At 42.7% G+C, this 144,179-nt stretch overlaps 1 protein-coding gene across 1 annotated transcript; it reads right to left on the bottom strand.

Moving 5' to 3' along the window:
- Positions 1–38,199: 38,199 nt before the first annotated feature.
- On the bottom strand, positions 38,200–125,920 carry LOC126092862 (facilitated trehalose transporter Tret1-like). The gene is made up of 5 exons (XM_049908592.1): positions 125,797–125,920; positions 78,298–78,586; positions 58,994–59,273; positions 47,820–48,107; positions 38,200–39,111 (listed from the first exon to the last, which is right to left on the bottom strand). Exons 2-5 carry the CDS (start codon positions 78,573–78,575, stop codon positions 38,608–38,610), a joined length of 1,350 nt encoding a protein of 449 aa, XP_049764549.1. The 5' UTR covers positions 78,576–78,586; positions 125,797–125,920; the 3' UTR covers positions 38,200–38,607.
- Positions 125,921–144,179: the final 18,259 nt, after the last annotated feature.

Raw genomic sequence — 144,179 nt, 5'->3', positions numbered from 1 at the left:
TATTTAAATGACGTAAGTATTCAAATAGAACGAGAAAATAAGTCATGAGCGAAGCGAGACTCGAACCAGTGATCCAGTGATTTCCAGACAGAGTCACGTTGCCCATCAAAAATTGTGCTAAGATTGGTGAATTTAAGTGGCTCGGAGAACGTCGAATACTATTTACTCGCAAAAATTTTTGAGTCACATCTAACTACTTTGGTTGACTGATATTTGAGTTCCAAAATTAACGCACCATAAATAAAAAAAAAATTCAAAAATCCGACTGCCGTTTGATCCCCTTGTAACACCTTGGAAACCGAGCAAGGTGGCGCAGTGGTTAGCACACTGGACTCGCATTTGCGAGGACGACGGTTCAATCACGCGTCCGGCCGTCCTGATTTAGGTTTTCCGTAATTCCCTAAATCGCTTCAGGCATAGCCGGGATGGTTCCTTTGAAAGGGAACGGCCGACTTCCTTCCCCATCCTCCTCTGATCCGATGAGACCGATAACCTCGCAGTTTGGTCTCTTCCCACAAATCAACCCAACCAACACCTTGGAATGAGCCGCGGTGCAGGGTTCCTGCGAATGGTGCCCTACGCTCTATTCCTAAGTAGAGGACCAAAAATGGCTCTGAGCACTATGGAACTCAACTGCTGTGGTCATAAGTCCCCTAGAACTTAGAACTACTTAAACCTAACTAACCTAAGGACATCACACACATCCATGCCCGAGGCAGGATTCGAACCTGCGACCGTAGCGGTCGTGCGGTTCCAGACTGTAGCGCCTTTAACCGCTCGGCCACTTCGGCCGGCCTAAGTAGAGGACCGCTTTGATTCGAGTACAGCTCAGTGGCTGTTTCGTTTGGCTTCTGTAATACGAGATGCAAGACGTATAAGACTTAGTGGGAAAGAATACTATATCCTTGTGATGTATCGCACGCCATGTAGTAAAGCAAGTTATAAATTTCCAAAAAATTGTGTTTTCTGTCCTTAGGGCTTCCTTTCAGTGATACTAACAGGGCCTAGCTCTGGAAATAAGGGCATTCCTGGCTCAGAGAAGTCGATTAGTCTCAAACATATGCCTTAATTTGAGGAAGAAATTTCTGAGAATGTACGTTTCGAGCACAGCGTTGTATGGTAGTGAAACATGGACTTTTGGGAAAACTGGAACAGGATAGAATCGAAGAATTTGAGATGTGGAGTTACAGAAGAATGTTGAAAATTAGGTGGTCTGATAAGAAATGAGGTTTTCCGGAGAATCGGCGAGGAAAGGAACATATGGAAAAAACTGACAAGAAGAAGGTTCAAATGGTTCAAAAGGCTCTGAGCACTGCGGGACTTAACATCTGAGGTCATCAGTCTCCTATAACTTAGAACTACTTAAACCTAACGAACCTAATGACATTACACACATCCATGTCCGAGGTAGGATTCGAACCTGCGACCGTAGCGGTCACACGGCTCCACAGTGAAGCGCCTAAAACAGCTCGGCCAATTCGGCCGGCACAAGAAGGGGGGACAGGACTGTCGGACGTCTATGAAGACATCATGGAATAATTTCCATAGTACTAGTGCGAGGTGTAGAATGTAGAAACTCTAGAAGAAGGCAGAAATTGGAATACATCCAGTAAATAAATGAGGACGCAGGCTGCAATTGCTCCTCTGACATGAAGAGGTTGCCACAGGAGAGGAATTCGTAGCACGCAGCATTAAAACAGTCAGAAGACGATGACCCAAAATAAATAAGTAAATGAATAAACAAAGTCTACGTCGGAACTGGGATCGAAACATGATCATATTTGTGGTCTTGCATACCTTTACCACACAAATAAAAAAAAAAAGAAGTTTGGAATCACCCCGGTTCCCAGAACTCCCGGAGATAGACGTTAACTGAGGTTATTGAATCACAGACACAGTCCCTTTGACTGTTCAGAGATGTCACCATACACGCCCAAAGATGTACACAACCATGCATGAGCAGCGCCTATTAGACGGAGGGGGTCCGACAGCCCATAAGTCCCAGTCGTTCCAGTCTGGAACCGCGATACCGCTACGGTCGCAGGTTCGAATCCTGCCTCGGGCATGGATGTGTGTGATGTCCTTAGGTTAGTTAGATTTAACTAGTTCTAAGTTCTAGGGGACTAATAACCTCAGAAGTTGAGTCCCATAGTGCTCAGAGCCATTTGAACCCAGTCGTTCCACCAGGAAAGAGGTACATGGCACGTGTTGTCTGTATTTCACCCATGTCTAGACGGTCAATACCGCCGTTCGACCGCGTCCGCATTGTTATTTTGTGCCAGGAAGGGCTCTCAACAAGGGAAGTGTCCAGGCGTCTCGGAGTGAACCAAAGCGATGTTGTTCAGACATGGAGGAGATACAAAGAGACAGGAAATGTCGATGACATGCCTCGCTCAGGCCGCCCAAGGACTACTAACGCAGTGGATGACCGCTACCTACGGATTACGGCTCGGAGGAACCCTGACAGCAACGCCACCATGCTTTTTGTGCAGCCACAGGACGTCGTGTTACGACTCAAACTGTGCGTAATAGGCTGCATGATGCCTAACTTCATTCCCGACGTCCATGGCAAGATCCATCTTTGCAACGACGACACCATGCAGCATGGGCTGAACAACATGCTGAATGGACCGCTCAGGATTGGCATCATGTTCTCTTCAGCGATGGGTGTCGCATATGCCTTCAAGCAGATAGTCGTCAGAGACGTGTTTGAGAGCAATCCGGTCACTGGTGGTCATGGAATGCGCCGTGACGGCTGTACGATACGTGAATGCCATCCTCCGACCGATAATGCAACCATATCGGCAGCATTCGTATTTATGGACGACAATTCGCGCTGCCATCGTGCATATCTTGTGACTGACTTCCTTCAGGATAACGACATCGCTCGAATAGTGGCCAGCATGTTCTCCAGACATGAACACTTTCGAATATGCCTGGGATAGATCGAAAAGGGCTGTTAATGGACGACGTGAACCATCAACCACTCTGAGTGATCTACGCCGAATCGCCGTTGAGGAGTGGGACAATCTGGACCAACAGTGCCTTGATGAACTTGTGGGTAGTATGGCACGACGATTACAGGCATGCATCAATGGAAGAGGGCGTGCTACTGGGTATCAGAGGTACCGGTGTGTACAGCAATCTGGATCAGCGCCTCTGAAGGTCTCGCTGAATGGAGGTACAACATGCAATATGTGGTTTTCATGAGCAATAAAAAGGGCGGAAATGATATTTATGTCGATCTCTATTTCAATTTTCTGTACAGGTTCCGGAACTCTCGGAACTGAGATGATGCAAAACTTTTTTTGATGTGTGTGTATTGTGTGTTTTGTTCGCTGGTTATACGAACAAACCAACAAATATTGAAGCAAGTACAATTTCTGAAAGATTTGTAAACGAAATCACGTATGATTTCCAGCTAATTAATTTGCAATTAAAATTTCAAAGGGATAAAAAAATAACTAAGTGAAGTTTAGAGAAAGCAAGACCTTTGTAACCATCGCATGCTTAAAATATGTGGGTATGCAAATAGAAAAGAGTGACATAACTTCTTGGTGTTTCCATTTCATAATACATTAATTTGGAAGAAGTGTACTACAGAAACTCCTATGCAATCTTTTTTTTCTTACGGTGCCATTATTGTCAGAGACAGTGTAAAATTCTTGTTGTTTCCCGCCTTGTGGTCTACTTAAACAATATCGCCTTCCCTTGAGACAACATTCACAGGACTCACTAAAACAGCAAATCACCCTAGGGGTGTTTGCCTCTCTCCATACTTCATAGATTTTATACTACACAACCTCATGGGCCAATGACTATCAGTTTAATAGATTTTCTTAGAACCTCTGACTACTTAACTTGTCATCAGCGGTTCATTCGTGGGATTGGAGATACATAGGAAGATTATCAACAAACAAGCTCCGAATACACAATATGTAAAAACACTCACAGCGACTAAAAGATGCTTTAACTACATCGAAGGAAACACACGAATAGAAACTGTACTAAAAATATGCCTAAGTCATTTTGGATCAAGTGATTTGTGTCCACTAAGACAGAATGCACTTCTCACCATGCTTATAAGCGCCACCCTGCGAAGTTCTTTAACTTGCGCTACGACCCTCTCTAGTGTGCGATCTAAAACTCAGAAAATCAGTTTTCTATATCCTTTTATACTAGAGCATGCCTCAGTATTTTCTACCCAACATCAAGCGCCCCCCCCCCACCCCCTCGTCTAATCCAGATGACGCTGCCATTATAATGTATTCGTGTTAGTCGGATGGCTGCTTATTGCCCAAATCAGCGCTCGTACATAGTTTCAACAATGCTTTCATTTTCGCCTTCTGTCCATATTCCTCTCTCGCCGTCGATAATTTTCCCCACCTTGAGCAGTCACGTGTTCTGGCATTCAAACCACGCGAATGCCTGCCTCGATAACGTAAATAACAATCTTCTAGAATTTGCGTTCGTGTTTTCCTTCTCTGCAAAATTGTGAAGGCACCGTTCTGCGCCACATCCTGGCCATTCTCAGCTCCTTGCAGCCATAGAACTTTCACAGTGGTGCGGAAATTCACAAGCAGCTGTAAGCGTGCTATCCCACCTATCCACCGTTCTATTTGATACCACAGGACTTGCTAAGCCGGTACACTGATCTGGTTGGAGCATCCTCAAACACTCTTGTCCAGTTTATTTGTAAAACTCCTACGAACACTCTTACATAGCAGAAACTACCCGCACCACCACGTTGCCACCACCTGTCGATTGTTTTCTTCACGATTCCGATAGACACCAGTAGCTATGTTTGCCACATAAATAAATTGATATATTACAATAAAAGATGTGACAGTAAGAAAGGTGGGGTGGTTTCCCTCATTTTTATTCCGTAATGTCATACATATAACGTATTGGGTTACTGGTCGAAGCTAAGGTTTCACGACTTCAAATGTACTTAGAGTGTGAATTCTAGAATGTACTGAGGAAACCTGTTCAATGTATTGCATGTGTTAAGTACTGCGCTTCAGTTTATTTATTCCTTAGCGCAGTTCGCCATAAGTATTATCCATGCCTGTAAAGCAAGAGCTCAGTTCACTAAATGATGAGCATGAATAAAAACGTTCTATACAGAGTTTCGTAGGAGGAATGGTCAATATTAAAGGATGTGGCAGGAACGGTTATTTGAAGCAAAACTTCATATGGATATGTGCACACTCCGAATAGCTTCCGAGATTGAACACATTTAATGTACACTGTTATTTATTCTGTCTGTTATTCAGTACACTGTCAAGTTTACATAAGTTCTTACGTACACTAAGTAGTAAACATATTTTTCATTAGTGTACATGTGTGGCTTTTCAGCCAGCGCATGTATAAACACAGTTAGTAAAAACTGAAAAATAACTGTTTTTAACATATCCACTTCCAAGCACGTATACGTCTCATTACAGCTATTGCACAAATCACAACAAATGTTCGAACATCCCACCAACTTCACTGCAATAGTCCACTTTTGGGAGCACATGTTGTTGCTTCTCTGAACGTCTCTGCACGTTCGCTAAAGATTGCAGCAGTAACCATGATGTGCCCAAGCAGTTCATCTCGCTTATTCATGTTTCGTTTCTACACCTCAGACTTCATCCAACCTAGGGTGACCAAATTATTATCGGTGAAAACCGGGACACATTCACCCGGGTGGACACCTCATTCCATATGTACCCAGGTTTCTTAATTTTAAACATTAATGTTTTGTTGATACATTTTGTTAACCCGATTATTATAACTAATAAGAGGATACAAAAGATTGATATATATCTAGATTATCTGTATAATTAATGACATTTAATAAACGTATACAGTAATAAAGAAGTGTATTACGATTTTACAAAATTTTACAGCCATCCAACTTCTAATCAATTAATATTAACATGAGCTTTAATATTACTGAGCACTTGTTGATGGAATTGACTGTCCTTGGAGAAAAGGGTATTTTTCAATGCCTCCAGCCTTCTTGATCATGTCTTTGTTCATTGAGACACAGTGATAAAACTCGGCATAATCCATTTTGTAGTTGTACAGGATCTGCAGGGTTGCTTCAAGAGAGTCCACCTCCGTTCTGTTTCTTTCATCAGTCCACTGGATATTCATGAACGAAAATATTCTTTCCACATTGGCATTATGGGCTAGGATTGCAAATAAATACCTTGTAATTACTACCAACTCAGAGTAATGCTGAAGACAGAGACAGCTTTTAAAAAAACTCACTCACTTCTCATGACATTCCAATGGTGTTTTTTTTTCTTTTCTTTTTCCATCATTCCACTTGTGAAGACTTCCTTCAACAAAATTTGTCAGTACCCGGAACTGATCAAAGAGAATGGAGTCATCGATTTCAATCTCTTTACTCTTCAAATAAGAAACTGTCTCTTCAACACTTTCCTACTTTGGCACTCTCTTCAGTAATACCCAATTAAACACTGGCGATGAGGGTAAATGAGGCGCTCCACTTGCTGAGATATTCTACACAAGTGTCATAAAACTTGTTAACTTTTTCTCTAAAACTCCTTTCCGATGCTTCTGATACTTCTGCTCTCTTAAGGACAGATTTAACATTAAAAGAAATGAACTGCTGTTCTCTCCTCTTAGTAACAGTTTCCAGAGTATTTTTCAAAACATCATTTACCTCTGTTACATTTTTCGTGCTTCCCTCAATTTCCTTTATGCCGTGCTGCAAAGTTCTAAGCTGACTGTGAATGAACCATAAGTAGCCTTCACTTAAAGGGTTACTGAAAAACTGAACCAATATTTTGGGGGCTTTGTCTTCATTCAGGAAAAAATCTTTTAACGGTTCAAACAGGCGGATTACTCTTTCAACTGCTGGAAACAGTGATAACCCGCGAGTTTTCGAGTTACACATTACATGCATATATTCAGTTCCCACATAATCACAGAACTCCTTAAGCCTCTCTGTTCTAACAGTATATGTGTAAAAGTGTGAGTATACCTTCATGACGACAGTTTCAACATCACAGTTTCAACTGTCAGAAGATGTCTGCACGCTATTGTGTAAAACATGTGCAGGGCACTCTATGCTTCAATGTTTTCATGCAATGTTGCCTTTAATTTGATAAATACGTTGCATTTGCCTTGTCTTTTTAAACCACCAAAGTTTGTGTTGGTGTTTCTCCACAAAATGCCATACATTTATTTTTCGCAAGATCAAACATTTCGATAGTATTCATACAAAATCTTGAAATTTCGTCAGATGTTTCATTAGGTAGGGAACTCACCTTCAAAAGTTTGGTCTGAATTCCCTGATTAATATCGAAAAACTGAACAACAAACGGAAATATTTTAGTGGCCTTATGATTGCTGGCATCAGTGGATATCCCGTAGTAAGAAGACTTTTTGATGTACTGAAGGCTTTCCTTTACTCTCTGGGGAGTAATAACTCCTTTCACTAAGGCTGACACTTCAGTTCTTGCTGAACTAAACTTTTTTGCAATGGAAGAATCATCAAACATAATGCTGTTAGGCTTATTAGTACAATCACTAGATCTAAAAGTTTGGTGATGATTTACCGTGTGGTAGGCTAGTGTAAGCTCGGCTGCTCGAACTTTCGTCTCTTCACGTGACTGATGTTTCACAAAATAATTTTGTAGAGTTTTACTGCAGCTTGGTGCACTGTATCTGTTAATGTATTTCTTTGACCTGATGTGATCAACTATGTCGGAACGTCCACCATGACTTATACTAATAAAACAGTTACATACGGAATACTCTGCTTCGTAATCAAAACGACCTTAATGAAATTCCATTCCTTGGAATAACAGTCACTGAACTTGCAAGCGCGTTTCGGCACTGCGTTTTACAGTACTGCAGCAATAATACCACTAATACTTGAAAAAACTATTGCAGTTTGTCTGACAAAACATCAACTGCTACACTGTTGTGACAATGAGTGTGTGAGTAAGTGCGCGACGATTGGACGGTTTGATAGCTCTGTTACAATAATACAACTTACTAATTGTTGGCCAAAGTACCGCTCAAAGTAAATTATTGCCTGAGTGTATCAATACTGATACTGTGATTACTAGTATGGCACAGTGGAGGTTTTAAACAAATAAGCTAAAATATATTAATTTCTTGTGTTGTATTTCATTTAATATAGCGAAATACCAAAAATTTGAGAAAGTTTCACGAAATGTTTTTAAAAACTGAATTCCGGGTCTTTTGACCGTCCCAAAGCAAATTTTCGGGACACCGGAACACAGGGATGAAAACCGGGACAATCCCGGTTTTCCGGGACGTTTGGTCACCCTAATCCAAACCCATAAACAAAAATCTGATGGCCTTACAACTACGACCACCGCAGGGACTAGGCTAAGTGCGGCTGTGGTGTTCCCTCACAGGAGCTCTGTCATGCTGGAAGTACATTGCATTCCGCTTAGCCGAGGAACGTCATCAAGGCGCTCAACGAACGAATTTTCCAAATAAATACAAGTAATTATGTCCCACCATTCGCTCTTTTAAAATGCTGGACCTATCAACATATTTCCAAACATGCCGCACCAAACATTGATCGAAAAACTGACTTGGAAATTGGTTTTCACTGCAGCGTGTGAATTTTCCTGTGATCATCGACGGCTAGTAACGTCTGGTGTTGATTGCATTCCGTGAAAACGCGGCTCCATCAGTGAAAAGTATTAACGATAGAGAACGAGGACAGTCATTTAACCAGTGCCAAAATTCGTGTGGCATTGCCGCCAATGTGAAAATCGTGGACATGCTGTATGTCAAATGGGTTAAAGTTTTCCGCATGTTATGTACGCCGTACACGTGTTCATGGGACATTGTTACGTGCAGAAAGTCCCTGTGTGCTGGTAGTAGGACTACGCAGCGCCATTTCAACAATGTGCAGCTGTTTATGCAAACATTGGTGAACTACTCGTTCAGAAGCAAAATAGAAATTTTGAATACCTTTTCCACGCAGTGCGCTTAAAAACCTTGTGAATACTCTATGATCAGGAATAATTCGTTGTATGGGGAAGCGCCGCCGTTATCCTAGATAGCCGAAGGACCATTAGCGTCGTAGAAGCCATAAAAATACACCATGATCAGCAAATTTTTCATTAGAGTAGACGTGTGGCATTTTAGCCAGCGCATGTACAAGCAATGTTAACCGATGTTTCTCGCTGATACAATCTCAGTCCCTCGTACTACTCCATTTACAAGGACAATTGCGCGTTCAACGGTCTAGTTTAATGGTAGAAAAACGTTCAGGTCAATGACGCTGAAAGGAGCGAAATGGGTTGGGCTAGACTAAAATGTCAAAATGTCTGGGCGGAAAAGACGCATAAATGCGCGCCCCTAGCCAAAAAATAAATGTACATTAAATGTGATTCATATCCGGAACCATTCGTAGTAGGGCATATATTCACAAGAAGCTTTCTGCTTAAGATGACCGTTATTGTCATATCCCTGAACACTGGCCATTCCTCTCCGAGCCACCCTATAGAGAACTTAAAGTTATTTCCTGTAGCGTGGAAAGATATTCATTATTCGGGAATATACACTCTTAATAACTTGGAACAACCACAAAAAATTAAGCTGATGATGAAGTGATGAAGTGGTATTCATAAGATTTGGTCGTGGAAAACTGCCGTTCCATTGACGATTTTACTAATTCAACCAACTGGCATGCAACATTTGGCTCTCGGATCTGCCGGCGGATGCCAGAAAATCTCTTCCAGGCAGCTGTCTGCCAAACTCGAGTGTTGTAGGCTTCTGATTACGGTTGGCTAGTAGCAAATGCCAGTGTCATCGCTAACGGTCTTCTTGAAACGTCCCCTTAGAAAAATAGTACAGGACTGTGCTTAAACTGACACACAATATTTTTAGCGCAACGCAATCTGACTTTCAGAAATCCCTACAAAAGAATAGCCCTGACTAACATTAACCTATACCTTTCACAAATCACTTACCTCACAAAAATCTTCGTTACTCGAACTACTGCAATACAACGAGCGCCACTACTGCCAGCTAAATAACAGATTCAAACTACGGAAGGCACTAACTACTAGTAGGCATAGTTAGCAAATGAAAGATTTTAATAGAGAACAAACAATGTATTTACCTTAACAGTCATAATGTATACAGCAGTTCATGACATCCAGTATTAGAAATTTCAAAACTCCGCCATCTCTCTCCCCACATCCACCACTGCTGGCGGGTCACCTCCAACTGCGCAACGCTACGCGCTGTTCACATCCAGCTGCCCAACACTACAATGGCAGACAACAATGCAAACTAGCCACAGACTGCACACAGCACAGCCAGCGATTTTCATACAGAGCGCTACGTAACGTTGCCAATAAGAAAACATAAACAGCCTACTTACATTCTTATGGAACTCTAACTACATGCATGTTGAGCAGTTACTTCGAGGAAATGTGGGAGTTACAAAACATGATTCAGCGGTAGAGCCGAGAGCCGTATACTGAACATGTCGATCCGGAAAACCTGAAGAGTCACGACTCACGTGTACCGGCGTTTCAGGAAGAATAGTAAATATTCTACGAGGTGGGGATGTGGACTAACTGGGATAAAACAGTCCGTAGAACATGTGATCAGTTTTCTTTGGTTACAGAGATAAGTTTTCATTTCATTGGTATTCCAGTTGCTATGAGTTTATTTGTCGATTGTCATCTTGGTTTTGAAGATCAAATTATGAAGTTGCTCGTGAGCTTGTAACACCATAGCTCTAGTACTCTACTGATTTATTTTGTTTTTTTCCATTTAATATTACATCGTTAAGCTCCTGTAAATGTCTTTGATTGAATAGATAACACAAAATTGTATACTCTTTTCTTTGTTAAAACTTTGATGTCGTGGTTTGTTTCTATGCAAATTAGTGTATCTGTCATTTAAATTCTTTGTCCGATTTGGAGGGAACAAAACTTACCATATATAATTGTAATTTCTGTGTGAATAAATTTTTTGTAGAAATGTCAGTATGTGCAAATGTTCTGTTTTATTTAATGTATTTGGTTACTGTTATGTAAACTGCTGATCCTCACTTAGGGTTCTTAGTTAGTTTGTATGTAAAAGGTGTAGTGGTTCCCCTCGGGAACGGAACTGTGTAGCGCGCGCAAATTATGGTAGGCCTAGGTAGAAAAGGTGGAACTGATAGTCAGTCGGGGACGAACTACGAGTCCTTGCACTGCCATGTAACAGATGCATATCGTGCTGGTTCCGAGAGAGGCTTTTCCTGCCGCTTTCCAATGCCTCGGAAGAATGGATAAATAGCTGGAAATATTCTGGGATTGGTATCAATCATCGCCACCAAGAAATGACAGAGTCCAGCAATTCTACCTGCAATTCCACATAACAACATGCAGTTGCCACCACATTGCGCAATCATTACATCGGAATACTACAATGATGTACAGTGAAGGATCAGCTTAATGGATGTGTTAGTGTGCTCAAATATACGGTAATTTGTATCTGAATTTATGTACCTACCTTCATTTTTCTCCTCATCATAACACCTCTCAGGTTCCTCTCCTTTTGAGATAAAGTGATATCCGAGTGTCCCTAATGAAAGAACATTTATGACCAATGTTATGCTAATTAATGCCTCTTGAACTTAGTAAAAAGAAAGTTAAAGTTAATGTGGCAAGAGAGTGAGTTAAAGTAAATGTTGTTTGCTGAAAATATTCCTATTAAAACTGCTTATTAAAGTGCTGTTGCCAACTTCAAAATTAAAAGTTCTTAAGACTGAGGCTTATAAAGTAAATGAACACATTGTTGTCTGTAGTAAATTCTAAAAGGTGAGTCAGTTTCTTGCAATTTTGTCAACATTGTGTTTCACTGTAGTAAAAGTGAGAAAGCTGCAGTTGTGAAACGTTACATTCTCATGTTTGCTAAGTGTTTGTCTCTCTTGTGTATTAGAAGTGCATATTAATAGTAATGTTATAAAGACTATTCACTTTGTGTAAACCCTGAAAGTAATAGTGTGTTTCGGTATCTGTTATAATTTTGCAAATTGTTTCTGCTGCTCTGTTAGTTTCAATCTTACCGTAAACATAAGTATGTGTCAGAGTTCACTGCACTCGCGTGTGACAAAGTATAGGTTGTGTTGATCCGTTATAGTTACTTATACCTACGTTCTTAAACGAGAACGTTAATCTTTCTCTTGCCTAATTAGGCTGGCGACCGTTTTCCTTATTCTATAAATAGTATAGCTAGGCAAAATTTTGTTTGTTACTGTTCAAATATTTACGTAATTCTGAGTTTCACTTCCGATAAGCCACCTCCGTTAGGTACAACACGGTCAAAATATCAAAATTCCTCTCAGAGGGTAACACTGATCTGTTGCTTTATACCATTATTACTCTAACAAAATAATTCTGTTTCACAAATTGCCTTCAGTTTTGAGGTTATGGTATAACAGTAGCAGTTAGGGAGTGTTATAAGGTAACAGAATTGAATTTTTCACCTGTGCCTCACGTACATTGACAGGCCAAAACATTATGAACACTGCACATCGCTACGTTGGATGCCGCCTGGTGACGCTGAAGGCACTGACAAGATAACAAAAGTATGTAAGAGGAGTAGATACAGATGGAGGATCACCCTAGCGGAGATATGGGCTGGAAATGAAATCCATTGGGAGAAGCGACTTTGACAGAGGGCAGGTTATTTTTACGCAACTCCTGTGAACGAGTATCTCGGAAATGGCGAAGCTGGTCGTATGTTCACGTGCTACTGTCGTGACCATCTACAGAAAGAGATAGGACAGTGAAACTACAACTAGGCCCTAAATGGTTGGGCATTCACGACTCTTCCCAGAACGTTGGGTTGGGGGGCTTGTCTGCTCTGTAAAGTAGGATAGATGGTGATCTGTGGCATTTCTGACGAAAGAGCACAATGCTGGTGCACGAACAAGTGTTTTGGTGGACACCGTTCATCAAACGTTATTGAACATGGAGCTCCGCAACAGATCACCCCTACGTGTTCACCGAACAACATCGTCAGTTACGACCGCAGTGGGCACAGGACCATCGGACCTGCTATGGGACCTGTGGTGGTATTCGAAAACACGCTGACAGCTGCGAACGACGTGTGTCCCTTCAAGCCTGATGTCTTCCCCGATGGCGAGGTCTTTTTTCAGCAGTATAACTGTCTGTGTCTCGGAGCCAGAACCATGCTGCAGTGGTTTGAGGAGCATTATAGTAACCTCACGTCGAAGTCTTGGCGACTAAATTCCTATGGAACCAGTATGAGTCGCTATCGGGCGCCATCACTGCTTACGCAAATCAGCGGCGAAATGCATGGCCTGTGGTTAGACATCTAATGCTACGTACCTCCACAAACCTATCAACTATCTCTCGGATCAATGATCATATGTATTTCCAAAGACGGGCAAACAAGCTATTAAGCAACTGGTCATAATGTTTTGGCTCTTCCGTGTATCTACAAATGCTGAGAATGCTGAAATGATTGAGCACGGGTTCTGTAATGTAAACGCTCCTCCTGCTGTTGCCGCTAAAGAATGCGGTAGACGGTCTTCAAACCAGAAAGTACCAGATTCGAGTGTGTTTGCCCCTGACGTCACTAAACTGCGTGAGACTGCTGCAGCGACCAGCAGCCATATCACATCAGACTTCGCAAATAAACAGCGTGTGAGTGAATCAGGCATTATTCAGTTGGTAGGACGCAATCATCCCCATGAACACCCAGAATTTCTACACTTACCCATGTTTCACTTCAGTAGCAATGCTTACCCGTACAGGTAGGTTTGTGATGGCAGCTGTCATTATTGAACGTATGAGGGTGTTGAATAACCAATGCAACACATTTTTCTAGGCCAATTTTGGTTGACAAAATGCAAGATTTGTTGTGGGACATCGTCGAATATTCCTGCTCCAGCCCCTATAGTTTTGAAGTTCCGATAGATGGCAGCACTATATGTATCCTTCATATGGCATCTGGAACAGAAGTACGTTCCAAGCAGAGAGCTGTTATTGAGTTTCTCTTGGCGGGAAACGAGAACGTCGAAGATATTTAAAAGCGCTTGCAGAATGTCTACGGAGACCTCGTAGTGAACAAAAGTACGATGAATCGTTGGGCGGGGCGTCTGTCACAATCGCAACAACCTCCCATAAACCTGTACGATCTATCGCGTCTCGGCCGGCCGCACACCACTGTGACTCCTGCGATTTTGGAACATGCGCATACTCTCACTGGAGGTGAGCGACGGATCGTAATTAGACATCTCGCTGCTCAACTGGACGCCACTGTTGGTGGTGGCGACAGTCGTCCACCAGCTGGGGTACTCAGTGGTGTGTTCTCCCTGGGTTTCTTGCCATCTAGCAGAAGACCAGAAAGAGCAACGGTGGACCACCTTGTACGGTACGAGGCTGATCTTGACTATTTTTTGTCCAACATTATCTCAGTAGATGAAGCAAGGGTTCATTACTACGAATTAGATACAAAACAGCAATCCATTGAGTGGCACCACATCCCCAGGGAAGCGTCCTGGGACCTCTGCTGTTCCTGATCTATATAAATGACCTGGGTGACAATCTGAGCAGTTCTCTTAGGTTGTTCGCAGATGATGCTGTAATTTACCGTCTAGTAAGGTCATCCGAAGACCAGCATCAGTTTCAAAGTAGAAAAGATTGCTGTATGGTGTGGCAGGTGGCAGTTGACGCTAAATAACGAAAAGTGTGAGGTGATTCACATGAGTTCCAAAAGAAATCCGTTGGAATTCTATTACTCTATAAATAGTACAGTTCTCAAGGCTGTCAATTCAACCAAGTACCTGGGAGTTAAAATTACGAACAACTTCAGTTGGAAAGACCACATAGATAATATTGTAGGGAATGCGAGCCAAAGGTTGCGTTTCGTTGGCAGGACACTTAGAAGATGCAACAAGTCCACTAAAGAGACAGCTTACACTACACTCGTTCGTCCTTTGTTAGAATATTGCTGCGCGGTGTGGGATCCTTACCAAGTGGGATTGACGGAGGGCATCGAAAGGGTGCAAAAAAGGGCAGCTCGTTTTGTATTATCACGTAATAGGGGAGAGAGTGTGGCAGATATGATACGCGAGTTGGGATGGAAGTCATTAAAGAAAAGACGTTTTTCGTCGCGGCGAGATCTATTTACGAAATTTCAGTCACCAACTTTCTCTTCCGAATGCGAAAATATTTTGTTGAGCCCAACCTACATAGGTAGGAATGATCATCATAATAAAATAAGAGAAATCAGAGCTCGAACAGAAAGGTTTAGGTGTTCGTTTTTCCCGCGCGCTATTCGGGAGTGGAAAGGTAGAGAGATAGTATGATTGTGGTTCGATGAACCTCTGCCAAGCACTTAAATGTGAATTGCAGAGTAATCATGTAGATGTAGATGTAGATCTCTCCGCCAAAGAAAGCGTTCGAAGCCGCATCCTCAGAGGGTAAAATCATAGTGGCGGTCTTCTGGGACTCTAATGGGGTTAAGCCGGCCGCGGTGGTCTCTCGGTTCTAGGCGCTCAGTCCGGAACCGCGCGACTGCTACGGTCGCAGGTTCGAATCCTGCCTCGGGTATGAATGGGTGTGATGTCCTTACGTTAGTTAGGTTTTGGGGACTGATGACCTCAGATGTTAAGTCCCATAGTGCTTAGAGCCATTTGAATCATTTGACTTCAGCCTGTTTGTTGCCACAAAAATGCAAACAAACTTCTCCTTCTCCATGACAACACGAGGAGTCACACAAGTCTACGCACCAGACAGGAGATGACATAATATCATTGGAATATTCTTCTGCATCCTCCCTAGAGCCTGGATCTCACACCTTCAGATTTCCATTTGTTTGATCCAATGAAGGTTTCACGCTGTGGGAAGCAGTACGAGGATGATGAAGAGGTTATCGATGCACCAAGGCGTTAGATCCGACTTCGATCAGTGGAGTGGTATAATGTGGACATACAGGCCCTGCTAGTTAGGTGGCCTTAAGGCTGCTGCACTGAATGGAGATTATGTTGAAAAACAGGGTTTTGTAGCCAGAAGAACGGGAATTCTGAATAAAATCAACAGTCTTCCAAGAAAAAAAAGTGTTGCATTACTTATTCGATGCTCACTTACTTCTCAGCAGGCATCGTAAGAAAACTACTGATATGCAAGCGCTGCTGTAGGTAATAGCTAGTATACGCTATCCTACTAGCCCAGGTCACACACTGTTAAGAATTTCCAAAACGCTTAAAATACGATTGTGGCTAGTAGTTAGCAGTTGTTTTACGTGAATTAGTAGAGTTAGCATGGCGTAAAAACTTCGACAATACTCGGGAAGTGTCACATCAGTGTAATTTGATGGACTCGAAAAAGATTTGCAAGAGTGCTGCACGATGAACAAGTATTGCAAGGTAACGAAAAGAACTACGATCAGCCGCGATCATTTCAGTACAAATACCGAAAGACCGTTTCGCAAAACTGCATATACTGAATAGTTGTAGTTCTGTGTTTTGCCGCTGCAGATGAATACTTCTAGAATGAAGAGCCAAAAAAATGATACATTTGCCTAATATTGTGTTGGGCCCCCGCGAGCACTCAGAAGTGCCGCAATACGATGTGGCATGAACTCGACTAATGTCTGAAGTAGTGCTGAATGGAACTGACACCATGAATCCTGCAGGGCTGTCCATAAATCCGCATAAGTACGAGGGGGAATAGATCTCTTCTGAACAGCACGTTGCAAGGTATCCCACATAAGCTCAATAATGTTCATGTCTGGGGAGTTTGTGGCCAGCGGACGTATTTAAACTTAGAAGAGTGTCCCTGGAGCCACCCTGTAGCAATTCTGGACGTTTGGAATGTCGCATTTTCCTGCCGGAATTGCACTAGTCCGTCGGAATGCACAAACGTCATGAATGGATGCAGGTGATCCGACAGGACGCTTATGTACGTGTCACCTATCAGGGTCGTATCTAGAAGTATCACGGGTCCCATATCGGTCCATCTGCACACATCCCACACCATTACAGAGCCTTCACCAGCTTGAACAGTCACCTGTTGACATGCAGGGTCCACGGATTCAAGAGGCTGTCTCTATACCCGTACATGTCTATCCGCTTGATACAATTTGAAACGAGACTCCTTCGACCAGGCAACATGTTTCCAGTCATCAACAGTCCAATGTCGGTGTTGACGGACCCACGCGAGGCGTAAAGCTTAGTGTCGTGCAGACATCATTGGTACACGATTTTGCCTTCGGCTGCGAACGCCCATATGGAGGGGGGGGGGGGGGGGGGAGGGCTTATGGGCGCTCAACGTCGAGGTCATCAGCGACCCATATCGATGGTGTTTCGTTCAATGGTGTTTCGTTCAATGGTGTTTCGTTCAGTGGTGTTTCGTTCAATGGTTCGGACGCTGACACTTGTTGATGGCCCAGCATTGAGATCTGCAGCAATCTGCAGAAAGGTTGCACTTCTGTTACATTGAACGATTGTCTTCAGTTGTTGGTCCCGTTCTTGCAAGCTCTTTTTCCACCCGTAGAGATGTCGGAGATTTGATGTCTTACCAGGTTATTGATATTCATGATACACTCGTGAAATGGTCGCATCGGAAAGTCCCACTTCATCGCTCCATCGGAGATGCTCTGTCACATCGCTTTTGCGTTGACTATTACACAACTTTCAAACTCATTTAACTCTTGATAGCAGCATTAACCGATCAAGTACTGCGCCAGACACTTGTTGTCTTATGTAGGCGTTTGCCGACCGTAGCGCCGTATTCTGCCTGTTTATATATCTCTGTATTTGAGTACTCATCCCTATACCAGTTTCTTTGACGCTTCAGCGTAGTACTTTGATTAGTCGTAGAGAAACGAAGCAATACGCCGTATACGAAAAATACCTGAATAAAACGATGTCTGCTAACCGCAAAACAGCATTTTTGGGATCGAATACAAGAGCTGGCAAGTAATAAAACAGTTTAGTAACACTTGCAAAATGTATAAATCAGAGAAAATGCAAAGTTAGTGAAAATTGCGAAAAGCTGCCATGACCGTTCTCTTGGACGCAAACCTGAGCGTGACGGTCAAAGTACAAACGCAACAGAAAGCGGTTGAAAATAGTTTTTAGATTACTGTGATTGCTCTTCTTTCAAACCGCAGGTAGTGGGATGACAGTAACATCGTATTTGATGGAAGATTGAAGACATCTAGCGACTGCCACCAAAACAGCACTTTTTCTTAGTTGAAGTTGGCTTATTTTCTGCGTTATCCGTCCTTTGTCGTATTAGTGTTGTTCGAATTTATATCCCCTATTTTAGTTTAACACTAGTTGGAAATAACCACCATTTTTAAAATCTTTTTCTTACTTGTCCTACGAGCTGTATAGTTATTACCAATTTTAATAGTCTTCAGCGCTGGACTGTAAAATTTACGTTTTTGGTTTTAGCCTTTGTTTTGCTGTTGTCTTTCATAAACTTTAGGAAGTTACCATCTGAGGAGTATATCTTTTCCAGTTTGGAAGAAGCCTTAGGTATGAAAGTCGCGTGTGCACTACGAGCGATATGTATCGAATGCCTCACTCTCGAACCTCACTGTCGAGGCGGCGAATTTGTACGTTGTTTTTTGCGCTTACAGTGGAATATCATTTGTAACGGTGTAAACTGTAATGACTGAAGCCATCTGTCGACACGAAAAATTGAGTGTTCATGGAAATCCTTAGTCATCTACTGCATTAAGAGAGAAAGTCTTCCCGACTATATATTCCAGTGTTTATACTTCCGAAACTTACGCCTGTCAGGGAAGGATCTTCATCTGAAACTCTTCCCATACTTCTCAAAGATATTGCGCCACTTTATCCTGGCTACGGAAAACAAAGGATGTTGTCGGCTGCCTATACCACATGTGGCAACGGCTGGACAGTGAGGTAATCGCTATACATAGTTCGTAGTGCGCATGCAACTTCGATACCCAAGGCTTCTTTCAAATTAACCTTCCCAACACAGTCCTCACACAGTTATTGCGAATTTTGTATTTGCATTGTGATTGTGAATTTGATGTACCGGTAGACTAAGTGAATTACATGCATATCTTTGTAATCCTGTTTATAGTTCTATTAGGTTCCCAGATTTTTGAGAGCTGCTTCTTGTCGGTCACCTGTTGGTTACATTTAGGGAACCACCATGACGGAGATAGGAACGCACAATGATAAGATTTTATACGTCGACAGACAGGTTCTGATTCATATTTTGGATATTTCGCCAAGTTGCTCATAACAGCTTGGTGGTTGTTAACGTGCCTGATGTCTTACTTACCAATTACAGTGAAAGAACAATGCGTTGTTTTAGTGTATTTAATGTTTTAATGTTTCTTATAATTTTATGTTTTAAAAAAGATTTGGTCGTTTTTACGAGCTCTTACCAAACAGAACGTCACTAGACCTGAAGTGGATTGTTTGCCAATCGAAAGCGGTTGTCTCGTTATTGTTACATTGCGTTGCGATCAATATTACTATAAAACAGGGTGGTCCACTGATCGTGACCCGGCCAAATATCTCACGAAATAAGCGTCAAACGAAAAAACTACAAAGAAAGAAACTTGTCTAGCTTGAAGGGGGAAACCAGATGGCGCTATGGATGGCCCACTAGATGGCGCTGCCATAGGTCAGACGGATATCAACTGCATTTTTTAAAATAGGAACCCCCATTTTTTACTACATGTTCGTGTAGTACGTAAAGAAATATGAATGTGTTAGTTGGACCACTTTTTTCGCTTTGTGATAGATGGCACTGTAATAGTGAAAAATATATGGCTCACAATTTTAGACGAACTGTTGGTAACAGGTAGGTTTTTTAAATTAAAATACAGAACGTAGGTACGTTTGAACATTTTATTTCGGTTGTTCGAATGTGATATATGTACCTTTGTAAACGTATCATTTCTGAGAACGCATGCTGTTACAGCGTGATTACCTGTAAGTACCACATTAATGCAGTAAATGCTCAAAATGATGTCCGTCAACCTAAATGCATTTGGTAATGCGTATAACGACATTCATCTCAACAGCGAGTAGTTCGCCTTCCGTAATGTTCGCACATGCAGTGACAATGCGCTGACCCACGTTGTCAGGCGTTGTCGGTGGATCACGATAGCAAATTTCCTTAACATTCCCCACAGAAAGAAATCCGGGGACGTCAGATCCGGTGAACGTGCGGGCCATGGTATTGGTGCTTCGACGACCAATCCACCTGTCATGAAATATGCTATTCAATACCGCTTCAACCGCACTCGAGCTATGTGCCGGACATTCACCATGTTGGAAGTACATCGCCATTCTGTCATGCTGTGAAATATCTTGTAGTAACATCGGTAGAACATTACGTAGGAAATCAGCATACATTGCACCATTTAGATTGCCATCGATAAAATGGGGGCCAGTTATCCTTCCTCCCATAATGCCGCACCATACTTTAACCCGTCAAGATCGCTGATTTTCCACTTGTCGCAGCCATCGTGGATTTTCCGTTGCCTAATAGTGCATATTATGCCGGTTTACGTTACCGCTGTTGGTGAATGACGCTTCGTCGCTAAATGGAACGAGTGGAAAAAATCTGTCATCCTCCCGTAATTTCTCTTGTGCTCAGTGGCACAACTTACACGACGTTCAAAGTCGTCGCCATGCAATTCCTGGTGCATAGAAATATGGTACGGGTGCAATCGACGTTTTTGAGATTCCCGATTCTCGCGCAATTTGTCTGCTACTGATGTGCGGATTAGCCGCGACAGCAGCTAAAACACCTACTTGCGCAACAGCATTTGTTGCAGGTCGAGGTTGACGTTTCACATGTGGCTGAAAACTTCCTGTTTCCTTAAATAACGTACCTATCCGGCGAACGGTCCGGACACTTGGATGATGTCGTCCAGGATACCGAGCAGCATACATAGCACACGCCCGTTGGGCATTTTGATCACAATAGTCATACATCAACACGATATAGAACTTTTCCGCAATTAGTAAACGGTCCATTTTAACACGGGTAATGTATCACGAAGCAAATACCGTCCGCACTGGCGGAATGTTACGTGATACCACGTACTTATACGTTTGTGACTATTAATGCGCCATCTGTCACAAAGCGAAAAAAGTGGTCCAGCTAATACATTCATATTTCTTTACGTACTACACGAATATGTAATAAAAAATGGGGGTTCCTATTTAAAAATTAGCACTTGATATCCGTTTGACCTATGGCAGCGCCATCTAGCGGGCCAACTATAGCGCCACCTGGTTTCCCCCTTCAAGCTAGACGAGTTTCGTTCTTTGTAGTATTTTCGTTTGATGCTTATTTCGTGAGATATTTGGCCCGGTCACTATTAATCGACCACCCTGTATATAATAAACTACCTGACAAACCCAGCACTGCTCGGGTTTTCATTTTGCGATTTCTGTTAGAAACTAAAACAAAACTGATGTTTGTAGTGATGTATCGAAAAAAATTCATTTCCATGTATTCGTGTAAACATCTTTGAAATTATGGAACAGTTACACACAGAAATATACATATTGTACTAATGTATAAGTACAGTATCCAAATTAAGAAACATGGTTCAGGACAGTTCTATACGTTAGGTGCAGCTGCTTCTCGTGTCTAAAAGGCGGTATTGTAAACGTCTCTATGGCAATGCCTGTTCGTAACTCTGCAGACGGCTACTGTTTTCGCCTACACTCGTTTGCGCTCCGAAGTTGAAAGATGACAAAAGCGCTGTCATGTGTCAACCATTTCATTAACTTGACTCGGCTGTATGAGTATCCTAGAAATAAGAAAAAAATGTATTAAAACTTCATGCATGATGCGGCAACATTTCACGCATCTCAGTACTTACGACGTCACATCTCTTGAACTACACGTCGTACAATGATGTATTTATGTAATTACATTCAGTGGCATATGTGAATATTGTCTGCAAAATGTCTTGCGAATGGAGTTAGTAGCAAAGAAGTACTACATCTAAACGTCAAGCATGATGTGGCAGATTTTCACGCATCGTATCTTATTTATTTATTTATTTATTTGCACGTCAAGTTCTGTAGGACTAAATTGATGATCAAATCTTCAAGGTTATGTAACGTATGAATACATGAAATTAGAACATAAAAGTGACAACACACAAAAATAAAAAGTTTATGAACCCAGAAAAAGTCAAACCATAACTTTAAGTAAACGCAATCAGCAGTATAACATAAGAATCAGCTTAAGTTTTCAAGGAACTCATCAACAAAATAGAAGGATTGATCCATGAGGAAACTTGAAAGCACGTAGATTACTACTAAGATTTTTGAATTCTTGGGGTAGCTTATTGAAAATTGATGCATCAGTATACTGCACACCTTTCTGCACAAGAGTTAAGGATGTTTGATCCAAGTGCAGGTTGCTTTTCTGCCTAGTGTTAACTGAGAGAAAGCTGCTTATTCTTGCGAATAAGCTGATGTTGTTAACAAGGAACGACAGTAAAGAATTTATGTATTGAGAGGCCAATGTCAAAATACTCAAACTAATGAACAACGGCCGACAAGAGGTTCGCGAACTTACACCACTTACTGCTCGAACCGCCTGTTTCTGAGCCGAAAATATCCTTTTAGAATGGGAAGAGTTAGTCCAAAATATACCATACGATATAAACGAATGAAAATAAGCAAAGTAAACAAATCTTCGTGTCGAACCATCACTTACTTCAGATACCGTTCGAATAGTAAAAATGGCAGCGTTAAGTCTCTGAACAAGATCCTGAACGTGGGCTTTCCACAACAGTTTACTATCTATCTGGACACCTAGAAATCTGAACTGTTCTGTTTCACTAATCGTATGCCCATTCTGTGAAATTAAAATGTCGGGTTTTGTTGAATTGTGTGTATGAACTTATGTCATGAACCTCACTATTTGAAACCGAGCCAGTGCTGCACACAACATACCTTCCCCCAAGCTACTATCATCAGCAAACAGAAGTATTTTACAGTTACCCGTAATACTAGAGGGCATATCATTTATATAAATAAGGAATAGGAGTGGCCCCTAACACTGATCCCTGTGGCATCCCCCACTTGACCGTACCCAGGTCAGAGCCCACATCACAGCCATTCTCAACACTGTGAATAAATGGCCTTTTGCTGTATGTTGTTAAAGTAAGAGTTCAACCAATTGTGAGCTACTCCCCGTAATCCGTAATGGTCCAATTTTTGGAGGAATATATTGCGATCAACACAATCAAACGCCTTAGTTAAATCAAGAAATATGTCTAGCGTTCGAAACCTTTTTTTTAACCCATCCAGAACCTCACAGAGAAAAGAGAATGTAACATTTTCAGTTGTTAAACGACTTCTAAAGCCGAACTGTAGATTTGATAGCAAATTATGTGACATAAAATGATCAATTATCCTTACATATACAGCTTTTTAATAACTTTAGCAAACACTGATGGTATAGAAATAGGTCTGCCATTTTATGAAGCAGCTTTACTACTGAGTACTTTAATCGTTCAGGAAACTGACCATTCCTAAAGGAAAAATTACAAAGATGGCTAATTACGGGGCTAACATGTGCAGCACAGTATTTTAATTTTCTGCTAGGCACCCCATCATATCCATGAGAGTCCTTCGTCTACAGTGATTTAATTATTGACTCAATTTACCTCTTGTCTGTATCACAGAGGAGTATCTCAGACATCAATCTCGGAAAGGCATTTGCCAAGAGAGTTATATGATTCCCTGCAGAAACTGAATTTTTATTTAATTCACCAGGAATGCTCAGAAAATGATTGTTAAATACTGTATATATATCTGATTTATCAGCAACAGAAATATGTTTCCTACGAACTGCCTTTATATTGTCGACCTTGTGCTGCTGACCAGACACTTCCTTCACAACTGACCATATGGTTTTAATTTTATCCTGTGAATTAGCTATTCTATTTGCGTACCACATACTCTTTGCCTTCCTAATAACATTTTTAAGCACCTTACAATACTGTTTGTAAAGGTCTACTCATTATGGCTACTTCTAACATTTTGATGTAGTTCCCGCTTTGCTCTACATGATATCCTTATCCCACTAGTCAGCCACCCAGGCTGCCTTTTACTCCTACTACCCCGTTTAGAACGTTATAATGGAAAGCAACTCTCAAAGAGCACCAGAAATGTGTTAAGGGAAGCATTATATTTGTCATCTATGTTACCGGCGCTATAAACATTTTGCCACTCTTGTTCCTTGACGAGGTTCGAAAAGCTCTCTATTGCCGTCGGATTAGCTTCCCTACATAATTTGTAATTGCATGTGACATTTGTTTGAGTACAAAAGCCTTTTAGTGTTAAAATTTGTGCATCGTTGTCTGAAAGGCTATTGACCCTTTTGCTAACAGTATGCCCATATAGTGATGAAGAATGCAATAAAAATATTTTCTACAGCTGTGCTACTGTCTTGCTTGAGCAGAAATGCTCTGAAATCAGAGTTAGGGAACCTATAAACAACATCAATCATAAGTTTAGTTCCACTAAATTCAACTGCCCCTGCACAACATTCAAATATATGTTCAGTGCAGTGCTGTGACACGTCTATGGACTCAAACGGAATACTGTTTTTTTATGTACATGGCCACTCCCCCACTCCGCAAGTAACTCCTTGAAAAACAGCCAGCTAATCTATATCCTGGTAAAGGAAGCTTCTGAACTATCAAATTATTTAAGCTGTGTTCCGATATACCAGTAATTTCAGAAGCATCATGTGGATACTGTCTGCAAAATATGTTGAGAATGAAGTTAGTAGAAAAGAAGTAATAAATGTAAACGTCATGCACTATGCGGTAGTTTCTCGCGCATCCCAATATTTATGACATCATATCTCCTGAACTGTGTTTGTTACCACAATATACAATTGTAGGTGCATTTAGCGGCATATATGGACACTACCTGCTACATTAATTGGAAACACAGCCAGTAGCATAGAAATAATACATTTAAATGCCACGTATATGCTGTAGATTTTCATGCATATTAATGCTTACGACGTCATATATCCTGAACAACGCTAGATAGGTGGTTCTTAACCCCATAGTGATTGTTTCCTGGCAGTAAAGGATATGTGTACCAGCTCTGCTCGAAATCGCTCCTGTGGTGTAGGAGGAGATGTGGAGCGCGCTCGCGCGCACACACACACAGACACACACACACACACACACACATATATACGCATTTTTGTAATGTGTGTGGGTAACACAGATAGATGAGTCTCTCTGCAGGTTGTGGAAATACATGTTTCTCATAGTTTTTATGAAGTACACGTCCTGTTTCGTCGATTTCCGATTTTACATATGGCAGGGTTAATGTGTTTAGCCATATTTAAGGTAGGGGATTGTGGACTGAGAAGTGACCCTACGGCCACATCTTGTATCGACGTACCTCTAGGACATGTGTGGAGACTTCCAACAAACAGCTGCAACAATGATTGAAACGGCTTAGTGTGCGACGTTTGTCACGAGGCGTCTCCAACAGGAGGAACTCACATTCAACGGTAAACTGGCCCACTGATTAGCCCTCAAACACTGAACACAGATCAAGCATGGAAACAGGAAGAAGCTGTACTGAAGCAAAATAGAAGCAGTGAACGGTCCAAGTGATTGTGTGGTCACGGTGCTCGACTGCAACGCAGGAAATCAGTGTTCAAATTTGCCTCACGTGCTCCTTCCATTCACAAATTTATGACTGTCCGTCCAGTCGTAGACGTGTCTGTTCTCTTTCTGTAATGTTGCCAGTTGTCATACTGTACACTGGTACTGTACAATATGAGTGATGTGGGTAAGAACATATTACCGTAGCAAGTAAATTAGATTAGATTAGATTTACTTTCATTCCAATTGATCCGTAGCGAGGAGGTCCTCCAGGATGTGTAACATGTCGGAAAAACAACAATACACGACAAATATTTACAACTAAAACAAGTAAGCTAATGCACCATTCCACAGGTCCCAAGTGGAATGATACTCATTTTTTAATGAACACTGAGAGTCATTTTACAAATACTAATGCACTGAATTTAAAATAAAAAAGTTTTTTATTTATTTATAAGGTAATAAACATGTAATACAACTACTGTAATACTTATTTACAATGAACACATTAGTGCACTGAAATGGTGCAGAAGTTAGATTATACTTACACACACACACACACACACACACACACACACACACACACACACATACACAAATTTTCAATGAACACATTACTGCACTGAAATTGTGCAGAAGTTACGTTGTACTTATATACAAATCAGTTGGTTTTACTAAGAAATTCATCAATGGAGTAGAAGGAGTTGGCTACCAATAAATCCTTTAGGCTTCTCTTAAACTGAATTTCATTGGTTGTTAAGCTTTTTATGGCTGCTGGCAAGTTATTGAAAATGTGTGTTCCTGAATAATGCACATCTTTTTGTACAAGACTAAGTGACTTTAAATCCTTGTGAAGATTATTATTATTTCTAGTATTGATTCCATGAACTGAGCTGTTGGTTTGAAAAAGTGATATATTTTTAATGACAAATTTCATTAAGGAATAAATATATTGGTAAGCAGTAGTTAGTATCCCTAGTTCCCTAAACAGGCTTCTGCAGGATGTTCTTGACTTCACACCACATATAACTCTTACTGCACGTTTTTGTGCCCGGAAAATTTTAACTTGGCTTGATGAATTACCCCAAAAAATAATCCCATATGACATTATGGAATGAAAGTAACCATAGTATGCCAACTTTTTCATTTTTATATCCCCTATGTCTGACAAAATTCGCATTGCAAACAGAGATTTGTTAAGACGCTTCAGCAGTTCTGTGGTGTGCTCCTCCCAGTTGAATTTATTATCAAGCTGTAACCCCAAGAATTTAACACTGTCCACTTCTTCTATCTTCTTGTCATCATATGTGAATGGTGAATAGTGAGAGAATAGTGAGAGAAAGGGAAATGCCGCATACCCCTTTCAAGAAATGAAAACAACAGATAAACGGGTCTTAACCATGCTAAAAAAACGAATTTAAGAGTGAAAGCTTCCAAAACGGAACGCAGCACTCATAATATGTAGTACTTGTGTAGAGCTAATGGGAGGTACGTTGGTCTGTAGGTCCCTTCGTTATACGTCGCTGTGGCAAATGGACCTCGCACCACGACACAAATCTGAATACAGTGAACAGACACGTCAACGACCGGACAGACAAATCATAATTTCGTGGAAAAAAAAATTGGAGCTCGTAGTAGGCTTGAACAAGGATCTCCCCCTTCGCAGACCGACACCGTGATCGCATAATCACGGCGCCAGCGCCACTGCTGTTCAAATTCGCTCGCATGTTACAAGTCTTGAACTTGGACCGTTCACTCTTTATACACTCCTGGAAATGGAAAAAAGAACACATTGACACCGGTGTGTCAGACCCACCATACTTGCTCCGGACACTGCGAGAGGGCTGTACAAGCAATGATCACACGCACGGCACAGCGGACACACCAGGAACCGCGGTGTTGGCCGTCGAATGGCGCTAGCTGCGCAGCATTTGTGCACCGCCGCCGTCAGTGTCAGCCAGTTTGCCGTGGCATACGGAGCTCCATCGCAGTCTTTAACACTGGTAGCATGCCGCGACAGCGTGGACGTGAACCGTATGTGCAGTTGACGGAGTTTGAGCGAGGGCGTATAGTGGGCATGCGGGAGGCCGGGTGGACGTACCGCCGAATTGCTCAACACGTGGGGCGTGAGGTCTCCACAGTACATCGATGTTGTCGCCAGTGGTCGGCGGAAGGTGCACGTGCCCGTCGACCTGGGACCGGACCGCAGCGACGCACGGATGCACGCCAAGACCGTAGGATCCTACGCAGTGCCGTAGGGGACGGCACCGCCACTTCCCAGCAAATTAGGGACACTGTTGCTCCTGGGGTATCGGCGAGGACCATTCGCAACCGTCTCCACGAAGCTGGGCTACGGTCCCGCACACCGTTAGGCCGTCTTCCGCTCACGCCCCAACATCGTGCAGTCCGCCTCCAGTGGTGTCGCGACAGGCGTGAATGGAGGGACGAATGGAGACGTGTCGTCTTCAGCGATGAGAGTCGCTTCTGCCTTGGTGCCAATGATGGTCGTATGCGTGTTTGGCGCCGTGCAGGTGAGCGCCACAATCAGGACTGCATACGACCGAGGCACACAGGGCCAACACCCGGCATCATGGTGTGGGGAGCGATCTCCTACACTGGCCGTACACCACTGGTGATCGTCGAGGGGACACTGAATAGTGCACGGTACATCCAAACCGTCATCGAACCCATCGTTCTACCATTCCTAGACCGGCAAGGGAACTTGCTGTTCCAACAGGACAATGCACGTCCGCATGTATCCCGTGCCACCCAACGTGCTCTAGAAGGTGTAAGTCAACTACCCTGGCCAGCAAGATCTCCGGATCTGTCCCCCATTGAGCATGTTTGGGACTGGATGAAGCGTCGTCTCACGCGGTCTGCACGTCCAGCACGAACGCTGGTCCAACTGAGGCGCCAGGTGGAAATGGCATGGCAAGCCGTTCCACAGGACTACATCCAGCATCTCTACGATCGTCTCCATGGGAGAATAGCAGCCTGCATTGCTGCGAAAGTTGGATATACACTGTACTAGTGCCGACATTGTGCATGCTCTGTTGCCTGTGTCTATGTGCCTGTGGTTCTGTCAGTGTGATCATGTGATGTATCTGACCCCAGGAATGTGTCAATAAAGTTTCCCCTTCCTGGGACAATGAATTCACGGTGTTCTTATTTCAATTTCCAGGAGTATATATATATATATATATATATATATATATATATATATATATATATATATATATATATATATTACAGTTCAGTACAGCTTCACCTGTTTTCATGCTTGATCTATGTTCAGTTTTTGACGGACTATCCCCTGGGTCACATTACTGCTAAATCTGAGGGAGGGGTGCGATGGACAGAATCCGGTGTTACTAGCGGCAGCATCCACGCATAAATAATGTAGAGCAGACTGGGGCGGGTAAGACTGTGCAACGCTTGTATCTCACGTTTAATAATCCAGCAGCTGGGCACTCTGCAAGGTACGAAATAACCTACGTATCAGACCTCTGTTACCGTAGTTTGGTTGTTGCTGGAGCAACAGCTGCGCAGTGCGGTAAGAACTGCTTTACGTTATTTTTATATAAACTTTTATGTTGCTGAAATAAGCTATAACTCAGTAAATAATGGGCTAACGAATTTTAACTTTATTCCATTGTGTACTACGATGTATTGTCACTCTTCTGATATATTAACACATCGACATTCCCGAAAAGCGTTTCCACGTGAAGACGAAAGCTGCAGTCTCGTAGTACGGGGTAAGTTTACTCGTCGCAGGTAGGGTAAAACAGCGCAGTGTGTACTCCATCCGTTATAAGTACCAGCTTTTTCGTTTATATGGAGCTATAAATGTTTATGAACGTGACGGGTGGATATTATTCACCGATGGTAGTCTTCGAAGAGTCATTTTTTTCTATCTTAGCATCTAGAAAAGGAAAACAGAACCCAAGCCATTCACTCCAGAAATGCTAGAAGCTGCAAAATAAGGCTTCAAAAATGGGAAGTCTAAAAGAGAAGTAGCGTGGCAGCTTTCATTAAGTGAAGCAGCCCTCAGAAATCGCCTTCTGGAGGTACGAGGCCCTTTCATCTCTACTTATTTTATTTTGGAAACTGTCGCCTACGTAATAAAAAGCATAAAATTAATATTCCTAGCCCAACTTTTTCAGAGTTTTGAGGTAAACAAATTGAGAAGATTTGGAAGGACTTTTAATGATGAGCAGGAACTGGAACTCGCTGAACACTACATATATTTGGACAGATGTTATTATGGGGTGACACTGAACGATTTCAGAAAATTAGTTCATGGCTGCTCTGAGAAGAATAATATAAAAATAAAGATGGCTGGTAAGGACTGGGCTTATGATTTCATCCAGAGATGAAACTTAGCCCACAAAAAAATAGTCTTAGACGTGTGATGGGTTTTAATAAACAGCAAACGAGCATCTTCTTCGATAATCTTTCATCGCTTAAGGAGAAGTATAAATTTCAACCTCATCGCATATTACAACTGTTTCTAATAAAGTGCCGAAAGTGATTGCAACATGTGGCAAGAAGCATATAGGTAAAATTGTATCTCCAAAAAGAGGTCAGCTTACAAACGTTGTATGTTGTGCGGGAGCTGGAGGGGTGATACATCCCTCTAAGAATAATATTTCCTCGGTGAGGGAGAGTTTGAAGACTAGTGCCCTTTCTGTGGGTCACTAATGATCTGTTCGGGCACTGGTTGCATCAACTCAGATCTGTATCTCACATGGCTTCAACATTTTGAGAAACATACACACCCGTCAGAAGAAAATCTAGTCTTGTTAATTTTTGACAATCACCGGTCATATTTGAGTCTGCATGGCGTCCTTTATCGCAGGGAGAATGACATTCTCCATTCCTCCATTCCTCCACACAGCAGCCACAAACTGCAGGCACTGGATCGCTGCTTTTTCAAGCCGCTGAAATACTTTTATTCACAAGAATGCAACCAGTGGCTCATTAACAGATTCTGGATATGTAATTAAGCAAGAATTTCTTGCTGAATTGTTTGAAAACGTTTGTCAAAGGACAGTCATAATGACAGACAACAAAAGCGTTTAACATATGCGGCATATATACAATCGATAGACAGATATTCACCGAGGAAGATTTCCTGCCTTCGACTGTTGGACAGACCAACGTGACAAATTCAATGATGCGTCCACAGTTGAAACTGGATCTCTCCGGAGCCAAAGTTCACATACATCTACAAATGAACCACAACCAAGACCAAGTACCTGCGTTTGCCTGAAAGACGTAATTCCTGTTCCAAGAAGAAAATATTGCCAGAAAAGACAGAAGAAAGGAAAGAAGTCAGAAATAGTATCCAGAATGCCATTCAAGAAGCAACCGAAATCCTAATCAACAGAACATGAAATAAAGAAACCGAAGAGGAAACTGTCTGATTTAGATCAGCAAACAAAAAGAAAGCACGGCAAATCTTAAATACGTCCGCGGAAAATGCACATACTTTTCACTGTACAGGCTGTAGTGAAAAGTATAATAATCCACCAACAGAAGACTGAATTCAATGTCTCAAGTGCGAGGAGTGGTGGCATGAATTCTGCTCTCGTTATGAAGGTTCTGGATACTTTATTTACCTCTGTTAAACAGCTCTTCCTCCGATTGGAATATTTTTGCGGGTTTTTGTTCACACGCCCCAGGATCGTTTATGACATCAAACAGTGACTGTTATACGCTGAGAAAGAAGGAAAATTATGCAGGGTATATTACGTTTACGTACGCTATATATTGAATAAGTAAGAAGAACTAAATTACCCATGCGTTTTTCTCATTTAACAGTAATGCGCAAATTTAACCACTAGAAATGCACTCTTACCCCACGGTCGGATAAGACTGCGCATTTGCATTGCATTTTTAACTATCACTTTCGGACTTCGTTTGGCAACAGGAAATTTTCTTGTGAAATATCAGTTAAAATATAAGTGTAGTTACAATGAAATGAACACCCTTAGCTGCTTATAGGCGTTGACATACGTCAACGGGGACAGATGAAAATGTATGCCCCGACCGGGACTCGAACCCGGGATCTCCTGCTTACATGGCAGACGCTCTATCTCATTTTTTAAAATATTTTTTTTATTTCTCATTTTGTTCGATACAGTTCGTTGCGTTTGGTCTGGGCGGACGTCACAAGACATCCGTACAAATTCATCGTTGGTTCCTTGACTCAGTTTTTTTATTACAGAGAGCAAGCTGAGCTACCGTGCCGGCTCCCATCTGAGCCACCGGGGACACAAGAGGATAGCGCGACTGCAGGGATTTATCTCTGGCACGCCTCCCGCGAAACCCACATTCTCAACGTCCCGCACTACATTCGTAGTGCCTCCGCCCATTATACTCATTACTTGCGGCGCGTTGACGATTCCCGTAAGAGTTCGGGCACTGTTTGTGCATTCGCACTGAAGAAAAAGATGGTCAAGTGGCCGGTGAGCCTTGCGAAATTTTCTTCAGTATATCGCTAATTAAACTTTAAGTGCGCAATCGTGCCCTACTTTGCTCTGTGTTCGAACCTCTCTATGTTCGAAAGCAAGCGGTGTGTTTGGAAGACAACTTTTGTGCTCAGAGCTAATGATGAAAGTGTTCGCTGGAATGTATCGCCCTTCGTATACACAACAGTAGTATGTACATTAACTCTTGACGTCCGATTTCTAAGATGTTATCAAGTGCTCTAGGAACTGCACAGAGGAAATTACTTCCACCTTCAGCACTGCTTTATTATTTATTATCAACCCCTCTGCCGAACACATCCACCAGATCGTGATGATTTGAATATTTTTGGGCAATTCAAGTGTTACTTATATCTCATAGGTTGCATGCCGGTAAATATAATGAAGTCATCAATGGGGCAGTTGCCTACATTTGAGAAGCCGTTTTTTGATTTTCTGCTATTTGTGCATTGTTTTTTGTCCGTATTAGGTCGGTACAGTTTCATATATATGCTCGTGATGTCATATGGATGTCTGGACTCTGGTATGTGGTCCATATTGGAAATGGCGGTATAGAGTAAACTGATTCGAATATTTTCGCTGTTGTGATCGAATAAAACTCGACACTGACTAGCGGTTCACTGTCTATGTACGTACTGTGCAAGCAGTGTAACATCAAGTTACTCCGCTTCATCGTTAGAGAGGCCGTTAAAATTCGCATGAGTTTTAATTACCCCAGTGAAACCATTAGATAATTATTTAGAGCGCTAGATGTTTAATGCGCAAATGTAAGGTAAAAATGGTACCATTTTAATCGTAGTGACATGGCGTAAGAGTCACTGCTAAGCCGTGTTTCTGGTCCATTTGACAGACAGGGAGAAGGGGGTGTCAGTTAGATCCTTCACTGACACGTCTTGCGTTTGACCACAGATACGACAAGCACCATATAACATAATTTTATCAGCTGACGGTTGAATAGCGAAAGACGTCTTCTTATGGAGTAAACGTTAATTTTTTTTATTGTAATGTTTAAACTGAACCTTTTTGTTATAATGCTGAAGTCTTACGAAGCAGTTGGATTCATGGAATAATAAATGACATGAAAAAAATCGGTCCACAAATAATGTTGTTGTACAAGTAATAAATTTTTGTTACATTTTTGTAAATTAGGTCATTGAATTACAGGCTTAGAGACTCAAGATGTGACGAGCAGTGCTAATCATCTATTTAAGAGTACTTCATTTTGAATGCTACGAATTTATTGATAAGGATCTTTCTGCAACTGTCTCGTGAATGTATGTGTGTAAAATTAATATTGTCTTTCTTTTCTTCTGTTCACGATACGAATTTATTTTTATGAAATCGTCACTACTGGTAACAGGTTTACAGCTGATACGAGTTCATACGAATTTATGGTCCCTTGCCTTGAAAAGAAAGAACATGTGTAAATTTAATTCATGTATCATTTAAAAATGACTGAAGCTACAAAACGTGTTTAATTAAGTGCCGATTTGTATATCCTGTGTTAGACTTTGTTTGTGAGAGACACCAGTGAGAAATAAACAATTTGGCGTGCCCTGCTTTGGAAACTGTCTGTGTCCTTAATCCTACCTGTTTAGGAATTAACGCTTCGTGTTAGTTCCATAATGTTATTCAGCATATTAGCTTGTATAACTTTCATGATTTGTAACTGATTTACTATGAGCTCAAATTTGACGCAGTAACTGTTTCTCTTTCCTCCCCCACATGTAGTGTTGTCCATACCAGACTCAACCTGACATTTTAAAATTCTTGGCTGAGAGAGTAAGTGTTAAAAATAAGAAGAAATTTCCACGCAGATTTAAGTTTCCCTATGCAATAGACATAAATAAGGACAGAGGTTTTACTGTTATTATGGTTGTTATTCTTCTTTCACTTCGTTTTCCTTTTTTATTGTCATAACCCGCAATATCGACTCCTAGCCTACAGGTCAATTTGTTCTGAATCAGAAACGTAACTGTGAATGGCACATACCACAACTGCTCTCATGACTAACTTAGATTTCATAGCTCAGTGATGATAGTAAACAAGGTAAAGCACTGCTAGGAACTGAAAATGATACCATTCAATATAGATTCGCTTACCAGTCCTTCCTGTAGGATTATCAAAACGGTCTTCTTACACAGTGGGAACATGTTTGGATGTGCCTCTTTGTGCCACAACGTTCATCCGCGAGGGTTTTAAAATAATAGTAACAACCGAAAGTAACAGGAAAGAAAGTTTTATTGCTGCAGTCATATCAGCTTTACAGTGATGTTACTAGGTTAGCGTTCAGGATATACTAAAATGTCTTACTATCCGTGGGACACTATGAAAGCGAATGAGACATAATAATGTGACAGTTTTATAAGATACACACATTGTTTTGGCTAGAAACAATATGTTCCAATACATCTTGTTGACACACACATCAAGCGAGCTCACAGAATGCTTTACAGTAAAAAGGATTCTTTTAAAAAATCCGGACACAGAAATTTCCAGCATTATCTGAGTACTGGGATGTACTTAGATCCTGAGATTCAAAAGTCTATAAAAATTAAGGTTCTGAGGATACAAAATTGTGTATGATGTGACACACAACAACAGGTAACTCAATAATTATAAGTTTTCCTATATATTATACTTACTGATTTAATTTTGTTTCAGTATCTGTAGTGGATTTAGCAGGAGTCATGAAATGTAAAGAGCTATTTTCGGGAGAAATCGCACATCATGGGTAAAGCAAGTGACATCTTTGGTAATAGCATAACAAACATCTTACACATATTTTTGTGTAATGCTTCATAACAAACTCATACGTTGTATCTGTGCACTTTGTGAATGAACTAGTTGATGTAAACAAAAATTATGCTCAGTAAATGATGTAATTGTAATGTCTTCGAACTACATTTTATCTGAGCGCATGTTGAACGGGTAATAATCATCGCATTAATGTTGGTAATTTCGCAGAATTTACCTAATTTTTAGTGTTTCATGTGCAATGAGAGTACAGCGGATCGCTCAATTTCTAAAGCCAGTGCTTAATTTCAGATAGAAACCAGAAAAACTGCGATAGTCAGTTGTGTTTCCGCTTAGCGCTTAATTACTGGCACTGACCTTTACCCACCTGTCACAGAACTTCTCTATTTGTTTCGAAGAACAGTCTTGCAGAGGTAGCGGACTGCCACCGTCTCTGTGTATCTATAATATAAGCTTCTAATTCTACCTAGAAGATGATATGATACAGTCGGCCAACGGGAGTAGAGACGCTGAAGTACTGGGAGGCATCGACTGGAGTTTGGTAGTCGCCTTAGTCATGGAGGCTGTAAGTTAAAATTAAATGATGATACATGCTGCTAGAATGCTGGGGCCGTATTGTATATGGACGGTGCCTTTATCTGGCAGTATGCTAAAGCTGTTTTATGTATGAAACATTCTGACAAAGAGACTGTGTCTAGTCGTCACCACCGATTTTGTCTAGAAGTGGGAGCTCTAGATGGCCGAGCGTTTATAGAGAAATAGCATTTTTGGCACAGGTGGGGCGAGGCATGAGCCATTCAAGTCAGCGCAGTTACCAGGCAGCGGTTGGCCTAGCGGAACTGGATAAAACAATTTCTCTGTCTTATTTCCATTTTTTACGTTACTCACCCGAAATGATGCTCAGTGTATTCACTCGTATTTTCATGCCCGCATCTCGTGGTCGTGCGGTAGTGTTCTCGCTTCCCACGCCCGGGTTCCCGGGTTCGATTCCCGGCGGGATCAGGGATTTTCTCTGCCTCGTGATGGCTGGGTGTTGTGTGTTGTCCTTAGGTTAGTTAGGTTTAAGTAGTTCTAAGTTCTAGGGGACTGATGACCATAGATGTTAAGTCCCATAGTGCTCAGAGCCATTTGAGCCATCGTATTTTCATAAAAGCCTTGGAAAGGAAAGGCGTAGGAACATGTCGTAGCTAATAAGCTAATAAAATTCCAGGAAGAGATTGTAAGGCGTTCGGGGGAACCTCGTATATAACAGTACTTTTATTATTTTACAGTTGATGATTTACGCGTCCTGGTGTGATACTCATAGTAAAAACAGGGGAGCAGTAATTTTCTTAGTATCTTGCGCACATTGTAAAAGCCGCAGTTTTACAATCACTTGGATGTTTTAATGTTTCCATAGAAAAATAAACTCGGTTTACATTCATAAAAGATTTTTCCCTCACCGCACAGTTTGGCGTCAAACCATGCCGATTACTGGCGAAGATAACTAGCAATCTACTGTGATAAACATTTTGATGCAGTCTTCTCGGGATGTGAATTATTTTTTTCTCTGGATGAATTAAAAGCAGGTTTGAATATTTATGATCAAATGCCTTACATAAACATGAAAATATATATCGTATGGATGCAACAGCGAAATGCACTCGGAGGGAATGACTAGAGTACTGCACGATGGCAATAAAAAAAAAAAAAAAAAATGGTTCAAATGGCTCTGAGCACTATGGGATTAACATCTATGGTCATCAGTCCCCTAGAACTTAGAACTACTTAAACCTAACTAACCTAAGGACATCACACAACACCCAGTCATCACGAGGCAGAGAAAATCCCTGACCCCGCCGGGAATCGAACCCGGGAACCCGGGCGCGGGAAGCGAGAACGCTACCGCACGACCACGAGCTGCGGACTGGCAATCACTGACCTCGAAAAATGTACTCGTATGATCATGAATTTGTTTGTCTTCCCCATGAGTTAATTGGCAGAGGAAATATGTTCTCCTTCACGTGGCGTTAATCACATCAGTCTAAAAATTTGTTGTGTATACCTGTTGCTAGTCTCACAGATTTTGCCACGCGGACTGGCCGCGCGGTTAGAGGCGCCATTTCACTGATTGCACTGCCCCTCCTGCTGAGGTTCGAGTCTTCCCTCGGACATGGGTGTGTGTTGTTCTTAGAATAAGTTAGTATAAGTTAGTTTAAGTAGCGTGTACGTGTAGGGACCGATGACCTCAGAAGTTCGATCCCTTAGGAATTCACACTCATTTCAACATTCTCCCAGATTTTACTGGAAGAATGATGACGTTCCCATATTTTTCCGTCTACTCATCCACAGTTTTCTTGAATCTTCGGTCTAAAGAGACACTGCTCGCTTGTAGACATACGTAGATCTTTGGCTGTAACTTTCTAGGAGTGTTTACAGTGTACTGCGCTGTATACGCGTGATTCACTTTCTCCGTATCCCGTCGCGATGGTTCAGGGTTTGGTTACAAGTCTTTTGGTAGTGACAACCTGTAAAGAGAACATACGTATGTGAATATTTTATTATACGTAACGATACAGTGTTTCGATTGACTACGACGAATGAGAATTCTCGACTCACCTGTTTGATCAGACGTTTTAATTACAATGCCTTCCTGGAAAGTTATTTGCAGATTACTTGTGGACGCCGTAAGTACAATCCTTTCATGGAGATTTATTTGCAATCCTTTACATGCTTTTTATAAAAATATTAATGCGTACAGTATATTGAGCATTATTTCGGTTTATTTCCTTGTAAGTAACTTAAAAGACTCTCCAGCCTAACATGCCTTCGAAGGCCTTCGACTGCCGTGTCATCCTGAGCTTAAGACGTCACTGGACACGGGTATGGAGGGACATGTGGTCAGCACACTGGTCTCCCGGTCGTCGTCAGCTTTCGTGACCGGAGCCGATGCTGCTCAGTGAAGTACCTCCTCAGTTGGCCTCACAATGTCTCTGTGAACCCTCCTTGCCAACAACGCTCGTCAGACCTGAACTGTCACCCATCCAAGTGCTAGCCAAGCCCGACTGTGCTTGACTTCGGTAATCTGACAGGAACCGGTGTTAGCACTGCGGCAAGGCCGTTGGTAACGTAAAAAAAGAGAATAAAAAAAACTGATTCTCCCAGAGATACTTGAGTCTCCGACCCTCGAATAACCATTATCTACTATCTCAGCTGCGCCATCCACCGCCTGGGAACTACAATAATACAAATGACTCATCTCTCTCCAGGCCTGCGTCTCACTCCCACTAATATCACTTGCTTTTTTGGTCAAGTCCTGTACGTACCATAAATTTGGATGAAATCGGTAGTGACGACTAGGCACGATCACCTTGTGAGTACGCAGACTCCAGTTCTCTACTGACCAAAACACACTTGTTTCTTCAGTAGAATTTAAGCTGACGTGTCATGTTTTGACGGCGAATAGTCACATGTACAGATTAAATGAGTTTCTGGGCAGCAGAATTTGGGTCAAAACCTGACGTCGCGACAATATGTGTACGTACTGGGTTCAGACCGTAATTTTGCAACATATTTCGGATCATTCCTACAGAAGGGGTGCAGTCCAACATATGTAGAAGTATTGTGGAAGCATCACTCCCGTGCTGGGTGAAACTGAACGTGGCAGACTAAACGTTTTGTATAAAACGGCGAAACATGTCAGAAATATCTACGGCGCAAGTAGGACGCGTCATTGGGAGCTGCTAACAATGACATCCTTTCCACCGTTGAGTTCCTTGAGGATGTCCTCCAAAGGTCGTCCCTTGGTTTCCGGCAGCAGCCACCATCCGACGAGGCTGCAAGTCAGGCAGGCAGCTGCGAAGAACCAGAAGGTTCCGTACACTCCCATGGACTCCGACATTGTTGGGTACAGTTTGGTCAGGATGGTTGCAGTGACGCAGACCATTGTGTACATGGCAATGGCAGCCAGACCTCTGATCCTCGGAGCCGCGATCTCAGAGAGCACCACATACGGCAGTGGGTTCAAGCCAAAGGAATGCATCAGCACGTATATGGACAAGCATGTGGCAGGCAACCATCCGACGGACGATATATCTACGTCTGTCTCCTGCTTGAGGTACATGTAGACCCCCAGGAGTGTGACACAAGTTCCGATTACCGCATTGGAGAGAAACAGTAGGGGTCGTCGACCGAGGCGATCCATCGCAAGGGCCGACGCCAGACCGCCAACAACCTGTGCAGACAGAAGAAAAATGGTAACTCTACATTTGGAAATGTCTTTACCGTGTTTGTTTTCGAAATATTAGGATATTGGGGATGCGACTCTGTAAGTACACTACTAGCCATTAAAATTGCTACACCAAGAAGAAATGCAGATGATAAAGGGGGATTCATTGGACAAATATATTATACTAGAACTGCCCTTTGATAACACTTTCACGCATTTTGGGTGCATAGATCCTGAGAAATCAGTACTCAGAACAAACACCTCTGGCCAACATAACGGCCTTGATAGGCCTGGGCATTGAGTCCAACAGAGCTTGGATGGCGTCTACAGCTACAGCTGCCCATTCAGCTTCAACACGATACCACAATTCATCAATAGAAGTTTTTGGCATTTTGTGACGAGCCAGTTGCTCGGCCACCATTGGTCACAAGTTTTCAATTGGTGGGAGATCTGGAGAAAGTGCTGGCCAGGGCAGCAGTCGAACATTTTCTGTATCCAGAAAGGCCCGTACAGGACCTGCAACATGCGGTCGTGCATTATCCTGCTGAAATGTAGGGTTTCGCAGGGATCGAATGAAGGGTAGAGCCACGGGTCGTAACACATCTGAAATGTAACGTCCACTTTTCAGAGTGCCGTCAATGCGAACAAGAGGTGACCGAGACATGTAACCAATGGCACCCCATACCATCACGCCGGTTGATACGCGAGTATGGCGATGACGAATACTCGCTTCCAATGTGCGTTCACCGCGATGTCGCCAAACACGGATGCGACCGTCATGATGCTGTAAACAGAACCTGGATTCATCCGAAAAAATGACGTTTTGCCATTCGTGCACCCAGGTTCGTCGTTGAGTACACCATCGCAGGCGTTCCTGTCTGTGATGCAGCGTCCGGGGTAACGGCAGCCATGGTCTCCGAGCTGATAGTCCATGCTGCTGCAAACGTCGTCGAGCTGTTCGTGCAGATGGTTGTTGTCTTGCAAACGTCCCCATCTGTTGACTCAGGGATCGAGACGTGGCTGCACGATCCGTTACAGCCATGCGGATAAGATGCCTCTCATCTCGACTGCTAGTGATACGAGGTCGTTGGGATCCAGCACGGCGTTCCGTATTATCCTCCTGAACCCACCGATTCCATATTCTGCTAACAGACATTGGATCTCGATCAACGCGAGCAGCAATGTCGCGGTACGATAAACCGCAATCGCGATAGGCTACAATCCGACCTTTATCAAAGTCGGAAACGTGATGGTACGCATTTCTCCTCCTTACACGAGGCATCACAACGACGTTTCACCAGGCAACGCCGGTCAACTGCTGTTTGTGTATGAGAAATCGGTTGGAAACTTTCCTCATGTCAGCACGTTGTAGGTGTCGCCACCGGCGCCAACCTTGTGTGAATGCTCTGAAAAGCTAATCATTTGCATATCACAGCATCTTCTTCCTGTCGGTTAAATTTCGCGCCTGTAGCACGTCATCTTCGTGGTGTAGAAATTTTGATGGCCATTAGTGTAGTTGTACAAATCACATCTGAATTAACATACAGAGTATTATTCATTCTGTACTTAGTACACCGAACAAAAAATTAACCAACCACAGGAGACATCAAGGTAATACCGTGTCATGCGCTATCGAATCGTCAGTCAGAAGCTTCAGCTAGATACTGTGTAACTTTGGAAACATATACTTTCCATTCCTCACTGTTTGCTTTTGTAGTTCCCAGTTCGAAGACTGCTTTGATGCAGCTCTCCGTATTACTATAAACTGTGCAAACATTTTCATCTATGAATTACTGTCACTGACTTCCGTACTGTTCTCTTTGTCTACCTTTACGATTTGTACAACGCCCCGCCCCCCTACTTGCCACTAATACTAAACTGGTGATCCCATGACGTCTCAGAATGTGTCCTATCAACCGATCCCTCCTTCTAGTCCGGTTGAGACTCAAATTTCATTTCTTCTCAACTCTAGTCAGTAGCCTAGTAACGTGATGCACCCACCTAATCTTTAGTCCTGGTGTCTCTGCCACTGAACGTCACTAATTCCCACTATACATAACCTCAACCTACCATTTTCATTTTCAAATTTTCTAACCTACCTACTCCGGGTAGAGCTCTAGTTTTGTTTCCTAGATGACGACACCCTCCTGAGAATCCCAGTCCGGTGATCCTAACTGGGAACTATTTTACCTCCTGAATATTCTGCCCACGAGAGGGCCATCATCATCTAACCACACAGCAGAGCTGCATGCCCCCGGGAAAAGTTACGACCGTAATTTCCAGTTGCTTCCAGTCGTTCGTAGTACCAGTACAACAAGGCTGTTCTGGTTGATGCTACACGGTCAGATCAGTAAATGATCGAGACTGCAGTTAGTGAAAACGCTACCGACCCATTCCAGGAATCACTTGTTTCTGTGGCCTCCGTCGTGGCTGCAACTACCACACGGCTACCTGCACCACGGAGGCATGCAAGACAGGCCACCAACGGCAAGATGCCTAGTTCAAGGGAGAGGGGGTGAGCAGTTCCTCACAGTATTGTGGCCATTATTAATACTTAGGACTGTGTTACACGGTATTAGCGTGACATATCCAGGAGTGACTAAATTTTTATCTGTGTACTGCTGTTTCCTCCCTTGAAAGAGCTCGTCTGGTATCATTGATACGGGAACGTGTAAGACAGGGGCGGGCAAACGTTGCACGCGGCTCGTGAGCGCACACCGCTGCACGTGTGCTGCTCGCGTGCAATCGTCGAATGGGGCAGTGGCGACAGCCGGCAGGTTGCGGCAGTGTAGTACAAGGCTAAGCCGCGGACGTTGATGCGAAGCGACCACTACGTAGTGAACGTTGTAGTTCAAGAACCGGAAAATGCAGAGTGAATCAAGGAAACGGAGACGTGGAGGTTTGCTATCGTTTAAAAAGTAATGGGAGAATCATTTTTTCTTTGTGCAAAGACGTGAAAATTCGAAATGTTTAATATGTGGCAGTATTCTCGCTGGTCAGCGGAAGTTTAGTATTGAAGGCCATTATAATAAATTTCACAAGGACGAGTACAATTTATTGTCGGATTCTGAGCGGATGGGGAAATTGACTGAGCTTAAGAAGAGCGACGATATTAGATGCATCTGTCCTAGTTGCCGTTGTCAAGACAGATCTGCGACTTTCTCTCGTCATGTCTCTCATCTAAGTAATTTAACATTTTATGGAGCACTGTTTTCAATTTTTCAGGACGACAACAATAATAGCCCAGCGGTACGTGCAAGCTATAAAATTGCGCTTAATATAGTGAGAGGTGGAAAACCATTTGCTGAATTAATAAGCCTCGGTTAAAAGAGCAAATATAAGTGATGAAAATTTACGTAACTGTTTGCGTTTGTCTGTATGCAGAAATTTTGTTCCAGATATTAAACGTATTATAAACTCCACCTGTGATAATTAAATACAACGTATCGTAGTTAATAGGTACTCTTTCAAACCATGATTTATTTCAAGCACTCCTGCTAACCTTATTCCATCATTGAATAAAGCAAGCTAGAAAAACAAAACGCATTACAGAGGAAGGAGTGGACAGAAGGTATGGTGGGGAGGGGAGGTAAGCGGGTGGCCAGCTTGCCCCTGTGTGCACGCAGAACACCTGTTAACTGCACGTGTGCAAGTGCACCGCACACGTGCAGGATTCCTGCCCGCCCCTGGTGTAAGAGGTGTATCATGAATGTAGAACAATGTTAATATGGACAAGAAGAAACTGAAATCGGGATCATGTGATCAGTTCACGGTATGCCAGTCGTCTAGGATCCAACCGATATGGTCACGAGCCCAGGAGAGGCGCTGCTGGCAACGTCGTGCTGTTATCAACTGGACTCACGTCGGTCGTCTGCTGCTATATAGCCCATTAACGCCAAATTTCGGCGCAGTGTCCTGACAGATATGTTCGTCGTACGTGTCACTGTGATTTCTGCGGTTATTACACACAGTGTTGCTTGTTTGTTAGCACTGACAACTCTACGCAAACTCCGCTGCTCTACGTCATTAAGTGAAGGCCATCGGCCACTGTGTTTTTCGTGGTGAAAGGTAATGCCGGAAATCTGATATTCTCGACACTCTTTTGACACAGTGAGTCTCGAAATGTTTAATTCCCTAACGGTTTCAAAAATGGGCTGTCCCATGCGTCTAGCTCCGAGTACCATCCCGTGTTCAAAGTCTGTTAATTACCGTCGTACAGCTGTAATCACTTCGGAAATATTTTAACATGAATCACCTGAGTACAAATGATAACTCTGCCAATGCACTGCTCTTGTTACACCTTGGGTAAGCGATACTACTGCCATCTGTAAATGTGCACAGCGCTATCCCATGACTTTTGTTACCTCCGTGTATATTCATTCAGTATACGAGAATGAGAGTACTCAAGACTTCCAACAAACTTTACACATATTTTCGAAACTATTTGAAATATTTCTTGCTATATCCTCCAGAAAATTATGAAACGAAAAGAGTCTATCGCTTACTACATTTTCGCTGTTGATGCAGTAAAACTTTGGCATTCGGCGTGAAGTTTTTAATTCATTACGTGTTTGCTACTAACTCTGTCCGAATCCGATTTTGCAGGCAGTATTCACATATATCACCGGATGCAGCTGCAAAATTGTATCACTTTACGACTCAGAGTTCAGGAGTGTGGCGTCTTAAACACTGAGATGCGTGAAAAACGGAGCACGATTCTTTAAGGAATCGTAGGGAGAAGGTCACTGGTAGATGACGAAAAGAAGCCCGTCGAAGACGCTTAACGGGAGAAGAGAAAGAGACAAAAAAATGGTTCAAATGGCTCTGAGCACTATGGGACTTAACATCTATGGTCATCAGTCCCCTAGAACTTAGAACTACTTAAACCTAACTAACCTAAGGACAGCACACAACACCCAGCCATCACGAGGCAGAGAAAGTCCCTGACCCCGCCGGGAATCGAACCCGGGAACCCGGGCGTGGGAAGCGAGAACGCTACCACACGACCACGAGATGCGGGCGAGAAAGAGACAAGCTAGTGAGATATCTGCTACTGCATCTAGGAACAGTTAAGCTGTAGAAGAAAAAATCAGTCGGGAGAAACCGGTGGCTTACTTTGGCAAACTGGCGCCCAAGGCAAACTTGAACGTAGTCTGTCCTTCCCCCTTCCACCCAAGGTCTCTGCCGACAACTCTCAACTTTTTTGTTTCATCGTATTCACTGTGCTGCTTAGCCTGGTTCTTCCTTTATTGAGACCAACAACATTCACATGAAATTAACAAGTACGCATTTCAGTAATTGTTTTCCCTGTGATATAGTTCAAAATATGTAACATGCAATCCAAATTCGTATTTCTTGCAACAGTAACGTGATTCCTTTTGCATTCTTTAATTGCCTGTTATTACAAATCGTAATAAACAACAAATACAAAACAAATCTTGATAAATAAAAATTACATGTATTTCTTCACGAATTAGCATTAGTTATAACTAGAAGAAAAGTTGCTATAATTATGTGTCCGGATACCAGTACGTGTTGTGACGTGGGCCTTCGAAGATGGCGTTCATAACCTGCATCTAAGAATGAGGCAGGATTCGCGAGAGTTGGGCTACTAAATTACCACATCACGCACGAGTGGGTAGATGCCAATCCTCGAGCAGTTGTGGAGGTGAGGAATCAAGATGGCTTCTTTAATGAACGCACAGTAATTATTGGTGCGAGACTCAAAGGGCAAACACTTCAGCAAACGGATTAACAGGTGCTGTGTAACAACGATTTCTGCACTATGAATTACCAGCATTTTTGGAGAATGTTACCCTTGCAGAAAGACAATGACGCTGCTTTATGCACGACTGCGCAGCACCCCATTTTTTACGGATCGTGCAACAGTACGCCACCACGACGCTCCGTGGCGATTCGGTAGCATGGCCGGTAGCTGCTTCTAGTCCAAGTGGCACACAGATGCAACTGCTCAGTCGTGAGTTGTGCTGACATAAGTTAACACGTGTTTGTGTCTATCGTCACGGAAATCGGACAGCATAATATTGCGCCACGGTATGCCATTTCTTTTTGTGTTAAATTGGGTGAAAACGCAACGACAACGTACGGTAAGCTTCAGAAGGCTTTTGGGAAGGAGGTTATGTCAACAGCTCAAGTTTGTCATTGGCACAAAATGTTTAGTGAAGCAGAACGAATGTTGAAGATGAAGACCGCAGTGGACGACCGTAAACCTCATGAACGGATGTCAACTTGGTCAGGGTGTGTGAACACGTACGACCTGAAGTAAGACTATTCGTGAAAATGATTGCAGAAGAACTGAACAACAATCGAGAAATGGTTCGCCTAATAATAATTGAAGATCTTGGTATGAGAAAGATTTGTGCAAAAATGGTCCCCAAAAATCTCACACCACGACAGTGAGAAAATACGGAAAAATGTGGTAGCCGATCTGTTAGAGTAAACGGATATCAATTCAGAATTGTTGAGCCGTGTAATCTCTGGTGATGAAAGTTGGTTTCTTCAGTACGATCCAGAGACAAAACGCCAAAGTTCGCAATGGTGCTCAAAGGTATCACCCAGACCAATAAAAGCCCGCACGTCAAAGTTAAAAGTGAAATGCATGCTTGTGTGCTTCTTTGATTCCAAGGGAATTGTTCATGAAGAGTGGGAGCCTCCTGGACAAACAGTTCACCAATATTACTACAAAGAAATTTTAGAAAGACTTCGTAATGGAGTTCTTTGTGTCCGTGCCAACATTGCTGATAATTGGATTCTGCATCAAGATAATGCGTCATCCCTTACTGCTGTCAGTACAGCAATTTTTAACCTCAAAACAAATTTCAGTATTACCACAGCCACCTTATTCACCAGATATCGCTCCGTGCGACTTTTTTCTATTTCCAAAAGTCAAAACGGCGGTCAAGGGACACCATTTTCAAACAACACAAGATGTTCAAAAGGCTGTGACGAGGGTCTTGGAGGACATTACAGAAGATTAGTTCCATAGATGTTATCATCAATGGCAGAAGCGCTTGAAAAAGTGTGTGCAATGAGAAGGGAACTACTTTGAAGGAGACAACATTAAACTTGACTAAGACGGCAAGCAACTTTCTTTTCACATCAGTCTCATTACTTTATTGCCGCACCTCGGACGTCAAAAGGGCGTGTGACGAAAGCTCGTGACGCAATTCGGATGGAGCGAGATGTATGTGAAGGAGTGCGTGATTGATTACGAAGAAGGGTTGAAGGATGTGTCAGAATGTATGGTAACCACACGCAATACTCGTATACAGGGTGTTTCACAATTCATGTTACACACTTCTAGAGATTATAAAGTGGACTTAGTAGATCAAGTTTTACATAGTAAGCCATGTCCGGAAACGTCATCCAAGGACGCTACAGTTATAAAAGCAGGCGCCTGTAAATGTACGTATATACTGGGTGGTTCCGTGATGATACTACAAACTTTCATTGTTAATGGAGACGGGTAAATGTATCAATTTGAGGTAAGGGTCCCTGGTCCGGAAACGAGTGAATCGAAAGTTACGAGCGAAAATCATTCTTATACCTCTAACAATGGAGTACATATACCGGTACTGTTGCTACTAAGAATGTAGGATATATAACTTTCAGAGGTGGTAGTATTGGCCAAGACTAGAAAAGATGTTCAGTAAACACGGATTCTAAAATGTATACATGAGGAGTTACGAGGATTTGTTCATCTTCGCTAGTATGAAACATCTCTATTGAACAGTGCATTTTGGAACTCATGTTTACTAGATACTTTTCCTTGTTTTGGTTCATACTACCGTCTCTGAAAGTTACCTGCCCTGCAATCTCAATAACAACAGCAGCAGAACGTGTTTTCATGTACAGTACATGTACGTGTACTCTACTGAATCGACCCGTATAGATACACGTTTACAAGCGCCGCCGCCTGTAACTTTCTCTGTAGCGTCGTTGAATGACATTTCCGAGATGGTTTCCTGTGTCAAACTTGATCTAAGTCCCCTCTACAATGTGTAGAAGTGTGTAATATGAATTACCTTGTAGTGTCTGCTTTCACGTAAGAGACGGGAGAGAAAAGACAGACTGGTCCCTATCTCAACACGCACTGGTCTGTGAACGTAAAATTATAGTAATTTTTTGTTTTGACCAATTCCTGCAGAAACATTTTTTTTTATTTTAATATTTTTCTTTTTCTTTTAGAAGTCCTATTGACTCTTCACGCTTTTGCTGTGTTGGCCTCTTCGTATAATGAAAGTGGCCTCACATTTCAACCAAAGGAAACACGAAATGACGGTCTAAGTGCCAGATAGGAGCAGGATTTACGGAAGTATAGCTCCACTGGGTCGAATTTCAATCTCTTCACGAATCCTTTCCATGCAATCCGTTCCCTCACTATTTTAATGAATTTCAGACGATTCCCATTCCTGTTTCTCTCGCTTCTCCTCCTTCATTCCCTTTTTCTCCTACCTTCACCTTATGTTTTACTTATCAGGGCGAAAACGGCACCCAGTGCGTACTCTTGGGCTGATATACAGCCCAAAAGGCTGGGTTGTGCATAACACATTGCAGAGGATGTCTGGTGTAGTTGTAATTGTAGAAATGAAAATAACAGCCACGAGGTACGAGATAAGAAAAGACTGAGAAAACCGTGAATCGAAACGCTTAAGTTGACATGGAGGCTGCTGAGCTCTGAAGCAATAACGTACCTGCAAAGCACCTAAGATGATCGTTGCCACCTCGGAGGGTACGGATCCTCCAGCCTCATCGAACATGATGACGGCATAGTTGAGCACAGCGAAGGAACCGCAGAGCTGCAGGTTGGTGCCTAGGTTGATGGCATTGGCGAAGCCCCTGAGCGAGGCCCTGGAGCAGAGTTCCTTGAGGGTGACGCGTCCCGTGTCACCTTCTTTGCCTCCAGCCAGCGATGCCTGAATGCGTGCCATCTCGTGCTCCACCTGTTCCTCTGAGATCCCTCGACGCAGCCACCTCAGCACCTGTGGCACAGGACGCACGCCCAACTCACTTAATGTCCTAACTGTCTGAAGCATAATGATGCCGTGAAAGCCACGGATCAGTGCAGTCAGGCTGATGCGGTAGATTTTGAATTCCAAAAAGAGCTTTACTTGGTACTATGTCAATGATCATTAAAAAGAGTACAATCATACTGAGGATTCCTTGGTAGGGACGACGTAGTCATGTTATCTTGAACGGCATATGCTAGCCAATGTATTGGAACACTTCCTCTTCTGCATCTACGTTCATGTTCTGCAAAAGTCACTGAAGTACATAGCAGTGGGCACTTCCTATTGTACCAGTTATTGGGGCTTCTTCCTATTCCATTCATGTATGATGTGTGTGAAGCACGTCTGGTTAAACGCCTTGTAGCATGCAATAATTAGTTCAAAAAATGGTTCAAATGGCTCTGAGCACTAAGGGACTCAACTGCTGTGGTCATAAGTCCCCTAGAACTTAGAACTACTTAAACCTAACTAACCTAAGGACATCACACACATCCATGCCCGAGGCAAGATTCGAACCTGCGACCGTAGCGGTCGCGCGGTTCCAGACTGTAGCGCCCAGAACCGCTCGGCCACTCCGGCCGGCCTGCAATAATTAGTCTAATCTTGTTTTTGCGATCTATAAGAGAACAGTGCTTAGGGTATTGCAGGAAACTCCTACAGTCACCACTTATTATCGGTTCTTGAAACACTCTCAGTTGGCTTTTTGGGGATACTTTGCGTCTTCCTTCATGCGTCTGCCCGTTCAGTTTCTTCATTTTTCCATGACACTCTCTCAGCGTTCAAGGAAACCCGTGACCATTCGTGCTGCTATTCCTCGTGTATATTCGATATCCTTCATTAGTCATATTTGCTACATGTCTCACACCGTTGAGTAGTATTCTAAGACGTGTCGCACGAGTGTTTTACAAGCAATCTCGTTTGCACACTGATTGCATTTCCTTATTAACCTACAGTGAACCAAGATCTTGTCACCTGATTTATCCACGCTTAGTCTGTGTGATCTTGTGATACCATATTCTTACAAATAGTTACACTCAGATATTTGTATGAGTTATCCAATTCAAATTCTGAGCCACTGACATTATAGTCAAAGGGCGCAAAATAAAACCGTTCTCGTTTATAAATATTTAAATAGAGCTGCAAAAATATTAAAGCAGATTTTTATAAGATTTGCAGATGGTGTAAAGACTAATTACTTTCTTTAAAACTACAGTAGTTTTTGTTTTGTGACTTGTGTGTCATCAACTAATCCTGTTAGAAATAGGAGCTAAATACAGTATCAACAAACAGGCTACGAACGAGATATTGCAGAATGTGATAACAGGAAGTGAATACCTAATCAACATGAAAGGAATGGGAATGTTCTGTTCTTGTTTCGTGACTTGGTTCAAATGGTTCAAATGGCTCTGAGCACTATGGGACTCAACTGCTGTGGTCATAAGTCCCCTAGAACTTAGAACTACTTAAACCTAACTAACCTAAGGACGTCACACACATCCATGCCCGAGGCAGGATTCGAACCTGCGACCGTAGCGGTCGTGCGGTTCCAGACTGTAGTGCCTTTAACCGCTCGGCCACCCCGGCCGACTTCGTGACTTGCATGTCGAGAACCAAGCCTGTTAGGAAGAGTACCTAAATACAGCGTCAACACACAAGTTACATATAAGACAGTGAAGTATCTAATAACTGAAAATGTATACATAATAAAAAAGATAGGGATAACAAGCGAGCTAAAAGCAAAGGAATTAAGGTGTATAATAAGGGAAAAACTAGCATTCAGCCAGGAAACGAAAGTGAAGAAGAAAAAGTATACATGAAAATAACAGGTAAATTTGGATAGAACATGGCCTTATCACAATAGCAGACGAGAGAGCCCTATAGTTATAATGAAACAGGAATAATACAGTCACAAGTCTGTAAAATTTCTACGAGACAGCAACAGAATGAAGTTAACCAGTGGCTGAACACAAAGACAAAAAGGAAAATACACAGAAACTTTAAAAAAATCTCACACTTATTCACAAAACAGGAAATGAAGTGGCTAAAACAAAAGAATCCCAACGCACCAGCTTTGCAAGGAATAACAAAATTCTTAAGCAAGACATTCCAATCGGACCAGTTGAGTATTTTAAAAGTGTATTAGTCGATCTGGGGCCAGCGCGCCTGCCCAAACCCTTTAAGAGATGTACTGACAGACAAGGTCATCTGGGAAGGTACAAACACACGAGAAACATAAGAATAAGAAACATCCACAATAGCAAGCAAATAGCATACCCTCAGCGACAGCAATGGAGTATGGTAAAGGACTGGCAGCATGTTGAAAGAATCAACAAAGACTGAAAGTAGCCTACAGGATGGCCAAGTCTATACAAGAGAGACTGAAGACAACCAACACTAGCACATACAAACACAACACATTTCGAATCTGTCAATTCACATGTGAAGACTGTAACTCAGTTTTTAGTGGACACACAAGCAGAAATTTCAGGATTAGATGCACCTACGACAAAGAGGGTAATTACGAGTGACAGTAGCAGTTGCACATTTTTTTATGCGTAGGCGGCACAAACCAAAAGGCATAAAGACCAACATAAAAATGTTAAATGCAGCAACAACCCCACACAGAAACTTACAACAGAAAAAAATTACCCTATACCAAAAGCCAAAATATGAGGACATAATGAATACACAGCGCTCTACAATATAACCCCATTTTCAGCTCTCTCTCTCTCTCTCTCTCTCTCTCACCACACACACACACACACACACACACACACACACACACACACACACACACACAAGCACACACACTCACTCCATCCTGTAGAGAAATGGAAAATTGGAACCAACATAGGGTAAACACACTAAACTTAAATATATAGGCTCTACCCTACTGCTCACCAACTTACATAGCTCGTTTATAATCAACATACAACCGCAACATTTTCGAAATTTGTTACTTCAACGTAACAAACGGTAATCAAATAACAAAAAAGTAGTTATTGACAGTTGAATGTAATGACAGTGCTATATTCTAATATTAGCAACGCAGGAAAAAAGCAGTAGTTTCGCTAGAGGCCTAACATTTTAATATATGTACGTCATATAATAGTGAAAAATTGTAACTAATTGCAGATGACAACCTGGAACAAAATATCAGCTATACAGCAAATGTGAGACAGCCACATAAAAAAAAGTGAAACTAAGATATATATTTTTTCTATAAATGATTTAATAAATCTGAATACCATAACTCAAAACTATATTTATTAGAATGAAAAATTTCTTTACATGTTATTTGACCGAAAATAAGTGAACACGCTGAAAATGCACCGAAACATCTTTGGGAGTTAAAAAGAACAAACTGTGTTCGCTCAAGTGATTACTGTATTTCCATGATTATAAGATTAGACCATTTACACTAAATACAGCGCACAGAAGCATTTAAGCAGTCATTCTTACCACGTTCCATGCGTGGTTGGAAAGGGAACAAACTCTAATACCTGGTGGAATACTAAGTACCCACTGTCATGCTCGTCACAGTGGTTAGCACAGTATGGGCGTAGTTGTGGGTGTGAATAAAAGATTGAGCGATTACGTAGCAGAACAGCGTTTTTCTTGGAGAAAGTAATTCATATTCACTCATAAATTATTAATCAGTTATTTCAAACGTACAAATGAAATACACTGACGGAAAAAAATCGTGGCACCAAGGAGGAGTTGTGCGACACACAGAAAAGTTGATAGGGGTGTTGCAACATCTGAAAGATGATACCTGTTCAAATTCCGCAGCAGTCGCATAAGAGTGGTAATAGGATACAGTGCAGGCTTGCTTTAAACACACGCTATAACAATCATAAGCGTTAGTTACCTTTGGGACGGGAGGTAGTGAGTTGACGTTAGTGAAGTTTATCTTCAGGGCGACAAAGACGCCTTTGCTAACATCTCATTGAGTTTGAATGAGGTAGTGAAATAGGGCTGCATTATTTCTTCTACAATATTGCAGAAAGACTTGGCAGGAATGTAGCACAGTGCACATGATTGCTAGTAGCGGTGATCACGAGAATGTACGGTGGCAAGAAGACCGGGCTCCGGAAGACCACGTGACACCACCGAGAGAGAAGCCCATCGTGTTCGGAGCATTGCACTGCGCCTAAAGCAGCAATTTAAGCAGCATTTGGCACCACAGTGACATAACGAACTGTTACAAATCGGTTACTTCAAGGACGGCTTCGAGCCAGACGCCCTGTAGCGTGCATTCCGCTGACCCCAAACCACCGCCATTTAATACTTCAGTGGTGTTAAGCGAGAGACCATTTGCTCATGAGGAGGTTGGTAGAGGGCCCGCAGCCAATGTGTTTGCATTCTAGACGCATTGGATCTACACCTGGGGTTATGGCCTAGGGTGCGGTATCGTACGACAGCAGAAGCACTCCCGTGTTTATCCTTAGCACTCTGAGTGAAGATCTGTATGTCAGTCTCGTGATTCGACTTGCTGTGCTGCCATTCACGAACAGCATCCCAGGGGGTGTTTTACAACAGTATAATACTCGTCCACATACCGTTGCTGGGACACAACATGCTCTGTAGTGTGTCGAGATGTTGTCTTGACCTGCACCATCGTCATATCTGTCTCCAATCGAGCACATGTGGGACATCATCGAACGACACTTCCAGCGTCGTCCACAAACAGCGTTAACCGACCATGTATTGACCATTTCAACAGACATGGAACTCCATCTCACAAATTGGCATACTGCACCTGTACAATGTATTGCAGGCATGCTTGCACTCAACATTCTGGCTGTTAAACCGGTTATTAAGGTTCCAGTATTTCATATTTGCAATGGCTTATCTCCCGCTAACATACGAGGTGCATTCAAGTTCTAAGGCCTCCGATTTTTTTTCTCCGGACTGGAAAGAGATAGAAACATGCGCATTGTTTTAAAATGAGGCCGCGTTCATTGTCAATACGACCCAGAGATGGCAGCACTGTCCGGCAGATGATATTTTACCGCCAGCGGCGAGAATGAGAACTGTTTTAAATACTTAAAATGGCGACGTTTTCCTTACTTGAACAGCGTGCAATCATTCGTTTTCTGAATTTGCGTGGTGTGAAACCAATTGAAATTCATTGACAGTTGAAGGAGACATGTGGTGATGGAGTTATGGATGTGTCGAAAGTGCATTCGTGGGTGCGACAGTTTAATGAACGCAGAACATTGTGTGACAACAAACCGAAACAACCTCGGGCTCGCACAAGCCGGTCTGACGACATGATCGAGAAAGTGGAGAGGATTGTTTTGGGGGTCGCCGAATGACTGTTGAACAGATCGCCTCCAGAGTTGGCATTTCTGTGGGTTCTGTGCACACAATCCTGCATGACGACCTGAAAATGCGAAAAGTGTAATCCAGGTGGGTGCCACAAATGCTGACGGACGACCACATGGCTGCCCGTGTGGCATGTTGCCAAGCAATGTTGACGCGCAACGACAGCATGAATGGGACTTTCTTTTCGTCGGTTGTGACAATGGATGAGACGTGGATGCCATTTTTCAATCCAGAAACAAAGCGCCAGTCAGCTCAATGGAAGCACACAGGTTCACCGCCACCAAAAAAATTTCGGGTAACCGCCAGTGCTGAAAAAATGATGGTGTCCATGTTCTGGGACAGCGAGGGCGTAATCCTTACGCATTGCGTTCCAAAGGGCACTGCGGTAACAGGTGCATCCTACGAAAATGTTTTGAAGAACAAATTCCTTCCTGCACTGCAACAAAAACGTCCGAGAAGGGCTGCGCGTGTGCTGTTTCACCAAGAGAACGCACCCGCACATCGAGCTAACGTTACGCAACAGTTTCTTCGTGATAACAACTTTGAAGTGATTCCTCATGCTCCCTACTCACCTGACCTGGCTCCTAGTGACTTTTGGCTTTTTCCAACAATGAAAGACACACTCCGTGGCCGCACATTCACCAGCCGTGCTGCCGGCCGCGGTGGCCGTGCGGTTCTAGGCGCTGCAGTCCGGAACCGTGGGACTGCTACGGTCGCAGGTTCGAATCCTGCCTCGGGCATGGATGTGTGTGATGTCCTTAGGTGAGTTAGGTTTAAGTAGTTCTAAGTTGTAGGGGACTGATGACCTAAGATGTTAAGTCCCATAGTGCTCAGAGGCATTTTTGAACCAGCCGTGCTGCTATTGCCTCATCGATTTTCCAGTGGTCAAAACAGACTCCTAAAGAAGCCTTCACCGCTGCCATGGAATCATGGAGTCAGCGTTGTGAAAAAGGTGTACGTCTGCAGGGCGATTACGTCGAGAAGTAACGCCAGTTTCATCGATTTCGGCTGAGTAGTTAATTAGAAAAAAAAAAAAAATCGGAGGCCTTGGAACTTGAATGCACCTCGTAAACCTGTGATCTTCACTGGTTGCTCGTTTGGGTAGTACTTTGGAAAAGAAAATTATTTGCAATTACATCCCCATTAACATACTTAAAATGGGGAAGAAGTTTAGCGTGACCGCCAATGTCGATGGAGTTGGAATCAGAAATGAGAACTTACGTCTTACGTCTGTCGCTAATACGGCTGCTGATTATGTAAGCAGAGAGAGAAATTTTTGCAATTTCAGTTACAGCTTCTGAACCAACGATTATTTTTACCATTTCTTTACGGACGGTCATTGACAACCTTTCTGCTACTGTGGTTTTTTTTTTATCTTTACGATAAGTTAGGCTATCTTAGAGCCACCTCCCTGCAGTTTGTACGAAACACGTGCCGATGTAATCATGAGCTTCACTTATTTTTTCCTTTGTTCAGACACAACAACCGTCTAAAGTAATTCACGTCTTTAATAAAGAGAGGAATGTTTTGTTGACAGAAGTTGTTTCAGTTTTCTGGGCATTGCTGCATTTTTAACCACACACAACTCACTCAGGGATCTGGGCATGCTGTGTCACCACACAAAAAGTAAGACAAATAATTAAGATAATAACTATTATATTGCTCTTTAACTACGTTCGGTTTCTTTTTTTCGTGCCAGAGGGTTTCGCTACTTACACTCAAGGACAGACCACTCCGTACAATGAACTAAGCCATGCCGGAGAAAAATAGTTTAATAACACTGTGACAGAAAATACTGGTGTAGCAATCACAATATTCGCACTATTGACGAGCACAGTTGTGATAAAACTGAACTGAAATACTCAAACAATGGGAAGTTCAGGATGGAATAACAACACTATTGTTGTCTGACAGTGTTCAAATGGCTCTGAGCACTATGGCACTCAACATCTGAGGTCATCAGTCCCCTAGAACTCAGAACTACTTCAACCTAAGGACATCACACACATCCATGTCCGAGGCAGGATTCGAACCTGCGACCGTATCGGTCGGGCGGTTCCAGACTGAAGCGCCTAGAACCGTTCGGCCACAGCAGCCGGCTCTGACAGTGTTGGGTCCTTCGGCGGCGAACGAAACGTGCAATAAAGTTTAGGAAACAGCTACCAACTGGAAAAAAATGTGAAAACAATGCAATAAAAATAATAAAAGGGAGTAATTTTTGTTAATCCCCAGAATTTTAGGGAAAAGAACGTACAGCCAGCCGCACATAAAGATGCGGTGCAGTGGTGTGGGCGGGAATACAATTTCTCAAGGAAAGCAGAGTATAACAACTGTATATAGAGTAAATATATAAAATCTATTTTAAGTAAGAATAACGCTTTTGCCAAGAATAAACAAGCACCTTTATACTTAAAATCGAAGGAAATAAATTACATTTAATTTCTTTAAAATATTCGTGGTATGTCTAAAATCGAACTCCCTTAATTTCTTGTAATAACACATAGAATACATGAACTGTCTGAGATACTGCAGCAACTCAGTGTAGGTAAAAGAACAGGAGTTTTTGTAAGATGTGGTGTTCACCACTTGTTTCTACATCTAACCATGGTGAAATAAGGAATGCTGGCTTAACATCTGACAACCAAGACATCAGAAATTACAACTATCCTGATTCATAAGATGCCAATACATAACCCTAAGGCAGCAGCGGTAAGCAGTAATTCCTCATATGTTCTAGCTACAGTATCACAATAAAGGATCACCAACAAAAACATGGCGACCAGACATCTGTCATCCAAAAAACGCCACTAAGATCAGACTAGCATAAAGCTGCACGTGTGTTTCAATGCCTTCAATGACCTGCAAAGTTGCCCCCTTGTGGGACGCCAGAGAACACTTCCCTAAGAAACGAAGACCAGAAAAATTCGGTGAGCAGCAGGAATCGCTGCGAGTGTACGTATGATTTAGTTACACTGTATCTAATTGGGTGATATTTTCATCTAGCAACAGAAAGGCATTTTCAAAACTTAAAATTAAAGGAATAACTATATTTAACGACCATTCATTTGGTAAAGTCGTAAACTGGAAGTTCTGTGTGGAAATTTTGCCAGAATGCGGGGAACCGTTGTGCACCCAAGAGATTGTGGAATGTTTAACAGCAATCCTATACAGAAAATCAAAAGCAAAATTAATATTCTGTAAGGCTCTCAGCTAGAAGAATTGCAAAAACATGAAGAACTAATTGTTAAGAGGATGAAAGCGATAGTTTACTTGAAAATAATTAGAATTCGAGAACATACCTTCTCTGCTTCTGTCAGATTCCTGGGAGGAGAAAGAATTAGACGATTTCGATGTAGATTTAAATTACAAGTTAAAAATTAAGATGGATATTATTAAAAGTACACGAAAAAAACGTAAAGAAATAAGGGAGAGGAAGGAGTGAGGCTTAGGAATGGGGAATCGAGTGGAGGAAGGCGGAAGAGGATGGGGAAGGGGGAGTGTTGGGTAGGTGACTGTAGATAACAGTAACGCTGAAAGTATAAGTCATGAGGTCAAATGTGATCAGAATGCCTTTTGTCCTCCTACTGACGACGTTTTAATAAAATTCACATATGTTGAAATTTCCCATATTACTTGAACTTAAAATTGCCGCATTGTTTACTCTCTACAATATTTTCTGGGCTTTTCTTATGCTAACTGTATGCCGACCGGAGTGGCCGAGTGGTTCTAGGCGCTACAGTCTGGAACCGCGCGACCGCTACGGTCGCAGGTTTGAATCCTGCTTGGGGCATGGATGTGTGTGATGTCCTTAGGTTAGTTAGGTTTAAGTAGTTCTAAGTTCTATGGGACTGATGACCTCAGAAGTTAAGTCCCATAGTGCTCAGAGCCATTTGAACCATTTTGCTAACTTTGTAATGTGATTATTTCCTTAACACATCAGCATTCTATTCTATCCTTTTCCATAGTGAAAACTGAGGACTTCTGTGAGAGGTCCAGCATAATTTGGAAGCGATGTTCTCTGAGAACACTCTTATTAACTTTTACTGTTTCTGAAAAACTTCTTGTTTTTGACTCAATGAATGACTTACGCAAGGGATTTCCGCTGAATATCAACTGCCTTTTATGCCTACAAGACCACCACTTTTTGCCCATAAATCACCTTTCGCGCACATTTTAATTCACTACCTATTTTTTGCTAAGATAAATACTGTAAAGTTGTCACCATCTGTTGAAGGTGAATACAGAGTTCATCAATCCTCCGTCTTCATTCGATTGTTTCCAGAGATAAACTTCACAAGTATCACTGCAGTACTGTGTGTCTGATACGAAATTGACGCCCGCGGCATCCAACAGAAGTTTTTCTTTACACGCCATCACAGTGAGTGTACGTTCTTTTTGTGAAAATAAACCCTCATAGATTGTACTTAAAGAAGACATAACTGTCTTTATCGTGGTATTGATGCTGCTCTTTTTGAGTATTCAATCCTGTTGCCTATACCCACAAGAAATTAAACTATATATGAAGATAGTAACTGTTCTCGAAAGAACAGATACCATTGATGACCGTGCAGCTTCTCTAGAATGAATAATAATTAATTGAAAACCTCAGCTGCCGACATGTGTTGTTGACATACCTCGATGTGGACAGCTGAAAGTGTGTGCCCCGACCGGGACTCGAACCCGCGATCTCCTGCTTACATGGCAGACGCTCTATCCATCTGAGCCACCGAGGACACAGATGAATAGCACCACTACAGGGACTTATCCCTTGCACGCTTCCCGTGAGACCCACATTCCCAACTGTCCACAATCTACACACGTAATGTTCCTAATAAATACTTTGCCCTTCCACTCATCACTAGCTCCCACCAAAGTGACGATTCCCGTAATAGTTCGGGCAACCTGTGCCCATTCGCACAGACTAAGGTCAGATGGATAGAGCGTCTGCCATGTAAGCAGGAGATCCCAGGTTCGAGTCCCGGTCGGAACACACATTTTCAGCGGTACCCATCGAAGTATGTCCACAACACCTGTCGACAGCTGAGGGTTTCAATTAATTATCATTTAAAAAAATTAAATTTTGTCTGAACAGGCCTCGGAATACCCACTGGTACCGGCCAACCACCGTGTCTTCTTCAGCGATAGGCGTCATTGGATGCGGATATGGAGGAGTAAATGGTCGGCACATTGGTCTCCCGGGCATCGTCAGTTTTGGTGACCGGAGCCACTACTCAATCAAGCAACTCCTCAACTGGCCAAGTGCTGAATGGACCCCAGTTGCGACTAGAGCTCGACGGATCCGGAAGCTCACAAACACGAGTGCCACTCAAGTCTGACAGCGCTGAACTTTGGTGATCTGAAGGGAAACAGTGTTACAACTGCTGTAAGACTGCTGCCGCTTGTACCCATACATGCCATTAAATGATGTGAGGTGGGAGAAATAATAATACAATTTGTACGAAAAATGTAGTTATTAGATTGTTGCCGTAAAAACTGAAAAAAAAAACAGCCCTTGCAGCAGCTGTTACCTTTCTCGCCTGCTCATACCGATGAACGGTTGCCAGCCTGTACGGTGTCTCAGGCATGAAGGCGAAACAGATGATGAAGATGGCTGCAGGGGCGATGTTCACGTACAGCACGGTATAGTAAGGCAGGACGGCGCCAATGACGTAAGCGAACAGCAGGCCGCTGTTGCACAGCAGGGGCAGCAGGCAGCCCAACCTGCCCCGCACCTCGTCGCTGGTCGTCTCGCTGACGTACAGCGTCGTCAGCATCAGCGAACCGGCGCTCTGCGCACCGGCCAACACCCTGCAGGCAGAGGAGGTGCAAGGTACTGACGACACAGACGCACAAACGTACGGATTTGAAACTAAAACTCCGGTGACAGTAGTTATGGGATAGCGATACGGGCATATGCAGCCGTCGGTTGTGTTGCCTACGCGAAGTATAGAAGTGGCAGTGCGTTGCCGGAGTGATTTGTACTCAGATGATTCATACACTCCTGGAAATGGAAAAAAGAACACATTGACACCGGTGTGTCAGACCCACCATACTTGCTCCGGACATTGCGAGAGGGCTGTACAAGCAATGATCACACGCACGGCACAGCGGACACACCAGGAACCGCGGTGTTGGCCGTCGAATGGCGCTAGCTGCGCAGCATTTGTGCACCGCCGATGTCAGTGTCAGCCAGTTTGCCGTGGCGTACGGAGCTCCATCGCAGTCTTTAACACTGGTAGCATGCCGCGACAGCGTGGACGTGAACCGTATGTGCAGTTGACGGACTTTGAGCGAGGGCGTATAGTGGGCATGCGGGAGGCCGGGTGGACGTACCGCCGAATTGCTCAACACGTGGGGCGTGAGGTCTCCACAGTACATCGGTGTTGTCGCCAATGGTCGGCGGAAGGTGCACGTGCCCGTCGACCTGGGACCGGACCGCAGCGACGCACGGATGCACGCCAAGACCGTAGGATCCTACGCAGTGCCGTAGGGGACCGCACCGCCACTTCCCAGCAAATTAGGGACACTGTTGCTCCTGGGGTATCGGCGAGGACCATTCGCAACCGTCTCCATGAAGCTGGGCTACGGTCCCGCACACCGTTAGGCCGTCTTCCGCTCACGCCCCAACATCGTGCAGCCCGCCTCCAGTGGTGTCGCGACAGGCGTGAATGGAGGGACGAATGGAGACGTGTCGTCTTCAGCGATGAGAGTCGCTTCTGCCTTGGTACCAATGATGGTCGTATGCGTGTTTGGCGCCGTGCAGGTGAGCGCCACAATCAGGACTGCATACGACCGAGGCACACAGGGCCAACACCCGGCATCATGGTGTGGGGAGCGATCTCCTACACTGGCCGTACACCACTGGTGATCGTCGAGGGGACACTGAATAGTGCACGGTACATCCAAACCGTCATCGAACCCATCGTTCTACCATTCCTAGACCGGCAAGGGAACTTGCTGTTCCAACAGGACAATGCACGTCCGCATGTATCCCGTGCCACCCAACGTGCTCTAGAAGGTGTAAGTCAACTACCCTGGCCAGCAAGGTCTCCGGATCTGTCCCCCATTGAGCATGTTTGGGACTGGATGAAGCGTCGTCTCACGCGGTCTGCACGTCCAGCACGAACGCTGGTCCAACTGAGGCGCCAGGTGGAAATGGCATGGCAAGCCGTTCCACAGGACTACATCCAGCATCTCTACGATCGTCTCCATGGGAGAATAGCAGCCTGCATTGCTGCGAAAGGTGGATATACACTGTACTAGTGCCGACATTGTGCATGCTCTGTTGCCTGTGTCTATGTGCCTGTGGTTCTGTCAGTGTGATCATGTGATGTATCTGACCCCAGGAATGTGTCAATAAAGTTTCCCCTTCCTGGGACAATGAATTCACGGTGTTCTTATTTCAATTTCCAGGAGTGTATATTTTAGTTACCACGTTCAAAATCTAAAGTTGGTACGTGAATAACAGCGGCCCTTGAAGAACCCGTTTCATATTTACTTACGCACGTAAGCAAAAGTGATAAGAAAAGATAATAAACATGAGAGAAAGAATCATGCTCTAACTAAAAAAATTCATGCTGATAAATTAAAAATAAAAATATATAAAAAATATATATATAATTTTTTTGTGTACGCCGTAACAAATGGCACCGACGTCAGAAACAGTAGCTGGAGCTAGACGCATGGGATTTTCCATTTTGGAAATCTTTGGGGAATTCAGTATTCCACAGTGTGAAGAGTGCGCCAAGGAAACAAATTTCAGGCATTGCCTGTCACCACAGACGACACAGCCACAGACAGCACAGTGGCCGACGGCCTTAACTACTGAGGGCAGCGACGTCCACGTAGAGTTGTCAGTGTTAACAGACAAGCAGCACTGCGTGAAAGAACCACAAATATCAGTGTGGGACCTACGACGAACTTATGCGCTAAGACATTGCGGCAAAATTCGGCATTAATGGGCTATGTCAAAAAATGTTCAAATCTTATGGGACTTAACTATTAAGGTCATCAGTCCCTAAGCTTACACACTACTTAACCTAAATTATCCTAAGGACAAACACACACACCCATGTCCGAGGGAGGACTCGAAGCTCCGCCGGGATGGGCTATGTCAGCAGACGAACGCCGCTAGCGTATTTGCTAACAGTACGACATCGCCCGCAGCATCTCTTCTTGGCCCATGACCATATCGGTTGGACCCTAGGCGACTGGAGAACCGCGGCCTGATCAGATGAGTCTCGATATCAGTTGGTAACAGCTGTTGGTAGGGTTCGAGTGTGGCACAGTCCCCACGGGGTTGAGTTTACGTGGAATGGACTGGGTCCTCTGGTCCAACTGAATCCATCATTGACTGGAAATGGTTATGTTTGGCTACTTGGACTTCATTTGCAGACCTTCATCGACTTCATGTTCCCAAACAACGATGAAATTTTTAGGATGACAATTGGCTGTATTACCAGGTCACAGTTCGCGACTGGTTTGAGGAACATTCTGGACAATACAAGCGAATGTTTGGGCCTCGCTGATCCCCCGACATGAATTCCATTGAACCGTTAATTGGAAGGCCAGATCGTGTACAAATCCTGTACCGGCAACACTTTCGTAAGGGTGGACGGCTCTTGAGGCAGTGTGACTTAATACATCTGGAGGGGACGTCCAACGATGTGTTGAGTCCACGCTATGTCGAGATGGTGCATTACACTGGCCAAAAGGAGTTCCGACACGACATTACGAGGTATCCCATTACATTTGTCACCTCACTGTAAGCACTCCTTCGGAACTGTGGAATGGAATTTCAGGAGCTGTGGATGTGAGCTCAATGAACACAATACTGGTGACGTCCTTAAAAGGAAACATTGGTTGTTTTGAAGCTCTGTAAGAAACGTAAACCTAGCACCAGGCGGTCAAGTGGTCGTCTACTGCTGAATTAAGTCATCGCAGTTATGTGGTGTACACATGGCAGTCGGTTTAATGAAACTGTTGCAGTAAGGTGGGTCGACGTGGAGAAGTAATAGACTGGCAGAAAAGAGCTAGTCTGGCTTGGGGTGCTCATGACCAAACAGTGATTTAAGTTACCAGAATGAGATTTTCACGCTGCGGCGGAGTGTGCGCTGATATGAAACTTCCTGGCAGATTAAAACTGTGTGCCCGACCGAGACTCGAACTCGGGACCTTTGCCTTTCGCGGGCAAGTGCTCTACCATCTGAGCTACCGAAACACGACTCACGCCCGGTACTCACAGATTCACTCCTTTCTTTCAGGAGTGCTAGATCTGCATGGTTCGCAGAAGAGCTTCTGTAAAGTTTGGAAGGTAGGAGACAGGATACTGGCAGAAGTAAAGCTGTGAGTACCGGGCGTGAGTCGTGCTTCGGTAGCTCAGATGGTAGAGCACTTGCCCGGGAAAGGCAAAGGTCCCGAGTTCGAGTCTCGGTCGGGCACACAGTTTTGATCTGCCAGGAAGTTTCAGTGATTTAAGTTGCCTGGCTGTTCGGTGGAAACAAGATTATGGACTTTCATCGTGAATTCTTAGGCTGAATATCTATTACTCTCACAAGCTATTGCTTTTGCGAGCTATCACTATATTTTGTATTGTATGACTTATTACACAATTGTAACAAGACTACAGAGAAGTCATATACCTTTTGGGTCAAACTGAAACAGGGCTTACTGGAGTCACAAACGATTATATTGAGATAGGAACCCAATGGTCGGAAATGCATATTTATCGTGTTATACACTCCTGGAAATTGAAATAAGAACACCATGAATTCATTGTCCCAGGAAGGGGAAACTTTATTGACACATTCCTGGGGTCAGATACATCACATGATCACACTGACAGAACCACAGGCACATAGACACAGGCAACAGAGCATGCACAATGTCGGCACTAGTACAGTGTATATCCACCTTTCGCAGCAATGCAGGCTGCTATTCTCCCATGGAGACGATCGTAGAGATGCTGGATGTAGTCCTGTGGAACGGCTTGCCATGCCATTTCCACCTGGCGCCTCAGTTGGACCAGCGTTCGTGCTGGACGTGCAGACCGCGTGAGACGACGCTTCATCCAGTCCCAAACATGCTCAATGGGGGACAGATCCGGAGACCTTGCTGGCCAGGGTAGTTGACTTACACCTTCTAGAGCACGTTGGGTGGCACGGGATACATGCGGACGTGCATTGTCCTGTTGGAACAGCAAGTTCCCTTGCCGGTCTAGGAATGGTAGAACGATGGGTTCGATGACGGTTTGGATGTACCGTGCACTATTCAGTGTCCCCTCGACGATCACCAGTGGTGTACGGCCAGTGTAGGAGATCGCTCCCCACACCATGATGCCGGGTGTTGGCCCTGTGTGCCTCGGTCGTATGCAGTCCTGATTGTGGCGCTCACCTGCACGGCGCCAAACACGCATACGACCATCATTGGTACCAAGGCAGAAGCGACTCTCATCGCTGAAGACGACACGTCTCCATTCGTCCCTCCATTCACGCCTGTCGCGACACCACTGGAGGCGGGCTGCACGATGTTGGGGCGTGAGCGGAAGACGGCCTAACGGTGTGCGGGACCGTAGCCCAGCTTCATGGAGACGGTTGCGAATGGTCCTCGCCGATACCCCAGGAGCAACAGTGTCCCTAATTTGCTGGGAAGTGGCGGTGCGGTCCCCTACGGCACTGCGTAGGATCCTACGGTCTTGGCGTGCATCCGTGCGTCGCTGCGGTCCGGTCCCAGGTCGACGGGCACGTGCACCTTCCGCCGACCACAGGCGACAACATCGATGTACTGTGGAGACCTCACGCCCCACGTGTTGAGCAATTCGGCGGTACGTCCACCCGGCCTCCCGCATGCCCACTATACGCCCTCGCTCAAAGTCCGTCAACTGCACATACGGTTCACGTCCACGCTGTCGCGGCATGCTACCAGTTTTAAAGACTGTGATGGAGCTCCGTATGCCACGGCAAACTGGCTGACACTGACGGCGGCGGTGCACAAATGCTGCGCAGCTAGCGCCATTCGACGGCCAACACCGCGGTTCCTGGTGTGTCCGCTGTGCCGTGCGTGTGATCATTGCTTGTACAGCCCTCTCGCAGTGTCCGGAGCAAGTATGGTGGGTCTGACACACCGGTGTCAATGTGTTCTTTTTTCCATTTCCAGGAGTGTAGACATACACAGGATAACAAAAAAGTGGCTCCTCCTAACCATTCAAAGTAAAGACTGCCAGTCTCTATGCATGTATTGTACAGGCGCAAGCAGATCCTCGGTGTCTGTTGTAGACTGGAACAAGTAGCGGACGACCAGATTTAGCTCGTAGCTCGTGTGTCATATAACGTCAACACGTATAGCAGTGGTGCATTAACCTTTGCCACGTGCAAAATGGCTCTAAGCACTATGGGACTTAACATCTGAGGTCATTAGACCCATAGACGTAGAACTACTTAAACCTAACTAACCTGAGGACGTCAGACACATTCATGCACGAGGCAGGATTCGAACCTGCGACCGTAATAGCCCCTTGGTTCCGGACGGAAGTGCCTAGAACCGCTTGGCCACAACGGCCGGCATGCCATGTGCACACCACTATCCCTGATGTCAGTTGTCCAATGAATACGACAGCTTGTGTGTTTTCATGGTGAGTTGTGTATCTGTGTACAGTGCATGATGCAGAGTCAAAGATGGAAAACTACTCGTCACGAGAGTTGGCAGACATGCATTTAATGTTTGGTGAGGCAGGATGTGGTGCTCGTAAAGAAGCACAAAAGTGCAAAGAACGCTTTCCCAACGGGTGTCATCCTAATTGGATACCAACTTACGTGAGATGCGGTTCACGCCGCCGAGATTCAAAATGGTTCAAATGGCTCTAAGCACTATGGGACTTAACATCTGAGGTCATTAGACCCATAGACTTAGAACTACTTAAACCCAACTAACCTAAGGACATCTCACACATCCATGCCCGAAGCAGGATTCGAACCTGCGACCGGAGCGCTCGCGCGGTTCCGGACTGAATCGCCTAGAACCGTTCGACCACACTGGCCGGCAGGACGCAGACAGCTGGCCATGGTTCCCGCCAAAGACATGTCTGAACACCAGACTTCGAGGAGATGGGTTTGAGTCGCCTGGCCACTCAGAAACAAGCACCCGTCAACTTTCCAGCGAGATGCAAACTTTGGTGGACGAGGAATTATTCTCGTATGGTAAAGAACGTTTGCAAGCAATGGGACCAACGGATTTTGAGCCTCACGTTTCCATCTGTCAAGCGATTATCCTCCGCAGTGCCGTAATGCCGAACTTCGTACAGTTTGTATTGTTCAAGAATGAGGCCTCATTCAACATTGATGGTGTTTTCAACAGCCGCATCAGCCATGCCTGGAGTGAGGACAATCCCCACGTCACCCTCGTCGGTGGCCACCAGCAATGATTTTCTGTCAACGTTTGGGCCGGCCTTCTCAAAGATCACCTAATTTCGCCTTATTTGCTGCTATTTAGGAAGCAATAGGTTGCAGAATGTTCTTTATTAACTTAAGAAGGAAGCGTTTCGACTGGATAGGGTATTATCAGGTTATCTGAAAATATAAGGGGCGACTATATTACAACTCCGGCGACGGCCGCGTGGGGTAGCCGCGCGGTCAGGGGCGCCTTGTCACGGTCCGCGCTGCTACCCCCGTCTGAGGTTCGAATCCTCCCTCCGGCAAGGGTGTGTGTGTTGTCCATAGCGTAAGTTAGTTTAAGTTAGATTAAGTAGTTTGAAAGCTTAGAGACCGATGACCTAAGCAGTTTGGTCCCATAAGATCTTACTACAAATCTACAAATTACTCCGGCGCGTCCATACTCTTGATTACTATAAAAGCGAAATAACCTTCAAAAACCGACTGAATAAAATTATGCAGAGAAACGTAATGTACCGGGTGATCAAAAAGTCAATATAAATTTGAAAACTTCATAAACCACGGAATAATGTAGATAGAGAGGTAAAAATTGACAAACATGCTTGGAATGACATGGGGTTTTATTAGAACCAAAAAAGTTCACAAAATGTCCGACAGATGGCGCTGGATAGCAAAACATAAGTGACTGCGCATGACAATCGTGTATAAAAGGAGCTGTAAACAGAGAGATAATCAGATGCGCCAGCAGTCGCAGCATGTTGACGTTACCTGAAAAGGCGCTTTTAGTGAAGCTGTATTATGAGAATGGGGAATGTGCTAGTTCAGCGTTACGATCCTATCGTCATAGAAAGGGGATACGAACGGGTGAAGGTCCGTTGACAAATGCAGTTGTGGCGAGAATGATTTCGAAGTTCGAAGCCACGGGTTGTTTAGACGATAGACCCCGTAGTGGCGGACCGAGCACAAGGCGTAATGCTGCTGAGACAGTTCAGGAAGAGATGGGGACTGTAGCGGGTTCGTCTATGCACGGGGAAGTCAGCGGTCGTGCAGTCGAACGTCGCACCGGCATTCCATACACTACCGTTTGGTTGGCACTGAAGCGTACCCTCCGATGCTATCCGTACAAAATCCATCGGCATTAACTGTTACCTGGCGATTTAGTGAAGCGGAGGGCATTTACGGTGTGGGCGTTTCAAAACATGGCGACAGATGACGATTGGTTGAGTAACGTGTTGTGGACCGATGAAGCTCATTTCACGCTGCGAGCGTCTGTCAACGCCCACAACTGCAAAATGTGGGCTACCGAGAATCCTAGAACTGTCGTGGAAACTCCATTGCACGACGAGAAAGTCACGGTATGGGTTGGATTTACCACATCTACCGTTATCGTGCCTTTTTTTCTTCGAGGAAATGCGTGATTCTGGTTTTGTAACTGCTACCGTGACGGGTGAGATGTACGCCGATATGCTACAGAATCACATCATGCCCAGCCTGCCTGATAAACACCTGCTGGAACGTACGATAATTATGCAGGATGGCGCTCCACCCCATATTGCTAGACGCGTGAAAGATCTCTTGCTTTCGTCATGCCTCCCAGGTCTCCAGACCTCAGTCCGTGCGATTATTGGCTTTTGGGTTACCTGAAGTCGCAAGTGTATCGTGATCGACAGACATCTCTAGGGATGCTGAAAGACAACATCCGACGCCAATGCCTCACCATAACTCCAAACATTCTTTACAGTGCTGTTCACAACATTGTCCCTCGACTACAGCTATTGTTGAGGAATGATGGTGGACATATTGAGCATTTCCTGTGAAGAACATCATCTTTGCTTTGTCTTACTTTGTTATACTAATTATTGCTATTCTGATCAGATGAAGCGTCATCTGTCGGACATTTTTTGAACTTTTGTATTTTTTTGGTTCTAATAAAACCACATGTCATTCCAAGCTTGTGTGTCAATTTGTATCTCTCTATCTACATTATTCCGTGATTTATTCAGTTTTCAAATTTATACTGACTTTTTGATCACCCGGTAAATCACGTTGAAAAATCAGAAATTGTCTGCCAAACAGCATCTGTCAAGAAGGCATGATACAGCAAAAAACATACTAAACGACAACCTATATGGAAAACATTCAAAGTCAATGAAATAAAATCATCGGGATCAGACATTTGTAGAGAGCGAAGGAGGAACTGAAAGTGCGTATTACGAGGTGCATTCAAGTTCTAAGGCCTCCGATTTTTTTTTCTAATTAACTACTCACCCGAAATCGATGAAACTGGCGTTACTTCTCGACGTAATCGCCCTGCAGACGTACACATTTTTCACAACGCTGACGCCATGATTCCATGGCAGCGGCGAAGGCTTCTTTAGGAGTCTGTTTTGACCACTGGAAAATCGCTGAGGCAATAGCAGCACGGCTGGTGAATGTGCGGCCACGGAGAGTGTCTTTCATTGTTGGAAAAAGCCAAAAGTCACTAGGAGCCAGGTCAGGTGAGTAGGGAGCATGAGGAATCACTTCAAAGTTGTTATCACGAAGAAACTGTTGCGTAACGTTAGCTCGATGTGTGGGTGCGTTGTCTTGGTGAAACAGCACACGCGCAGCCCTTCCCGGACGTTTTCGTTGCAGTGCAGGAAGGAATTTGTTCTTCAAAACATTTTCGTAGGATGCACCTGTTACCGTAGTGCCCTTTGGAACGCAATGGGTAAGGATTACGCCATCGCTGTCCCAGAATATGGACACCATCATTTTTTCAGCACTGGCGGTTACCCGAAATTTTTTTGGTGGCGGTGAATCTGTGTGCTTCGATTGAGCTGACTGGCGTTTTTTTTCTGGATTGAAAAATGGCATCCACGTCTCATCCATTGTCACAACCGACGAAAAGAAAGTCCCATTCATGCTGTCGTTGCGCGTCAACATTGCTTGGCAACATGCCACACGGGCAGCCATGTGGTCGTCCGTCAGCATTCGTGGCACCCACCTGGATGACACTTTCCGCATTTTCAGGTCGTCATGCAGAATTGTGTGCACAGAACCCACAGAAATGCCAACTCTGGAGGCGATCTGTTCAACACTCATTCGGCGATCGCCCAAAACAATTCTCTCCACTTTCTCGATCATGTCGTCAGACCGGCTTGTGCGAGGTTTCGGTTTGGTGTCACACGATGTTCTGCCTTCATTAAACTGTCGCACCCACGAACGCACTTTCGACACATCCATAACTCCATCACCACATGTCTCCTTCAACTGTCGATGAATTTCAATTGGTTTCACACCACGCAAATTCAGAAAACGAATGATTGCACGCTGTTCAAGTAAGGAAAACGTCGCCATTTTAAGTATTTAAAACAGTTCTCATTCTCGCCGCTGGCGGTAAAATTCCATCTGCCGTACGGTGCTGCCATCTCTGGGACGTATTGACAATAAACGCGGCCTCATTTTAAAACAATGCGCATGTTTCTATCTCTTTCCAGTCCGGAGAAAAAAAAATCGGAGGCCTTAGAATTTGACTGCACCTCGTACCTTATGGAGGTGACAATATGCATAGCAGCGCAGAACAGGACCTCGCGCGCAAACCGTAAACAGCCGTACACTACAACGGTCCCAGAGGCCCGTTCGTATTCACATAGAGTGTTGATTCGTAGAACACAGAAAGCCAGTGTATCGTCTTTTTAACACCGGCAGTCATCTGGCCCCGGATAGATACGATAAGGGAAAGCCGTCTCATGGTACCCTGTCACTATGCTCGGAAACGAAAGATCCGGAGCAGAACAAATATAAAAATCTCTGGAATTAGGCCTGATGCTATCTGGCACTTTCTGAACCTCGTATCACCCATTGCCATGCATAGGTTTGAAAATTTGCTCAAAGGTGGCTGCACCCTACCTCTGTTAAGATACGAAAGATTGGCGCCCTGCGACTTCACGCTCGGGGTCAGTGACGCTTCAAACTGTGAGGTATGGATACAGGCGAAAAACAGGTCACAGGTCAGTTCATGTAAAGTGTAAGGTGGGGTAATGATATCACGTTGGCACTAAATTTCACCAGAATTCTGCCCAACACTATCATGGACGTGTCACTCGATGTTAAGATCGCCTCACACGCTGTTATTTACATTTCAGTCTTTGTTTTGACGCCTCTGCGATGGAGGTCAGAACGTGGACCAGGTGGACGAGGAAAATATTTCAGATTCGCCGCAGCTCAGAATCGAAACTAAATGGTCATAAAGGGTGGCACAAAGGACGTCAATGAAACTACCCTTCCCTTGAGGCAATGACTCCCACCCTTTTTGCATTTTCGTCGTGTGACGAGTAGCAGCACGTTGTTCTTGAGAACCTTTGACATTGCTGACACCTCCCGGACGATTGAACCGTTCTCTAAGGACATCGTGAGGCAGTAACCCCACTGAACGTGATCGCATCCCTTTGTGGTGCAGTGCGACCTCAGTTTTTGTTCTGGTGTACAGGATGGAACTACTAGGGACCCTTGAAACCCATTCGACGAAATGTGAGCTCGACCCGAAGCAACGAAGGTTACCTATATTTTTCCAGCCCTCCTGTTTCGTGATTTCTTGTAAAATGAACAGAGATGGTTGCGACTATGACACATGCGTAAATAAAAAGTCAAACGGTGATCCATCTAAGAAACACCCCTCCACCCAGCCCCCACCCCAAGATCGAAACACTGTCGGTGCAAACCATTCGCCTTTGCTGACCACTTTAAAAATATACCTGTATGGAAACAACCTATGACGAAGTCCTACGGGCTCCAAGACAGGCAATCCCTTCGATAACCCTCCGTTATGGGTGGTTTATTAGCAGGCAAGCGAGCAGTAGTGTAGCCCGCCCGTAAGCGCCTAAGACTCTAGTCAAGGACTCTCTTTATACAGGTACATTTTTAAGGTGCTCAAAAAGGTGGGCAGATGGCACCGAGGGTGGTGTTAAACTGGGAGGAGTGGGGGGGGGGGGCTTAGAACAATCCTTTTATATTTTTATTCACACACGTGTCAACGTATCAACATCCCACCCTTCTATGATCAACACAACAGAAGGGAGCGACATAGGAGAGCAGTAGAAGCATAAGCAAACTTTGCTGCTTCGCATCCGTTCAAATTTCATCGACTGGTTTTTGAATAGTCGGTATTGGTTTCACCCTGTACACCGCAGCAAACATTACGGTTGCACTGAATTCCGAAGGGGTGCGACCACGTTCAGTGGGGATCCTAGCCTACGATATCCTTTGAAACCGGTTGAACCATACGGGACGTATCAGTAGAGTCAAAGGTCGTCATGGACGGCGTCCTGCTTCTCATCACGCTGGGAAATTTTGTTTTCGACCGGGAGACGTGGGGCAATTCTAAGGCTATCTCGTGTCGATTTCTACCGGCGGTGTGTTTCAAATATTTTCACCGGTCGCCCATAAGAAATCCGCATGATTCCAACGCTCGGCGTTGCGGTTCTGACCTCTATCTCAGACACACTGGACTCGCATTCGGGAGGACGACGGTTCAATCCCGCGTCCGGCCATCCTGATTTAGGTTTTCCGTGATTTCCCTAAATCTCTCCAGGCAAATGCCGGGATGGTTCCTTCGAAATGGCACGGCCGACCTCCTTCCCCATCCTTTCCTAATCCGATGAGACCGATGACCTCGCTGTTTGGTCTCTTCCCCCAAAACAACCAACCAACCTCTATCTCAGAGGCGTCAAAACAAGGGGTGAAATGGGGGGAAAACTGGGTGTGACGACATACCCATTGCATGACACATCCACGGTGGCGTTGGGTATTATTGTGGCGAAATTTGGTGCCAATGTGAGAGCACACGAACTTCTGGCCTTTTTTTAGCATGTATTGACACTTTACTGTTTGAAATATCACCAAGCCCGAGGGTGACGTCGCAAAGCTCCACGCTTTGGCACCATTGGAGACGAACGTTCTAGGCCAACTTCAAATTCATATGTCGCAGTGGGGACAATTATGAGCTTTCGAACAAGCGATACTTCAATTGTGGCGCGCAGTATATTCTAAGTAGTTCTCTTGTGTTGGTTGTACGGAACAACGTGCTTACGTTATCGAGGTTGCCCGCTTTGCTCAATTGCTGTCACGAGAAAAATCGAATGAGTGCGCTAGGTTAAGAATTAGCTTGTGTGTAGCTTGCAGAGGGAGCGTACTAACTTCCAACCACTTGTTTGATTCATAGTGACAACTGATGCGAGATACGTCTACGACTTCAACATATGTGAACATGAAGAAACAACTCTCAACCATTTTCGAGAAAATTGAATTTCAAATTTTAGATATGCTCATATACTTTGGATAGCAGGTAATAGATAATATCTGTAAGAACAAAGGGGGAACAAGAAGGAAGTGCACTGATTAAAAAAAAGGTGTAGGACAGGGATGTAGTCTTTTGCCCCTACTGTTCAATCTATACATCGAGGAAGTAATGACGGAAATAAAAGAAAGGTTCGAGTGTGAAATTAAATTTCAGGGTGAAAGGATATCAGTGATAAGGTTCGCTGTTGACATTACTATCCTTACTGAAAGTCAAGAAGAATTACCAGTTGAACTGAGTGAACAGAGTACGGAATACGGATTGAGAATAAATCGAAGAAAGGCGAAAGTGATGAGAAGCAGCATAAATAAGAACAGTGAGAAGCATAATATCAGAATCAGTGAAGCATGCGAAATTAAGGAATTCTGCAATATAGGCAGAAAAATAACCCGTAATGGACGGAGAAAGGAGGACATAAGAAGAAAATTGGCACAGGCAAAAACGGCATTCTTGGCCAAGAGAAGTCTGCTAGTATCATAGACAGGGCTTAGTCTAGGGGAGAAATTTCCGAAATTCTGTGTTTGGAGCACAGCATTGTATGGAAATGAAACATTTACTTTGGAGAACCGGAACAGAAGAGAATCGAAGCATTTGAGATAGTGCTATAGAAGATTGCTGAAAATTAGGTGGACTTATAAGGCACTGAGGAGGCGGTCCACAGAATCGGCGAGGAAAGGAATGTATGGAAAAACACTGTCAAGAGGAGATGACCGGATGATGGCATATGTGTTACGATATCTGGGAATAACTTCCATGGGACACAAAGCTGTAGAGGGTAAAAACTGTTGAGGAAGACAGAGGATGCAATACATCCATCAAATAAATGAAGAGGTAGGTTGAAAGTGCTCGTTTAGTATTTTCATAATATTTATTCGGGAAAAAGGAGAAAAAATTGTTTAGTAAGGAAATGAGAAATAAAAAGTAGGAAACAGGACAACTTTGAATAGCCATTTTACTCATGTTAATGTCCCTAGAGTTGTGAAAATTAGAATTTGTAACCTATGGAGGACTGCATGATTTAGGATGTTACTGATCGTAAAAACATGTAAAACAGCAACCATTGTGATATACCCCACATGTAATGAACGGCGAATTTTTTTTCTTGAGCATGGTGTTTCCAGTGTGCCTATTGTAAAACAGATTTCGTTTACGTTCATAACCGGCCGTGGTGGCCGAGCGGTTCTAGGCGCTCAGTCCGGAACCGCACGACTGCTACGGTCGCAAATTCGAATCCAGCCTCGGGCACGGATGTGTGTGATGTCCTTAGGTTAGTTAGGTTTAAGTAGTTCTAAGGGACTGATGACCACAGATGTTAAGTCCCATAGTGCACAGAGCCATTTGAACCATTTTTACATTCATAAACAGTCCTCGGTCATCACACAATTTCTCGGCATACCTCGCATATCAAAGGATATTAGTTCAGACAATGGTGTCCGATCGAACGAACTTTTATGCAATCCTCTCGACAAGCTCCCTCTCGTCTGTTCGATACTGAAAGCGCAATACTTTAGTCGTTTTATATGGTTCTTCACGTAACTATAAAAATGAATGTCGCAAGGCTGCGCGAGTTGGAGGACTTGTTGGAGGGATTACTTTATATCGCACATTGGCACAATTATGTGGGAATGAAGAAAGGAGTACTAGCAGCGAGATTCGATTTAGAGACCTCGTGCTTATAAAACTAAGGGCATAATCTCTCGGCTGTGGACGCCTTGAAAACTGGCGATCAAACAATATACCCCGTCCGAACAAGTTTCGAAAGGCCCAGTGGGACCGACCGGCCGCCATGTCATCCTTTACCGATAGGCGTCACTAGATGCTGACACGGAGGGTCAGTACACCGTTCTCCCGGCCGCAGGCAGCTTTCGTGGCCGAAGCCGCTACTTCCCAGTCGAGTAGCTACTCAGTTGGTCTCACAAGGGATGAATGCACCCCCTTGATAAAAGCGCTCGGCAGAGCCGGATGGTCACCGATCCAAGTTTTAGCCAAGCCCGACAGCGTTTAACTTCCGTGATCTTTCGGAAACCGGTGTTACACTGCGGCAAGGCCGTTGGTGTACAAAGTACAGGGTGCCCGTAATTAAAGTTCCAGCTTCAAAACGCTGTAGAAAGAGAGCCACTGTTTAGAATGATGTCAAATTTTAACAGCATATTATTGACGCAGTGGGAAACGTCATGACAAAAAGAACACTTAACGAAAATTTTACCGATAGATGGTGCTGTCAGTCTTGACGTAATGGGGTCGTCGGCTACGATGATAGACAAACGGCATCAGAGGTCTGAGTTTCATTTACACCATGTGTACTGTTTAGTGTGCATGACTGCACAAGATCGTTAGTCAACAATTATGGGCCTGTTAGGTAAGCCCATCCGCCACGACAACATCGCACCACATCGGCGGGGAAAATAACCTTTTAATTGTCCTGAGGCCAAAAACTGCATAATAAGGAAAATAACATTGGTTTCTAATCGCCGTGAGACGGGCGCAAGACATGTCGAATAACCTGTCCGCCGTTTTCTGGTAAGAGCAGGTATCGAGAAGCGGAGTGTTCTGCACAGATCGGAGTGTCTCCGGGATAAAGTTCAGAATGCATCACGCAATGTATTCCTTCGGTTCAGCTACGTTAGTAACTGGAGCTCTGAGTACATCATCTTTCAGATAAAGGCTGAAGTCACGCGGACTAGGATCGAGTGATCTGGGCGGCCAGGCTGCAGGGAAATGACGGCTGATAATTCTAGCATTACCGAAATGCCTCTGCAGCAGCGCTTTACTGTGGAATGTGGGGAGAAGCATCGTCTTGTATAAAAATGCTCATACCCACAAATTCACCCTGTTGAAGTGTTGCAGCCGGTCGGAGTGGCCGAGCGGTTCTAGGCGCTACAGTCTAGAACAGCGCGACCGCTACGGTCGCAGGTTCGAATCCTGCCTCGGGCATGGATGTGTGTGATGTCCTTAGGTTAGTTAGGTTTAAGTAGTTCTAAGTTCTAGGAGACTGATGACCTGAGAACTTAAGTCCCATAGTGCTCAGAGCCATTTGAACCATTTTGAAGGGTTGCAATGACGTTGGTGCGCCAAAGACACTCTAGCGTTTACCAGTGACGGTACAGATAGAAGGACCAGCACGACTCATCCCTCAAAAAAATACAGCACCCCGATAAACGATGCCATCAAGCCGCTCCATACAGTCATTTCTGCGGAATGGAATGGTACCGGCTGATGTGCGTGCGGGTTTCCCATTGCCCTTATTCCGCAATTCTGCGTATTGATATGTCCTTGGAGATGGAAATGGGCTTCGCCTGTCCACAAAATGTTCCAGGGAATGTTTGTCTTCCTGGCAGGCTAAAAAGAAGCAACTCTTGAAGATGGGTGGTTTTGAATGGATAGCAATGCAGGATGCTTCGTGGGATTTTATGCACCGTGCTTGCAGGCATGTCCAACGTCCGGTCAATTCCCCTTGCATTGCGTGTTTGGACACCACCACTCGACCACTCCTGCAATGCTGTGGCCATATCTTCGACGGATGCCGCAGCAATTGCTTGTCTCTCCCAGTCACATTTAGCCTCAAAAGAACCTGTCTTTCCGAATTTTGTAAACATTTTGTCCAGACCCTTAGCAGATATCTGGCCAAAGCCTTTTTTCATACCGTTGGGTGTCCGGTACTTCTACTGGGCTACTGGCAAACAGTCACCGTTCTTGTACAAGAGCTTTACCAGCAGTACGCAATCCTTCATGCAAACAGTCACCCTGAGCGTCTCGAACTCAGAACAGCTGCGTGCCACGCCTTTGTTGGTGTGCATATCCTGACGCTATTGGTCAAATTTTCTTAACTTTTAACTTTTTTTTTGTTCCATGACGTTGTACCATGCGTCAATACATGTTGTTCAAATCTGATGTTATTTCTACAGCGTTTTGAAACAGGAAGTTTAATTATGGACACCCTGTATGTAACCATGCATATTGTGAAAAAGGAAATCGCTAGATGCGAGTACATGTACAGAGAAAGAAATGATTACAACTTGAGAAGTATTGCATGACATATTCAAAAGAGAGAGAGAAAGAGAGAGGAGAGAGAGAGAGAGAGAGAGAGAGAGAGAGAGCGTCACAAACAGGGGAAATCAATAACGCTTTGGTCCATCTCTGGCCCTTATGCAAGCAGTTATTCTCTTGGCATTGATTGATAGAGTTGTTGGAAGTTCTCCTGAGGGATTTCTAGCCAAATTCTGTCCAGTTGGTGTTTTAGATCGTCAGAATCACAAGATGGTTTGAGGACCTGTTACGAAAAGCTATGGTGTCCCAGACCATCACTACTGGTTGCCGGGCCATATTGCTGGCGACAGTTAACTTATCATTCCATTTCTGTCAGTGGCGTTTCCAGACATGTATTCGCTGATCATGGGGGCTGAAGACATTTTTACTTCAGTCGAAGAGATTCCAGGCCAAAGAAGTGTCAGGGTCCTCCAGCCACATTGGGATTTTGGCGATCTAAAGCAATTGTTGCACAGAATTTGGCGCGATTTCCCTCTGAAGGTCATCCAATAATTCTACCAATCAATGCCGAACTTGCTTGAATAAGGGCCAGACGTGGACCAACGCGTTATTCACTTGCTCAATTCGTGAAGCTCTTTCTCTTGAATAAACCGTCCATTTTTCTGAAACTGTGATCATCTCTTTGTATGTACATGTAACTCACATCAACCGATTTCCGTCCCATTCGGATAATTCCATTGTGGTGCGTCCTTTTTAGAGTGAAAAATGTCTGACAAAAAGAAATAAAGCACCCAGAAGGAGAGGAGGAAAACAAATCAAACTTCACAGGTTGAGAAAGTATGTGATACTGTGTCAATGATTTCAAAATGAAGTCTAAGTACAAAGAACTTGCCAGTATGAGGTCAATAAACAGTGGCCTGGATGCACGCACTGGTTCGATTCGGAAGGGTGTCATACAGCCGTTGTATCCTCTTTGGAGTGCAGCTGTTGTAACTCGTCCTTGATGACCTGATACTGTGACTGGGATGGAGTTGACATTCGAACTGATCCCACACATGTTTCATTGGACACACTTCTGGGGACCTTGCTGGCCCGGGGAACGTCTGTCTGAACATCACAAAAGCAGTTCATGGAGATACATGCATGTGTGGAGGAGCATGTTTCTTTCGAAAAATGGCACCACAATACTGATGAATGAGCAGTAACACAGGACGACGCAGGATGTCCGCGATGTACAATTGTACCGTCAGAGTTTCTTCAATGTCTAACTGCCATGACCTGAGTTATAATTAACTGGTTACAGATATTGTTGAATGAAAAAAATGGTTCAAATGGCTCTCAGCACTATGGGACTTAACAGCTGAGGTCGTCAGTCCCCTAGAACTTAGAACTACTTAAACCTAACTAACCTAAGGATATCACACACATCCATGCCCGAGGCAGGATTCGAACCTGCGACCGTAGCGGTCTCGCGGTTCCAGACTGACGCGCCTAGAACCGCACGGCCACAGCGGCCGGAATTGTTGAATGAGTTTACGAGTATAGAAACATACGACATAAATGGCTGTGTCTTTTGATTGCAATGAGTAGATAGTATCTGACACAAATTTAGAGTTAATATCTCAACCCGTTTCTGAAGAAAGAGGAGGAGAGGGGGGGGGGGGTCTTAACAGACAGACAGACTGACAACAAATGGAAAAAATTGTGATATACTTACAACTTAACAATTTTCGGGTTTTTTAACTAACTTTTCCTGTGAAACTTTGCTTCTTGACAAATTTCATAATTCTAAGTCTACTGGAAGTACCCTATAGGTTTTCATGATATAATTTGTGAGTATCAAAATATTTGAGATAATTTCATGATTCTATGTGAACGGGAAGTACCTTATAGATTTTGATGACTTAGAAACTTAAATCTCGTACAACGCCAAGGGACAGTAGACTTCATTATTTGACAGAAATTTCATCTTGAAACCTCTTTGCCATTCCTGCGAAACAAGGGCCTTAGTAGACATACAGACAGACGTTTTTACCAGTTTAGTAGAATGGAACCCAAAAAACCTTAAAAATTAGAATTTCATAATACAGTGACCATGCTGTCTAAAGATTTTCACTCTTACCTTGCTACATAGAGGGCTTCAACGGAAGTCGAGAACACCTTGATGATCCAGCTGGCCAACAGCGGAGTTATCGCGACATACCCGAGCATTTTGCGGCCGATGTGTGCACTGACCGCCGAGAACACGGGAACGAACACGAGCGTGGCCACGATTATGAGCGACGCCAGCCAGGATGCCTCGTCTACCGTCAACGGCCGGTCTCTGAGGTCGCCCTCCGCAGACAGCAGCTGCGGCAGCGCCATCGCCGGCCACCCCATGGACGAGCCCAGGGCGAACATGTTCAGGTTCACTGCGCATGCGCAACAGTGTGTCGTGAGTGGCAGACGTCTTTCGCTGCTGCACCACTTACTAACTGGCCTGTTTAACACTAATAAGGGACGTCTTTGACCTAGAACGCGAGGAACCATTCTTAGACTAACACTCGACCATGCAAAACACAATGGTCTGTATTATTTCAATGCAAAACTCCACACTTGTCTGCTAGCTCCATCAGATGATGGCATGTTATAGCTGCACTAACAATTTCTCGAGTTGCGTGAATGTTATAGCTGTCTCTTGGAGTGTTCGGATACGAGTTACTATGTAAACTGTGTGTAATGATATCAAGAGATTTAGTCCGACGAATGTGGTCCAAATGCCGGCCGCGGTGGTCTAGTGGTTCTAGGCGCGCAGTCCGGAACCGCTGGACTGCTACGGTCGCAGGTTCGAATCCTGCCTCGGGCATGGATGTGTGTGATGTCCTTAGATTAGTTAGGTTTAAGTAGTTCTAAGTTCTAGGGGACTGATGACCACGGAAGTTAAGTCCCATAGTGCTCAGAGCCATTTTTTTGTGGTCCAAATATTGGGGGCAAAGTTGCGGCGTGCTGAATATGAAAATAAAATCAGGGTCGAAGATAAGGAGTTCGCGGATGTATTATACTACATAACAACTCAGAAATGGGATGACACAGAAATACGTGACGTTAAGGTGGATCGATAAACTGAATTTTAAGGACAAGAAGAACCTGAACCTGAAGGTGGCTGTTCAAGCAATACACGACGTTCATCCATAGAGCAACTGAAAGAATCCAGTCAAACCGAGGACGAACTCTCTCCTGCCAAACAGACGAGGCCCAGTGTATTAGAAGATACTGATGACAGCCTACTAGAAGACACTTATGAAGATCATTACAATAGTAGCTTTAGTTCCTAGAGCAAACCAATGAAGCGCTGTAGGTGCATTAAAAGTAAATTAAATTGTAGATTAATTCTAATTTATGTATGTAGCAAAAGGCGAACAGGAGCTCGTTTCAAAGCTAACAGACGGTCGCAATTACAAACTATGAAAGACCATGTAATAATGCAATTTGATAGGTGGTGGTGGTGGTAAGTTCCTATGGGACCAAACTGTTGACGTCATCGGTCCTAGGCTTACACACTACATAATCTAACTTAAAACTAAGGACAAAACACACACACACACGCACACACACACACACACACACACACACACACACACACACACACATATTCGCGACGGGGAGAGCCGCGCGAACCGTGGCAAGGCGCCTCATACAACGCAGCTACCCAGCGCTGTACAATTTCATAGACCAAGATCATCTAGATCTAAGTTCACTGTTGGCATCTGCAAGTGTGGGCACTAGAAAGCTTCTAAAATTGTTGGACTCGACAATTTCAAAGCTTCGATTTCTCTTATCGACAATGTTAAGACTAAATGTGGCGTTACATCCAGGCATATTGCTACATTTGTCACAAGTAAGAAGGCAACAATAACGTCAGAAGGCACAAAAGTTTGTAAAAGAAGTGAACACCTTTATCAGAGAGCAGGGTGTGGAAAGAAAATGTTTGGAAGAGTGACCAGAATAATTTCCAATGTGAAATGTCTTCCTCATAAACACCGTCTCACAGAGGAGAGAAAACTACAGTTAGGGTGTTGCAGTCTGTACGTAGCTCTACCCACAGCTACACAACCGATGTGGTTTTATCTGTGACACAGGTACACAACCGATGGGACTTTATCAGTGACACGTGTAGACAACCGATGTGGCTTTATCACTGACAGGCATACTAGCAAATAAGTTATACATCTGTTTTCAAATGGCACAGGGCACTTTCGGCCGAAATATTTCAAAGAAACTCGAAACAGCTGTCCACGAAACATTCATGTGCACGCCAGCAAAAGTAGAAAAATGACTAAAGAACTTCAAACTTTTTCTAACTCCAGTCCATGGCGAACATGTAACAAGTGAAAAGAGCCTATTGCTGTGTGATTCCTGGTCAGGTAATACAGATCGTACACTTGCAGATGCAAGTTTTCGACACTAAGAAGGTTTGCTGAAGATATTGCCACCGATTACAACAAAATATTTCCAATCCCTTGATGTCTACTTCTTTCGGCAATATAAGCTCAATGAAGAATTGCTGATTTCGTAAGACTACAGTGTGACAAACCAAAAGTGAGGATACATGGTCGTCATTTAATCATCAGACTTCATTCTGCGATTTACAATTAATTTTCTGCAGCAAAGTATACGTCTATGTTGCAGTATGATTGGTGAAAGGCATGTTATGACACTGATATACCCATCTCATCATTTGAAAATTTAATTAGTGTGGCTTTTGATATTGGACTGCTAGAGTGCGAAAGCGACTCTAAATTTAAAAACGTGGCTATAGTGACGTGTGCACACTGTTCTCTTCCTCTTTGTTTTAATCACTTCATCGAAATCTGTAGCTCTATAAGGAAGAATATAAGCACTATCAGACGTGTGCGACAAGTGTGTTTTACGCTATTATAATTACTTTAAGCAAAGGGTTTTTTGCACTGTTGATTGGAAATGTGATGATACACAGATGTCACTGAATTACTTGTAATTCCCTCCTATGATATTGATATCATGTTACTTTTTAAATGTCACTTGTGGCCCAATGCTAACTTTTTACATGGAAGTGACACACACCACTATTTTTGTTTTTGATCGAGTGTTATTCCGAGCGTTCGAGGTCAAAATTGTCCCTTGTTGGAATGTTTAACGCTTCTCCTCGCCTGTGGTACACACACTGGTGAGCCAGTACATTATCCCCACTGCCCACCGCGACATGAAATGCCACATGTTGGTGTTGCAGGAGCGTGACACGATGAGGAAAGAATGCCCAATCATTCTAATCTTTTTCTTTTCCGCTTTCCTTACCCTGCCCATCAAATCCCTCCCTTATATTTTCATTTTTCTCTTATTACTCTCCCTCGCACCGCCTCCTCCACCCCTACCCCTCCAATCACTGGTTTCTTTCCACCGTTATCTCCCTCGCCCTACTCCCCCCCTTTTGTTTCCACATCTAATTTTTTCCCACTTTAATTATGTACACAACTGCTTTACAGTACACTTTTACTTTATAGTATGCAATGCGTATATGGCAAACATTCGTAGGTTGTTTCACAGACGAGCCAGTCATTAGTGTGACCGCCACATACAGGGTGTTTCAAAAATGACCGGTATATTTGAAACGGCAATAAAAACTAAACGAGCAGCGATAGAAATACACCGTTTGTTGCAATATACTTGGGACAACAGTACATTTTCAGGCGGACAAACTTTCGAAATTACAGTAGTTACAATTTTCAACAACAGGTGGCGCTGCAAGTGATGTGAAAGATATAGAAGACAACGCAGTCTGTGGGTGCGTCATTCTGTACGTCGTCTTTCTGCTGTAAGCGTGTGCTGTTCACAACGTGCAAGTGTGCTGTAGACAACATGGTTTATTCCTTAGAACAGAGGATTTTTCTGGTGTTGGAATTCCATCGCCTAGAACACAGTGTTGTTGCCACAAGACGACGTTTTCAACGGAGGTTTAATGTAACCAAAGGACCGAAAAGCGATACAATAGAGGATCTGTTTGAAAAATTTCAACGGACTGGGAACGTGACGGATGAACGTGCTGGAAAGGTAGGGCGACCACGTACGGCAACCACAGAGGGCAACGCGCAGCTAGTGCAGCAGGTGATCCAACAGCGGCCTCGGGTTTCCGTTCGCCGTGTTGCAGCTGCGGTTCAATTGACGCCAACGTCCACGTATCGTCTCATGCGCCAGAGTTTACACCTCTATCCATACAAAATTCAAACGCGGCAACCCCTCAGCGCCGCTACCATTGCTGCACGAGAGACATTCGCTAACGATATAGTGCACAGGATTGATGACGGCGATATGCATGTGGGCAGCATTTGGTTTACTGACGAAGCTTATTTTTACCTGGACGGCTTCGTCAATAAACAGAACTGGCGCATATGGGGAACCGAAAAGCCCCATGTTGCAGTCCCATCGTCCCTGCATCCTCAAAAAGTACTGGTCTGGGCCGCCATTTCTTCCAAAGGAATCATTGGCCCATTTTTCAGATCCGAAACGATTACTGCATCACGCTATCTGGACATTCTTCGTGAATTTGTGGCGGTACAAACTGCCTTAGACGACACTGCGAACACCTCGTGGTTTATGCAAGATGGTGCCCGGCCACATCGCACGGCCGACGTCTTTAATTTCCTGAATGAATATTTCGATGATCGTGTGATTGCTTTGGGCTATCCGAAACATACAGGAGTCGGCGTGGATTGGCCTCCCTATTCGCCAGACATGAACCCCTGTGACTTCTTTCTGTGGGGACACTTGAAAGACCAGGTGTGCCGCCAGAATCTAGAAACAATTGAACAGCTGAAGCAGTACATCTCATTTGCATGTGAAGCCATTCCGCCAGACACGTTGTCAAAGGTTTCGGGTAATTTCATTCAGAGACTACGCCATATTATTGCTACGCATGGTGGATATGTGGAAAATATCGTACTATAGAGTTTCCCAGACCGCAGCGCCATCTGTTATTGAAAATTGTAACTACTGTAATTTCGAAAGTTTGTCTGCCTGAAAATGTACTGTTGTCCCAAGCATATTGCAACAAACGGTGGCCGGCCGAAGTGGCCGCGCGGTTCTGGCGCTGCAGTCTGGAACCGCGAGACCGCTACGGTCGCAGGTTCGAATCCTGCCTCGGGCATGGCTGTGTGTGATGTCCTTAGGTTAGTTAGGTTTAACTAGTTCTAAGTTCTAGGGGACTAATGACCTCAGCTGTTGAGTCCCATAGTGCTCAGAGCCAACAAACGGTGTATTTCTATCGCTGTTCGTTTAGTTTTTATTGCCGTTTCAAATATACCGGTCATTTTTGAAACACCCTGTATGTTCGATGTCAACGTGCAAGTGGAATCACTATTAATAGAGGGCATGTAAAGCGTGATTGGGGGGAGGGGGGGGGATGCGGAAGCCGTGAAGTCGTTTCATTGTCCTTATTGCGGAAACGGAGTGGTTTATCTGACACTCAAAAAAAAAAAAAAAAAATCATTGGCTTTCGGGCCAAGGGTGGAAGAATTCCCGAAATGACTATATTTGGAAACTATTTGCGGTCCAGGGTTACATCACCAATTGCAGTTAAATTCTCTGCAAGTACACCAACTCCTTTCATCCACACATGTATTTTTTCATCATTATTAACTTTACGACAGGAGCGGGTACACAATGTAAAAGGCATATTACTATATACATAGCTAGGTCTAGATTGGGTCTTGGCATCTGTTCCTCAATGCCAGGTCTTGTAAGCGATGACATATTACTATATTCATAACTAGGTCTAGATTGGTTCTTAGCATCTATCCCACAATGCCAGGCCTGGTAAGCGATGACGTCTCGGTCAGCAAATGATTCCAATCCAGGTAGAGAGGCATTCTCACATCGGACAATAGCGAGAGTAAACCATTCACTTCCAGTACTCCCTGTGGCTACGTCAAGACTGTAATTAACTCGAAATCCACGGAAAAAAATCGGTCCAATCAATATGACACTTCGTGCAGTTCCATTTGTGCCGAGTTTATTCTCCAGGCTTATTATGTGTTTGTAGACAGGCATGCGATGAGTTAATTTCAGCGGCTAAATCATGCGCTCAGTATAAAAGCGGCCAACGCAGACCAGCGGAATCATTCCGCTGTCAGCTATATCTGCAACAGCATTGAAGCACTATGGCTCGTCGACGTGTGTGTCATCAACGTCGTCATCGCTGTACATGGAAAAATGGGGCTATACAAGACTGGGACTGAGGCAACTGTAGCGCATCACTGGCCGTAGATGACAGGGGCGAACGACGATTGCGGAGATGGCTACGGGCGAATACACGTGCAACTGACTGGCCAGATGGACCAAGGGGCTACCAGTAATATATCCTCAATGATAGTTTTGCGAACGTCGCTGCGTCTCGGCCCCCGCAGCAGATGCTTGGTGCATGCACACTTGGTGACTGCTGTTCGTCCGCGATGATGGCTGGAATTTGCACGACAGTACTGCAACTCGACTTCGCTTTCCGGCGACAGAGATGAATCTCGCTTTGTGCTCCATCGGACTGATGGGCGTGCGTGTACGGCCCTGGAACAATAGTCGGAAGTGCCCAGGCCGGAGGAGGGAGCCTTTTGGTCTGGTGAATATCTTCGTAGCACTCCCTTAGTAACCTCGTCCTTCTGGGAGACACAACGGATCAAAACGATTATTCATCTATCCTTCTGGGCCATGTCCACCCCCTACATGCAGTATTGTTTCTCCTCGGCACCATGACACCTACCATTTGAACAATGCAACGTGTCAAACAACTGGCAGTGTACGTGATTTGCTTACCGTATTCTCCTGTTCACCAGACTCCCGGGATTTAAACCCAGTCGAGAATATATAGGACCTCCTTGATCGGGCTGTACGCGTGTAATATTCCTGGCTTATTCAGCCATCATATTAGGCTCGAGGAAGCTATTCCCAGGGCAGTGGAGATGCAAGAAGCATAGAGATGACGCAATGTGGGATGAGGTACCGGTGACAGAAGTTAGATTCGGTACCATTCCCGTGAGAAAGACCGCCTGCATGATGCTGCTGCTCTGTGATTGGCTTCTGTGTTTGTCGGTACGGCGCCAAAACGTTAAACGTTAGTTGCTATTATTAATTAAACCTGTCATCCAAATTACTTCATTTTTTTTTCAAATAAACAACTCTCAACAGCCAGCTATCAATCAGTCATTTCAAAATTATTAAAATCAAAGTATTACTGAAACAAAAGACTGAGGATATTACTGCCGATGCACTTCGGTGGCGTTCGGGTCACGCCTTGCTGGCTTGGCGCGCGAAATGTCTCGGGCAGTCCGGCTCTCCAGTTCTGACCGGTTCCAGTAGACAGACATGTTGTCTGTTATAGCAGTATTTGTTTCATGCAGTTTTATTTACTACAGTTCCATTTACTACAGTTCCGACCGTCGCTAGGTACAGACATGTTGTCTGTAATAGCAGTATTTGATTCATGTAATTTTATTCTCCAGTACTGACGGTTCCAGTAGACAGACATGTTGTCTGTGGCAGGGTGTATTTCATGTTATTTTAGCCAGATATAATAACTGGAAAGATATGTTCAATACGTTGTGATCAAGAATAGTTTCTCGTGTCTATATCAATAAAAACGCGAGTGGCATCCAAAATGAGTTATAGTTTATTCGTAGCAGCAGTTCCTTGCGAAGTTAATTTCAGCTTCAAGAAAAAGAATCCACGACGTGCTGTTTTCTGCGCTGGGAACATCATCATCATGAAGACAGCAGGTTAGTGAAGTGTACAAGAACTCATGTATTCCACACAGGGCAGTGGAAACAACTAGGCACCTCACGTGTACTGCATGCACAGTGCAAATGTGCTCAGTGACACGTCATCTGCATCAATGCAGATGAGGTAAAGAAGGATGAAAGTATTAACACTATCTCACTTTTATTCCTTTTTTTCTTGCCGTACGCGCCATGTATCCTCAACCGAGAAACCTAGCGCAATAAGGATAATGCTGATACACGGTGAAACAACTCTCTGGTGGATGGTTTGCGGATTTAAATCACCTTGGGGTATGACAATGCAGTGCATTTGACCTGCGGTCGTCGCACGGTGGCGCTGGCAGCGGTGCACATACGCAGAGGTGTGTTGGTGAATTTCAGAGTACGGTGCAGCGAGTAAGTGTGCAGACGTTTTCAGACGTGCTAATGGTGACTATGCGTTGAAGATGGCTCAAAGAACACGCATTGATGAGGTTATGAGGGGTAGAATACTAAGGCGACTGGAGGCTGGTCAAACACAGCAGGTCGTAGCACGGACCCTCCGGGTGTCACAAAGTGTGATCTGAAGATTATGGCAACGATTCCAGTAGACAGAATACGTGTCCAGGCGCTACAGTACGGGGCGTCTACAGTGTCCAACACCACAAGAAGACCGACATTTCACCATCAGTGCCCGCAGACGGCCACGGAGTACTGCAGATAGCCTTCCTCGGGACCTTACCGCAGCCACTGGAACAGTTGTCTCCAGACACACAGTCTAAAGACGACTGAACTGACATGGTTTATTCGCCCGGAGACCTGCAAGGTGCATTTTACTGACCTCTGGTCACAGGAGAGCCCGTAAAGCCTGGTATCAAGAACACAGTACATGGTCATTGGAAGAGTCGTCCCAGATTATGTTCACGGACGAGTCCAGGTATAGTCTGAACAGTGATTCTCGCCGGGTTTTCATCTGGCGTAAACCAGGAACCAGATACCAACCCCTTAATGACCTTGAAAGAGACCTGCATGGAGTTCGTGGTTTGATGGTGTGGGGTGGGATTATGATTCGTACACGTAGACCCTCGCATGTCTTTGACAGAGGAACTGTAACAGGTCAGGTGTATCGGCACGTCATTTTGCACAAGTATGTCCGCCTTTTCAGAAGTGCAGTGGGTCCCACCTTCCTCTTGATGGATGATAACGCATGGCCCCACCGAGCTGCCATCGTGGACGAGTACCTCGAAACAGAAGGCATCAGGCGAATGAAGTGGCCTGCCTGTTCTCGAGACCTAAACCCCATCAAGCACGTCTGGGATGCTCTCGGTCGACGAATCGCTGCACGTCTTCAAACTCCTAGTACACTTCAGGAACTCCGACAGGCACTGGTGCAAGAATGGGAGGCTATACCCCAGCAGCTGCTCGACCACCTGATCAAGAGTATGCCAACCCGTTGTGCGGCCTGTGCACGTGTGCGTGGTGATCATATCCAATATTGGTGTCTGGGTACATGTGCAGGAAACAGTGGCGTTTTGTAGAACATCCGTTTGGGGACGGTTTTCTCACCTTACCACCAATACCGTGTACTTACAGATCTGTGTCGTGTGTGTTCCCTATGTGCCTATGCTATTAGCGAAAGTTTTGTGTAGTGCCACGTTGTGTGGCCGCACATTCTGCAATTATCCTTAGTTTATGAGCATGAGTGTAGTCAAAGCACGGGAGTCGGCATGGCCCACATCCCTGTCGGTACGTTCCAGAATCTCACTGGCGCTCTTCCTGCACGTTCGCGCTGCAAGAGGTGGTTATTCAGACTTTAAAGATGTGATCATATTAATGTGACTGGACCGTGTAGTACGATTGATCTGTGATCTATACAATTCGACACGTGGTTACGTAATGTTACTTTGACAACTGATTTACGTTGCACTAACGTATGATTATATTTCGTATTCAGTACAGAATCTGATACCTAACAGGTCCTTAATAGAATTGATAATTATCTTGGTATCAGACCATTTCTTCAAATTAATGCAACTTTGGTCTGTTCTCTACATTAAAAAATGGTTCAAATGGCTCTGAGCACTATGGGACTTAACATCTGTGGTCATCAGCCCCCTAGAACTTAGAACTACTTAAACCTATCTAACCTAAGGACATCACACACATCCATGCACGAGGCAGGATTCGAACCTGCGAGCGTAGCGGTCGCGCGGTTCCAGACTGAAGCGCCTAGAACCGCTCGGCCACCCTGGCCGGCTGTTCTCTACATTACTTCCCTAGATTCAGCCATAGATACGTCACATAAAATGACACCCTGCTATGCGATGTACGTCTTTGGCGTTCATTAAATTAGTAATTTCGACAGTGTGGCTTCGATAATGGTGCCAGCAGACGTTTTAGATGATCATTTTATGACACAGTTATGCAATGTACGACAGACATTTTTGTTCTATTTTTGCCAGTCACTTCGTGAACATGTTTTCATTTATATACCGCTACATCTGCATCATATAACAAAGTTTAACATATTTCTACGATGTCTTCGTTTGTGGATGTCTGATCATGCTTAACACAATTTCAATACTTTCTTCAATTAAAAAAAAATGAATTTATTTGATTTACATGATACTAGCATAAAGTTACCTAATATCTGCTACTAGTTCTTTTCATGGATTCTGTACGTTTATATCTTTTCAGCGTGGTACTTCAAAGTGGGCAACGGCCGAAATCGTGATTGTACAACAGAACAAACGTTTTATATAGTCAAATGGCGCAACTCTCATCTAAAAATTCTAGTTGTCACTAACTAGGCCTACCAGAAAATGTGTTGTGCAAGATTGCTTAATTTCAGCTACTACATCGTTTAATACGTCGTCGTCATGAAAAGAGAGCGCGGGTGATCACGAGAACGACGTTTCGCGTCTCACTTTGCCTGCTCACAGCGCATCCGCACAAGGAAGTGTTGCCTTTCCTAACCTCCGACTGGGTAAAGGTCGAGAACTGAGACTCCAGAATAGTTCGACAATGCCATAGCCATTTCCCCTACTTTTTATTCCGTTTCCTTGGTGGAATGTGAGTAGGACAACTGTTATTCGTACCCTTCTACCTCTACACCTACACACATACACTCCACAAGCCACTTTACAGTGCCTGGCGAATGGTACCCTCTACCGCTACTATTCGTTTTCTTTCCTGTTTCACTCGCACATAGAACGAGGGAAAAACGACTGTCTGTCTGCCTTCGTATGAGCCGTACTTTCTCGTATCTTATCTTCGTGGTCCTTACACGAAATGTATGTTGGCAGCATTAGGATCGTTCTGCACCAAACTTCAAACCCCGGTTCTCTAAATTTTATCAGTGGTGTTCTTCGAAAAGAACGTCGCGTTCCCTCCAGGGATTCCAATTTGAGTTCCCGAAAATTCTCAGTAACACTTGCTTGTTGTTCGAACTCACCTATGATCTGGCCGCCTCTGAACTGCTTCGATGTCTTCCTTTAATCTTACCTGGTGCGTGTCCCAAGCAATAGAATTGTACTCTAGAATAGGTCACGCCAGCATCCCATATGCTGTCTCCTTTACAGATGAACAACACTTTCTCAAATTTCTTCCAATAAACCAAAGTCGATCATTCGGATCATTCCATTTCGTATTGCTTTGTAACGTTACGCCGAGCTACTCAGCTGACGTACTGTATCAAGCAGAACACTAATTATATTGGAACATTATGGGTTTGTTTTTCCTACTCATCTGCATTAACATACATTTAGAGCTAGCTGCCATTGAAGAGACGAACTAGAAATGTTGTCTATGTCATCTTGTATTCTCCTACAGTCACTTAAGGGCGACACCTTGCCATATACTACAGAATCATCAGCAAACAGCCGCAGACTGTAGCCCACCCTGTCCGCCTGATCATTTATATACATAAAAATAATAACAGTCCTGTCACACTTCTCTGGGGAACTTCTGACGATACTGGGTTCTATTACTTAAGAAGTCGCCCGCATCTCGTGGTCGTGCGGTAGCGTTCTCGCTTCCCACGCCAGGGTTCCCGGGTTCGATTCCCGGCGGGGTCAGGGATTTTCTCTGCCTCGTGATGGCTGGGTGTTGTGTGATGTCCTTAGGTTAGTTAGGTTTAAGTGGTTCTAAGTTCTAGGGGACTGATGACCTAAGATGTTAAGTCCCATAGTGCTCAGAGCCATTTGAACTTCAAAAGGCTTCGAGTCATTCACATATATTCATTCACATATATTCATCCACATATACGGGGCTATTACAAATGATTGAAGCGATTTCATAAATTCACTGTAGCTCCATTCATTGACATATGGTCACGACACACTACAGATACGTAGAAAAACTCATTAAGTTTTGTTCGGCTGAAGCCGCACTTCAGGTTTCTGCCGCCAGAGTGCTCGAGAGCGCAGTGAGATAAAATGGCGACAGGAGCCGAGAAAGTGTATGTCGTTCTTGAAATGCACTCACATCAGTCAGTCATAACAGTGCAACGACACTTCAGGACGAAGTTCAACAAAGATCCACCAACTGCTAACTCCATTCGGCGATGGTATGCGCAGTTTAAAGCTTCTGGATGCATCTGTAAGGGGAAATCAACGGGTCGGCCTGCAGTGAGCGAAGAAACGGTTGAACGCGTGCGGGCAAGTTTCACGCGTAGCCCGCGGAAGTCGACGAATAAAGCAAGCAGGGAGCTAAACGTACCACAGCCGACGGCTTGGAAAATCTTACGGAAAAGGCTAAAGCAGAAGCCTTACCGTTTACAATTGCTACAAGCCCTGACACCCGATGACAAAGTCAAACGCTTTGAATTTTCAGCGCGGTTGCAACAGCTCATTTAAGAGGATGCGTTCAGTGCGAAACTTGTTTTCAGTGATGAAGCAACATTTTTTCTTAATGGTGAAGTGAACAGACACAATGTGCGAATCTGGGCGGTAGAGAATCCTCACGCATTCGTGCAGCAAATTCGCAATTCACCAAAAGTTAACGTGTTTTGTGCAATCTCACGGTTTAAAGTGTACGGCCCCTTTTTCTTCTGCGAAAAAAACGTTACAGGGCACGTGTATCTGGACATGCTGGAAAATTGGCTCATGCCACAACTGGAGACCGACAGCGCCGACTTCATCTTTCAACAGGATGGTGCTCCACCGCACTTCCATCATGATGTTCGGCATTTCTTAAACAGGAGATTGGAAAACCGATGGATCGGTCGTGGTGGAGATCATGATCAGCAATTCATGTCATGGCCCCCACGCTCTCCCGACTTAACCCCATGCGATTTCTTTCTGTGGGGTTATGTGAAAGATTCAGTGTTTAAACCTCCTCTACCAAGAAACGTGCCAGAACTGCGAGCTCGCATAAACGATGCTTTCGAACTCATTGATGGGGACATGCTGCGCCGAGTGTGGGAGGAACTTGATTATCGGCTTGATGTCTGCCGAATCACTAAAGGGCACATATCGAACATTTGTGAACGCCTAAAAGAACTTTTTGAGTTTTTGTGTGTGTGTGCAAAGCATTGTGAAAATATCTCAAATAATAAAGTTATTGTAGAGCTGTGAAATCGCTTCAATCATTTGTAATAACCCTGTGTTATTTCTTATGCTTGTTCCTTCCTTAAGACCCTGGAATAGGGTACCGTGTGTACTGCTTTACAAAAAACCAAAATTATGGAATCTGCCTGCTTCCTTTCATCCATAGTTCGGTGAATATAATATGAAAAAAGCGCAGGCTGAGTTTCGCTGCATATAAAATGAGTGAAGGGCAAGCTGAGTTTGATGTGAGCGATGCTTTCTGAAAATGTGCTCATTCGTAGGCATAAGATTTTCAGTCTCCAGGAAATTTATTATATTTGACGTCAAAATATATTCTAGAGTGGTGCAGAAAACTGATGTTCAGTATATTGGTCCGTAATTTTTACGGATCTATTCTTTTTCCCTTCTTATATACGGCAGTCACCTGTGCTTTTTTCCAGTCGCTAGGGACTTTGCGCTGGTCGAGAGATCCGCAATAAATGCAAGCTAAGTAAGCGACCAATGCCGTAGTGTACTCTTTGTAAAACCGAACTGATATTCCATCCGGACCTGGCGAGTTATTTGCTTTCAACTCTCTCAGTTGTTTCACTACGCTAGGGATACTTGCTATTGTGTATTCCATAAGGCTCACTGTGCGTTGGTCAAACGAGAGTACGTTTTCACTAGTTTCCTGCGTAAACTATTTCTTAAACGCAGAATTTAAAACTTCTTCTTTGGCTGATATCCTCATTTGTCTCCAAACTGCTCAACGAGTCGCCGGATGGAGGCCTTAGAGCTGGATAGCGATCTTACATAGAACCAGAATTGTTTCGGGATGTTTTTCAGAAAATCATTAAGTGGTTCACTGCAAATGGGCTCTCATTAAACTTTGACAAAACACAGTATTTACAGTTCCACACAGTAAATGGAATGACACCATTAATAAATATAGACTTCGATCGGAAATAGTGAAACGTTTCCTTAGAACAAATTATACAAGACTGTGCTTAAACTGACATACAATATTTTTAGCGCAACGCAATCTGACTTTCAAAAATCCCTACAAAAGAATGGCCCTGACTAACATTAACCTATACCTTTCACAAATCACTTACCTCACAAAAATCTTCGTTACTCAAGCTACAGCAAAACAGCGAGCGCCACTACTGCCACCTAAATAACAGATTCAAACTACGGAAGGCACTAACTACTAGTAGGCATAGTTAGCAAATGAAAGATTTTAATAGAGAACAAACAATGTATTTACCTTAATATTCATCAAAAGTCATAATATATACAGCAGTTCATGACATCCATTTTTACAAATTTCAAAACTCCGCCATTTCTCTCCCCACATCCACCACTGCTGGCGGCTCACCTCCAACTGCGCAACGCTACGCGCTGTTAACATCCAGCTGCCCAACACTACAATGGCAGACAACAATGCTAACTAGCCACAGACTGCACACAGCACAGCCAGTGATTTTCATACAGAGAGCGCTACGTGTCGGCGGCGTTACCAATATAAGAACCTAAACAGCCTACTTACAATAGGTAGCTAAGGTAGAATATTCAAAATTTCTAGGTGTATGCATTGATGAGGGGTTGAACTGGAAAAAAACACACTGAGAATCTGCTGAAACGTTCGAGTTCAGCTACTTATGCTATTAGGGTCATTGCAAATTTGGCGATATACATCTGAGTAAATTAGCTTATCACGCCTATTTTAATTCTCTGCTTTCGTATGGCATCATATTCTGGGGTACCTCATCATTGAGTAAAAGAGTGTTCATTGCACAAAAGCGTGTAATCAGAATAATTGCTGGAGCTCATCCAAGATCATCCTGCAGACACTTATTTAAAGAGCTAGAGATCTTCACTCTAGCCTCACAATATATATATTCGCTTATGAAATTTGTTATTAACAATCCGAAAGAATTCAAAACTAATAGCAGTGTACATGGCTACAACATTAGGAGAAAGGATGATCTTCATTACTCAAGGTTAAATCTAACTTTGCCTCAGAAGGGGGTAAATTATGCTGCCACAAAAGTCTTTGGTCACTTACTTAATAGCATCAAAAGTCTGACAGATAGCCATATAGCATTTAAAAGGAAATTAAAAGAATTTCTTAATGGCAACTCCTTCTACTCATTAGATGAATTTTTGGATGTAGTGAGTGGGTAATTTCCCCAACCCCAACAAAAAAAAAAAAAAAATATTGTCATGTAATATTTTGTGTAATGTAATATCTTATATAGACACATTTATTAACCTGACACGTTCCACATCATTACGAAGTGTCGTATTCATGATCTATGGAACAAGTGCTAATCTAATCTAATCTGTAAAACTTTTTGCTACGCTATGGCGGTGGCAGTTGTACGCTTCGCGGATGGATCTTTCTACAGACGCACGAATCTTTACTAACCTTTGCCTGCCGTTATTTGCTCGTTCTCTTTTTTACCGAGAGTGTCACTGTCTTTGCTTCCTCACCTTTTTCCGAATTTCGGTGCTAAACCACATTGGGTATTTTCAATCCTTAGTCCACTTACTAGGCAAATTCTTGACCAGAGCACGATTTACACTCGGTGTAAACTTTGTCCAGGTACATACCTGTCCAGAGCACGGTTTACAGTCTGTTTAAACTTTGTCCATAATCCCTCCATGTCCATCCTACTGGAGCTATGTGACTGTAATGCATTATCTAAGTAAATTGTTAACAACTGCCTATCTGATCCTTCTAGCAGAAGATCTCACCTAGTTTCAGTGACGGATATTTCAACTTCGTTAAGCACAGTCGCTATGATGACATGTTCACTAATCGCCTCACTGTACTGCGCCATCGATAAAGTCCGTCCTGTTTGTAGCTTCAAGGTCTGAGACATTTACAATGCGCGTGGGCTGCAGAACTAGCTGCTCAAGACACGTTTCAGCACACGTATTTAAAAAGTACTCCGTAAGACTTAACATAAGAACAAATTTCTATAATTTTACTAACTTGAACATTACATTTACATGTAATTCTATACCCTTCAGACCAATGTGATGTACATAGCGGAGTGTAGATCCGATTGTAACAGTTCCGCCCGTGCGCTTTCTACCCGTTCTACTCTTATATGGAGCGTGGGAAGAATGATTCCATTGACACCTAGTTGCGCACTGTTCTTCTTTTCGCGATATCTATGGTACAGAATGGCTCAAGGGGAGCACTACATCTACATGATTAGTCTGCAATTCAAACTTCAGTGCCTGGCAGAGGGTTGTTCGAAATACCTTCAGACTATTTCTGTATCATTCCACATTTTAACAGCCCGTGGGAAAATTAAACACTTGAATCTTCGTGTACGAGTTCATCTCTCCATTAATTTCACCATGATATAGTTTCGCGTTCTCGCTTTCCACGCCCGGGTTCCCGGGTTCGATTCCCGGCGGGGTCAGGGATTTTCTCTGCCTCGTGATGACTGGGTGTTGTGTGATGTCCTTAGGTTAGTTAGGTTTAAGTAGTTCTAAGTTCTAGGGGACTGATGACCATAGCTGTTAAGTCCCCTAGTGCTCAGATCCATTTGAACCATTTTGATATAGTTTCCTCCTATCTAGATTAAAGACAGGAAAATGTTTTCACATTCCGAAACAGCTGGTAATTGAAATTTCGTGAAAAGATCTCAAAGATCTCGCCACAACGAAAAACGTTTTTGTTTTAATGATTGCAGCCCCGCCTCGCGTATCATATCTGCGACACTCTCTGTCCCTAATTTTACGATAATACAAAACGAGCTCTCCATCTTTGAAATTTTTCGATATCCTCCGTCGATCGTATCTGGTAAGGTTCCCATTCAGCACAGCCGTACTCCAGCAGAGGACAGATAAGCGTAGTGCTGGCAGCCTCTTTAGTAGCGGATCTGATGCATCTTCTAAGTGTTCTGCCAATAGAACACAGTCTTTGAATAGCTTTCCCCATAAAATTTTCTGTATGATCGTTCCAGTTAAGATTGTGTTCATAATTATAATCCCTAGGTATTTACTTGAATTGACAGACTTTAAATTTGGAAGACGTGTCGTGTAACCGAAATTTAACGTACTCATGTTTTCGTACTCATGTGGGGGACCTCACACTTTTCCTTATTCAGAGACAATTGGCACTTTTAACACCATACAGATATCCTGTCTAAATCAACTTGCGATTGGTTTTGATCTTCTTATGACTTCACTATAAATAAATGACAGCATCATCTGCAAACAGTCCAACAGGGCTGTTGAGATTGTCTCCTGAGTCGTAAATATATATTAGGACCAGCAGAGAACGTATAACATTTCCTTGGGGAACACCGGATATAACTTTTAATTCATTCAATGCTTTTTCGTGGCGTTTCTGACAGGGAATAACGAATGTAGTCGCACAGCTAAAGCGATACTCCATAGGCATGCAGTTTCATTAGAAGTGTAGTTCCTCCTGTTCCCGAATGCCTTTTTACGTTTACTAGAACTCGGCAGATAACAGAAGTAATTCACTATCTTAAGCAGCGCTGCAGAATAGAATGGCAGTGAGGAGAAAACTGGTTCTGACGAAGGTTCCGGTGGTCAATGGACCATATGGCCTGGCAGTGAATCACGGGAATGAGGAGTAGTACAGAAGCCCTGAGAGCCAGTCTTGCTTGGCAGTCGGTATGTAGGGGGCCCCTCAAGACTTCTGACGGAAAACTGAGAGAGATCTTCATTAAATATTAGTTATTCAAGTCCAGTTTTGACTTAGCGAGTACTGGGAGGAGACTACGGGTCATCTGGGATTCAATACCATAGGATCGCTATGCACTAAAGCAATTAACTCAGTTGAGAAGTAAATATTGTTATTTTACCGAAGATGTACGAAGAACTACGAAGCTTTACGATGTAACCAAGAGATTTCGGCCTTGCGCTAGGATGTACTCGGAGCCTCTTTTTTTATGTGTAGTTGGTCGTACCATGCTCTCGAAATTTTGTGAAAATCTCTCGGGTTTCCAGCAGGGCAACATTAAAATGCCGCTACGTTTCGATGGGAGTCATACTCTTCATCTTCTGGGGATATGTCAAGATAGGTGGATACTGTGACATTTACAGTAGAGTGGACTGCCGCCCCCCCCCTCCAACTAGCTACCCGCAGCGGCCTTGGCATGGGGGGGGGGAGGGGGAGATGAGGCTGCAGTGGTAGGGGTAGTGGGTGCTCCGGCTCAGTTAGCGTTTCTTGGTGGCCTAGGAATGGGCTAAACTGCGATTTTCCGATATCAGTGATTTCTGTGAATGCTACTTTTCGATAACTACGATTCCTAACTGCTATTTGTTGCAGTTAAGAATCGCAACTAACGAACTACTTACTTGTATCCTTCCGCATTCCATCAATGCTATTTCTGCGATTTTTGCTGCTTCTGCGATTTATCACGGTACATGTTGCACTGTCATTAGTCATAAGTAAGAAGTGAACTGCTTCAATACAATCCAGAAATACTTATCGCTTGTATATACGAATATTTGTCAGCACCTAAGGTTAACGTTTCAGTAGCCCAACTGACAAAAAGTTAAATGAAATGGTATTATTAATTTTTCCAACGATTCTTCCTCAGTCGTTACATGATACCCTTGCACACAGAGAAAATTTAATTTCACCAGACAGTAGTAAGTATGTTGTTCCTTTGGCTTAAATTTTGTATTCGTGGAACAAGTGTGAAGTTATTGGTATTGTGACGCTGAGACTCATGACACAAATTACCACACAGTCCAGTAAGAGTTCATGTTTAGAATACGGAACCTAAATACGTCGTTACGTTCACAGGTATATGAACCACATTTTCACTTACTCGATATAGCGATAATTCAGAATATCATTGACAACAGAACTGGAGAAGTTGCCACAACGTCTTTACACCGTCTTCGTCAGACGTAAGGTTAGAACTAAGTTTGTGTATGAACGTAGTGACATCATTTATGCAGAGTGTGAAACTTCCCATCACTCAACTGCTTTCATTACCGCATACATTAGCAGTTGTATAAGATGAATTATATTGCTAGTAATTAGGCTAGTAGAAATATAAAAATTTAATAATACTAGTGATTTTCAAGACACAGTTTCCATTTCGATTACTGGCTACTCTATGTACCCATTGACATCTAGAAGAGATAACAGTGAAGGTTGAAGACTACTTTTGAACTTGCAGCTTAAAATAGCTATAGGTGATAACATAAATGTGTAAAATGAGTATTGATGCGGTGTGTCATTGCAGTCATTATTTGATCTGGAAGGGATGTCACTGTGAGTGAATAAGGAAAATTCCATTCTCACCTTGTTTAAACCATCCCATACCCCAAAATTTTCTGCCATGTAGTTAGTGATAAGGACTTGCTAGAGAGTTATACTGATATATTGATTCGTCCATCCCATCTAGCCTTGAAATGTTGGTTGTGACGTGACTGACCTGTAGGCTGTCTCAAGATCTAGGTTAGGTTGGAAGGTTGCGTGTTTTAAGGCTGCTGATGTGCAAGTGAAAACAGTGGAAAGTACTGAACTTACTGTTTAAAGTTGACATTGGCAATAGTATTAACGTAATATTTGAAAATACAGGCAAAAGTTTAAGTGCGTATTGTACTGTCGAAAAAATATTTGTCTCGTGAATAAAGTTGTTAAACATTTGGCAAAAGTTACATAGTACACACCAGGTGGTATTTTTAGTAGTTTATGTACGATGTAGTTGTGTAATACTTATCAAAATACGCATTGGAACCGTGTCCATTATCTAGTATGTTATTCTGCAATTTTAGCTTTTATGATGAAAAGTGTATTTAAATGTGTCACGAAAATTCCAGGCGGCGCTATCGGTATATCTATTAGCACAATCTTTATTCGGTAGTCACATTCGTTGGCTGCACTAATTTTCAACCGAGTATAAAATTCTTCTCAGATCGGATTTGCTTCTTGGTTCATTTCTTCGACCTTAATACATACATACCGTGAGACTCAAGGATCATAGAACGAAGTACAGTATGGACATTGGTTAACACCGGCGTTGAATGTTAACTGCGCGTTTTAGTCGCTTCTTGCGACTTCTACTTGCGACTTGTCACTGAAATCGCAGCTAGACTCGGTAGCATGACAAAAAGTTCACAGAAAGAAGTACGAAACTCGGCCAAGAGGTGGCACAAGGCTCTGAATGTTAAATACTACTTGCGACTCCTAGTTGTGACTGAAATCGCAGCCAGATTCTGCAAAGTTGTTATTGTTAAATCTGCGACTTCTCAGTCACTATGATTTGTGACACATACGCGATTTCTTGCTCACCGCTCTTGTGGCCATTTCTGCCGCGTCTTGCGAACTGGACAGTGCTTGTCACGATCTCGTCGTATTACCACCAACGCCGGACTTCATGCCGCACTTAATTGGTATCCTTCGCTTCTGTTGACAAGACTGTCGTGAAGTCGCAATTCGCTGGATTCCTCTATGAGGATGTCGCAGTAGCTGGTTGCTCGGCAAAGCAGCGTGGTGTTCTGGAAATTGAACGTGAACTCGCAGTTCAGTGCATTCCTTTATGAGGTGAAGACATACCCAGTTAACGCCGCACGCCACTTACACCGTTTTCTATGGAGTCACGGCTAAACTGAGAAACTTTTATATTGGTTTAACACAGCGAGGAGATTTTGAACGTGGCATCCGTCGTGTGGGGAAACTTTTTGAAAACCTGTGTCGAGGATACTGGGTGCACGTAGAAGATTCTTCACATGGCATCCCTATGCTGGGGATGAACCTGAAAAAAAAGTTCTGTCGAAAAATCTGTGTTAAGGGTAGAGGATGTAATTTGAAACCAAGTGCATCAGAAAGAGGCAAGAAGTGACCTGCGAATTAAGTATGACTGAAAACACACGATCGTTCCTTGGGTGAAATATAATGAACTATCACCAAGAAGACATAGCGAGGAAGAAGAAAGAAGGCAGCAGTTGCAGAAGTGGCGAGGCTGCTATCGCAGGGAGCATGTGGAATTCAGTTAGTCACAACAGCAGCAGCATGGGGTGCGCTGAGGCGCACACACGGGGTCCGCGAGACGGGTAATTTAAGGAAAGTGGAAGCTCAGAAAGTGACACAGGTGCCAAATGCTGCAAGCTTTTCTCAGTAAAATGGATAGAGATATAGTGAGGGACAGGATAAAAATTCTTAGTAGTAAAATTGACAAATCAGAAACGTATGTCAGAGATGTTAACAGTAATGTAGAAGAATAAAGGAGGCTAGTACAGAAAAATTGTTTGAATATAGTAGGAATATTCACATTACGTGGGGGCCCATTCGTGGAAATTGGGGAAGGTTCACTGAAAAAGTGAAAATGTCGTCGGGAACACGAAACAGTCGTAGGGTGATGATTATGAAAAAATAGTTACCGTTGATGAAATAATAGAATAATTCGTTAAGAATACTAACAGTTGGTGCCCACAGAAGAAATAACAGAAACTTGCGCTAGTGATACTTACTGTAAAATGGACAATACTACCAACGAACATGAAAACATAGAAGAAAATGTAGATGAGAAGGATGCAGCTATGAACCCTCGGCAAGCTGTTAATGAGGAGACTGAAGAATGTAAAAGAGCAGTCTCTGATGTAAACAGTTAGTTGCATATGAACGGGTTCAATCACTATTAAATGCTATAGGAAATTCTGATGTAAAATTGGACGCAAATAATAACTCAGTCACCGATGAGCAAATCCAAGCCACACCGTCAATTAAAGTAGATTCCGTTAAGAACGTTGTTAAAGTAATACAAAGGAGGTGGTTGCGAAAGTTGCTGGTATTCAATAGGAGATCAGTTATTTTATTGTCATAGGCACTGAACTTTCTGCTGAAAAGGCGAAAATCAAATTAAATTCAAATCGAGAAGTACAGCTAAAGTAAATAATAAAGGTGGAGAGTGAAGGGCACTATTGGAAAGTCAATATTTTCCTCAAATTTGTTACTGTAAAAAAAATAGCATACCATATCAGGATCCACGGAAAGAAACTGGGCATGTTTTGAAGGCTTTGTGTCAGATTGTTTTGCCAGGAAAAGTAACAAAAGATAACGGTTTGAAGGGTGTGAGATGGAAATCACAGGGAAAAGGGAAAGAATACAGTAACAAAGTGAGCAATCCCACAAACGAGAATGGAAGATATAGCAGTTGATTTCCGGGGAAAGTGAGTATGTGAGAAATGAAAGCATTTAAGTTCTCTTGTGGGTAAATAAAATAATGTTTTACATTTGTTTGACATTGATTAAGTTTGGGGGGTAATCTGAAAGTTATATAATTTTCGAAGAACCAAGTTAGCCAAGATCGCTAGCAATTGGTTTCACTTCTATGACTGGTTTCGACAGATCTGCGCTATCATCAGCGGATCTTGTAACATTATTAATTGTACATGCTTGTTACAATGTATGCTGGGACATCGCACAACATGTTGCATGTTTTAATTGTGTGTTATTTTATTTGTGACATCCTGGTGTTGCCTGTCACGTTTTATTTGACGCAACACCACTAAGTGACTTTCAGTGTTGTAACAAGGGCGTACAACTAATAGTGTTACAAGATCCGGTGACGACAGTATAAATCTGTCGAAATTGGTCGTTGTAATAAAAAGAATTGCTAGCGATCTTGGCTGACTTGATTCTTGAGGAATAATAAAATAATGATTGTGATGAATAAAATATCGATAATAGTTTACATTTGCATGATAAGAGACAATTCTGACAGAGAAAACCTTCGTGGGAGTTCAGTGTTTCACAGTGACAGACGATGTAATAATACCTTCAAAGAAAATATGGACAGAAGGAAAGAGGCATCGAACGAGAATAAAGGGAGTTATTAATTTAGTGCAAGGGTTGAAATTGGTAGTATTGAAACAGCACAGATCATTGGGATCGGTAGCAAGTTATGTGTCATTATAAAAAGGGGATGATATTAGCAATACCAGTGCAGAGATATGAGGTAGCAGATGCTTTAGAATCAAGTAGCAAATGTAAGTAAAAATGAGGTATAAAGAAAAAGTCGTGAGAATCATTGACATGGTGGTGCCGGAAGGATGCATCCGATTTGTTGTGGGAAACGGACTGTTCGTACATCACGCTGACGTAGTGAATTTTTGGAAGGGCAGCATGGCTGTTAAGATAAATGATACGGAGAGTAAGATGAAGTTTGCAAATATTAAATATCCTTGCAAAGAAGAGCTAAATAGGTGCTATGTGACAATGACGAATGAATGTTTTCAAAATAAATCCAGTGAGGATGAAATTACCTCACAGAGAGAAAAGAATAGTCAGAACGTAATTGAAATAAGGGTGTTAAACAATGGAATAAAAGTTAACAAAAGTGGAATTAAAGTGAGTAATAAACTTGTAAAAGAAGGAGTAAGGAATTTGATTCTGAACTACCTGAATGTGTTTCAGCTGTTAAGCAAGTGATGAAGAGTGTACAATATTGTTGACAAAAGAAAAGTAATTTACAAACCTGTAAAAAGAGGGTTAAAGGACTTCCTATCGAAACAATACAATGTATTTTCGAAATGTACAAGATCAATGAAAAATGACGAGAAATCATTCAGTATTAAGGCAGGGATACAGAAATTTTATAAAATTTTGGAAGCATATCGTGAATTCCACTCGGTAAAATGCTTATAGAATGTTGCTGATGTTAAAAAGGTACCGCAGTAATGAACAGAAAGCCGTTTGGCTATGACTAGCATGAATACCAGTAGCGAAAGAAGAATAAATGAAGGATGTCAAGGAACCAAGCATTACGTAGAGTTAAATGTGTATAGTAGAATGAGATGTTGTTGGTAACAAGCAACACGTTTTAAGAAATCGTACCCAATATGTTTCAACAAATGGAACTTCCTGCCGGCCGTGGTGGCCGTGCGGTTCTGGCGCTGCAGTCCGGAACCGCGGGAGTGCTACGGTCGCAGGTTCGAATCCTGCCTCGGGCATGGGTGTGTGTGATGTCCTTAGGTTAGTTAGGTTTAAGTAGTTCTAAGTTCTAGGGGACTTATGATCTCAGATGCTGAGTCCCATAGTGCTCAGAGCCCATGGAACTTCCTGGCAGATAAAAAGTGCGTGCCGAACTGAGACTCAAACTCTGGAACTTTGCTTGTCGCGGTCAAATGTTCTACCAACAGAGCTAGCTAAAACGACAACTACTTTCCAAAGAACTTACCTGTGAAACTAAAAAGGTTCCGAGCTCGAGTTTTCATCTGCCAAGAAGTTTTGTATCAGCGCACATTCCGTTGCAGAATGAAATCACATTCTGCAAACATCCCCCAGGGTGTGGCTAAGCCAAATCTCGTAAATATCACTTCTTCCAGAAGTGCTAATTCAGCAACTTTCGCTGGAGAACTTTTGTAAAGTTTGGAAGGTAGGAGGCGAGGTACTGGTGGAAGTAAAGCAGTTAGTTTGGAAGGTAGGGGACGAGGTACTGGTGGAAGTAAAGCAGTTAAGAGGAGGCGTGTCGTGCTTGGGTAGCTCAGTTATTAGAGCACTTGCCCGTGGAAAGCAAAGGTCCCGAGTTCGATTCTCGCTCCACCACAATCTGACACAAAGTTTCATATCTGCGGACACCAAATGCAGACACAATCACATTCTGTTTTAACAAATGTTTGTCAACATACATGAGGCCGCCTGAGTTGAAAAGACATGCAGATAAGGAAGCAAGCGCAAAGTGACGTCTGGCATGGCATTTAAATTGCATGGACAGGTGGGCTGTCCGTTGCGTCTTGGAAACGCAAAGGAAAGGTAACGTAACCAGGAACACTTCACTGTGAGAGATGTTTGTAAACAGAAACTGTTTCCTAACGGGTTCTGCTTTAATATGAAATGGTTTAAATGAAGAATATGATTTAATATCTAAAGGGAGGAGATCCTTAATCAATCATTTGAGAAGTTGAAATACATTTGGGTGGCACTTGGGCATAGAAAGTAAATGATCCTTATTACACAAATAGTACGGAAAATGTAAAAGATTAACAATATATTGCGACTAAGATATGTTTCTTAGTACATGTAATAGAAATAAAATTGATGATGCCGGGAGTCATGACAAGATGACAGCTGAAAATCAAACCCGGAGCCTCAGTCAATAAGAAAAACGACGCTGTCGGAAACTGCGTGAAGAAGGCTGCCAACGATGAAGCGTAGTGGGAGTGCAACTTCCAGGATCAGGAGATTAGACAAACAAGTGAAACGTGGTTTAAATAAAGATAATGTCTTCCTGGAGTGTTTTGTAAATGAACGACCGTCGAGTCGTAAGTGACTATTAAAAGTGTTGTAGTGGAAGGTCAGATACTATTCCAGAATAAAAAATAGAGTAATTATCCCGTGGTTAGTTATCTGAATATCTGGAGCGATAAGGAGTCGCTAATTAAGACATGTGTTTTTATATTTGTATTTATGTAACGATAAAATGTTAAAAAATCGCTGTTATGGATTTCTACAGGACGCTAACAAATCCGTCAAAGATGTGAGTGAAATGTTTAATTTTGTATAATTAAATTAGGGTATCGAAATGTCTCACTAATGATTACCATAAAAAAATCTATGTAAAAAGAATATTTCAAATTCTGAGTTTGTCATGAAAGCTGAAAGCAAAGTATGTCATTTTCTATATTATTTTGTATTCATTGTTTATCATATTAAAATGGTAATATTATGAGAGCGTTGGAAATAGAATTAAAATACTCTGTGGATACTAAGAAACTGAAAATCGGTGTGCTTTTGATATTCATATAAACTTAAAAAATCTGTTCGTTTTTGGTAAATCTCCAACGAGATCTTTTAATGAAAAGAGATTCTATATCTGTTTTTGAAGTATGGAAGAAGCCTAAGTTTACTGCATAGGAAGAAGTAAGGACTAATTGTGCACGCTACTCTTATGAACCATGATGCAATGACATCGTTATTTTCAAAGGTGGAATTTTGCTTCAGCAAACCCCAATTTTGAAAAGAAATCACAAACGGGGATGCGTGAGTTTCCTTCTGTTTTGGAATATATTTTACTTTCGAAATTTTACGATGGCTCAGCAGATAGCAGAAGTAATTTTCTGCCTTAGACAGCGCTGCAGAATAGGAGTGGGTAGGAATCTGTTTCCCACGAAGCAGCTGTGATGAGTGGACCATGGTTCAAATGGTTCAAATGGCTCTGAGCACTATGGGACTCAACTTCTGAGGTCATTAGTCCCCTAGAACTTAGAACTAGGTAAACCTAACTAACCTAAGGACATCACACACATCCATGCCCGAGGCAGGATTCGAACCTGCGACCGTAGAGGTCTCGCTGTTCCAGACTGCAGCGCGAGTGGACCATGTGGCGCAGTAGTGAATCATGGGAGTATGGAGGCGTTCGCTAGCATTGGGAGTGAATGTTGTTTGGCAGTCAATACGTAGCGCAACCACAAGCGTTGTGGCACAAAATGCAAAGTTTTCTTTATTAAATATTAGTTATTAAAGTCCACTTTTTACACATAAAATAGTAGGAGGAGCCTATGGCTCACCAGGGCTTTAATACCATAATAATGTCATGCAGTAAACCAGTTAATTCAGTAACAAAATGAATATTTTTAAATAAATGTACGAAGAGCTATGAAGTTTTACGATGTGAAGAAAGAGTTTGGTCGTGCACCAGTCTCACTTGTCATTAATAGGGTGTAATAGTAATTTATAAACTTTTGAGATTAATTGTTTCAGACTGTTAAATTGTAATGGTATCCCGGGACTTATTTCATGTAAATTAGCTACCCACATGCTCATTTAAAATCATAGGTAACCTGCCTGAATCTTCTGAAGAATCCAGTGTAATACGATAACTGCTTTGAGACACAACATGTAAGAGAGATTCACAAAGGCAGGAGGAAATCCTATTTGCCGATTCATTAAGCTAATCCATGAAAGGATTTGCTTACCTAGCGCAGTCTCCGGTTGGAGGGCATGACTGTACGTTACGTATGCCACTTTCTCTGCAATCCCAACTAAACTGATAAACCTTTATACGAATTTAGTACAGAGAGCGGATTTTTCATCTTGTGAGGAATGAAAACCTTCTGAAAATCTTTAACTGTGCAGTCAATTTGAGATCTCCTGTTGATAGCACTAATTACTTCGTGCGAATAAAGAGCTAGCTGTGTTTTACAAGAACGATATTGTCTGAATCCATGTTGGCTGTGTATCGTTTTCTTCAGGGTAATTCATAACGTTCGAATATAGCATATGCTCGATAATGCTACTGCAAATCGACGATAATGCGTCTGTAATTCAGCGGATTACTTTTACCTCCTCTTGAGAATATTGGTGTGACGTGTGTAACTTTCCACTCTTTTGGTACAGGTCGTACGCGAGAGGCTGTACTACTTTACTAAGAGTAATAAGTATGGGGGCTACTGTATCAACCTTTATTAAATGATTTCAGTTACTTCACTACACCGAGATTATCTGCTTTTAAGTTGCTTATGTTGGCAGCTGTTTCGATTCGAATTGTGGGGTATTTACTTAGTCTTCTTGGGTGAAGGAATTTCAGAAAACTATGTTTAATCAATGCGCTTTAGTGATGCGGTCATCGGTAATATTACCATTGGTATCGCACATTGAAGGCACTGATTGTGTTTTGCCACTGGTGTACTTTACATAAGCTACAATCTATTAAGATTTTCTGTCAGATTTCGTCATATAGTTTCGTTGTGGAAACTATTAGGAATACCTCACGCTGAAGTCCGCACTATGTTTAGAGTTTCAATAAAACATCGGAAGTCTTGGAGTAAATTTTCTTTTTGTTATTAGGAATTTTACCGTAAATTTAAACCAATTTAAATGATAAATAATTAGTCTGCACTCATTGCCATTACTGAAAAGCCAACCAGAAATTCATTTATTAAAAAGTACAACAAATAAATGGTTTTCATAATAGTGATGCATAGCATAATACGTTCACTGAAGATCCTCATTATGTGATCAGTCATTTGTTGCGGAATGTACTCTACCTGGATTGTGTCTTTCAGCTCATCAGTATTGGGGACATGCCGTGAAAAAGACTTTATTCTTGAGATGAACACCCCCCTTCCAAAGAAAAGGGGTGAAAGATCAGGTGGTCTCACCGGCCATTGGAGACCACCGAATCGCGAGAGAAATCGATGTGGAAAGTGACGCCACTGTGCAGATACTGATTTACGGGCCGTATGAGCTGTAGCCCCCTTCTGCTGAAACTACAGTATATTGCGTTCAGATGGCTACGTCCTTGCATCTGTGGAATGAAAAATCTGTTAATCATGCCTGCATACTTTCGGAATTGACACTCAGTGGCCGATGGTTGATGTCTTCAAAAAAATATGGCCCAACGAATCTTGCGTGTGCAACAGAACACCAGACGACCACTTTCGGGCTACCGTGGGCCTTTTTATGAATGAGGAGGTGCGAGTTTCTGTAATATTGGAAGTATCATTTGTTGAAAAATCCATTCAGATGAAAATCTGCCTCATCAGACGCAAGGATTGCCAGAAATGCATCATCCTGGTCAATTACCTCCCGTAGCGTTATTGATATATCGCGCCTACTCACTTTATCTCCCTACCGCTGCGGCTGAGCCACTTGCAGCTTCTAAGGATGGAACTTTGTTTCATAATCTTCTGCAAAGATGTGCTAGGGATATGTAATGTTCTGAAATGTAACGGGTACATGGCTGTCTGTTTAGTTGCAGAGCTGCATGAACTTGCCGTATATTTTGCGGCTTTCAAACTGTCATTTCCTTACGCTTCTCATTGTTGACAGAGCCCGTCTTACGCCATTGTTTTATCCACCTTGACATTGTCCTTCTGTCTGGAAAAGACAATGGCGGTCTCTTCCACGCTGAGCAGTCGCAACGGTCTGCTCCCGACAGAACTCCTCCACTACCTCAGTACGCACTTGTCCTGGCCAATGTTCCACACTGAGTTCAAAGGCATACTATGTGCGTACTTTTAGATGCGGTAGAAAGCGCGAGAAGCTCTACGTGTTTGTAGGGCGGCCAACTTAAACACTCGAACGCCCAGAGGGGTCAAAATGACCCTTTTCGGATTTTAAGTGCTAGCTACGTTTTGAATAATGATTCAAGCAACACATCGTGACGTTTATTTATTTGGCATGTACTTTGATTATATTAAAAACAGTGCATTTAACTTTTTCCAGTTTTACCTCTAACGCCCAGAGGGTTCATATTGACCTCTTTAGGAAAAAGTTGTAATTTTGTTTATAGTTGTACCATATATTTATCTCATGCATTCTCAAACCTCGGCTACTTTACTCTGTAGTGCAATAATTCACTTTCCGTTCATATTATTGCCGTATGAAATGACAACAATGGACTCGATTCACCATTGTTTGTCATTCCCTTGTAAGAATCAGTCTTTCAAAAGTGATTGTGAGCTGAAGATTGAAATGAGCCGGGAAAGAGTATTTACGAGATGGAGAGATTCTTGCAGAGAGTTTTGGAGTGTGGTTCAGACGGAGGCGAACTTTTTTCTTACGATTCAGAGGAAGAATTTTTACTGCAGACATTGAGAGAAGATGAATCATCTAATACTAATGATTCTGATTCTTCAGATACAGATAATGGACGTTTACAGTCTAATAAGTATATTATTATTGCTGCTAATTTATAATCATGATATTCTTCTATTATTCGTGCTCTATAGATCGAGGAGAATCATGTAACAGAAGAGGAGATAATCCTATTCCTCGGTGTGTAGAACAAGTGACTGTTTCTTCATAGTCTGATGAAAGACATAAAGACATTGCTCCTGATGGAACAGTATGGATAGAAGCAGGGCCAAATTCACTATCTTAATCTCAAAATTTTGAGAAAATCTTCTGGACCTACACCACATGCAAAAAGAAATGTAAGTGATCAGCTTGTAACAAGTGCTTGGCACTTGTTAATAGACAATTATATAATCAAACATATCTTGAAATGTACCATAACAGAGGCACATAGAGTACTACGAAATGACAACTGGTCATTGGCCACTGAAGAGGTAGAAGCATTTATTACAATTATTTATGCTTGTGGTGTGAGTGGTTGCCCGAAGTACAGACCTTCACAGCTTATGGTCAGATTCCTGGGGCCTACCATTTTGTGCGGAAATCATGAATAGAATTAGATTCTGTGAAATTATGAGATTCCTGAGGTTCGACGAGAAGTCTACACTCTCTGTACGATTACAGAATAAGTTTGCATTGGTTTCTGCTGTCTGGAACAAATTCGTAGAAAACTGTACAATGTGTTACAAACCTGGAACTGACAAAACAACAGACAAGCAGCTCTTCCCAAGTAAAACTAGCTGCCCGATCACACAATTCATGGCTTTAAAGCCTGACAAGTATGGGAAAAATACTGGTTAGGTGTAGATGTTGAAAGCAAGTATATACTCAGCGGTTTCCCTTATCGTGGTAAAGATACTGCACGATCCCAAAACGAAAGGCTTTCAGGTTATGTAGTGATGCTTATTATGGAACCATTTCTGGGCAAAGGCAGAAATGTCACTACAGACAATTATTTCACTGCACTCAAACTAGCCAAAAAATTGAAAGGAAAATCAACCTCCACTTTAGGAACAGTAACTAGATCAAGAAGAGAAATACCAGATGATCTGAAGTCTTTGAAGAGTCCTCTGTATACCACAAAAGTTTTAAAACATGACGATATTTCCTTGACAGTGTATCAAGGAAAGAAAGCAAAAAGTGTGCTAGTAATGTCTTCCCTTCATCCTAGTGTTGTCATCAATACAAATGAGAAAAAACTCCACAAACTGTCTATTATTGCCACAAAACAAAATTTGGGGTTAACATAGTAGACAAAACGGCGAGGCAGTATTCAGACACGGCTTCCTGAAGAAGATGGCTAGTGCACACCTTCTACAATATCCTTGACCTAGCAGGAATAAATGCATATGTAATATTTAGGGCTGTTACTGGGAAGAAGATCAAAAGAAGACATTTTATTCAGCAGCTTGCAGATGAACTACGCTCTGAGTATGTGAAGAGTCACTTTCTTCGAATGATCACGGAGAAGCACGAACTGAATGAAAATGAAGATCAAGACGAAATGCCACAGGAGCGCTGTAAATGGCAAATTCCCAAATTCTGCAAATGCAATAAAACTGTTTCCAAGTGCAGTGTTTTTAAGAAGATGGTTTGTGGAAAATATACAAAGGAAACTGAATAAAAATTTGTCAATTGTGTAAAGCAATGAGGTAGCTGAAATTTCTGTACTCATGAAAAGTTAAATTTTTTATCAATTTAGAACAAAGAAAAGCCTGTCACTTGCTTACACTTGTTTAGGTGTTACCAGGTTCAGTGAAATTTGTTTATGTGTCAATAAATGATATAATTTGTGTCTGTTCTTTTCAGTCATAACTCTGTATCTGAAATGGCAATAAATCTTGTAAACATTAAAATATAATAAAGGCACAAAATTTCGAAATAATAGTTCATAAAACTTTTTTTAAATTGTAGGGGTCAAAATGAACTCTCTGGGCGTCCGAGGGGGTAGGCAAAGTCTGGGCGTCCGAGTGTTAAAATGCACTATTTCTCATGGGCCATTCTGTATTAGGTTCTTCAGTGCCGGTTCTTGAGACTTCTTTAAGTTGACTTAAGCAGCCGTCTGATAACACTGTTCTACAAAAAAAACCTTTTTTTCTATTTCTGATAAATGTTGTGATCCTAATTGTATTTTGAGTGCTGAGTTGAAAACTGTTTTTAGTTTTTTTCTGTCAGGGATGGTTTATGAGTAATCGCAATTTTATTTCTCTTTTCAGTTTCTGATACAGTGCAGCAAACGTAAGGTGAAATTCGACAAACAAATGCACATCTTTATGATGTTATAAGTTCATCACATTAATGGAGGGTGGGATCTAACACATGACACAGTAACCTTTGTGTATACACTTTGAAGCATTTATTTGACATGAGAAATTACAGAAAATCGACAGACAATGAGCCACTGCCTTGTAATGCACACCACTTTTTTCTCTTGTATTGTGAATCTTTCTTCTCTCGAATGATATTCCAGCAATAATCTGCTAACATAGAAGGTACCCACTTCCCTTCATAGCGCCTTTCTATGGTAGAAATGTCTTTATGGAATCTTTCCCCATGTGCATCCGATACGTCACTACAACTCTCTGTGAAGTAGTCCAGATGAGAGTCCATCATATGTATCTTCAAAGACATATTGCACCCCAAATCCTGATACGCTTTGATCATATCCTTCACCATTGCTTTGTAGTAATAACTCTTCATCTTCCGAGGAAGTTTTCCGACACCATCTTGAAACAGTCCCATGCGGTTTTTTCTGTATAAGTTAAACATGCTTCAAAATTTGCATCTTTCTGCAGCTCCCTGATTTGTGGGCCCACAAATACACCTTCCTTTATTTTTGCAGCTGAAAGACGGGGGAATTTGGTAGCTAGATATGCAAACCCACAGCCTGTTTGATCCGTGGCCTTCACGAATTGTTTCATCAGGCCAAGTTTGATGTGAAGCGGCGAAAGTAGTATATATTCAGGAGCTACCAGACTTTCACGTTGTACATTCTTTTCGCCAACTTTCCATCTTCGCCTAGGCCATTTCTTTTTCAGGTAGTGAGAATTTCGGTCTCGACTATCCCACTCGCAAAGAAAACAGGCATACTTTGTGTAGCCTTGTTGCATTCCCAGTACCATAGCAATTACCTGGAAATCTGCACATATTTTCCATTTGTGTTCATTGTATTTTAATGAATTTAGTATCCTTTGTACGAATTCGTAATTGTCTTTTGTCAAACTAGCGTAAGCTACTGGAACAGAGGGTATTTTATTTCCGTTATGGAGCAAAACACCCTTCAGACTTGTTTTCGATGCATCTATGAAAAGTCTCCACTCCTGTGAAATATAATTGCAGTTCAGCACTTTCATCAGGCCAGCAACGTCATTGCAAAATGTCAGTGCTTCGTCAGTTGAAAAATAAGAAATAAAGGCATGTTCTCTGTGCCTGAACACACTGATTTTAGTACTTTGGTGCAGTAGATTATACTCTTATAATCTTGAACCAAGCAGCTGCGCCTTTTGTTTACTTAGTCCTAGATCACGTACTAAATCATTTAAATCTGCCTGTGTTAACAAATGTGGCGATGACTCACTTGTGCAGTGATATAAAGAATCATCATCTGTGATTTCTTCAGTAGTACTTATTTCACTGTCACTCGGAATTTGACCTCGAGCTCTTGAAGGTACTGGAAGGTTGTCGGAATGCTGCACTGGCATTCTCGCTGAAGGCAGATCTGGGTAAACAATGTGCCTCTTCAACTTTTTGTTTGTAAAACCCTGAATTTTTGTTAGACAGAAATAACAATCAGTAACATGGTCCTTAGGCTCCCTCCATACCATGGGAACAGCAAACAAGGCCACATTCTCTTTACCTTTCCGCCACGGAATTAGTTTGCAGTAACATGTAGCACAACAGAAATGTGGTACCCATTCTTTATCTTGGTCTCCTACCTCTTGGTCTCCTACCTCTACTCCAAAGTAATGTTTGTATGCCTTCTTTATGACTGAAGAAATTTTCTTCCTATTTTTGGCAAAAGTGAACTTCTCACAGATGTAGCAGAAGTTGTCCGGCTTATATCGACATCCACGACGACGTGGCATTTCTGCAAATTTAAAAATACCACTTTGGTAATACACCTGTATTAAATTAATAGTAGGAAACTAGAGGAACGCTGATGTGTAAAAACAAGCACCCGTTTTACCTTCAGCACCAGGTTCAATCAGTTTACACACAGAAACTAAAAAATTCAACCGTGCTCGGAAATATGACAGACAGTTACTTGTCAGCCAAAACACCCACTCGTTAAGACTGACACAAATTGCGGCTAACACCACTGTTGTAAACTCGATGCACCTGCCTCTATGAGGCGTGAAGCTTTACTGCCGAGCAGCGACCGGCTGTCGCCGTTAGAGTTAATGAGATGTTTCAGGTGGTCTTAATGACATAGGTGTAGCGGGGGATAACCTAATTATGTCTGATTCTTCCCACCTGCTGTTGCACAAGAAATTATCACGTCCTATCACTACTGGATGCGGCAACATACCCGTATTTCTCTATAACGTCTCTGTGTTTGCCATGAATTGTGAATATATATAAAAAGTATCCCTGACAACGATATTTTGTTTACATATTTGAATTTCCCACGGTAAAATGGTCTAGAAGCACATACTTTAATATCAGAAATAGAACCCATGTCGAACAGTGTAATCCATGTTTTTGAGAATCTCTGTGACGCTCTACCACGGGTCGAACGGGAACTGTTCAAGAATGAATCGTACGAGAGTTTTGTAAGCAATCTCCTTTGAAGAGTAATTGCATTTTCGCAGTATTCTTCCAGTGAATCGAACTCTAATGCCTGCTTTGTGTACGGCTGAACCTGTGGTATTGCCCAGAGATCACAGTGCCACACCAGAGTTGGCAACACATATATCATACACGTTAGCTAGGGCTCACTACAACCAATAGGACGTATGGGAAGCACTTCTTAAGAGCACGCATCTCCGATCAGCACAGCAGCATCCTTGCGCTGGAGGCCAGTATAGAGCCGAGAACAGAAGTGATCTGCACATTTCGTGACCTCAGCTACAGCAGTCTTCACCGCTGTGTGGGACAGCTACAGTCGTTAAAGGTGAACTTGTACTACTGCAATTGTCGAACTTTATACCTAAGGACGACAGATTTTTTCTTAGTGCATCAAGTGACCCTTTCATAGTCAATGACAGTTGTAAATTTTGTACATGGCTGCACGTTCAGAAAACGTGAATAGTTGCAATTGAAAGAAAACAGCCCTCGGTCACTATTTTTAGCGAATTAACCGGGTTCCAACACTACTAGGAGTGTCTTCGTCAGAATTTAAATCAAAGAATGGTCTATAACATGGTCACAGAATTATGACTAAAGCCCGAGGACGGGCTTATGAGAGCCCGGAACCGGTCGTGATAATAAAAGATATTTACAACTGAAGCAGTATTTTCAACCTCTGGTATAATGCTCAGTTGCGGATGTTCTTCCAACAGGGTTGTTTGTAGTATTTAAAAGGTTACTTTCTCTGCGAACGGCATCCATGTCAGGGTCTTGTCTCAACGCCATATCTCAAATCACCGGTCCCATTTCCACTACATAATGCAGATGATAAACGGGTATTCATTGGACCAATATATTATACTAGAACTGACATGTGATTACATTTTCACGCAATTTGGGTGAATAGATCCTGAGAAATCATTACCCAGAATAACCACCTCTGCAAGGCTTTGATACGTCCTAATGCCTGCTTTATCTATGGCTGAACCTGAAATTCCACATATTTTTAACTGAAATTGGCCAAGAAAAAATGTGTTGCATTACTTATTGAATGCTCATAATACATGCTGAGCTTTGGAACAATGTTGTTCTTCAGATACGTATGATACAGAGTATAAGTGCAGAATCATCGTGAAAGACTGGCAGTACTTATACGTCATTTATATTTTTTCTTTCAATAGTAAGAGTTGTAAATTATGCAGTAATCCCGTGACAAATAAATGTGTCAAAGGTAAGTAAATACTTTATTCATTTATGTAATAAAGTGAACTGGTATTTCATATGTTCTAATTTGACGCGCCACATCACCGAGTAATCAAAGAAACCACAGTCATGGGGACGAACATATTTTTTTTGTCTTGTCACTACTGAACCCGTGTAATCTTTCTAGTTCATGTCCCTAGAAAGTGTTACAACCAGGTGTTCGGTATTTATACGAGTTGACTGACTGCAGTTGTCAGTTATTGACACTGTAGTGACAGGATACTGTGTTTTTAGGTTTTCGAGGGGTACAATTTTAATTTGCTGTTAAACCCAAGTTTACAGTCTTTGTACCATTTTGAAATCAGTCCAATATTTGAGTAGTTTCTTTCTCAGATAGCACCTCGTTGTAGATAATTGCATCATCCGCCAAAAGACTGAGTACAGTATTAATATTTTCTGGCAGGACATTAATATACAACATAAAGAGCAATGGCCCCAAAACGCGAGATGTGTAATATTGACTCGTACCTGCAGCTCTCGGAATTTAGAAAATAATTCACTCCTCGAAGGTCGATTTGATGCTTCTCGACTGACTTCACAAACATGTGAAGAATTTCACTGCTCTTCTATCTCTTTCGTTGATCCAGTCTGTCACTAGCGAAAAGCACTCAGAAATGGGTGGAAATAAGCTATAAGTGTTCTCCTTAGTGGGTAAATTACGCTGTCCTAGAATTATGCCCAAATTGCTGGGTCTGGATTCTACCTTTCCGACACCTAGAGTTCTGAGGTCGTTCTACATTAAATAGATTCCATCACAGAGAGAGAGAAAGAGAGAGAATTTCGGGTACCAATAAATTTGAGACTTGTACAAGGGGTAATGAACTGTCGGCAATCGTCTGTATGAACTCAGATTTAGCAGGTCTTTTCATTATGGCTTCCATGATATGTGTGTGTGGTAGGATTTCGCCCTCCGTGATCCATAACGCATCTCATGTTGTGCCTACGATCGGAGACTGATCAGTATCCATGTTGCCTACTAAGCAAACTCGCGACAAAACGTGCTTTTCTTTCGTTTTTCTTCTATGTTAATCCCATTTCTTAAGGGTCCAGACGCAAGAATAGTACCCAACAATCGGTACACGGGAGCAAGCGTGTGGAATCCGTGGTAACTCCAACTGAGGATGTGTTCAGTCACCGTATAATCCTCTTAAGTAAACACAAAATATATTCTACAGCAAAATAAAGCTATTGAGCTCTGCATATCATTCATGCGACCATTCTTAAAGACTGAAACCATCTGCAGATTTTCCAAATCACCTGGCGCACGTCATTGCTCAAAAGACATGGATAGGCTGTTACTGGACGAGGGCCACGTTCTTCAGCGTATACGAAACTGAATCTAATGGTCGCTACGAACAAGTACAGAGTTTCTTTCTCTACGGAAGATCTGTAGATACACAACTTCGCCCTCATTTATTTTTCTGCCTGCCATTTACACATTTCGTCATATGATGAAATAATTGCCGGCCTGGGTGGCCGAGCGGTTCTAGGCGCTACAGTCTGGAACCGCGCGACCGCTACAGTCGCAGGTTCGAATCCTGCCTCGGGCATGGATGTGTTGTGTGGATATCCTTAGGTTAGTTAGGTTTAAGTAGTTCTAAGTTCTAGTGGACTGATGACCTCAGAAGTTAAGTCCCATAGCGCTCAGAGCCATTTGAGCCATTTGATGAAATAATTAAGTACTGTGTTGTCTCTTTTATAACGACTTCTCAGTTTTCGTATACCAGAAAATGAACTGCAACTACAGTGGATGAAAGCATGAATGCCTTAAGAAATAATTGACACCTAGAATCGCAGTGCCTTCTTTAGTCAGATTTTTCTGTTCAAGAAGTCGGTGGAGTGATGAACAAATAAAAATATGAAGAGGCTATTTTGGTGGATATGCTACGCAAGTAAGGCCCTAAATTGATTGTGAAAGACAGTGCCTTGGTCACATAATATTTTATTACAACTGATTACTGGTTTTGGTAAATCTAAAAATTTAGGCGTGCAGTCACATCAGAAGGGACTGTGGTTTTTGTGAGCTGAAACAAGGCCACAGTCGACAGGCTTGTGGCTAGTGCTCAAAGTTGCTGTGACATCGGGATGCCCGTCCCGACGTTGAGCACTAGCCACAAGCCTGTCGACTGTGACCTTGTTTCAGCTCACAAGAAGCACAGTCCCAAGTCTTTTCGGTCTGTGTACAAAGTTGGTATAAGATCTCAAGAATTTCAAACATGGCAGTGAAGATTAATTTAGAAAGTACAAGCAGACCCCCGCAAAAGAGAAAATTACCGGAATGTGGCGTTAATGAGGTTGGAATCTACGGAAAATATAGCGAAGTGAATAAACAAGTAATACGAGGTGCATTCAAGTTCTAAGGCCTCCGATTTTTTTTCTAATTAACTACTCACCCGAAATCGATGAAACTGGCGTTACTTCTCGACGTAATCGCCCTGCAGACGTACACATTTTTCACAACGCTGACGCCATGATCCATGGGAGCGGTGAAGGCTTCTTTAGGAGTCTGTTTTGCCACTGGAAAATCGCTGAGGCAATAGCAGCACGGATGGTGAATGTGTGGCCACGGAGAGTGTCTTTCATTGTTGGAAAAAGCCAAAAGTCACTAGGAGCCAGGTCAGGTGAGTAGGGAGCATGAGGAATCACGTCAAAGTTGTTATCACGAAGAAACTGTTGCGTAACAGCCAGGTCAGGTGAGTAGGGAGCATGAGGAATCACGTCAAAGTTGTTATCACGAAGAAACTGTTGCGTAACGTTAGCTCGATGTGTGGGTGCGTTGTCTTGGTGAAATAGCACACACGCAGCCCTTCTCGGACGTTTTTCTTGCAGTGCAGGAAGGAATTTGTTCTTCAAAACATTTTCGTAGGATGCACCTGTTACCATAGTGCCCTTTGGAACGCAATGGGTAAGGATTACGCCCTCGCTGACCCAGAACATGGACACCATCATTTTTTCAGCACTGGCGGTTACCCAAAATTTTTTTGGCGGTGGTGAATCTGTGTGCTTCCATTGAGCTGACTGGCGCTTTGTTTCTGGATTGAAAAATGGCATCCACGTCTCATTCACTACCGACGAATAGAAAGTCCCATTCATACTGCCGTTGCACGTCAACATTGCTTGGCAACATGCCACATGGGCCGCCATGTGGTCGTCCGTCAGCATTCGTGGCACCCACCTGGATGACACTTTTCGCATTTTCAGGTCGTCATGCAGGATCTCTGGAGGCGATCTGTTCAACAGTCATTCGGCGATCCCCCAAAACAATTATCTCCACTTCCTCGATCATGTTGTCAGACCGGCTTGTGCGAGCCTGAGGTTGTTTCGGTTTGTTGTCACACGATGTTCTGCCTTCATTAAACTGTCGCACCCATGAACGCACTTTCGACACATCCAAAACTCCACATCACATGTCTCCTTCAACTGTCAATGAATTTCAATTGGTTTCACACCACGCAAATTCACAGAACGAATGATTGCATGCTGTTCAAGTAAGGAAAACGCGCCATTTTAAGTATTTAAAACAGTCCTCATTCTCGCCGCTGGCGGTAAAATTCCATCTGCCGTACGGTGCTGCCATCTCTGGGACGTATTGACAATGAACGCGGCCTCATTTTAAAACAATGCGCATGTTTCTATCTCTTTCCAGTCCGGAGAAAAAAAATCGGAGGCCTTAGAACTTGAATGCACCTCGTAAAAGCTGCCCTCCTGAGCTCTCATTATAGTCTGATCCGCAAGCCCTTAAAACGGATAGAGATTTGTATACTGAGAATGGATATATCAACAATTACTTTTTACTGGCAAAAAACCAAAAGGTGCTCCAGGAAATAAACATGCAAACTCAAGTGCACTGATCTAAACTATATGCTGTGTACTACCACGACATTTAAATGTAGTGATGTGACGTGGCGCTCCTGGAGGGGGAAAATTACACAAGGGAGGCGCCACACATAAGGATACACACTAAGATTTGCACAAGAACAAAAATTAATAATAATTTGCACAGTAGTCCACAGTAAATACGCAGGTATAGTTACCTTGATAGAAGTACGTGGGAGAAACACTAAACTATATTACAGTGTATCATACAACTGCTACAGCTAAAGACTCGTTCTCTCGTCTCGGCGTCTGCCTCTGTGCTTGCTAAAGCTGTATTGTGATAAGTGTCGTTATCACTATGCTGACTCTACGTGAGTACATACAATGCACTCATGATAGCTGCGCTGTTAGTAGAAATCTGTACCTGCAATAAAATGCATACGTTATTACAACCGATGCTGAGATTCTTTCTGTCCTCAGCAATATCACAATATCACAGTTGTGTGGTGCAGTTATTCCCATGGAATGAAGCCTGATGAAAAAAAAATTATGTCCATCCGCATGTTTGTACAAGCACCGTGTAAAAATTTGAAGTAAATTGCTCAAGAAATTTTTGAGATTTTTGCTAACAATATTTTTCACTCATATAATACATATTTATTTATATATCATGTATAAAATACATACTGCCTATAGCCGATATCTGTCTGAATACTGAATAGAGCACTGTTTATAAATTTTTAAGTACATTTGTCAATAACGTATCGAGAGTCTTGCTAACAATATTTCAGTCAAGAAATTTTCGAGAATCTTGGAAACAACGAACGTTAATAAAACCGACAAACAGCAGGGACGGATTTCTGACTGGAAACTGAGGAAAAAAGGTACTGTGAACACGTGTCCGTAAGTGGACGGTGTGCGTGCAACGACAACAAATCGTCCCTGTACAGAGTACAGAACTGCATTACGTCCACGTCACAACAGACGTTCGAAGAGGCCCCCTGGGGTTTTTAGGTTATAGTGACAGTAGCGGTTGTCATGCAGAATACACATAACCGTACTTTTGGCTTGCACCATGTTGGGGGGCCACTTGCCTGGGGCTTGTACTAGGGTTCGTCTCAGTATTCTGTAGGACCCGATCCTCCAGATTTTGGTGTACTTAGAGTCCGCCGCCTCAGTTCACGTTCGTCTGTCTGAAAGGATCCGTGGTCACACAAACGTCCACAAAATCCTTTAAATGTTGTGTGATGTGGCTGGCGTCTGTGAGGATACTTGTTTTGGTATTGCCGTGCTACCTCTCGACCGTTTCCATCTGCTTCACTGTACGCAAAAACCATCCCGGCTTATTCCGGACATGAACGCCGAACCATTCTGTTGCTTACAATACTCTGCGTCAATCACACAGCCTGCTACACACACGAAATACGCGGCACGTGGTCAGAGGAACTGTCATTCGTCACCGTCATCTACCACGACAGCGATGCATTTCCGGACATATCTTGATAACACCTTTTTTCATCCTTTTCCACTCAGTAATCCGTCGCTGCAGTTTATTGGTTTTACTAACGTGCACCCTTTTATACAGGGTGTTACAAAGAGGTACGGCCAAACTTTCTGGAAAAATTCCTCACACACAAAGAAATAAAATATGTTATGTGGACATGTGTCCGGAAACGCTTACTTTCCATGTTAGAGCTCATTTTATTACTTCTCTTCAAATGACATTAATCATGGAATTGAAACACACAGCAACAGAACGTACCAGCGTAACTTCAAACACTTTGTTACAGGAAATATTCAAAATGTCCTCCGTCAGCGAGGATACATGCATCCACCCTCCGTCGCATGGAATCCCTGATACGCTGACGCAGCCCTGGAGAATGGCGTATTGTATCACAACCGTCCACAATACGAGCACGAAGAGTCTCTACATTTGGTAGCGGGGTTGCGTAGACAAGAGCTTTCAAATGCCCCCATAAATGAAAGTCAAGAGGGTTGAGGTCGGGAGAGCGTTGAGGCCATGGAATTGGTCCGCCTCTACCAATCCATCGGTCACCGAATCTGTTGTTGAGACGCGTACGAACACTTCGACTGAAATGTGCAGGAGCTCCATCGTGCATGAACCACATGTTGTGTCGTACTTGTAAAGGTACATGTTCTAGCAGCACAAGTAGAGTTGGTTGGTTGGTTGGTTTGGGAAACGAGACCAGACAGCGTGGTCATCGGTCTCATCGGATTAGGGAAGGATTGGGAAGGAAGTCGGCCGTGCCCTTTCAGAGGAACCACCCTGGCATTTGTCTGGAGTGATTTAGGGAAATCACCACAGGTAGAGTATCCCGTATGAAATCATGATAACGTGCTCCATTGAGCGTAGGTGGACGAAACTAAAATGAGCTCTAACATGGAAATTAAGCGTTTCCGGACACATATCCACGTAACATCTTTTCTTTATTTGTGTGTCAGGAATGTTTCCTGAAAGTTTGGCCGTACCTTTTTGTAGCACCCCGTATACAGTTCTGTCTAATGTTTATTAGAGCACTTTGTAAAAATTTGAAGTGAATCGGTCAAGAAATTTACGAGATTTTTACTAATAACGTTTTCCCTACATCCATTATATATACTGACGGTAAAAAATCGCAACACTGAAAAGTAATTAATGTAGAGTAATGAGTACGTTTGCCTAGGTAACATATTTAAATAATTGGCATTGAAAGTTCAAAAAGAATGGTTCAAATGGCTCTAAGCAGTATGGGACTCAACTGCTGTGGTCATCAGTCCCCTTGACTTAGAACTGCTTAAACCTAACTAACCTAAGGACATCACACACATCCATGCCCGAGGCAGGATTCGAAACTTCGACCGTAGCAGTAGCGCGGTTCCGGGCTGAAGCGTCTAGAACCGGTCGGTCACAGCGGCCGGCTTGCAAGTTCACAGGTTAATGTAAGTTTGAGATAAGCCATTGCAAATAAGAAATATTGGTACATTAATAACCGTAGTAACATTTACAATGTTGAATGCAAGCATGCGGACATGCCTGCATTGTTTTGTACAGGTGCTGCATGTCAGTCCGTGGGGTGGAGCTCCTCTTCTGCTTCTGGTGCACTTTGTCGGTCAATACAGGTACCGTTAATAGTGTTAGTGGATGACGCTGGAGTTGTCGTCCGATGTTGTGCAATGTATGCTCGATTGGAGTAAAATCTAGTGGTCGAGCAGGCCGAGGCAACATGTCGACACAGTGTAGAAAATGTTGAGTTATAACAGCGGTATGTGGGTTAGCGTTACGCTGTTGGAATGCACCCCTAGAATGCTGTTAATGAACGACAGCACAACAGGTTGAGTCACCAGAATGACGTACACATTTGCTGGAAGGGTGTGTGGGATAACTACGAGAGTGCTCCTGCTGTCATATGAAATTGTATCTAGTTTCAAAATGGTTCAAATGGCTCTAAGCACTATGGGACTTAACATCTGAGATCATCAGTTCCCTAGACTTAGAACTACTTAAGCCTAACTAACCTAAGGGCATCACACACATCCATGCCCGAGGCAGGATTCGAACCAGCGACCGTAGCAGCGCGGTTCCGGACTGAAGCGCCTAGAACCGCTCGGCTACAACACCCAGCTGTATCCAGGTGTAGGTCCAGTTGAAACGTCCCCTTTCAACAATTATACATGACTGTGCTTAAACTGACACACAATATTTATTAGCGCAACGCAATCTGACTTTGAGAAATCCCTACAAAGGAATGGCTCTGACTAACATTAACCTGTACCTTTCACAAATCACTTACCTCACAAAAATCTTCGTTACTCAAGCTACTGCAATACAGCGAGCGCCACTACTGCCAGCTAAATAAAAGATTCAAACTGCAGAAGGCACTAACTACTGATAGGCATAGTTAGCAATTGAAAGATGTTAATAGAGAACAAACACTGTATTTACCTTAACAGTCATAATATATATAGTAGTTCATGACATCCAGTGTTACAAATTTCAAAACTCCGCCATCTCTCTCCCCACATCCACCACTGCTGGCGGCTCACCTCCAACTGCGCAACGCTACGCGCTGTTAACATCCAGCTGCCGCTGCCCAACACTACAATGGCAGACAACAATGCAAACTAGCCACAGACTGCACACAGCACAGCCAGTGATTTTCATACAGAGCGCTACGTAACGTTGCCAATAAGAACATATAAACAGCCTACTTACACAGTGTGTGTAGACCGCAGACAGTTTGGTTTCAGGCCCTCGACTGGCCGCCTCCTAACCAATATACGGCCATCACTGGAACCGAAGCAGAACCAGCTTTCACCAGAAAACACAACAGAACTCCACCTTGCCATCCAGTGAGCTGTCGCTTGACACCACTGAAGTCACAAATGGCGGTGGTTTGGGGTCAATGGAATGAACGAAACAGGGCGTCTCGCTCGGAGTTATAACCGATTTGTAATAGTTCGTTGTGTAACTGTGGTACCAAATGTTGCTCAAACTGCAGATGCACTACTACGGGCCAGAGTCATATGCCTAACAGGATAATCTTCCCTGTCAGTTGTGGCACGTAGCTACCCAGAGCCCGGTCTTCTTGCAACCGTACATTCTTGTGACTACCGCTGCCAGCAATCATGTACAGTGGCTATATACCTGTCAAGTATTTCTGCAGTGTCGCAGAAGGAACATTCAGTTTCTCGTAGCCCCATTACACGACCTTGTTCAGATTCAATGAGGTATTGATAATGGCGTCTTTGTCGTCTTAAAGGCACTCATGACTAACATCATGCCACCAAGTCCATTCTCAAAGGTAAACAAAGCCCACAGCCGTTACAGCGTGTATTTAAAGCAAACCTGATTTGCATCCTCGTAGTGGCGCCATTAGCGCTGCTCTTATGAGACTGGCGCGAATTTTGTACAGACATCATCTTTCAGATGTAGAAATATGCCTGTTAACTTTCGTTTGTGTCTCACAACTCCTTCTAGCTGTTGTGATTTTTTTCTGTTAGTTTAAATGTGTACATAGACAATGACCGTCTGAATGTTTACCGGGGCATCATGTAAAGTCTTTAAAAAAATAGTTAAGAAACTAATATATATATATATATATATATATATATATATATATATATATATATATATATCGAGACTTTTGCTAGCGACGTTTCCAAAATTATACAGCCCGAGGCATATGGCTCTGGCGCATCGCACTGCATCTGCAGTTTTAGCAACAGTTGGTACCACAGTCACATATCAGTTACAAATCGGTTACTTTAACAACAGCTCAGAGCCAGTTTCGTGCGCAAATTTGAAGTAAATCCGTCAAGAACTTATCGAAATTTTTCGTAACAATAGAAGTGCATATTTATCCTCCCTGATGTAATACATATGGCAGAATGTTCTTTCACCAAGTTGTGTTCTTGATTATCAATTAAAAAAAAAATACATCCCATGATCTGTGTCTGTTTGTTTCAGCTATTGTTCTTGAGCTATTGTTCTTGACATAGAGATTGCATTGTTTACTTTCTGGTGTATTAGAGTACGTATACCTAATCAAGCTCATATAATTATCAGATGTAGGGAAGGATATAATGTCTCTTTGACGGTAGTCAGTACTACTTTGAATTTTGTTTCTGCGGAATCTTGGTGCCTAACTTCTCGAGCTTTTTTCCCCGTGAACGTTTGCTGACGTACATTACATTCAGCAGTGATACACAGTACTAGGATATAGTTTCTTACGCTTCTTCCTGAAAGAACGCCTGTTGATCTAGACATCACATTTGACTTATAAATCCCAATGAACAGTATGTTAACGCCATCATTGTATAAGATGCAGTGATTGTGACTGAAATTCACCGCATTACAATGGTGCTCAGATCGGCGCTAATGAGCAATGAGCTGTTGAGACTGTAACATTGCCTTCAACTCAACAACGTACTAGAAATGAAAATTAATTCACTGCCAGGCGTGAGTGCAAGAAGCTGCCCACCATTCGGAAGTTCTCCACAATAAAATGTAATATGCCACAGCCTTAGAGAAGGTTAATAACCACATGGATACCGTAGTCCGAACAAAGTATTTTCTGCGCCTCACTCAAATAGCGACCATAAACAAGTGTAACTCTTGATGATACCAAATAGCGGGTCCCACACCCTTCTACGATGTATCAAAACCGACGTTTCCAAATTGATTAGGTAGCATCAGGTCATGTTGTGTAATTGGCAATAATAACTAAGCACATGAATCTTACACGTAGGAGAAAAAAATTAAGTCTTGCTTGTCTGACTGAACGAAATGTTTAATCTCTGTCAAAGCATCCTAATAACGACACTGAATGTGTGATTGACTCGAAATAGATATGCTTGGAGCACGCAGACGAGGAATATAATAAGACGTTTTTTTTAATCACATGGCATCGTTGTGGAACAGCACGTACTAAAGTCAAACAAAGACATGGAGCTGTGTTTCATTCTCATCACAAATAAGTATAAGCAGAAATGGAATCCAAAGTAAACAGCCCAGTGACGTAAACATTAGGTTGAATCAAATCTTCAGCTAAACTTCCGTATCACAAGAACTACAGTTTGTACAGATACTTTAAAACTCTTCGGTGAAGAACACGCAGGGTGATATTCGTGACCAGTGTGAAAGAATTCAACGAAAGAGAAAGAACTAGGTGACAAATACCAATAGACGAGAAAGAAAACTTAAGGTGTAGAGAATGGTTCAATTGATGAGAAGACGTATTACATTCACAACTATACTGCAGTTTGACCAGAGTAGCTCGTGGCTCCCATCATAACAACTAGTACTTCATTCGTTTAAAAGGGAACTTGAAAAACTTGTGTAACATCGAGAACATGTTGTGTGTCAGGCCATGAAAGATACGTTGTTAGTCCCTAACGACACTGAAAGTTACTATTCAATCTAAACCAAACGGAAGACGTCAAAACGAATCATTGATTCTCGCAACTACTTTATACTGTAATTTCGTTGGTCTGAAGTCGAAAAGAAGTCCTTTTGTTGTTTTGGTTTCACGGCGACAGAGGTAGTTTCTGGGTCGTTTGACCTGTGAGAGAATGTAAGAGAAATTCGGAAAACACATAAATGGATGCACTGGATGAAGGTATCAGTTTTTTCCGAAAAGTTGTTTACAGAACTTCAAGAAACGGTGTGGGGTCAGACACTACGTATTCTACGGGTAGGTCTATCGATATCACATTGATCGAGAAGGTAATGTTATCGTATCAGACGACTCCAAAAATAAGAAGTAATGCTTTTTACCACTAATGTAAGGAAAGGTGCTAATTTTTAATATTGGCCATTAGAAAAACACCATCACTCAACCACTGATAGAGATTGACCTGGTATGGATGCAGCTGCCGATATCACCAACACGCTAGAGAAATTCGTGTTTTCCACCTTGTAACAAATTCTACTTAATGAGTGCCAAAAAAAAAATGGTTCAAATGGTTCTGAGCACTATGGGACTCAACTGCTGAGGTCATTAGTCCCCTAGAACTTAGAACTAGTTAAACCTAACTAACCTAAGGACATAACAAACATCCATGCCCGAGGCAGGATTCGAACCTGCGACCGTAGCGGTCTCGCGGTTCCAGGCGGCAGCGCCTTTAACCGCACGGCCACTTCGGCCGGCTAATGAGTGCCAATCCAGTACATGTACTAATTGCTTGGTTCAAAAGTTCCTCAACAACTCTACTAAAAGCAATCTGCATTTCCATATTTAATTCTATTTGTGCTTTGATTTAGCCTCTACAGCACTACATCGTTTACTCCACCCACCCTCCATCTACACACACACACACACACACACACACACACACACACACGACACAGAAATTGGAATACTGACTCGTTTTCACCTTACCAACAACAGCAGCAAGTAGCTGAGGCCAAGTGGCTGGTTTCGTTTCGACCGACTGCAATTCTTCAACCGTATTCCCATTGGTGACAGGCTTGGTATAGGGCCATATCGCCGCAATGTTTTTGAAGACACCTTCCACTCCGCATCCGTCGGCCACATCGCACCGTTTGCTTGTGAGCGCCTTCATTCCTGTATTTACTAACCGGAAGACGGAATCCCTTAAGTACCTGCGAACAATCCGGACGATTATCCACAAGTGCGTGCGCAGCAGCCCGTGTTTACAACGAGCACGAAACAGACTGGTGGCGCATTAAAACACACACACACACACACACACACACACACACACACACGACCCACCACCAAATCGGCCGGAGGTCGATAAATGCGATGTAAATGTACAGACAAACAAATGAAACAATTCCAGAAAAACTGAGTGATTTATTTGAGAGAAAGCGTCACAAATTGAGAACGTTAACAACGAATTGGTCCACCTCTAGTCCGTTATTGGCTTGGCATTCACTGATATAACTGTTGGATATCCTTCTGAGTGTTAAAGTGCCAAATTCTGTCTAACTGGCGCGTTGGACCTTCAAAATTCCGAGACGGTTGGAGGGCCCTGCCGATAATGCTGCACCCATTCTCAGTTGGGGAGAAATCCGGCGACGTAGGATTTGGCAATCAGGAGCACAAGTTGTAGAGAATCTCGCCATGTGTGGCTTGCCATTAACCCTCTGCCCCCCAGTTAACCTGATAGCATACGTTACGTGTTTTCTCTGCCTCGTGATGACTGGGTGTTGTGTGATGTCCTTAGGTTAGTTAGGTTTAAGTAGTTCTAAGTTCTAGGGGACTGATGACCATAGATGTTAAGTCCCATAGTGCTCAGAGCCATTTGAACCATTTGAACACGTTACGTGTGTTCGTACCTCTCTCTCCAATCAATAGGCTTGGGTTTTTCACGCCACTAGTACCTTCCTACCTTCAGGAGCTGTTTACAACTTCATTCATTAGTTTTCACTCGACCTCCGTGGAGAGCAGATGTGACGTTAGTGGAATCTCAGGCTCATTGCGCCCGATTACGTCTCAATTACAGATGTGTGTATTTTTGTTTCTTTTTGTTCATAGTTGTTATTTTGCTCACATGATGGATGTGTAGTGTGAATTTTGTAGATATTTTGTGAAAATATGTAGTATACTGAGCTGGCCTTTCAGTCACAACGTAATTATTCTGGCACTCTCTCTTTTGCACACCACAGATAAGGCTCGGAATAATAACGATTTGTCTAACCCATGTCGTCTCGAAGAAATACATGATATGCTCATGCGCAATGAAGAGAAGACCCCACGCTGTCTGAGGACCTTGGTAATGAGAGTGACAGTGATTCACAAGACGAGTCGGAAGAACGTGAAGGCGACGCTGTTGCGGAACAAGATGATGAAGGTACTTCTGACGATGGAGAAGGAAGAGACAACAAAATGAGAAACATTATTTGCGAAGAGATAAGAAGACCATGTGGGTCATAAAGCCATCTCTGAAAAGACATCGCATTGGCCCTCACAACATCATCACACACATTCGTGGAGACGTAAGAAACGCTAAGAAAGCTAAAAATTTGTTCACTGATGAAATCCTTGAAACAATCGAGGATAGTTTCCGCCGAGCGAGAGAGAGAGAGAGAGAGAGAGAGAGAGAGAGAGAGAGAGATCCGTTCCACAGATGTAATTGAACTATGAGGTTTTATTGGCTTGTTGTTCCTAGCAGGTGCGTACAAATGCAATTGTCCGAGTCTGGAGCAAGTTAGAGGACTGAAGGAGAAGACGTTGAAAATTTCAGTCTCGTGACGAGTCTCAAACGGTTTAAGCGTCTGTTTGTTTTGACGACCGAACTAGCAGAGCCCAACGGAGCGAATTTGTCCGGCTAGCTCCTATTCTTTTCAACAGAGCTATGGCGCCGAGGATAACATCGCAATAGACGAAATGATTCCTGTTTCCGAGATAGGTGTGTTTTTCGGCAGTACATACCCTCAAACCCAAACAAATATGGAATAAAATATTTTGCTCTTGTTGACGCTAAAGTGGTATACACAGTCAACATGAGTTCTATGTTGAACTGCTGCTCGCAGATACTTTCTGTGTCAGAAACAAATCAAAGTGAAGTTGTCATGAGACTGGCTAAGCCTTTTTTGATTTGATAGCAATATCACTGCTGATAGCTGGCTTTCTGATTTTGACCACATCGACTATTTGGAGATAAAAAGCTGTTATATGTTGGAACCGTCAGTAAAAATAAAAGACAATTGTCGTTAGATTTTGTTCATGTAAAAGTTAATAAACAATACAGCATTACGTTTGACTATACTGATGAGAAGGTTTTGGTTTCCCACATCCCGTTCCAGAACAAAAATGTTTTTGTTGTATCTTCGCTTCATAATAACAGTGCCACTGATCCCGACTCTGGAGAGAAAAACAAACCAGAGATAGTCACTTTCTACAATTCAGCAAAAGGTGGCGTTGATACTGCAGATAAAATATTGCTACTTACAGTATGAGCCGAAAGAAAAAGGGCTGGCCAGTGATCATTTTTCACCATGTTGAATGTGCGTGTTATCAACTCCCATGGAAATCAAATGGAGAAACTGCGTAAGGAGTGCTTCTAAAATCGATAGCACATCAGTTTGCTCTTTGAGAGGCTTGAATAAGATTTTATTCCCCTCCAGCTTGCAAAGCCGACTCAAATGATTTAACCCCACAGAAGACAGAAAGAAATCGCCATCTCTCTCCCATCACAAAAGACATAGATGCACCACATGCATCACATGCACAACAGAAGAGGGTCAGAGAAGGATGTCATACAAAGAGCGCAAAAACAGCCACAACGCTGTCTGCTTATCCAATGCAAATACGATCTGCCACTTTTCCTTCTTTATACGCCAAGTGTTTCTTACGGTAATTCTGAGGGGCTGTGAAAGACACTAAAATAGTGACTTAAAATCGGAGTTTTCCGCTCTAATTTACAGTTTGATAAAATTTATGTATCGAAAACTGTAACTGCTTGCTGGTGGTTTCAGAATTACCGTTCTTTATGTTTTGTTTCTTTTGTATTTAATAAAAGGTTTTTTAGCATCCATGTTCATATCGTCTGTTTAGACATGTTCCTACAAAATTCACTGATTATGTTTAGGGTACTAAAGTTGAAAATGTGAGGTAATAGATTTGGTTCAAATGGCTCTGAGCACTATGAGACTTAACTGATGAGGTCATCAGTCCCCTAGAACTCGGAACTACTTAAGTCTAACTAACCTAAGGACATCACACATATCCATGCCCGAGGCAGGTGTCAGGCACATGGTATTCGAACCCGGAGTCCCATAACTGCGCCTGATGGGGATTAAGGGCAACAAAATGGGGTGCTGAATACCGTCGACGTACCGCTGTGTTGTAAGGGTGCCGCGGATGACACCAAAAAGGGGGCATCCTATGAAAAGAAGTGGCAGCGCACACCATCAGTCCTGGCTGACGGGCCGTATTTTTTTTGGTCATCAGTCTACTGACTGGTTTGATGCGGCCCGCCACGAATTCCTTTCCTGTGCTAACCTCTTCATCTCAGAGTAGCACTTGCAACCTACGTCCTCAATTATTTGCTTGACGTATTCCAATCTCTGTCTTCCTCTACAGTTTTTGCCCTCTACAGCTCCCTCTAGTACCATGGAAGTCATTCCCTCATGTCTTAGCAGATGTCCTATCATCCTGTCCCTTCTCCTTATCAGTGTTTTCCACATATTCCTTTCCTCTCCGATTTTGCGTAGAACCTCCTCATTCCTTACCTTATCAGTCCACCTAATTTTCAACATTCCTCTATAGCACCACATCCCAAATGCTTCGATTTTCCGGTTTTCCCACAGTCCATGTTTCACTACCATACAATGCTGTACTCCAGACGTACATCCTCAGAAATTTCTTCCTCAAATTAAGGCCGGTATTTGATATTAGTAGACTTCTCTTGACCAGAAATGCCTTTTTTGCCATAGCGAGTCTGCTTTTGATGTCCTCCTTGCTCCGTCCGTCATTGGTTATATTACTGCCTAGGTAGCAGAATTCCTTAACTTCATTGACTTCGTGACCATCAATCCTGATGTTAAGTTTCTCGCTGTTCTCATTTCTACTACTTCTCATTACCTTCGTCTTTCTCCGATTTACTCTAAAACCATACTGTGTACTCATTCCGTTCAGCAGATCATTTAATTCTTCTTCACTTTCACTCAGGATAACAATGTCATCAGCGAATCGTATCATTGATATCCTTTCACCTTGTATTTTAATTCCACTCCTGAACCTTTCTTTTATTTCCATCATTGCTTCCTCGATGTAAAGAATGAAGAGTAGGGGCGAAAGGCTACAGCCTTGTCTTACACCCTTCTTAATACGAGCACTTCGTTCTTGATCGTCCACTCTTATTATTCCCTCTTGGTTGTTGTACATATTGTATATGACCCGTCTCTCCCTATAGCTTACCGCTACTTTTTTCAGAATCTCGAACAGCTTGCACCATTTTATATTGTCGAACGCTTTTTCCAGGTCGACAAATCCTATGAAAGTGTCTTGATTTTTCTTTAGCCTTGCTTCCATTATTAGCCGTAACGTCAGAATTGCCTCTCTCGTCCCTTTACTTTTCCTAAAGCCAAACTGATCGTCACCTAGCGCATTCTCAATTTTCTTTTCCATTCTTCTGTATATTATTCATGTAAGCAGCTTCGATGCATGAGCTGTTAAGCTGATTGTGCGATAATTCTCGCACGTATCAGCTCTTGCCGTCTTCGGAATTGTGTGGATGATGCTTTTCCGAAAGTCAGATGGTATATCGCCAGACTCATATATTCTACACGCCAACGTGAATAATCGTTTTGTTGCCACTTCCCCCAATGATTTTAGAAATTCTGATGGAATGTTATCTATCCCTTCTGCCTTATTTAACCGTAAGTCCTCCAAAGCTCTTTTAAATTCCGATTCTAATACTGGATCCCCCCTAAATCGACTCCTGTTTCTTCTTCTATCACATCAGACAAATCTTCACCCTCATAGAGGCTTTTAATGTATTCTTTCCACCTATCTGCTCCCTCCTCTGCATTTAACAGTGGAATTCCCGTTGCACTCTTAATGTTACCACCGTTGCTTTTAATATCACCAAAGGTTATTTTGACTTTCCTGGGCCGTATAGCGGGCGATAACCAGTTTGGCGTCCCACCACCGTCCGCGGCGCCTCTAGACACATCTGGAATCTCACTGGCCCGAGTACAGTTGACTTCAGTGATGAGTTCCGCTTCGAAGTGAGCCCCGATGACCAGCGAAGAAGTGTCTAGATACAACCCGAACGGCAAAGGGATACCATATCGACTGTCGCCTGCCATATGGCGCCACAACAAGGAGATATGGTCTGAAGCGCAATTTCTTTTCACAGCACGACCTCTTTGGTTGTCATTTGCGGTACCGTTACAGGACAGAGGTACATCGACGATATCGTATACTCCGTTTTGTTGCCCTTCAAGGCAAACCAACTCAGGCTTACATTTCAGCAGGATAATACCTGCCCGCACACGGAGAGTGTTTCTACTTTCGTATTCATGGTTGCCAAACCATGTCATGGCCAGAAAGATCGCCGCTGCTCTCCGCAATTGAGAATATATTGAGGGTTACGGGCAGGACCCTCTAACTAGATCGAGATGTTGACGATCTAACTCCCCAGTTGGACAGAACGTGACACAATATCCCTCAGAAGGACATCCAGCAGTTATATCAATGAATGCGAAGCCGAACGAACTCGCATAAGGGCCAAAGGTGGACCAGCGCCTTATTTACGCGCTCAGTGTGTGAAGCTCTTTGTCTTGAATAAACCACCAATTTTTTTGACACTGTCTGTACATGTACCTCACAGTTACCGATTTCCTACCCATTCGGATAATTACTTCGTTGTATGTATGTATGTATGTGTGTGTGTGTGTGTGTGTGTGTGTGTTTTGTCTATTAGAGTGTATATTTTGAACAGGTAAATATATCGAAATACTGTATTCGGAAAGCTATAACGGACAATGTGGCTAATTATTGCACAAGTAATTGTTAATGTTTACAGCTGTCGAATTATGACACTGGCTTCGTTTTCCTTTAAATAGAACTATATACTTTTGCCTACGACGAGGATTTCAGTGACATAAATTCTATGTATCCGATAGCATTAAGAAAACAACGGCGTGATGCACTGCGCTGCTGTCAGCAGGAAAAGCCCCATTGATGTCTGCCCAATTGTATCCAATGAAAGCAAACACATAACTTTGGTTCAAATGGCTCTGAGCACTATGGGACTTAACATCCTTGGTCATCAGTCCCATAGAACTTAGAACTAGTTAAACCTAACTAACCTAAGGACATCACACACATCCATGCCCGAGGCAGGATTCGAACCTGCGACCGTAGCAGTCGCGCGGTTCCGGACTGAGCGCCTAGAACCGCTCGGCCACCTCGGCCGGCCAAACACGTAACTCTGTCCGGTGCTTGTAGGTACTGCTATGACTCTCATATCCAGTGTTCAGAGCATTGACCTAGGGCATTGGTCATGCTAGAGAGTGATTCTGGACAAACAGTACTACATATCGATTTTCCATATTTACTTAGCGATGAGTGGGTCAGTGTTGTACGGCATTTATCGTATTCGGGGTTCGTTGGCATTTATTTAGAGACATCTTTTTTCGTTTTCAACAGAGATAAAAGTCCATAGGTGTTATGTCTAGGAGCGTGCAGGCCATTTTGAGTTCCCTGAACGAACTGTTGAGTTTTGCCAAAAGCATCCAAAGGAACATCTGGGGACTCGTTTAAGAGTCATGGCCCTTGTATGTCTATATGAGTTTATGTACTAGTGTCTTTTCTTAGTCTCAGTACATGCCACTTGACATTCTGTCTATTTGCCAGTGTGTATCTGTTATTGTGTCTTATCGTGGTCGTGTATAACTTTATGTTCCTCATAGACTACATAATGAAGCACTTAGTGTGGTATAATGTGCGAATTTGTTTTAACATGAAACGGTCTAATAGAGTGTAGAGTATTACGTTCATCTGTGTTGTCAATCGAAGTAATTTACTTGTAGTATTCACAAGTGTTTGGCTGCTCAACAGGTTACGAGCCCAGTCCAGTATTATGTCGATCTTTACAAGAATTGCTTTACTCAACATTATTTGGTGAATGTTCCGAGGCTGAAAGGAAGTGAAAACCATGGAGATGGGGCTTTTGCAATCGAGGACGTACTAATTCTTGATAGACTGCCAAGCTTAACCCAGAAACAACTGCATCTGTTTATGCCAAGGCCAAGGTGAAAACAATTCTTACTATTCAGTTCTCTTTGTACGTGCAAGTAAAAGATGCAGGGACGACTGTGAAATTTTTCCAGAAACTGAAAGTGTTGTTTGACGACTATGTCAACAAAGAAGTTATTTTCTATAAGTGCAAAAAGTCAGGATTTTTCAAAGGTAAGTGTTCTAATAATGAGGTCAATAATATTGGACAAACCCGAACCTCATTTGCCTTCAGTGCTTGTTTTTCAAGTGGTTTTCAATAGAATTGACTTGTATAGTGATTTGGTACTACTGTGCATATCATTGCAAATAAAAACTGGACGAAGAATAAATTGAATGCGGTTAGCACGCATAAAATAGTGGCAGCGAATCAGATTGAAATTCCAGTGTCATGCTCTGGAGAAGTTATTTAACAACAGTAGTTGGAAAGACCTCCTATGATTACACAGCAAAAAATGTGTGCGCTCCAGAATTGATAACAGATCTGTTGCCTCTCAGCAGGTCGATTGATCAAGGAAATTAAACTTAATACTGAGCACTGCAATATTTTTTACAAGAATCAACAATTAGTTGCAATTGCAGATCTTATAAACGGTGTTTCCGAGGTGAACATTGACAACAGAAGTAATTTGTTAGCAACGGTTACTGCATCTAGTTCGTGTAGAAGATTAAGAAATTTAAATGCAAAGGATTTTACAAAAATAAAGGATGGAAAGATGTTGCTGTTGAAGGAACGGTGTATGAAGATGTTAACATCAGTATTACTGGGCAGAATTGTGTGGTGTGTAATCAAGGCAAGCATACAAGCCAGCCATTCGCACATGAAGGCGGTATTGTTACTAAAGCACCTATAATTAAGCGTGCAGTAGGCTATAGTAATGGCTGTGGGCCTTATGACCCTGATGCAAATGAATCAGTGATAAGTAAAGATGTGACTGTAATCGAAAATATCAATGTTGTAGAAGCTGAAATAAAGAATAACGAAGAAATCGTGATTTCACTGGAGGAAGACGAAGAGAAAAAGACGGGGGAGCCTACATCAAGAAAAGACTTTCATGATGCTTCAGAATATTCAGTTATGTCAGAGGAACAAACTTACGACCAAAAACTTGTTACACAAGAAGATGAAGTGAAGAAGGTTAGAAGAGCACGTCTAATAGTTCAGACCAAGTAGGAGATATAGTGATTAAGAGATTTATTTTTCAGCAGGAACTTCAGGTTTGATGGAGGAGGCCCCTTTCCGCATCTGACGCAGAAGAATGGAAACGTGCTAGGTATGAAGAGACAGAAGTTTTTGAAGACAACGACACATGAGAAATGGTAGGTGTTCTAAAAAGTGCTACTGTTCTGCAGGGTAAACGTGTGTTTAAGACAAAAAATTAACAGTTAAGGTGAAGTGCAGATTAGTGGCAAGAGGATTCACTCAGAAACTTGTAACAGATTATGATAAAACCTTGTTACTTATGGTAGGGCATTCTACACCCAGACTTTTCATGACGTTATCTGTTAAACTAGATTTAAAGATCACACATCACGATGTGAAGGAAGCTTTCTTCAATGATATTCTGAAGGCGGAAATTTTTATAAAACAAATTGAAGGTTTTAATCTTTGTGATTATAATGGAAAAGTTTTAAAAGTAAAAAGAGCTGTGTGTGTTAAAACAATTATCCAGAGTGTAGAATCAAAGCGTAATTGATGTTTTAAATTATTTAGATCACAAATGGACTAGACTATGACATTACTTGCTTTTAAAACATAAGAACAAAGACTTAGTTACTACGATAGTTTTATAAATCGATTTTTATGTTTTCTCAAATGACACGGGTGAGACTGAATTCTTGAAACATAAACTAAGTTTGTTCTAAGTAAAGGGTTTTGGAATAGCTAAAAGTTGTTTATGGATGGAAATAAAATATGACGATATTAATGAAGTACGATATAGCAGTACCTGTGTTATTCCGAGCAACAATGAAGTTCCTTCGGTCATCTGCGCACGTCCGAAGGAACTTTACATCGTTATTCACAATAACACAGGCACTGCATGTCGTATTTATCCGCCGACATCGGGAAAGCGACTTTCAAGTACAATGTTTCTCCAGGATGGGAATATATATAATGGATGTACGAGTACAGGTTGTAGACACATGGTTGACGACATAAGGAAATTTGAGTCTGGCCGTCAGACGTGCACGGAAAGCCAAATGGTAAGGCGACCACTCACGATAAGCGGAAAATCCAAGTTCGAGTTCCGGTCAGCCAAAAATTTTCATTGTCGTCATTTCATTATACAGCTGATGGTAGTCCAAATTTGCAACGGCAAATACATTTCATGTATTAAAGGAGTGTTTGCTTCAAGTCAAGAGAAATTTATTGACCAGTTACTGGAAACTGTAAAAATTCCTATTGAAACTAAACTTGATTTCCTAAATAAAAAGAAATTTAGTTTTATGATGTTTCTTATGAAGCCCTAATAAGCAGATTAATGTATTTATCTGAACTTACAAGACTACATATTGTTTTCAGTGTGAGCCACTTACGTCAGTTTAATAGTTCGTATTCTAACAAGCATTGGAGATGTGCCAAGAGCGTTTTGAGATATTTGAAGTGAACTAAGGCCTGTTGCCTAATGTCTACAAAGGGAGATTTAGAACTACATTAGAAGAGTGTTGCTCTTTCCAGAAGAGAGACTAAGTATATGGCTCTTCCTGAGGTTTGTCAAGAGGCCATTTGTTTAATAAGTTTTTTGTATGAACTGATAGACTATGACAATTCTGTAACTTTATTTAATGACAGGTTCAGCATTAAATTTGTGTGCTGATCCTTGAAATCAAAAAAAGGTCAAAGCATATTGAACGTAACAATTGTAAAAAGCATCTGAAGATGAACTGACACGGTTTTAGGTGTATTATGCAGTAACAAATATTTTATGACCGAAATCTGGTTTTATTCAGCCCTGCGATGCTATTCAAGTCTTGGTGAAAATCTAACAATCGCGCTGTTAACGGAAGGGATGTGGTAGAACTGCGCTCATCTTGTACGTAGAGAGTGGCGAGGTAAGTGATCTTTCATAATGTAACACCCGGAACCATCATCATGACTATCGTTTAATTGTACACATTTTCTCATTGTTATTTTAGATACGTGATCCGAGTCTTTTAATGTACCACACGCGCAGAGACGAATGGAAATTTTTGCGCAGGCACAAGAGTTCATCGTACATTACGGATTCATGGCGTTAAGCCACGTGATATCCCGTAAAGACAGTTATAATCCTTGGTAATGCAAGAAGCTGGATTAGTATGGTAAGACCTTGAACTTTCAGGTTAGTCTTCTGTGTTTCTCTGGAATTTAAGAACGGCATTAAGGCCCCTGCACTGTTTGCTTCGTTCCGAGACGTCGCCTTGTCTGGTACCTCGGTCCACAAGCTGTTAAAAGATTACAAAGCCTACGTATTTATGGACGATGAACTCTTTGTTGTCTTTTACTAACATTTGCATCTCTCCTTCTGCAGTCCTCTTGCATCCTTGGCTGAGACGTAATTCCAGTCTCCCATTCATCAAGCGTATCATTCATTATTATTAGTCTGAGAATTGTTCCAATATAACATTACTTTCAGGTGTACGCACACTGACGTTATCATGGCACTATGATTCCCTCACATTTGAAACAAATTTAAAAAAAGTTCTTAAGCGTTAAATGTCGAGACAATCGTTTATCGGTGAGCTGTTTAAATTACTCGAGAAACTTCAGCTGAAATTTGAGTTATACGTTTAAAACATAAAAGAGCGGAAAGGTATTAAGCCAGTAAACTGAGATACACTCTAAAGAATTCTCCTTTTAGGTGTAAACGTGGTAAGCGCTAGGTTTGCGCATTACCACAGTTGAAAATGAGATGATTATTTGTGGGAATTGAACATGAAACTATCTCAGTTGCTGCGTGAATGTTTTCCTGATAGATTATATTTGTTATTTGGGATTTTCTCTGCCTCGTGATGACTGGGTGTTGTGTGCTGTCCTTCGGTTAGTTAGGTTTAAGTAGTTCTAAGTTCTAGGGGACTGTTGACCACAGATGTTAAGTCCCATAGTGCTCAGAGCCATTTGAACCATAATTGTTATTTAGAGAAACTAATTACTTTCTATCTCAAACTATCTCACAGAGTGCCATTTTCTTGACGTTAATTCCTCTATATACTTATTTATTGTAAAGAATAGCGACCAGACCTAATTTTCAAACTCGTGTTGATGAATCAGCTATGAGTTTTAGCGCGTTCCATTATTATTGTTACTTTACACAGTTTTTGATGACAGGCAGTTAAACATTATTTTTATTGAAACTAAAATTGAAGAAATAATCAGTCTCTAATTACCTTCTTTGTCATCATTCTGTTGTTAGTCGTATGTAAACAAATTATAGAGCTGGATAATAACGCCATAGAGTTTATATGTCTCCTGAGGCATTTCTATCACACCTCTACCCTCTGTTAAGAATAGGGGATGCGACACACTATGGAAGCTGTCTAATATAGACAAAAGATTATGCCGTCTACTCCATGGGGACGTAATGGGGAAAACTGCGAATTTAAGTGGTATAACTGTTTCTTCCTACATCGCGTATTTCGTTGGTTTACGTCCGTTCTGTTACTCTGAAGTGATTGCATGAAAAGAGGGCAATGATTTTTGCCAGGCGATCACGGGAAAGTTCTAGTGGTTGGATACTGGATTTCGTAATCAGTGATTGCAATAAATTTTAACTCAGATGGGAGGCTCAGTTACAAAGAAGCATCTTACGCAACGACTTAAGTGCGTGGAACTAGCTGGAAGACCTGTAATCTTATCAAGAAAATATTAGCAGTTATGCCATTGCCTGTTTAACAAAGGGATGCCGTGATTATGTTATTTGAAACTGAAATAATGAGAGAATAATTTGAAGGTGACGGCCTTGGATGTTTCCGAACAAAACTTTCGAGAAGACGAAGTTCTTAGACATTTTGGCCGTGTATTTTGCACTAACAGCATTGGCAGTTTCTGCTGGCCAAATGCATCTCTTTGCTATCGGAATATGGCGACAGTATCACAGACGATCTAAAGCTGTAATAAGAAACATGGATAATTATTTAATTAGTGGTAATTAATGTTACTAAAATTAATTAACATAAAATTTTTTTTACGATATTTACGGAATATTAAATATTACAAAATGGTAACAGCACCTTTTATGGAGAAGGCGTCTAGTCGTAACTGGGAGTAAAACAGATGTTTAGATGTTCATGTGTTGACGTAATTAGCATCTCTGAAAAGTGAACAAATGATGATGAGATCGTTGGAGGACGACGAGCAGTTCGACATCCAGTAACTCATCAACGAAAATATGCGTGGGAGGCTTGTCCGTTCTGTAGAAAACAATAAGTTGCTATCTTTGCCGGAACTGACAGTGGAGAACGTTGGTCAACAAAGAATTGTTTCGAAGCACAATTTTACAACTAGAGCTGCACCGCCGACAGTCCATGCGTTTTCTTTGTTACGACAGCGGTATCTTCGGTACAGTGGCAATGGCTCCAGAGTGACGGCTCGAGAGTGGGTCAAGGAACGATAGAAGCAGGTCGCTTCATCAGATAAATCACGCCTGCTGTTGCATCTCGCTGGCAGTCGTGTCTCGAGAAACGGTCCTAAAGAAGGATGTCCAGCGACACGACCTCGTGTGGCAGTGTTGTGCTACGAGAGAAATTCCTCGTCTTACGAGTACGATTTTACGGAAAACAACTGATGTTATCTTGATTATTTTCTTCATGTGGAAACCACAGTCGAATATTTATTAAGGAGACTGGACAGTGAACAGGAGGGGATACCTTGAAAAATTTGTCACATTTACAAAAAAATGTAGCTTGAACAATAAAAAATGGCTCTGATCACTATGGGACTTAACATCTATGGTCATCAGTCCCCTAGAACTTAGAACTACTTAAACTTAACTAACCTAAGGACGTCACACGACACCCAGTCATCACGAGGCAGAGAAAATCCCTGACCCCGCCGGGAATCGAATCCGGGAACCAGGGCGTGGGAAGCGAGAACGCTACCGCACGACCACGAGCTGCGGACGCTTGAACAATAAATAGTAATGTAACAGTTACCATCTTTTAACAGATATTATTTGAATATTTTGATGTATGGACCACAGTTTTTGGTCTCACTTTTTTCTGAATAATGTAGGTACACAAATCTTGGAATAAAAACAAAGTAGAAGCTTAATTTTTTTCTGGATGTTCTCTGTACTATTATGTTTAAAGCAGACTTCTAAAAGATGTTGCGGTCGTTAATAATGGTTCAAAAAGTTTTTAATAATGATTATCAAAAATTTCAGTAATTAACTCAAAGTTTTTCTTTAAGAAATCTTTAATTTTCAAATTTAAGACATCAGAATAGTATCCTTTTTAGTTAAGCATGTTTTAAGACAGTATACAAAATTTCGGCCCTCTGTTTCTAATAATCTAAACATGAATTTCCTGGAAATTCAGGTTAAAGTTATAGCTTGTTTTCCTATCTACCCTGGACAACACTAATGCATCCCATGTCCATATTTATCTTTCAAGAACAGTCTTAATCGCATTTAATACCGCCAACCGGTTTCAACCCGACGTAGGGGTTATCTTCTGGGCGTTTACACCATTGGTCGACTGCTGGTGTGTCACTCCTGTCAACATAAAGGACAGGAAACTATGATCGACCAATGGTGTAAACGCCCAGAATATGACCCCTAGGTCGGGTTGAAACCGGTTGGCGGTATTATAACAATAATAAATGCGATTAAGACTGTTCTTGAATTATTGATTAATCACACTAATCGCTGCTTCTCTCCACAACCATGTTGTCCAAAAAACATATTTATCTTGTTTTTGGTGTTACTTCCCCTCCTTTGATTTTTCAAACTTGCTCCTCTTATTGTTGCCTCTTTGGACTGATTCCTCTGCATCGAAGAGTCTCCTGCGGTCAATGGCAATTAAATTTCTTTGCATCTTTAGTCCACTAGGCACTCGCATAAATTCTATAACCGTGGAACTTGACACTGTACCATCACTGAAACACAGCATAGCGTCCAACACACCTATTTTCAAAGTTCTACCAGAACAGTTTTTGGTATTCGTTCCTATGCACAATTCTCTAATAGCCTGTGTGACTAAGACGCTAGAGACTAAAACGTAATAAAAACCAAATAAGCGAGAGCAAAATTCTAACAGAGCTAGCGGTGTGATACGGGGGCGTCGTCTTGTGTGCAGGAACTTCCTAATTTTGGCATTTCTTCGGCATAATTTCCTCCAAGTAAACTTTTTACTGTTGCGAAAAGTACAGAAAATATTTTAAGACAAAAATTGGAATAACAATTTATTGGAACTTACTGACATACTAGACCCCCTAAAATAGTATTTGAAATTTTCCGCCTCGGTTGTTTTCCAAAAGTATTCAATTTATTACATCGTTCTGGTTCGGCCAGCTTTGGCCTACATTGTATTTTCAAGCGCTGTAGGTGTCAGTGTAATGGACAGTTGCAATCTTGATCAAATTAGTGATGACCAGCAACACGTTTCATAGTTGTCGACGACCCATAGGATATGTCATTTGGAGGAGGTCTATTCTGGCTGCGAGAAGATCAAAACTGTGCTACGAGATTTTGAGGTGCGTTATGATGGAATATTTTTCCTGATTCATAATACTGAAGTTCAGTGTCCGTTTCTTCCGAACACTTGGTGGAAGTATAAGGTTGTCTTCTCCTGACTTCTTCCGTAGCTCCTGCAATCGCTGGTGACGGAAATGAAAGGAGCTTGCCTCTGTTCGCAGACGCTGTAAATGTTAACAGGCCGCTGAGATGTTTAACTGATGACCTGGAGGTTCGGTGTGTTAGAAGCACGTAAGATGTCTGCAACGTTACTACTCGCAGTGGGCCCTCGAATCGTTGTATACTGGAAAAGGTGGTAGGATCTCTCAACCATCTTTGTTACGACCGCTATATTTCCGTGTGGTGGTGTGTGTGAGGCAGTCGGTCGATTGCGACTAAGTAGTGAGGAAGTCTACGCGGCACGAAGTCAGGCCGGGGCCCCTGGAGGCGTGGATGCGCGGTCGGATTTGTGAGGCACTAGCTGCAAAATTCGTCGCCCACCGAACCTGGATACATGAGTAATCAGTTAACCTGTTATTAAACCTCAACTGCTGTGACATCTCTTTCTTCATTGCTGGTTGTTGCTTTTTGGCCGTGCCCGCAAGCAGCAACGTATGGTGTGCTGGAATCGGCAAAATTTTGCAGCCGTCTTCCTGTATGGTGTTTAACTTTTGAAATGATTGTAACTTATTAGTGAAGTGCACCAGCGGTATCTTCAGCCTTGTGGCCGTTAACGTTCCAGTTATCTGCCCTGGTCGTTGCCGTAGTTTTCCAGCAGTGTGTTTTCCTCACCGTGTTGACACTGTCCGGCATGGCGTGTAGTTCGACAGCCTTGGTGTTGCTCTTTTGTTTTGAGTGGTTATTGTGGCTTGACTGTATTTAGACGCCAATTGTCAAGTTTTAGTGCTGCTGGTATCTTCGTCCTCGCTGATATTTTTGGTTTTCATGCTGTTGGTAGGCTGGAAGGGGATTGATTAGGTTGTTGTTTGGTTCTTCAGCCATACCTAGGTCATGTTGCCGTCCGATTTTTAGTATTACGCTTGGCTACCTGTGTCACATAAACTTATGTTAGAGTTTCTCTCCAGGCCGACTCTTGACACTTCTGAGCACCACTGTTCGGTTGTTTTGGGATTGTGATTTTCTTTCAGTATCACGTACTGTGCCAGGCCTTCAGCCATGTATTAAATAAGTTGGTTTTAATGTTCAGTATGTGGCCTTCAGCCGAACTTCTACGTGAAATATTTTAAGATAAGACCTTCAGCTCTCTTAAATTAAAATTTGAAAAACGATTTTAAAATTTGAGAATTTTCCTCTCTATCTTAATTTCGTTATCCTCGCCTTAAGCCTTGAGTTGTTCTATGTTCAGTATACGGCCTTCAGCCGAACCTTATGTGAAACATTTTAAGGTAAGGCCTTCAACCATCTTAAATTAAAATTTGGAAATAATTTTAAAATTTTAAAAATTTCCTCTTTATCTTAATTTTGTTATCCAGGCCTAAAGCCTTGAGTTGTTCTATGTTCAGTACATGGCCTTCGGCCGAGTTTATGTGAAATATTTTAAGATAAGGTCTTCAGCTTTATTAAATTAAAACTGAAAGGTCATTTGTTTAAAACCTTTTAAAATTTTCTATCTGAAATTCTTGTTATCCAGGCCTTAAGCCCTCATTTCTTCTATTTTGTAACTAAGGCTTTCAGCCGCGTGTATTCCTTAAGGCAGTTTTAATAACTTGTGTACTGGCCTTCTGCCGTATTGTTTCTGAATTCTTTTAAGAGTATGTGCTATTAAGTGTTTTAGTAAAATAAAGTTTGTATGTTTGTGCAAGTAGCAGCAACTTATTTGGATCTCTTTCCACAACCTAATCCGCTCTGTCCCGCGAATCCAGATTTGAATACGTGTGTCATATGACAGGAATTTCTTACTGGCGTACCTAATTTGTACACCTCGTGAGTGAGTGAGATATGCCTCCTTGCCCGATTTAAGTGTTCATACTCGTATAAAAGTGAATGTGATCACTCCCAGGGAAATGATGAAAACGTAATAGTTTGTCACATAAACTGCAACAAATGAACGCAAAAGTTTCACAATCAGACAGTTTGTCTGTATTCTATCAAAACAAATGGTTTTTAACGTTTTTGAAGTTGAGTTCCGTTTTGGAAGCTTTGACACTTGAATTCCTTTCTTGTTACGTAGTTCACACCCGATTATTTGTTGTTTTCATTTCTGTGAGGCGTCTGTATGTATCTCGCCTGCTCTCACTAATCATCACGTTTATTTGCGACGGTAGTGTATTGTTACCACATCACTCATATTCTATAACCAGTGATTAGTATGACAAATGCCAAGACTACAGAAAGAGAACAAACATTTCAATGACTGAACGGACAGTTCATAATGTTGTGAAAAAATAAAAATAAATATAAGTGGCACGTTGGAGTTTGAAACCCGGCTTGGCCGATTTACAGTCAAAGATCGTGATCACCTAAACACGATGCCACGGCTGTTCACCTCTGCACAGTATTACACTTGTTAAGCGATGGAGAATTTCCCTTGTAAGTATTAACTTTCCTAAATCGCTTAAGGCAACTGCCGCGAAGGTTGCTTTGAAAGAGAACGGCCGATTTCCTTCGCCATGCTTCCTTTATCTGAATTTGTTCTCCATTTCTAATGATCTGATCGTTGAGGGGAAGCTAAATATTACTCTTCCTTCCTTCTTTCCTTCCTTTCTTCCTTCATTCATAACTAGGTACCCAGAACAAGGATTAAGGAGGAGAGACAGTACGGAACAAACGAAGCACATGACGGGGACGAAGAGGAAGATTTATGTGAATTCTATCACATGGCTAGCGCAGATCGGTTGTGGTAATAGTGCTAGACGCTTGCGCTCGCTGAGCAAATGAAAAGTTGTGCTGTCCGTATATTCTTTCCCTTTCAACATTCTTCGGTAGCATCACATCTCTAATGCTTCTATTTTCTTCTGTTAAAGTTCCCCCCCCCCCCTCCCAGTCCATGTCTCAATGCCACAAAATTCTGTGCTCCGAAGTACATTCCCAGAAATTTCTTCCTCAAATTAAGACCTATGTCCTATAGCAGTAGACTTCTCTTGACCAGGAATGCACTATTTGCCTAGCTGGTCTGCTTTTTAAGTTCTCCTTACTTCGTCTGTCATGGGTTACTTTGCTGCCAATGGAACAGAATTCCTTAACTTCATCTACTTCGTGATCACCAGTTATGTTGTTAAGTATCTGCTGTACTTGTTTCCGTTACTTCTGATTCCTTTCGTCTTTCTTCGATTTACTCTCAATCCATACTCTGTACTGTTTAGACTGTTCTTCCCATTCAACAGATCCTGTAATTATTCTTCACTTTCACTGAGGATAGCAATGCTATCAGCGAAT

This window comes from Schistocerca cancellata, chromosome 7 (genome assembly GCF_023864275.1).
Source record: "Schistocerca cancellata isolate TAMUIC-IGC-003103 chromosome 7, iqSchCanc2.1, whole genome shotgun sequence".
NCBI lineage: Eukaryota > Metazoa > Arthropoda > Insecta > Orthoptera > Acrididae > Schistocerca > Schistocerca cancellata.
The sequence above is the reverse complement of the archived record's forward strand: the minus strand, read 5'-3'. Positions and strand labels throughout refer to the sequence as shown.

Bases quoted from the DNA above. Each gene is read 5' to 3' on its own strand.
- LOC126092862 (XM_049908592.1), bottom strand. From the start codon at position 78,575: ATGTTCGCCCTGGGCTCGTCCATGGGGTGGCCGGCGATGGCGCTGCCG. The intron at 59,274-78,297 runs GTAAGAGTGAAA...CTCTGCCTGCAG, and splicing joins GAAGCCCTCTATGTAGCAAG to GGTGTTGGCCGGTGCGCAGA. The intron at 48,108-58,993 runs GTAACAGCTGCT...CCTGTGCCACAG, and splicing joins GGTATGAGCAGGCGAGAAAG to GTGCTGAGGTGGCTGCGTCG.